Source organism: Adiantum capillus-veneris, chromosome 5 (assembly GCF_014529385.1).
Source record: "Adiantum capillus-veneris isolate H3 chromosome 5, ASM1452938v2, whole genome shotgun sequence".
NCBI lineage: Eukaryota > Viridiplantae > Streptophyta > Polypodiopsida > Polypodiales > Pteridaceae > Adiantum > Adiantum capillus-veneris.
Window position 1 is genome coordinate 33,191,248 of NC_140935.1, and position 144,179 is coordinate 33,335,426.

At 42.7% G+C, this 144,179-nt stretch overlaps 1 protein-coding gene across 2 annotated transcripts; it reads right to left on the reverse strand.

The window, feature by feature from the left end:
• Positions 1-24,435: 24,435 nt before the first annotated feature.
• On the reverse strand, positions 24,436-89,300 carry LOC147457112 (syntaxin-52-like). 2 transcript variants are annotated; one of them, XM_086512117.1, is made up of 6 exons: positions 88,998-89,300; positions 48,835-48,936; positions 48,621-48,730; positions 24,936-25,036; positions 24,796-24,840; positions 24,436-24,715 (listed from the first exon to the last, which is right to left on the reverse strand). In XM_086512117.1, the coding sequence occupies exons 1-6, from the start codon at positions 89,216-89,218 to the stop codon at positions 24,584-24,586; spliced, it is 711 nt and encodes a 236-aa protein (XP_086368243.1). In that variant the 5' UTR covers positions 89,219-89,300; the 3' UTR covers positions 24,436-24,583. The 2 variants fall into 2 exon arrangements, with proteins under 2 accessions (XP_086368243.1, XP_086368244.1); XM_086512118.1 differs by having other exon boundaries at positions 24,523-24,715; positions 24,796-24,869.
• Between the last annotated feature and the right edge of the window lie 54,879 nt (positions 89,301-144,179).

Here is a 144,179-nt window from a genome sequence, read left to right on the forward strand (position 1 = left end):
TTGGGCAATGAGATGCACTTGAAGACACGACATTCCGAACATCAAGGCAGTGTTACATGCCTTCAAGACGAAAGTGTAGGTGATTGCAGCTTCATGTGCATGCCACTGTTCCCAAAGAACATTTTTCCAAACAAATAGAAAAAAATGGGCTTTTGAAATTTACGGATTTTTCTTTAAAATTTTGCAAGTTTTTAATAGAATTATAACTAAACTAGGAAAAAATTTAAAGTTTTGCCAAATTGTAAATTTTCATTCTACAGGTAGAAACCGAAACTTAGCAGGTGGTAATCAAAACCTAGTAGGTGCATTGTAACTGTTTACAAGCTTTCTGTGCACACTAGTGCATGCTACAAGAGACCACTTGACAAATAGGGTCCCAGCCACGAGCGTCTTTTAAAAACTCAAAAATCTATATTGAACGTCTTTCTCACAAAACACACCTTTCTAAACACAATCAATGATTCACTTCGATAACATCAACCTCTAATCTTGAACGTGACTTTAACTTCCCTGCTTGTTGAAAAACCTACAATACTAGACCTCTTACTCAAGAGGGAATCAATAGGGTAACCCTACCAGTCTAAGTGCACCTAACAAAATAGAGATAATTTTGGGGGGTATTTTGCTATTTTGACATTTGAAGATATATTTGGATTTATCTTTAAAAGAGGCTTTTTCCGAAAACAATAATGATATTATTCAGAAATTTGTGCAAGGTGGTATTTCAAAATTTTGAAAACCGACTCTTAAGAGGTACTGTTCCAAACGAAGGTCACAAAAGTCACGCTCTCAACCAATCACCTTATAGGATTTTGCACTTTTATTGAAACAAGGAGTGCTTAATAATGGGCTTTCACCCACTTGGCCATTCATGCACGTTTCCTTAGTGACTCATCTACCCTAAAACCAATCGTCGATACTTAGGTGATAGAAATGTTACTTCCAACTCTGCGTGTGTGTGTGTGCGTGCGCGATACTTGTGTGTGCGTACAAACTCGCTCTTGAGGGTGTGCGTGGATTGGTGGGACTGTGCGTTGTGTGGGTGAATGTAAGTATGGTTTGATTTGTCATTATTGTAATGTTTTGTTTTTGTCTCTATGATTTGTTTTTTGTCTCTGTATTTTGGTGGGGTTCCGATGCGGTTTGATCTCTTCAGTCACCACTATACCTTTTTGGGATTGCACATCTTTTGGCTAGCTTTGGAGTTCATTTTTTGTCTCCTTGGAGAGATAGTCTGAGTAGCTTTGGATTACAATATCCACCTTTAGCAAGTGGGTTTTCTTCCTCGGTGCAAGAATCCTCTTGAGATCTTGTTTAGTGTCTCTGATGGTTCTCGCTCTTGGTCTTCCTTAGTTGATTTCTTGGTGATGCAAGTTGCTTCTTAAATACCATCTTCATCATCAAATACTACCCTTCTCTTGTGCTTCCTTACCTCCATGGTTGCTAATGGTGCTCGTTGGTAAACCTTAAACTTTTTTTCATGAATTATATCTTTTGCAAGACTACCATTTATAAGGGGCTTCAACTGCTTTCCTACATTGGCTCAATATTTTATGTATCCAGATTGATAGCATGTCTACAAAGGAAGTAAATATAGAAATACGAAACCAACATATACTTCACTGTCAACTAAAAATTTGTAAATATAATGTTTAGAATCCTCACCTCAAGGCTTGCATGATTTTTGTAAGGTCACCAAAGCTAAGTTTCAAGGTTTCAAGATTCCGTAGTTTTTTTTTTCTTTTGCACATGAGCAGTGAAGCCCATATCTTTCTTTTGTAAGGTCCATACTTGATCTCAAAGGACCTATAGTCACCTGTGTGTGTGCAATATGGTATTTTGGTCATTAAAACACAAATGCACGAGTATTAATGACTCATATTGAAGATCCAAGTCAATGTGTAGATAATGTTTAGAACGTTTAGGAGAGGAGGTCTATGGGTGTGGACAAGGAAGCCATTATTCCTCAGTGCAAGAAAAAGAGGAGAAAACGGTTATGGAAACTTTGCAAAGAGAAGGATGCAATGCTTGAATCTCCCTCCAAGATGATGAAGTGCATTCAATGTAAATGAACAGAGGCATGGATTGCACCTAGATAGCCTCTTTCCCGGAAGATGTACTACTATATTGAGCACTTCTTGACCATGCTAAACAAGGGGTTCATGAAAAGAACATGTTACATGTACACTTACATGCCACATAGCTCACGAGTAGTAATTGGTCAGCTCTAAGTATCATCACACTGCTAGAGATAGAGACTGGAAGAGGTGCCCATACCCCCCAAGCTGAGAGGTTTTGCCAGCTTTGCGCAGAAAGGGTAATTGAGGATGAGGAGTACTTATTTTGTAGATGTATATATGAGAGTATTAGAGATATGAGGCCCTTTTCACATGACAATCCACCCTACGATAGATCATGGAGTCTAAAGATCAGCACTAGTTTGGCCCTTGTCCAATGGAGATACCTAGACTTAAAGCGATATTGTTGGCACCTATAGAGGCACCCAAGGGTGGTAGACAATCACCACTTATATAATTCTTCTAGAGAACCACCACCCTACTACCACCCATCATATAGACACAGAGAAGGGTCACCCTACAGTAGCCTGAGACAGTCATAGCTAGGAGAGCCCCTGAGATCTAGGATACAAAACTCTAAGACTCTATCATATACAAATATAGGAGATCCAGTCTTGCCACCACCAAGAAACCCAGAAGAGGTTTGCTCTATTGCTAGCAGACCCAACCACAATCATACATGCAACCCTTACACCACACACACACACCCATGTACTAGATCTTATACTCCCAAAATTATATAGGATGGAGCTAGTCAGCTTGATGCACTTCATGATTGTAATTTCTTGGGCATATAGATGTCCACCTAGGCCCTAAGAGATATAGCTCCCCCCCCCCCCCGCTCTCCAAAATATTAACATGTGTACCTTGCATCCTAGTCTCCCATGGATCACCCCCTTCCCTTACCGCAGGACCACATTTTATTACTTTGTACTTTTGCCCTTTCTCGATAGATGGACACACATATGTACATTTTAATTTGTCTCATAGGAAGATTTTGTCCCATAAACTATGCACATTATGCTCACTACTGCAAGTTCTTGCAAGTTCAACAGTTTGAGTGCCACACACTACTAGAGTGCTCAACTTTTGCTCGAGCCAAACTTGCTTCCCTCACAGTTCAACCATGACCTAGGCCTACATACCTACCTCTCCAAGCCACATGCAGGCTCTCCATTGCAACTCTCCTGACCACGATCCTTGAGCATCAAGTGTCACTTATCAAGCCCACAGATAGTACATCACATGTATAGCATTCCATAGATGCACTTTTCAGGTGTATGACAAAGATGATTGGTCATAAGACAATCTCAACAAGTTTAAGAACCTTGAGCTACTAAAGAAACCATTTAAGACAACATGGATTGACATTCAGATTACTCATTACATGGTATCCTTCAAGAAATCTTGTAATTAAAAAGAACTCAGTGAGTATTTGCTTTGCTTAGCAACTTGTTGATATGGATGCATCACATCATTTTCAACCATTTACTACACTTTATTCAAAAGTATGGAAACCAAAGCATATGGAATACCCAAGGTTTGTAAAAGTCTCATTACATGGCTAGGAATGCTTAATTTAGACACATAGCATGGTGGCTCTTGAAAAAGGAGAATAATTTAATGAGCCATTTCAATGCTCCTATCGCAAAATCCTCCATCGCATGCAACACAAGCAAGTATTAGTCTCTTTAACAACCACATATGCAATGAGGTATTTACAACAAAAGCATATTAAATGATAAGAGGCATTCAACAACTCAAGTGCTTGTAAAGACCAAAGAAAGTGGCGGGAAACAATGGAATATGTGAATCATGGGTGGACCAGAAGACTAATTGTTTAGGACAACATGTACAAGTCATAATATTACATAAACGCTAATTTGTGTTTCAATTTGTTGATGGTTACATATATTTTCCTGCAATTTGCCCTCATATTGGATCATTAAGTGTTTTTCCATAAAGAGTTCATTTGGGTTGTGTTTCCCTAATGATCTAGAGCACCATTGATGTATATGTGTAGTAATAGGGTGCACAACTACCCGTATACTAAGAGCAGTATCCAAAACAATTTCTCACAAAATTTTTGTCCATGAGCATTTTTGTCCGCATTCTACAGTAGCATTGGTTCATCACAAATGTGTGATAGTGTCTTCAAGGCAAAGGTGGCTATTGTGCTTTCTTTCTGTATTGAAAGACTAGGATGGGTGCCTCACAAAGTTTGGAAAGATGGTGTGCTAGGGCTGCATGACGGAGAACGCCATCTTTTTCACCAATCCAGGACTACAAATAGCACGACGAGAGAGAGAGAGAGAGAGAGAGAGAGAGAGAGAGAGAGAGAGAGAGAGAGAGAGAGGACTTTACCATGAATCTCTCTTCTTGCTTCCAAAGCTCATCCCTTGTGATAGGTCCACCGACCTACTAGACCCCTATGTTGGATGCTTAAACCACACCTCTACTTGTTGATTGTTGCTTGAGGGCCTGAAGTTATTACATATTGCTTGGAAGAAGGTGGCCTTGTCGGGGAGCATCTCTTTATACTTTTTTGCCTTCTAAAAGCACAGTTTGAGACATTCCATTTGGTTCCTGAAGTTTTCCATCGCCTCATAATCACTACTATCTTTGAAAACAAATACAATTCTCTCCTCTTGGAATTTGGAGATAGTGGTGAGTGCAAAGTCTTTCCCTGAGATAGAAGATACTGTAAATATCATGGAGCAAAATGCATGTTCCATCACCAATTTTAATCTCTAGCCCAGAGGGCTTCATTGGTATCTTGGCTCTGGTTGAAGCTAAAGACGTCTAAACGTAGCTTGATCTAAGATGTTTTGACTGACATCATTTTAATTTACTCGAACTCTTTTGCTTTTTCCTTGAAGGTAGTGTTCTCCTTGATCTCGGCCACTTTCATCGTCGTCCTTGTCCTCACCCTTCTATTCCTTTGGTGAAAATTTCTCTTCCTCCATAAATTCTTGAGGCTTCTTCATAAGATTACCAAGGTATAGAAGAAAGCCAAAGGATTCTTGTGGTAACTTGTAGTCTCTTTGGTGCATGGGGCACGTGAAGGTTCTTGATAAAGCGGCAGATGATGGTACTTCTTGTATGAGGTGCTCAATGATCTTGTATCAGAATAATCTTTTACATGGACAACATTCATTTTATCAATGATGATCTATCCCTTTTGTACCTACAACTCAAACCTCTTTCTTTCTAGCTTCATGAAATCTTTGTGCTAATCTATAAGATCATTAACAATGGAGAGCCCATTAAAAATACTAGAAACCTTGTGAAATTTATAAGCAGCTCTCGAAGAAACTGCAAAGTCAAAGAGTCTTTTGTTGATGACTATGGGGTCTTCTACAATAACTACTTCTTTTCACCATGCTCTTTTCCCATACTTTTTGACTTTGTTCCCTTGCTAGTACTAGAGAAATATACCACCCTCATTTTTTGAGTGCTTGGGGATGGGGGTCATCAGCTGAACATTGGGGGCTTTAGGGTCCTCCTACATTGCACTAGCTTCTGAGTGTGCGTACGAAACTTCAACATGTGAGCTCCTCAAAAATTTCAAAGACTTAAAGAGTCAAGGTCCTCTTGCCCTATAATATTCATAGACTCGGTGTTCAATATTTTTTTTAATTGAACCTTTTAACATTTGAGGAGGAGTTGGCTACACATTTGGGTGTTGATACCCAAACACACACTCTGGGTCTATTTTTTGCCTCTTTCTTTAGTTCGCTCTTAGTTCTACCAAACATAAAGCATATCAATCTTATCTCTCTCCTCTCTCTCTCTTGCATATCTATCCATCTATCGATAAGTATATTATCAATAGATAGATAGATTGAACCTTTTAACAGCTGAGGAGGATCTGGCTACACATTTGGGTGTTGATACCCAAACACATACTTTGGGTCTATTTTTTGCCTCTTTCTTTTGTTCGCTCTTAGTTCTACCAAACATAAAGCATATCAATCTTATCTCTCTTTGTCTGTCTCTCTCTCTCTCTCTCTCTCTCTCTCTCCACTAATCTATCTATCTATCTCTCCACTAGTGGAGATTAGTGGAGAGATAGATAGATAGATTAGTGGAGAGAGAGAGAGAGAGAGAGAGAGAGAGAGAGAGAGAGAGAGAGAGAGAGAGAGAGAGAGAGAGAGAGCTTTTTACCTTGAGGTAAACAATGTTTGAAGGTCATATCCATAATAGAGAAGCTATATACCTTGAGTTAAACAAGTTATGAGGTAGCATTGCTACAAAGGAGGCAACTACTTCGACTCACCAATATTTCACAACATCCTGCAGAAGACTTAGCATTTGAAGTTCTCTACAAGATTTGCAAGCAAGCATGTACTTTTGTTTATTTATCTAGTGTTTACCTATCATAGCTTGTTTCAACAGACCCAAAAATTTTGCCTGTGCGCCATGAGAGGAAAGCTAGTATACATATATGTATACATGTGCATTTATTTGTATTCTACACACATTTTTAAGTATTAACACATTTATAATTTAAAAAACAAACACACACACACACACACACATGTCTAGACTAGAAAATCTTTTTGCTTGGCCTTGGCCGACTATAGATAAACGTTTTTCGCCTAGGCATGTGTTTTGGGTGGTGCAAATTACACATCTAGCTGATGATGCTAGTATGTGAGCTTGAGCAGGACACAGGGACAAAATTGCAAAAGGTTTTTCCTTAAAAGAAAATGATTTTTTTTGAAGCTCGAAGAAAGATTATACGAACTCCCATAGCCCCCATATAGAACTCAACTCATGATTAGGGCAAGGCCAATAGGGCACAGCCTTGCCCTAATCATGAGTTTACCTATAGCCCCCATAATGAATATCTTTGTCTTTTTTTTTTAAAAAAAAACCTTTAGAATTTCCTTTAAAAAAACCTTTGGATTCTCTTCTCTTCCCATCTCAACATTATCTCAGGTGGGTGGAGATATGATGATGTATTGAATTACTCCTAACATGTTGAATTTCTAATAAACCCATTTTTTAAATATAAAAGCTCCTACCATTCCAACATTATTTAAGCTTGAGTAGGTAGTCACGGTTTCAATTAACTACTAACATGTTGAATGGTTAATAAACCCCACATGGGTGCGCCAGATCATTGGTTTTTTTTTTATAGAGCTATAGGATAAGTCAAAAGGCAAGATTTGCGTTATTTATTCTTCAGACACTCACAAGAAGTTTTGGACAAATTCTCACAATATTTTCCACATTGTGACTTACCTCAACATCATGAGCTTCTGTGAGGGAGGCGTTGCATACCTAGCTAGGTACGATTGGGGGCCGGGGGTCCCCTGCCCCCAATTGTACCTAGCTAGGTATGCGGTGCCTCTCGAGCAGAAGCTCATGATGTTATACATTGTATGAAAAACACTGAGAAAGACTCCGTTTTCTAACATGAGAAATTTTCTAAATCTTCTTGTGACTGCATACACATCTACACTCTTTTGCCTATGCATGCTTAGTATGCACACATAGTGTCGCTTGTAAACAAAGCACACACACAATACTGGCCTGCCAAACAACGTCCTCACACACAACATAAAGCAACTATTCTCTCTCTCTCTCTCTCTCTCTCTCTCTCTCTCTCTCTCTCTCACACACACACACACACACACACACACACACACACACACACACACACACACACAAACACACACACACACACATTAATTGGTATGTGTGCATACTATAGACGCTTCATAGCAAAATTCTCTCAAATAGCAGGACCATTACATGACTTAACAAAGAAGAACGTTAAGTATTCATGGACTGCTAAGGAGAAAAATGCTTTTGACAAGTTCAAAGAGAAGCTTACCTCCCAACCAATCCTTATGCTTCCAGATCTCTCAAAGCCATTTGAGGTCCAATGTGATGCTTGTGGTTATTGCCTTGGAGCAGTCTTGCTTCAAGAAGGGCATGCCATATCATATGAGAGTCGAAGGCTCAATACGGATGAACGGGTCTTGGGCACTTATAAGAAAGAACTTCTAAATGTTCTACATGCCCTAGACACATGGAAGCACTATCTATTGGAGACTCCATTTATTCTACAAAACAACTACCAAAGTCTCAAGTACTTCATGACGCAAACTAAGCTTTCCAACAAACAAATGAGGTGGGCAAATTTTCTTTTGCAATTTTAATTTCATATTGCTCACATTGTTGGTAAGCACAATCAAGTGACCGATGCACTTTCACGACGACCAAAAGTTAATGTGGTGTCTATAGCAACTCACAATGCTTTATCTTCTATGATACATGAGTATGCTACTGACCTCGACTTTAAAGACATAATGTCAGCCCTTGCTTTGGGGAAGCCAGAGGAACCATTCACCTTGCAAGATGGTTATCTTCTCCATGGCAACCCACTCCCTTCGTGAGAAAGTCGTGTATGAATCCCATGCTCCTCCCTATGCGGGGCATAGAGGCATTCAACCTACTCTCTGAGGAGTAGATACGTATTTCTATTGGCCGACCATGAAAGTGGACATACAAGAGTATGTTTCAAAATGTGTGGTATGCCAAAAAAACTAAGTATGATAGAGGGAAGCAACCTGGATTACTTTAGCCAATGCCAGACCCCTATTCACCATGGCAGAGTATATCCATGGAATTTATCTTTGGATTACCCAAATCTATCCATGGAAATATGGACAATAGTCAACAAGTTAAGCAAGCAAGCACACTTTATTCTAAGGCACACCAAATGGCAACTCTCTTCATATCCCAAATTTTCAAACACCATGGATTTCCAACATCCATCGTGTCAGATAGAGATCCTAGAATGACCGGTAATTTCTGGAAAATCTAGGTACAAGATTGAATTTCTCTTTGTCCTATCACTCACAAACAGATGGCCAAAGTGAGATAGCCAATCTTACGATACTCGATCTACTAAAGACTAATGTTACATAAGTAAATCAACGCTCACAATGGAAAAAGTACTTATCTTTTGTAGAGTATGCGTACAATAATACTGTCCATACTTCTACGAGAAAATCACCTTTTGAAATCATTGAGGGAAGACCTGAAAGTCCCTTGCTACTTAAAGTACATGGTAAGATCTTCATTGTTGCCGATGAGTATAGGCATGACCTATAAAAAGCTTTTCAAAAGATTAAGGAGGCTATATCCATCTCTCAACAAAGGCAGAAAGTTGCTGCTAGCTAGCACAAAAGGACATTAACGTCTAAAGAAAATGATTGGGGCTTATTATACTATTGAAAAGATACTATGGTCCTTTTCAAATCTTGAAGCCAATCAATGAGATGTCTTATCAATTCAAGTTTCCCAACCATTGGCTCATACACAATGTTTTTCATGTGAGCCTACTTAAGCCCTACAAAGGAGAGCCACCAAGTGGACCAATTATTGAAGACCCTCCCAAAATCAAAGACCAAGAAGAGGTGCTACATGTTTCTTTTAATGAACAATTTTTTTGTATTACAAGACTAGTTCTCTTCTTATTGTGCACAAATTCAAGTGGTATGCATACTTAGAATCATGTTTTTGATGACGACGTCTCTCAAACACCAAGTAGAATTTGTCACTCTACTTGGGAGAATGAAATGGACTAAAGAGAAGACATGTTTGCGGCAGCTATGTCTCAAAAGCACCAAAATGATTAATCATCTATCTTGGAATGATGTCGTAGGGTAAAAAGGGATCCTCTACCCGCTAAGATACATTGACTAAATGACTAAGGCTTTATCTCTTCTACCTCATAGTCGAGAACGACTAATGATTTCAAGAGAGAGGTAATGTCATAAAATCTAATATCTAACCAACCCAAATGATTTTTGCATATTAAACTGATCATTTAATGTGGGAGATTAGACGGGGACAAGGGTTAGAATATAGACATGTGCTTGAAGGAGTACGAGCGGAAGTGCGACGTGAGAGAGAGTGCGAGAAGAAGAGCACGACGATATGGTGAACTCGCTCTACTGTAATGTGTAGAGCATAGTGAGTTCTTATTAGGTTTTAACAAAAGAATATGTGTACATACCTGGCGGCCTGCCCACTTACCTGGGCGACCACATTGGGCTTTATACCCCAACAACCTCCCACTTAAAGTCCAATGTGGTACTTTAAGTGTGAGAGAAGCTACTATACAAGCTAATATACAAGAGATGTAGAGAAGTGATGTACTACCCTACACCTAACTGCTTGCGAAAATGTGCAAAGCTCTCTGAGGGAAGTCCTTTTGTAAGTAGATCAGCAGGATTTTCTGTGGTGTGAACTTTGACAAGCTGAAGTTGCTTATCCTCGAGCATTTCCCTGATGAAATGATACTTCACATCCACATGCTTTGTCTTTGAGTGATAAACTGGATTACGAGCCAATTGTATAGCACTTTGACTATCACAATATAACACAGGCATCTCTTCTTTGATTCCCAAATCTGTTACTAGTCGATTAAGCCAAATTGATTCTTTGCATGCCTCTGATGCTGCAACATATTCAGCCTCTGTAGTAGACTGAGTAACACAATCTTGTAATCTAGAACGCCATGATACTGCTCCACCAGCCAATGTAAAGACATACCCTGACGTAGACCTTCGGTTGTCTAAGTCACCTGCATAATCTGAGTCTGTAAAACCCTTTACACTTAGCTCCTGACTCCCATAGCAGATACGCATACTCTTTGTAGCTTTCAGGTATCTCAATATTCCTTTCACTGCCTCCCAATGTTTCTTGCCTGGGTTTGACATGTATCGACTTACTACTCCCACTACAAATGCAATGTCTGGGCGAGTAGCAATCATTGCATACATCAAACTACCCACTGCAGACGCATATGGAATCTTATCCATTTCAGCCTGTTCTTCCTCAGACACAGGACAATCTTGTTTGCTAAGTTTCACATATGGTGGCAATGGAACACTCAATGCCTTTCCCTTCTCCATATTGAAACGTTGCAAAACCTTGTCAATATACTCTGTTTGAGATAACCAAATCAACTTCTTTGATCTGTCTCTCTCAATGCGCATACCAAGTATATGACTTGCCTCACCCATGTCTTTCATGTCAAACGATTTTGCCATCTTTAACTTCAAAGCTGAAATTTCTTCCAAGTGCTTGCCAGCAATCAACATGTCATCCACATACAAAATAAGGATCAGCCAACTGCCATCCTTAGCCTTCTTTGTATATAGACAGTGATCGAACTCACTACGTTTGTAGCCTTGAGAAAGCATAAACTTGTGGAATTTATAGTACCATGCCCTCGGTGATTGTTTTAAGCCATAAAGACTCTTTAACAACTGGCATACCCAATCTTCCTTGCCTTTCTCAACAAACCCTTCTGGCTGCTGCATGTAAATTTCCACATCTAAATCACCATGCAAGAACGCTGTCTTGACATCCATTTGGTGCAACACCAAATCTAATATGGCAACCAATGCAAGAAAGCATCTCAATATAGTCATCTTGACCACCGGAGAGAAGACTTCATCAAAGTCAATGCCTTGTTCTTGCTTAAAGCCCTTGGCAACAAGCCTTGCTTTGTACTTTGGCTGACTATCATGAGCGGTGATCTTATACCTGTAAACCCATTTACAGGGTAGAGCCTTTTTGCCCCGTGGTAATTTAACTAGCTTCCATGTCTGGTTCTTATGCAGAGCTGTCATCTCTGACTGCATGGCCAATTGCCAATTCCCGGAGTCCTTCATTTGCACTGCTTCCTTGTAACATGAAGGCTCATTGCAATCAGTCAACATGACATAGTTCATAGATGGAAAAAACCTATCAGGAGGTCACGTGACACGTCCAGATCTACGCACAATAGGTGGCTCAGGCTCAGCCACAACCTGTGGTTCCACTCTATCCTATCCTTGCTCCTCTTGAGCCCTGACATTTTGTCTTGCACGTGCAGGTCCATCTTCTTGGAAGACAACTCTTCTAATCTCCTCAACCCTCTCTAGTTTAGAATGATATTTGGATTCATTAAAGTGAACATCATTGCTGCGGACAACCTTTCTGGATTCGGGATCCCAAAGTCTGTACCCCATCTCACCAGAATTACCATAGCCTAGAAAGATGCACTTTCTACTCTTTGGCTCAAGTTTGTTCCTAAATTCCCTTGGAACGTGAGTATATGCCTCACAGCCAAAGACTCTGAGATGCTTGTATGAGGGCACCTTGCCTGACCATACCATCTCTGGCACTGAATCCTTCTGCAAAATCTTGCTAGGAGATCTATTTACAAGATGAATAGCTGTTGATACAGCTTCAGCCCAAAACCCATTTGGCAGCTGTGCATTAGACAACATACTTCTGACCTTCTCTTGTATGGTCCTATTCATCCTCTCAGCAACACCATTTTGAGGAGGATTGTAAGGAGCAGTAAGTTCACGTTTTATACCTTTTGACTCACAAAAGTCCTGAAAGGCCTTTGAAACATACTCTCCACCATTGTCAGTGCGTAAGCATTTAAGCTTCTTGCCACTCTGATTCTCCACAAGTGTCACAAACTTTTTGAAAACACTAAACGCTTCATCCTTGTGCTTGAGAAAGTAAACCCATACTTTCCTCGAGTAATCATCTATAAATGTCATAAAGTAAGAAGCTCCCCCTAGAGATAGGTTAGGCATAGGTCCACACAAATCACTATGAACAAGTGCCAACTGTGTATCTCTTCTACTGCTTCTATGCTTATGTGGCTGCTGTGTTTGCTTACCATACAGACAATGTTCACAGAATTCAAAATCATTAAATGAAAAGCCAGGCAAATAACCAGAACGAGACAAGATTTCCATTCCCTTCTTGGACATATGTCCTAACCGGCTATTCCACAAAGAAACGTTCGGCTGCTCGATTACATTGATTACATTTTTAGAGACATTTGATACATAAATCATGTAAAGTCCTCCAGACTTTAATCCATGTGCTACTGTCATAGAACCCTTGGATATCTTCCACATGTTCTGCCCAAAAGTGGTGACGTAGCCAGCATCATCAAGTAAACCTGTGCTGATCAAGCTCTTTGTAATTGCGGGAACATGTCTCACATTCTTCAGCGTGAAAGAAGAGCCATTCTGAAACTTCAATTGAACATGTCCAACACCTAAGATCTCACATGTCTGCCCATTGCCTAGCCGAACATGATCTTTAGTGGTCACATAAGAAGTAAACCACTCCTTGTTTGGAGACACATGAAGTGATGCCCCTGAGTCTATAATCCAGTCACTCAGTGCATTTCCATCAGATGCTGTAAGAAGAGCTGAGTCCATTGTATTCTTCAAGAAGTAGATGTCTCCTGACACTAGACTGTCATCCTCTGCAACAGTGTTTGTCACATTTATTTCTTGAATCTTCACTGAGGACTTGTTCTTCTCACCATGGTCTTTAGCTTTCTCTTTGCCTTTTTCTGCTTTCCATTCTCTGCAATCTCTTTTCATGTGACCCTTCTTGCCACAATGGTAGCATTCTATGTCACTCTTGCCTTTAGCACTGCGGGACTTGCTACGAGACTGATTCCTCTTTCCACCTTTGTACTTTTCTTTGGTCCTTCCCCTGACAACTAAGGATGTTCCTTTGCCTTTTTCCATTGTCTTTCTATTGGTTTCTTCAGTAAGCAGACTTCCTTCTACACCTGCTATGTTCAAACCATCTGGAGGTGCAGAATTACTCAAAGCTGTACGAAAAGTGTCCCAACTTTCCGGCAATGTGATCAACAGGAACATAGCTCTAACAGGTTCATCAAACTTGACACCTTAAGCTGACAACTGACTGTAGATTGTGTTGAATGCATTCAAATGATTGGACATAGGTGTCCCTTCTTTCATCTTCAAGTCAACAAGCTTCTTAAGCCAGTATACCTGTGAAGATGCACTCTGCTTCTCATAAAGATCACTCAGCTTTAACCATGCTTGATAAGCCGACATCTCGTCTGCTACATTGAAGTAAACGCTTTCTGCCAAAGTCAGCATAATGGTAGAAAGTGCCAATTCATCCATTTTGCTCCATTCATCTTCGTCCATATCTTCTGGTTTTATCCCCTTGAGCTTTATAGGTTTTATCTGCTTCTTTTGTACCAACACGTGCCAAATCTGCTTCTTCCACAATGGGAAATTGGTTCCATCCAGCTTCTTGATATTGTAAAGTGCAGTGTCCTGTGATCCAGCCATAGCTACGCTTCACAGTGGTTTACTTTCCTGGGAAAAATTCGGCAGAGTTTCCCCTGTAAACTGACCTCTGAACCAATATCAACCTGTCAAATGAACCAAGAAAGCTTCAGATTCTGCATAAATTTCGGCAGAGTCTCCTTTGTAAAAAAACAGACCAAAAAACACTGTCTCTCTGATACTGTAAGCTGCGGGTAAACCTGTCCTGCACCTGTACTGTCTCTCACTGCCCTGTCACTGTCCTGTAAGCATAGACTGTGACAATGCCTCAACGGCAGTAAAGCAACGATGCAATCCCAACTGTCTAACTCACAGTCAGTACATCCTAGATGCCTATCTAAGGGTGCTCGAGGGATCGCTCCAAGACCTGTATCACCGAAAGGATCTCAACATTCGAGAATCCCGCAGCTCAATAAAACCTCACTCGACCCTCAACAAAGGCTGCAGTAAATCTGACAGTACATAGACTTCCCACAAAGTCATACATCCACAAATTTCCCAGTATATGCTGTAACCGCTGCGGCGGTTGTTTGCTGCGTGACTCACAGCCATCAAACCCTCAACAGACATACATCATCTCTGACAATACATCCCATGTGGAAGTACCTGCAATGTCAGGATGAAATCTGGAATATCAAGCAGCAAACACAAGCTACCTGATGAACTAGTGGATGTCGCCTACAGTCTGTGTGTAGATGCACCTGTGTCGTATGTGACACGTCTCCAAGAACTGTGAGCCGTGCTTCGATGTGTAGACAGCCACAAATCAACACTCTGGGAGTGTCGATATCCTCAACACCTGCAGTCGTAGGCCGAAAACCCCAAATTTGCAGAGTCGGATCTGCACCCGTCGAGACCATGTAGTCGAAAATGGCCTGCGTAGACCTTTGTCGAAGCCGAACAATGGCCGAGATGACCTCAGAATGAAATTCTGACAACACCGAGCCCTATGGGCAGGCCCACGAGATTTGGGGCCGTGTCTTTGCTTGTCGAATTTCACTCCAATCTGAGTTGGTGACTCTAGCCTCCTGCAGTGCTGCCCCGAGCCTCGATCTGACCTCTGATACCAGTTGAAGGAGTACGAGCGGAAGTGCGATGTGAGAGAGAGTGCGAGAAGAAGAGCACGACGATATGGTGAACTCGCTCTACTGTAATGTGTAGAGCATAGTGAGTTCCTATTAGGTTTTAACAAAAGAATATGTGTACATACCTGGCGGCCCGCCCACTTACCTGGGCGACCACATTGGGCTTTATACCCCAACAGTGCTTACGGGTCTATCTCAACGGGGTCAAAGGTAAAGGGGTCCAAATGAGAGATGATATGTCAAAGAGCAAGGCTAGATAATAGAGCTTAAAGACCTTAGGGTTATCTTTGTTAAGGACCTCCAATGGTTAGTGTTAAAAGTCCTTTTACCTTAGGTAAGCTAGGGCTGAGCTTGAGGTGGGAACCCTGCCCAAAGCTTGAGGTGCTTGTCGTGCTTGCCGAGTAAGATGCTTAAGGTGCTTGTCATGCTTGTTGACTAAGATGCTTGAGGTGCTTATCGTTCTTGATGACTAAGATTCTTGAGGTGTTTGTCATGCTTTCCGCAACTAGGGAGCTTGAGGTGCTTGTGGGAACACTACCCAAGCTTGAGGTTCTTTGTCGTGCTTGCTGACTAAGGTGCTTGTATTCCAAAAGTCAAAAAATCCCTACAAAGGAGGGGGCGAGCCCTAAATCTAGGGGGGTGAGAGAGAACACACACACACACAGACATACACACACACACACATACACACAAGGTAATCCCAAGCCTCAAGAGGCAGCAAGGACACATGTCAAGTCCCTACCCATGTTGCCCTCAAGGTGTGCCTGAATCCTATTGGATAGGCTTAAAAGGGGTCCAGAGAGCATTTAGATTAATTAAATACTTATTCAAGAGATTATCAAGCCTCTCTCCCTCATAGGGGAAAAAAGGACACTTGTCCAAAACCTACCCTTGTTGCTTGATATGCCACTTGCATGTGATTGGCTAGATCTGGAGGGGTCTAATGAGCTTCAAGCATGAGCTACAAGGGGAGGTCGACCAAAGCAAGCAAGGGGTGTGCTTGGGGGGTATACTCCCTCACACTCTCTCTCATGTGCTCTCATTCTTCACTTGGGGAAGTGCAAGAACTCCATCTCCTTCTCCAAGCTTGTTGAGAAGTTGAGAGACTACACCAACACTCTTGGCTATGGAATGCAAATCCAACCAGGAGCCATGCTTCAATGCTTAAGCTTGCATCTTCTCCATCTTCATTACTATGATATTACGTATGCTAGCAAGAAGAGTGATGATAAGTGAGGAACTATTCCTTTCTCCTATGAATGTTTCTTCTTCCTCTTCCCTACCCTCATTCCCCGCTAGCTCTCTCCACCTTTGAAGGTGTTTGAGGCCTTGGGACTGAGGCTGGGGATAGTTAATTCTTTTTTACAAAGTTTATGTTATGCTCGTGATGCATGAATCTTTCCATCTTCCTTGCATCACCTAGGTCACAAGGAGCACAAAGATTGTATTGTACCAACTCTCTCTTGATGGGAGAATCTATAATACAAAAGCCTATTGGAGGGGGAACCGGTTCCACATAAATCCGGTCATCAATTGTTGTCAAGTTCTCTAAACTCTCTCTCTTGCAAAAGTATTGTTCATGCCAAGTTAATTAAGTACTATGATTATGTTGCTACCATCAATTAAGTTCACCCTCTATCTTCTCAAAGTAGTCTCACAAAAATGCTCTTTTTAAGTCTCCTGATTCCGCTATTCTCAAAGTTCATAGGCCATTTCCATTACAATTTATTTGGTTCCAAACTTTCTACATAACTCCTCCAGTCACATGTCTCTTTTATGATTTTATTATGTTCTATCTATTTAATCCCAAAATTTCTACATAACTCCTCTAGTCACATGGCTCTTTTCCAAGTTCTAGTGTTGTTTTTCCTAACTTGGATCCTTTTGTTTGGTCCTTGTATGTTTAATGTTTGGCTAGCATAGTCAGGCCCCTACATTTTCAAGGTGAGGTCTACCTAGTAACTTGTTGTAGGCACCTTGTACATCTAGGCATTATCAAAAAGCTGGTTTTAAACTTCTTGGAACAAGCTTTGTTTTGTAAATTCTCAACTAATCCATTAGCATGGACAATCCTTTGATCTACAATCCTTATTTTGAAAGGAACAAGTTTCATTTCAATGATTCCCAGTTTTTGTTTGACATGCTCTCCTTGTATCAGCACCCCCCTTTAGAATGACTCCTGAAAGTTGCTCCCACTGTTTTTTCACCTTTTAGTCAATCTGAATAACAGGTACCTTGTCATCCTTAATATCAAACTATTTTGGTACCATCACTTCATATTCCTTCTATCTGTGCTTCCTTATAAATTCAACAACCTCAGGTAATTTCCTTCTCATGTTGTCTAGCTCAATAGTCAGCTTCATATTCTTTTTGTCTATGCTTTCTTATAAAGTTAGCAACCTCAAGTCACATCATTTTTATGTCATCTAGCTCAATAGCTAGCTTTTGGATCCTTTGACATACTTTGACAAAAACCTTGTCTTACTCATTCCAAGAACTACTATCTAAATTGGACAACCTTCCCTTGGAATGATCTCTTCACAGTGACGTGCCTCTTCCAATCCTCTCTATCTTCTAGCTACCCAATCCTTGAGTGGAGATTCAAATTTTTCCTTTCTAAGTAATTTTTATCCCAATATCCTTTTTAATAGCCTTGACCAAGTCAACCTTGACTTGTCATACCTCTTTCTCAGGATTCTCATCAGACCCTCTAGCTACATTTGCAGTATTCTCCTTACCATACCCAAAAGCTAGAATTTCCTCTCTCTGAACTTTTGAGGCTATTCGCAAATGTCTTTGAATAGATTGAGCTTCTGAGCACTTTGGTCTCCATGGTCTCCTCAGCTCCAAATTCTGATCAATTCGAGTTGCTAGTACCCATTGCTTTTGTCACTCATCCACTTCCTTGGCCTTTTCCTTAGCCTATTAGATAGCCCTTTTTTTTCCCACTTATGAGTCTCTTCACTTTGCTTTGTTTGAACACTTCAGCTTTTGCATTGTTTGGACATTGCACTGCAAAGTATCCATTCCTTTTCGCGTGTGTAGCAACTAAAAATTTTATTTGGAAAATCATTCCTACCTATCCTCAACCAAAAAAACTCTGGTACCTACCTCTACCAGCCATACCATTGGTACTGACTCCATTCTCTACATTTCCAGATGTTTTCTCCTACTCTAGATTAGTCGATGCTATCATGGAGACATACTTACACTCCTTGAAGTGATGAATTCTAATCTTTTAGTTATTCCACAAGTGCCTATAATATTTGCAATATGTACATTGGCAACACTCATCACATTGATGTTCTTTGGATTTACATTTTGTACACCAGGTATCTACTTTTTCTAATGGAGGTCTGGTCCTAGAGCTCTTAGAGAATTGTTTAGACAATTCCTTGGTCTTTCCACTCCATGCTTCCTTCTTCTTAAGTTTTGGATGGGTCTTCTGACTCCTTGTCATTTAAAGAACTAGAGTTGGTTTGACGAATCTTCAGTCACAGTCTCACTAGAATTGGATCTTTCTTTTCTCTCTGGAAATTCTCCTTCTTGGCTTGATGTTCTAGTTTCAAAGATATTTGCACCAAATCATTAAATTTCTTGGTAAGTGTTGGTGCTTTTTGCTTTATGAACTTCTTGCTTCTAAACCTACTTAGGAACCAAGTGCGGCTATGTCTCTAAGGATGGCTCGTTTAGTTTTCTTAGCTCTTTAATCTTCTCCGCATAACTAAAATTTTCTTGCTTTATGAACTTCTTGCTTCTAAACCTACTTAGGAACCAAGTGCGGCTATGTCTCTAAGGATGGCTCGTTTAGTTTTCTTAGCTCTTTAATCTTCTCCACATAACTAAAATCTTACCTTGCTTGATTATATCCACCTCTCATCCCCTCAGTTCTCATTGTATTCTAGCAAGAAGGTTTTCTTCAACTTGATGTATGTCATCAACTTATAGATTGGATAATGATGGTACTATTTTTGTGCAGCATTTTTTAAGTGTTTGTGGAAAATAATCAGCCCAATTATTGTCACCTATATCCTTCAAACCATCACAACACTCAAACATTGAATGTGAATTTCTGGGTCATCTCTATGACTTTGAAAGTAGAAAAATTCTATTTTGAGATCACTGGACCTCCCATCATGTCTAGATTTTTCATGATGATCTAATGCCTCTTCCCATTGTATGGATTTTGTATGACTCCCCATTTTTTTCCCTCTTCTTATGGGCCTTTCTTCACAATTTGTTTTTGCTTCCCATCTCTTTGGCTTCACATGGTAATGTGTCAGCTTCTTTTTTGCGACCAAGTTTTATCTGAGAATATGATTTTGTATGTTTGCGACTGGATGCATTGCTAGTGTCATTATGATCTTTGTTCTTGCCCTTTCATGTTGAATGATGGAAACCACCATGTGACTGACAGCGTTGGAGATAGGGAAAATACACCCGACAAACACACACACACACACACACACACACACACACACACACACACACACACACACACACACACACACACACACATACATATCTCTATAGCTCAGGTGGAATCATAACACCCTGGTCCTCTTTAAAAAACACATTGAGCAACAAAATTTCATTGCAAACACTTATTTGCACACATTCAAGTCCACAATCACACAAAAAAGCACAAGTTATTGCATTCAATCAGCTTAATTTCTTCTCGATTCTCAACCGCACACATGGCACCTCTCTCCCTCTCTTTCTTTGTACACATCAATTGGATCAGGGGGCTCACAGCCACACACATACTCACATTGTTACACAAGAGAAGAGAAAAGAAGAAGGAATGGAGGGAGATGACACCAAAGAAGATGCAACCAAAGCTTGCTTCCTCCCCAAAGTGATGGGCTATGGTGGAGTATACAAGAAAAAAAATTCTGAGAGCTCTCTCTCCCTCTCTATTTTGTCCACAATTTCCCAAAATAGCAGAGCATGAAAGTTAAATATATCTCAATTAGTGAGAAATTAGCCTACATATGTGAGATGCAAAAATCAACAAAATGGCCTTTTCCTCCTCCCGTGCTATCGTTTTTATAGAAAATATGTTTTACAAAAATTTGATAGATTGGCACTTTTCAACCTCCCTCATGTAGTAGAGTTAAGTCTCTCGCCCATTTTCCTTTCTATCACTAACCGCATAGCCTCCACTACCCAACTTGCCTTGCATGTCCTAAGATCATTTTCACATGAAAGACCTTTTTTTCAAGCATCAAATGCCTGCTCTTGGCCTACACAATTGCAATAGTCATACACATTTTGAACTCCTTTGCCTACATTACTTACTCCATTTTGGCACATATCTGTAAACACCGTTGACCTTCTCTCCATACTTTTTGGCATCGACACTCTTTGGTTGCACCATCATCGGCCACCCCTAGTTGAGCGTTCATGCTTAACCACAAGCATGTTTATTGAACCAAAAACTATAAAACTAGACAAAAGAAAAACTAAATGTATTTGTATGTACAAGGTTTAATTCATTTGTCTTATAATTCTTCTTCAAGTGGGTTGTCCAACCCCTTTAACCATAACTTGATTCTCATTTGATACCAACATCCTATCAAAGTACAACTTGAGTAGCACTCCATTAACTCTATGCTTAACATTCATTCATTTGTAAAAGTTGATAGATACCATTGGGAAAAACTTTGTGTACCTTATATGGTCATGTCATATTTTTTTGTACCTTTTTTTTTTTAATTCTTCTGGAAGGTGAAGTCCATGTAACTCTCATATCTCATCATCGGGTCTCCCAAGCCTGTATCTTCTTCTTTGACAATCGTGAATTGAGCTTTACAACTTGTTTCCCCCTCTACTTCGCATAAAAGTCCATTACGACTTCTTTATTCATGTGCAACATTTCAAGGCAAGTTATTTTTTCTTGCAAAACATCATGCATACCTATATTAACCCGTCATATACCCTATAATGCATCCAATTGTGCATGCATAGGCATCACTGACTCTTTGCCATAAACCAAATCTAATGGAATAAATTTAGTAGCAACTTTGTAAAAGGTCATGTAAGCCCACGAACACTTCATAAGATTACCCTCCCATTCTTCTACCTGTTTGTAAACATACTTTGTAGGCATCTTGATGATCTGTCCATTGGCACTCTCAACCAAACTACTGCCCTAAGGCTATTAAGGTGAAGAAAACATGTGTTGGATTCCCAACTTCTTAACAAATGCACGTATTAATTTGCTTCAAAGTCCCTGACCTCTATCAAAAATAAAAGCCAAGGATACTCCAAAATGGAAACAATTGCAATAAATAACAAACTGAGTCAATGTGTGAGCATTTTCCTCTTTAACCGCCTTCACCTCAAGCCACCTGGTGGGATAATCAATGGCCACCAAAATGTACTTCTTACCGCTAGCTAACTTGGGGAGAGGAACAATGGCATCCAAATCCCAGTTTTCTAATGCATTTTGAGCAATGACAAAAGACTAGACGCTGATAAGCTATCATGACCAAACAATATGACACAAGACTAGAAACTGAGACTAGAAACTGATAAGCTATCATGACCAGACATGTATGCCACTTACAACCTCACCCCAGTTGTGTACAAATGTTGGATTGAGTACCAGAATGGCTCCTAACTAATGATGACATCATTGTAAACCCACATACAAAGGACCCATCCACAATCAATCTTAGGAGTCTGGGTTTACATCTTGATGTGATACTGGGCGACGGGCCTCCCTACAAGTGTAAGAAGGATATACATACTCAATTCAAAGATATATTTGTCAAACTACGAATTGCCAAAGGGGTTTCTAATGGCAAGGTAAAGATGTTGGAAAGCAATGCTACCAGTAGCAAAAGACCAAAGACAAGAATGACTCTCAAAGAATAGAAAATGATTTTGAAAAGTCTTTTCCATCTGGTTTGGATCACCTGAAAGATAATGCAACAGGAGAACAAGATTGTAATTAACTTCATAAAATTTGTATCAGATTCCCCATTTCTGGTATATGCATTGTCTGCTAAAGAAGCAGAGTTGCCTCGCTTCTCCAGCCATATATACAAAGTACACTTAGCCAACTGATCAGCAATGGTATATTGAGATAGTCGATGGTATGAGGGACAAGTATGAGAGAGCCACAACAGAATGGACAGGTTGGAAAGACATTCTAAATGACACCATGAAGAAGGATCACGTAGATGACCTGCAAGATGATGTGCAGACATTTCGGTTCAAGGTGAGTCAGTGACGCATACAAATTAGAGAACTAATTAAAATCACTAATGAACTTCTTCAATTGACAAATGAGACCTCAAAGATCCCAGAGAAGGAGCTGGCAGTGAAGCTGTGTCAAAACCTTAATTTAGGGAAATGATTGAAGTACTATTCAAAGCCCAAATTAAATCAAATCAACCTCTTTCTAAAGGATGGATTCACATTGCGTAAGTTTATCATAAGCTAGCCAAGGCTAGGCTGTGACCAAAGGCAAGCGAACTCTGTATGATGCACACCAAAACTTGGAATGCTTTTGACACCTTACGAAGTAGAAATGATGATTGAAAGTAAGGAACAATTGCAACAACAGGCCTTTAACCGCCTTATTCAGAAGGACAATGCGGGCAACAATGCCTAGGGTACTAACCCACAACAATTCGAGCTAAGGTTATCTAGAGACCTACAAGAAAGAAAGCTCCGAATAAAAAGAGGTGACATCCAATCTCCAAATATGTCCATTAGCTCACAAACACAAAGCTGAGAGGCTTACCTTAGCTGGCAAGAAGATGGAGGCTTGCCAATGGGCAAGACATTCCAAAGGGCCGTTAGAAGGAAATTGGGTGGATTCCAATCTATCTCTAGCAACATACCTTAAATTTTTGGAAGAAAAGTAAGTGGATTCCAACTCATTTTCAACCACACCCCTGAGCAACACCAGTCCCGAAGATCAATGCAAATTCTAAAAAAGAAATCTCTAAATTTGTTTCAAATTGTCAAATATCAATCAATGGAAATTTTAGAAATATTCCAAATTCAAGAAAGGGGAGACGAAAATATAGACGGTGAGAACAATTCCCATACAAAAATCCAAATTAGCGACTAAACTAGCAATTATCGCGCTAGTTATTGTAGTGGACAGTCAATCAGAGATAGTAAATAGGGGCCATCACATCATTTGACAGAGAATCAGTTTGAGGATTGACATGCTATTGTATTGTGCTCTTGAATCTAGTGTTTTGGAACTCACTACGCTCTTATTAACCCTTTTGTCATTAAGCTCAAAGCAATCCTTTGGCTCATTACTTCATTTGACAGGGAATCATTTTGAGGATTGACACGCTATTGTATTGTGCTCTTGAGTCTAGTGAAGCTCACTACACTCTTAACTCTTTTATCGATAAGCTCAAAGCGATCCTTTGGCTCATACTGTACTTTATTCCAATTGCGTCCAATTCCAATTCCACTTACAGTCTATGCATGACTTCCAATTCAATTAATATTTCCATTTCCATTTCAATATCAATGTCCTTGTCTGATATATTGTCTAAAGATTGCCTGTCAAAACTAATTTAGCTAACTCTTAACCCAACTTGGAATAGCTATCTGAAGAGACCGACTCATTCCGGTGCTAATATGTGACAATAGACCATGAGACAAAGTGAGCACAAGGGAGGGAAATAAGAGGAGAAAGTGGAGAAAGGGGTGCTAAATCAAAGACAAACTATGAGAAGCTAAATCAACAAATAGATTCAAAAAATGTTACTGTTTGTTGTGATTATTCTCTTATTTAGTATCGTTGAAGGCATACTTGTTTTCGCACCATGATCCTCTTGTTTGTTACCATGATGCCATCACTTAGTATCGAGCGATACTTTCCCAAAGACACCAGCACATCATAGATTTTTCACCCCAAAGATAAGTCATAGTACGTGATTCAATCAGCATGATCTATAAAATGCCATTTCATAGAGAAAGATTTAATATTTGCAATTGTCTTCTAAATTTATAGCCTCAAATTTCATTAATAACAAATGCAAGATTCATATTTATGTGAAAAAATGATTTCAAAAGAAATCTTTGAATTTAATGAGAGAAGAACTGAAAAAGGATGGCAGCTTGACTTCATACTTTGGAGAAGAATTCAATAGCCCTTTCTGTTATTGAACACAAGAAACTCTCGTCAAAAGTTGATGAAACAAGATGAAAACTTGCCACTCGATCATATCTTACAGTTTATGTGATTCTTTCAATATAAATTGGTTCTGATAAGATTATTTTAGATATATTTAACAATACCATAAAATACAAGAATTAGAAACACAAGTATAAAGACCATCACTATTAATGACATGCATGAGCAGTTACTGCTTGCTTTCTTGCTTAAGTATGCTAGCCTCCTCTGAACAACCTGCTTGCAAGAACATCAAAAAAATTCCTATAAGCATGTGCGGTTACAGCTCGCATGCCCGATTTTCAAGTACAACAAACCTTCATTCGGTTGTTTGTAATATCCACATCTTCATCTAGCTCCTCCTGAACACAAAAGACGAAAACAAAAAAGACTTTTTGTGAAAATTAAGACAAAGTGGCTTGAACCATGTAAAACACATTCTAATATTCTTGTTTACCAAAAGCCTTGCATGCAAATCCAACTCATCATTCACAGCCAAAGCAACATGCTTTGTGCTTAAGGCTGTTTCTTCAAGACTTAGAAGGTCATCATCTTGATCTGCATGTCCCGTAAATACCAATTTTAGAGCCAAGGTTTTTCAAAACAAGGCGAAAAGCGGACAAACAGATTTGCTTGACCGCACGACACGAAGCACATATTAGTTCTACAAATCTCTAGTCATCAATTGCAAGAATTCTTTTTTGATACTCCTGCATAATATAGCTTCAAAACTGAGGGTCAATAGCTGGAAGAAAGACAAAGAGATATAATCAGGAGGCATTCAGATGAATAAAAAGCTGTCACTGGAAGATACATTAAGGATATGCCCAGGAGGCACTCAAATCCGCAAAAATAGATGTATTTTCCTAAATGAATCCAGGAAAGCCCACATCACCTATGGAGACAAGTGTTAGTTATAAACTAATGTTGAGCCATCCATGATTCAATACAGCTCATGTTAGTCACCCACCCATAGTGTTTTCTGCTATTATTAACGCAGGCAAAATGCCCAAAGGTGGGTGCAGAGTAAATAGCACACTATGCGCAGTCCTCATCATGGCTCCAGCTCACTATGAGAACCTTGATGAGATAATAAGAAATTCTGGAAGGCCAGGTATCCCAGATGATTAGAACGAAGTGATCCTTGGGGAGATGATTATGCCGCTGCATGACGGCTATTGGGAGTACTTTGCTAGTCAAAGCCATCCTATTCTGGCACAACAGAGTTCCATGGTTTTCTTGGCCTTCCAGTATCAAGGTCACTACGAGCTGAGATTTCAAGGGAGCCTCGTCCACCATTTCCTGATGGTCGGCTCTAGTGGCAAGAGGGCTTTGTCTGGATCCATTGTTCCCTGTTGGGGATGCGTCCTTTTGATGCCTGTGTGTATGGGAGGGCCAACCAGTCACGACTGGGCAGTAATTTAGTGAGTGTACCACAACGAATGCTAATCCCTCACATTCAAGTTTGTACAAAAAAGCTAATTTCTTACTTCTTGTCAATAGAAACCAATCAAGCCAGTTGATGCTCCTTTTTGTTTACCTGTGCTCTTAATGCAAAAAAGGGACAGATCTTGGCGCATGCACATAGATTACCATATCCACTTCATCATAAACATCTTGCTTATTCCAAGGACCCACAATATGAGAAGTACATGAAGGTCAAGCCTATTAACACAATGATCAGATAGTTAGGAAAGGAGCGGTCAACCGTCCACTAAAAGGGAAGGTCAAGGTGAAGGCAATACCAAAGAATCTGGCAAAAAGAAGGGTTCCAATCCTGTTGCTAATTGGCAGCAACAGTACCATCAGATGCATTAGATGCATGTAGCAACTGCAACAGCAGATGTCACATGCACATCTAACCGTATGTGCATGTGGACAAGCTACTTCATGACAAGGGTTCAGTCAGCCTAGCTTAGGAAGTGTTCTGGCACTTTTGTGAGTCTGACAGACCGTGCATGTCCAGACACTCAGAGTAGATGCATATCCTCTGGTTGCACACAGCACGATCATCAGCATTACCACCCATCACAATCCATCAGGAGCATTTTACAGTGCACAGAACCTATTTTCCCTATTTTAGCCATTTTTCACTTATTATTAATAAGTGACTTTGTTAAGAAACTCGGTAGGGCAAAGTTGCTAAGTTAATATAAAAGAAACCTGACAGTCACTCAGTAGAGCAGAAGAAGCAAGGAGAGCAAGGCAATCTCTTGCAGCAAGCCCTCTAGCGCGACTTCTCAAGCAAGAACCTTTCCCAAAGACCCAGCGTTTTCTGCAAATTCAACCCTCAGCCTAGCGTTTTTGGATCCTTCAACTAACACCAGCAAACACCAAGATTCAGCCACCGTTTTTGTTTTCAGATCGCTGCAGATCAGCCCCAAGATTAGCTAGCAAAACCCTTGTTGCAGATCCCTACCGCAACGGTGTTGTCGCGAAGAAAACCTCAGCACTCCAGAGTTTTTACAGCCTGCTGTCCAGCGTTTTCAACCCTAGGAAGCAGCGTTTTTCTCAGCCATCAAGTTAGCAGATCAGCCCCAGAGCCCCCACAGCATCCAGCATCGCCATCAAGTGCCATTCTCTGGCATTTTCCCGCGACCCACAGGCCTCAACCCTTAGCGTTTTTTACCATCAGCAGCAGCCCCAAGGCCCAGCGTTTTTGGGATTGCAAACCAGCAGCAAAACCCAGCGATTTCAGCCTATGGTAGCGTTTTTCACAGCAGGTTTCCAGCCCATAAAAACGCAGCCTTACCTGCAGTCCATCAGCGTTTTTCAGACCTCGATATCCACACAAAAACGCAGCCTGTTCCCTGCCATAACCTCAGCGTTTTGTCATTAGCATGAACCCCGAGAAAACCACCATTTTCATCCATAAGGACAGCAGTACAGCAATCAATTTCAGCCCCGAAACAGCCATGAATTTCAGCGATTAGAAGATCCCAGATTTCAGCCATCAAGTCGTCGTCATCGTCACCGTCGTCGTCATCGGCATAGTCCAAGTTGCATTAGTCCATTGCATACGCATTGTACACCTTTGTGCAATCAAAGTAGACCACTCTCGCCAACGAGAGAGTGGGGCCTTCGGAGGAGGGTTTTCCAACCTCTCAGTGTCGTATCTCTTCTCTCTCCTTCTCTCAGTCTCATTCACTTGCACGCACAATATCCACTCACTTTGTTCGTGATCATAGCACTCTCCATAAAGACGGAAGGCTCTCTCCTTCCCTAAGAACTAAAAGGAACCTTGAGCAATAAAGATCACTAATCTTGAGAAAATACAACATTCATTCCCCTACACCTTACATTGGTATCAGAGCTTTGGAAGTGTTCTGCAAGGAAAGAACCACAAGAGCCACAAGAATTTTTTTTGCTTGTTGCGGTCGCACGAACCCAAGTTTACTTGGGCGTGGCGATTCCTAATCGTGTTTTGTTGAAGAGTGACAGGAATCCCAAGAAAGAAGGGCTTGTCCAACCTCCCCTTGTGTCTCTTTTCACTCATTGAGAGCGGACCGTGCACTTAGCAGCCGGCCAATCGACGTGAGGTGGGAAAAAGAAACCTTGGTGTGAGCGCAAGGCCGCCAAGGGGTGCGCCCGCAGAAAGGAGTAGAACTCAAGTGAAGAGAAGATCCTTCTCCAACGCGATTTGCAAGCGAAAGAACACCTCAAGAACCTCAAGATCCTCAAGAACCCAAGATTCTCACGAATCAAGGACCTCAAGAACCTCAAGACCCTCAAGAACCCAAGTTCCTCGCGAGCTTAAGACCCCAAGATTATAGTGCATGGTCGTCACCCGAAGCGGAATGGATACTTCGCATACAGGTGAGGAGCATGAGAGAGGCGACGAAGACTCGTCCCCACCCGGAGATGATTTCTTCAACCCTCCCCCTTCGCCATCTACGCCACCAAGTGCACCAAACCCTATGGAGAAAATGATCAAGCAGATGATGGCCATGATGGATAGACAAGAAGCAAATCGCCTTGCTCAGGAACGTGAGCGCCTTGCTCATGAGCCTGAGCGCGATGAAAGAAACGCAAAACTAGCCGCAAAACAAGAAGAAAATCAACTTGCTTTCGAACGCGAGCGCGATGAACGAGAAGCTCAAAGAAAGATTCGCAATCAAGAGTTTATTTCCCACATGCTAGCCTCGAAGACCGAACCACCCAAAGATCGTGGGAGTTCCTCTAGTGGTGCAAGCCACGATGCGGATTCTAACCATCCAGTCACAGAAAAGTTGACTTTCAGTAAGTATGATGGTAAGATGGATGCTACGGTGATTCATTCTTGGTTACATCACTTTAATGCTTATTTTGCGACAACTAAGAAGATAGGAAATAGCAAAGTTTTGACAGCAGCTATGTACCTTGCCGGTGATGCCATCAATTGGTACCACGCATGGCAAGAGGCACAACTAGCCGTGCACCTAGAGGTAGCCGACGATTTCACGCCCCTCTTTTAGTTGGGCTGATTTCCAAGAAAAGCTCAAGGCGCGGTTTATGCCACCTCAGTACCTCGCACAATTGAAAGAGGATTGGCGTAATCTCAAGCAACATGGTATGCCAGTCATGTCTTTTTCTAATCGTGTTTTGCAGCTAGGTACGCAATTACGAAAATCAGATGATGAGCGCAAAGAGGCTTTTCTCTTTGGGTTGGACGAATACATCAAGTTTGATGTTGAAGTCTTTGACCCCGCGGATCTCAACAAGGCGGTAGCAATCGCTCTCGCCGAAGAGATGAAGCACAACAAGGGAAAGCCTAAGGAGAACAAGACTTCCACAAGTACCTCACAGACTTCTCAGAACCCGCAAAACGGTAAGAACGGTAAGAATGGTAAGAATGATAACTCTTCTAACCAATCTTCCAACAGTCTCTCATCAAAGAATTCTTCCAATGAATCTAAGGGTAAGGCTAACACAATTGCTAAACCTAAGCTTACTCCAGATGAAAAGGTAGCACAAGGAATTGTAGGAGGATACATCACTTCGGAAGAACAAAACACGTATTCTAAGGAAGGTCGTTGTTTTCATTGTCACATTAAGAGTCACATAAAAAGAACATGTCCTAAGCTTGAATCGAATGAATCTAAAGAACCCACAGCACCCACTACATCTGTCAATACAATGAATGATAACACGGGTGTGCCCAAAGTTTCTCAGAACCCTCCCATTGATGATTCTCTCATTAAATGTTATGGTCGTACGTCGGGGCACCGTTTTGTCATATTGTTTGACCCAAGTAGTATGCATGATGTGATCAGTTCCTCTCTTGTTGAGAGAGCCCGCCTCGAGCTTAGTCCGAGATCTCCTATCGAGGTCTCTGGCTTTCGTCCCGATATGGACGCTCTCATCACCGAGGAATGCCTTGATGTGTTGTTTGCAATTCAACAAACTGCCTTCACTAGAAGATTTGTTGTTTCTCCTCTCTCAGGATGTGATATGATTTTGAGCATTCGATGGTTTCGTGAGACTAACGCTCTCATTGATTTTGAGGCTAACACTTTAACTCTCCATGCCAAAAGTGATTCTCCTACTGTCTTTCATGGAGGGACATTGCTCCTTCTCCATCTCTCATTGCCAATATGCAGGACAAGGTTGAAAGGATTCGGGATAAGGAGATTCTCTCAGTCTCTCTTTCTCCACAACATGACACACAGGATTTGCATGATTATGAGAAGCATGATGATTTGAAGGATAATGATTTGCATGATGATTTGGATGACAATGACAAGCATGATGATTTGCATGATCAAGATGTGATTTCTCACAAGCATGATGAGCTGCATGAAGATGATGTGATTGTTCACAAGGATGATGTGTTAGTGGATGCTTTTTCTAGCGAAGCTAACCTGGTGGTAGATTCGAGCAGTCACGAAGATTTGATCTTGGCTTTCAAGTCGAGGTCCACAGAACCCCCACATGACGATTCAATCATTCAGGACGAACCAATCTTGGCTCTCGAGCCTTGGTCCAAAGAACCCTCACAGGAAGTATTATGTGTTCGCATGATTGATACGCACGCATTGTTCGAGTGTTTCATTCGTGAAGGTTTCCTGTATTTTAGTCAGCATCGTTCTGTGATCCCTTTTACTAGGCATGACATATTGTATGTGAGCACGTTTCTATCATGGATGAGCACGAATGTATGCGGATTGTTCATGAAAAGCTGAAAAGTTTGTGTGTAAGGAAGTCGCATTCCATGTCTCTTCCTTGGCATGACACAATTTCCGAACAAGCACATGATTGTATGAGTACCAAGCATAGGCATTTCCATTGTGATTTGCCACAGTTGATTGATTTTGATCAAACAGAAAAGATTCGACCTCATTGTTTGCATGTGTTTGATGAACGGGTTGTCACTCCATCTCTATGTTCATCTACATTGCATACACAGTCTGTAGAGAAGACAATATTTTTTTCCTTCACTTTACATGGAATTGATATGTTCATGGTTTTGTGTTGGAGATGGTTTCAGGAATTTTCAACCATGGAGATTCTTGAAGACGAAAGAAGCAGGTCTCTAGACGAAGTTGAAGCAAGGAAGGAGCCACAGAAGACTTTGTGTCGCTTTCGGCGGTCGGCCCAAAGAAGCAAGCGTTGCACACCTTTATAAAGTTCAAGTACCGCACGACCCACACTTCCGAGTGGGCCGGCGAAGAGTCCCTTCCAGGATTTCGGATGTTATTGGCGATCTCCCTCGACGCCATACAGTTCGGTACCAGTACCTCACTTTGAAAAGGAGGAGATGTCACGTGACACATCCAGCCCTATGTGTCCGTGGACAAGCTACACCATGATCAGGGTTTCAATCGGTCCATTCAAGTCTAGATTAGAAGTGATCTGGCACTTTTTGTGAGTCTATTCGTAGACCGTGCATGCCCAGTCACTTGGTATAGATGCATATCCTCTGGTTGCACACAGCATGATCATCAGTATTCCCATCGGAATCCATTAGAATTAATTAGGGGATTTTTCCAATGCATTTAGCCTATTTTTGACATTTTTCACTTATTAATTTAAGTGACTTTCCAACAAAAGTAGGTAGGGCAATTTTGCTAAGTTAATATATAAGCAAACCCAAGTTAGCAGTAATTGGCAGAAGAGGCAGCAGGAGCTTCCCGCTCAACAGGCAACTTCTCAGCAGTACCCCCCCTCAGCCATCCCTAGCGTTTTCAAGCAGTACCATTACCACCCTCACCCCATCCCTGGCATTTCCCCCACAGCATCCAGCATCGCCATCAAGTGCCATTCTCTGGCGTTTTCCCGCGACCCACAAGCCTCAGTCCTTAGCGTTTTTTACCATCAGCAGCAGCCCCAAGGCCCCGCGTTTTTGGGATTGCAAACCAGCAGCAAAACCCAGCGATTTCAGCCTATGGTAGCGTTTTTCACAGCAGGTTTCCAGCCCATAAAAACGCAGCCTTACCTGCAGTCCATCAGCGTTTTTCAGACCTCGATATCCACACAAAAACGCAGCCTGTTCCTTGCCATAACCTCAGCGTTTTGTCATTAGCATGAACCCCGAGAAAACCACCATTTTCAGCCATAAGGACAGCAGTATTAGCAGTCAATTTCAGCCCCGAAACAGCCATGAATTTCAGCGATTAGAAGATCCCAGATTTCAGCCATCAAGTCGTTGTCGTCATCACCGTCGTTGTCGTCGGCATAGTCCAAGTTGCATTAGTCCATTGCATACGCATTGTACACCTTTGTGCAATCAAAGTAGACCACTCTCGCTGACGAGAGTGGGGCCTTCGGAGGAGGGTTTTACAACCTCTCGGTGTCGTATCTCTTCTCTCTCCTTCTCTCAGTCTTATTCACTTGCACGCACAATATCCACTCACTTTGTTCGTGATCATAGCACTCTCCATAAAGACGGAAGGCTCTCTCCTTCCCTAAGAACTAAAAGGAACAAAGATCACTAATCTTAAGAAAATACAACATTCATTCCGTTGCACCTTACACAGCAAGACCCCCCAGCAGACACCAAATCTGCCCTAGCGTTTTTGGATCAGCCTCAAGCTCTAGCGTTTTGCAAATTTCAACCTTACGACATCGCGACATGATCGTTGCGGTAGCAGATCTTCACCGCATCGGTTCTCCCGCGACAGATCAGCCCTAGCATTAGCAGAAACAACATAAGAGACCTATAGTTTTTGAACCAGCAGACTCTCCGCGACAGATTCAACCTTTGCATCAGCATTTTGCATTTTCAGCGTGTAGACACTGCAGAACAAGTCCCGAACCTTGCAGATTTCACCTTCCCGCAGCAGTTCCTCGCCGCACAGTCAGATCAGCCAGCGTTTGCAGTTTCAGCCCGAAAAACGCAGATTTCAGCATCTGCGTTTTCAGCGCGCCGTCGTCGCATCGTCGTCATCGCCGTCGTCACCGACATAAGAGTCGGAATTCAGCAGATACAAGATTTGCAGAGTTCAGCCATTAGTGTTTTCAAATTTCAGCTCGTCTCGTCGTCAACATCATCGGCAAGTCCATAGCATTGTAGAGATTTGTGCAATCAATAGTAGACCGCTCTAGCCATAGAGAGTGGGGCCTTCAGAGGAGGGTTTGACAACATTCTAGTGTCGTATTCTTCTCTCTCTATCTTTCAGTCTCAGTACCTTCATTCACAGTGTTTATCACTTTGTTTGTGAGCACTTGCACTCTCTCACTAAAGGAACGGAAGGCTCTCCCTTCCGTAAGTAAATGGAACCCTTGAGCTCAGTTCGGAGCACTCATCTTGAGCAAAGTTCAACATTCACTTCCGCTGCACCTTACAGATATTGAATAAGAGTGATGGCCACGAGATGTAGAGTTTTATGAATGGATAAAGTGGCTACAATCAATTGAGGATAGCACCAGAAAACAGAGCGAAAACAACATTCATCACTAAATGGGGAGCATTCATGTACTTAGTCATGCTGTTTGAATTATCCAATGCTCCAGCAACATTTCAACGATGTATGATGGAAATATTTAGTGAGTTTCTTCATAAATTCTTGGCTATATTTGTGGATGATTTCACAAGGTTTTCAATAGAAGATATGCATCTCTTGTTTTTGAAAATGGTATTCGAGAGATGCAAAGAGAGAAGAATTTTTCTGAATCGGTCTTTATGATCTGAAAGGGGCAGCTACTATGGCATATTGTATCCAGAAATGGCATCGAGATGGCCGAAGACAAAGTCCGATGTATGTAACAAGCTTGAGCACCAACGAATGTGTCTGCATTAAGGCCATTCTTGGGGTACATCAACTTTTATAGAAGATTCATTCATATATTTGTGACCAAGGTTCTTCCATTATATGAAGGGACCCAAAAGAGAGTGAAGTTCATATGAACCCTAGAATGTGAGGCTAGTTTCCAAAGCCTAAAAGGAACGATCTGCAGGAAGCCAATTCTTCGTCAACCAAACTGGGAAGTGATATTTCATGTTCATATGGGGATGCATCTGGTATGGCGATGGGAGCAATATTGGCCCAGCTTGATGGAAAGACACACTACCCAGTCTACTTTGCCGGTCGCTCGTAGGTTCAGTATAGTTTAACACAGATACTTTGCAACGAAAAGGAAGGCACTGCAAACGGCATTCAAAGCGACCAAGTTCAAACACTATCTATTGGGAAAGCTAATCCATTTTTATGTTAACCATCAAGCACTCCTCTTTCTGATAAACAAGGTGGTAATCCAACGCCGGTTAATGAGATGGATGATGTTCTTGTTGGAATTTGAGTCCAAGATCTTGCACAAGCCAGGAAAACTCACTGTGGTGCAAACTTCTTGTCTAGAAGTACGGAGGGAATATCAGAAACGTCACTGAGAGATAAGCCAATCAATGCTGAGTTATTTCCAGAGTATGGTGATGGACGGAATGGCAAGAGGTGTATGACTTCTTCCAGTTCGGAGGATTTCCATAGAATTGGTCCCAGTCCGATAGGAAGGCACTAATCATTAAGAGTCTGAAATTCACTATCATAGGTGGTGTCACGTGACACATCCAACCCTATGTGTCCGTGGACAAGCTACAGCATGACAAGGGTTCAGTTCAGTCAAGTCAGTCTAGAATAGGAAGTGATATGGCACTTTTGTGAGTCTATTCGCAGACAGTGCATGTCCAGACACTTAGAGTAGATGCATATCCTCTGGTTGCACAAAGCATGACCATCAAATTTCCATCAGGAGCATTTTCACAGTGCATAGACCTATTTTCCCTATTTTTGACATTTTTCACTTATTATTTTTAAGTGACTTTTGTTGGAAACTAGGTAGGGCAATTTTGCTAAGTTTGTATATATAGAAACCTGGCGCTAGCACTTTCTGGCAGAAGAGGCAGCAGGAGCACTCGCTCAACAGGCAACTTCTCAGCAGAACCCCAAATGCCCTAGCGTTTTTGCTTCACAGCCTAAAGCTAGCGTTTTTGGACCAATTCAGCCAGTGTTATTGCTCTTGCAGATCCCTCGAGACAGAAGACCAAGCAGACTCTCCAGCGTTAGCAAATTTCCACCGCAAGGACAAAGATCAGCCCTAGCGTTTTTGCATCTTCAAGGCACTTCAACATTTTTGCAGATCTTCACGACGGAATCCCCACAAGCATCAGCGTTTTCAGTTTTCAGAAATCAAAATCCCCAGTAGAACCCCCCGAACCTCGCAGATCTGACCTTCCCGCAGTAATTCCTCGCTGCACGGTCAGATTCCGCAAGGTTTACAGATTCAGCATCTGCGTTTTCAGCGCGTCGTCGTCGCATCATCGTCACCAATATAGAGTCAAAATTCAGCAGATAAAGATTTGTGAATTTCAGCCGTAGCATTTTCAGATTTCAGCCCGTCTCGTCGTCGTCGACATCGTCAACAAGTCCAAAGCATTGTAGAGATTTGTGCAATCATAAGTAGACCGCTCTCGCCATAGAGAGTGGGGCCTTCGGAGGAGGGTTTGACAACATTCTGGTGTCGTATTCTTCTTTCTCTATCTCTTAGTATCATGCACCTTCATTCACAGTGTCTATTCACTTTTTTTGTGTCCATTGCACTCTCTCACTAAAGGACGGAAGGCTCTTCCTTCCGTAAGTAAAAGGAACCTTGAGCACAGTTCGGAGCACTCATCTTGAGCAAAGTTCAACATTCACTTCCGCTGCATCTTACATTCGTTTCTTGTATTTTAGTCAGTGTCTTTATGTGATCCCTTTTGGTAGGCATACCATATTGTACGTTGAGCACGATTCACTCATGAATGAGCACGGATGTATGCGGATTTCTCATGAAAAGCTCAAAAGTATGCACCCAAGGAATTCACATTCCATGTCTCTTCCTTGGCATGACATAGTCGTACAAAGAGCACAAGCAAGTTTGAGCATCAAGCATCTGCATTTCCATTGTAATTTGCCACAGTTGATTGATTTAGATCAGAAAGTCAAGATTCGACCCCATTGTTTGCGTGTGTTTGATAAACGGTTTGGCACTCCGTCACTTCGTTCATTTGCATTGCATGCACAGTTTTTTCGAAGGACTAGAATTTTTCCAGTCACTTTACATGGAATGAGTATATTCATGTTTTTGTGTTGAAAGTGGTTTCAGGAATTCTCAACCTCGGAGATTCTTGAAGAAGGTAGACGCATGACTATGGACGAAGTTGAAGCATTCAAGGAGCCACAGATGACTTTGTGTCGCTTTCGGCGCTGCCCAAAGAAGAAGACATTGCAGACCTTTATGAAGTTCAAGTATCGCATGACCCACACATCAGAGTGGGCCGACGAAGAGTCCTTTCTAGGATTCCGGATGCTATTGGCGATCTACCTCGACGCCATACAGTTCGGTACCAGTACCTCACTTTGAAAAGGAGGGGATGTCAGTGACACATCCAACCCTATGTGTACGTGGATAAGCTACAGCATGACAAGCGTTCAATTCAGTCAAGTCAATCTAGAATAGGAAGTGGTCTGGCACTTCTGTGAGTCTATTCGCAGACCGTGCATGTCCAAACACTTAGAGTAGATGCATATCCTCTGGTTGCACACAGCATGACTATCAGATTTTCATCAGAACCCACCAGGAGCATTTTTACAGTGCATAGACCTATTTTCCCTATTTTTGACATTTTTCACTTATTATTTTTAAGTGACTTTTGTTGGAAACTAGGTAGGGTAATTTTGCTAAGTTTGTATATATAGAAAACTAGCGCTAGCACTTTCTGGCAGAAGAGGCAGCAGGAGCACTCGCTCAACAGGTAACTTCTCAGCAGAACCCCGGATGCCCTAGCGTTTTTGCTTCACAGCCTAAAGCTATCGTTTTTGGACCAGATCAGCCAGCGTTTTTGCTCTTGCAGATCCCTGGCGACAGAAGACCAAGCAAACTCCCTGACATTAGAAGATTTCCACCGCAAGGACAAAGATCAGCCCTAGCGTTTTTGCATCTGCAAGGCACGCGTTTTTCCAGATCTTCGCGACGGAATCCCCACAAGCATCGGCATTTTCAGTTATCAGCAGTCAGACTCCCCAGTAGAACCCCCGAACCTCGCAGATCTCACCTTCCCGCAATAGTTCCTCGTCGCACGGTCAGATTCCGCAAGGTTTACAGATTCAGCCCAGAAAACGCAGATTTCAGCATCTGCGTTTTCACCGCGTCGTCGTCGCATCATCGTCATCGACATCGTCACCGACATAGAGTCAGAATTCAGCAGATAAAGATTTGCATATTTTAGCCGTAGCATTTTCAGATTTCAACCTGTCTCGTCGTCGTCCTCATTGTCGTCGACATCGTCGGCAAGTCCAAAGCATTGTAGAGATTTGTGCAATCATAAGTAGACCGCTCTCGCCATAGAGAGTGGGGCCTTCGGAGGAGGGTTTGACAACATTTTGGTGTCGTATTCTTCTTTCTCTATCTCTCAGTCTCATGCACCTTCATTCACAGTGTCTTCACTTTGTTTGTGTCCATTGCACTCTCTCACTAAAGGAACGGAAGGCTCTCCCTTCCGTAAGTAAAAGGAACCTTGAGCACAGTTCGGAGCACTCATCTTGAGCAAAGTTCAACATTCACTTCCGCTGCATCTTACATTCGTTTCCTGTATTTTAGTCAGCGTCTTTATGTGATCCCTTTCGGTCGGCATACCATATTGTACGTTAACCACGATTCACTCATGAATGAGCACGGATGTATGCGGATTTCTCATGAAAAGCTCAAAAGTATGCACCCAAGGAATTCACATTCCATGTCTCTTCCTTGGCATGACATAGTCGTACAAAGAGCATAAGCAAGTTTGAGCATCAAGCATTGGCATTTCCATTGTGATTTGCCACAGTTGATTGATTTAGATCAGAAAGTCAAGATTCGACCCCATTGTTTGCGTTTGTTTGATGAACGGTTTGGCACTCCGTCACTTTGTTCATCTGCATTGTATGGCATTGTATGCACAGTTTTTTCGAAGGACTAGAATTTTTCCAGTCACTTTACATGGAATGGGTATGTTCATGGTTTTGTGTTGGAAGTGGTTTCAGGAATTCTCAGCCTCGAAGATTCTTGAAGAAGGTAGACACATGACTATGGACGAAGTTGAAGCATTCAAGGAGCCACTGTAAGGTGCAACGGAATGAATGTTTGAACTTTGCTCAAGATGAGTGCTCCGAACTGTGCTCAAGGTTCCTTTTCGTTCTTACGGAAGGTAGAGCCTTCCGTTCTTAATGAGAGAGTGCAATGATTACGAACAAAGTGAATGGACACTGTGCGTACAAGTGTATGAGACCGAGAGATAGAGAGAGAAGAGAATACGACACCAGAGACGTAAAACCCTCCTCCGAAGGCCCAACTCTCGTCGGCGAGAGTGGTCTACTATTGATTGCACAAACTGGTACAAACTGAATGCATGTGAATGATGCAAGTCTAGGCTGGATCGATGATGACGACGACGGGGATGGTGAGACCGATCTAAGGGCTGAAAACTGAGGCTTTCTAACTGCTGTCCAAAAACGCAATTGGCTGAAATCTGCTGCTTTCCACCTGCTATCCAAAAACGCAGTTGGCTGAAATCTGATGGGATCAAAAACGCTGTTGTGGGCTGCTTCTTGTGGGCTGAAATCTGCCGGTCCTGAGGCGGTCAAGGCTGAAAACTGCCGGTTCTTTCTTTGCTGAAAAACGCTATGGCTTCTGGCGACTTGGGGGTTCTTAAAAACGCTAGGTCGTGAGAAGGTCTGGCGATGAGATCTTGCTGCAAAACGCTAGTGCTGAGGTCTTCTTGGCGATGGTTATCTACTGAGGAAAATGCCAAGCTGATGTTGATGAAAAACGCTAGGGACTGGGACTGTCTCGCTTGGAGGGAAAAACGCCACCAAAGGAGATTCTTGCTGAGAAGTTGCCTGTTGAGCACTGATGCTCCTGTTGCCTCTTCTGCCAATTAGTGCTAGTCTAGGTTGGCTTATATACAAAATTACTCAATTTGCCCTACCTACTTTCCAACAAGTCACTTAAAAATAATAAGTGAAAAATGTCAAAAATAGGGAAAATAGGCTAAATGCACTGAAAAATTCCCCTGAAGGATTCTGATGGATTCTGATGGGAATGCTTATGATCATGTTGTGTGCAACCAAAGGATATGCATCTATACTAAGTGCCTGGGCATGCACGGTCTACGAACAAACTCACAAAAGTGCCAGAACACTTCTAAATCTAGACTGACTGGACTGACTGAACCCTTGTCGTATTGTAGCTTGTCCACGGACACATAGGGTTGGATGTGTCACGTGACATGCCCTCCTTTTCAAAGTGAGGTACTGATACCGAACTGTATGGCGTCGAGGGAGATCGCCAATAGCATCCGGAATCCTGGAAGGGACTCTTCGCCGGCCCACTCTGATGTGTGGGCCGTGTGATACTTGAACTTCATAAAGGTCTACAACGCTTGCTTCTTTGGGCCGCGCCGAAAGCGATACAAAGTCTTATGTGGCTCCTTCGATGCTTCAACTTCGTCTAGAATCATGCTTTTTTCTTCTTCAAGAATCTCCATGGCTGAAAATTCTTGAAACCACTTCCAACACAAAAACATGAACGTACCTATTCCATGTAAAGTGATTGGAAAAAATCATGTCGTCCTAATAGACTGCGCATGCAATGTAGATGAACAAAGAGACGGAGTGCCAAACCGTTTACCACACACACGCAAACAATGAGATCGAATCTTTCTCTTTTGATCTAAATCAATCAACTGTGGCAATTCACAACGGAAATGCCCATGCTTGGTGCTCATACTTTCATGTGCTCTTTCTACAAATGTGTCATGCCAAGGAAGAGACATGGAATGTGACGTCCTTGAATGCATACTTTTCAGCTTTTCATGAACAATCCGCATACATTCGTGCTCATTCATGAGTGAAACGTGCTCAACGTACAATATGTCATGTCTAAGAAAAGGTACCACATAAAGACGCTGACTAAAATACAAGAAACGATCACGAATGAAACACTCGATCAATGCGTGCTGACTAATCATGCGAACACATAGTACTTCCTGTAAGGGTTCTTTGGACCTAGGCTCGAGAGCCAAGACCGATCCTTCGTGATTGATCGAAACTGCAACGAGGTTAGCTTCGCTAGAAACAGCATCAACTAACTCATCATCCTTGTGAACAACCACGTCATCTTCATGCAAATTATCACGCTTGTGAGAAATCACATCTTGATCATGCAAATCATCATGCTTGTCATTGTCATCCAAATCATCATGCTCATCGTTATCAATCAAATCATCATGCAAATCATTGTCATTCAAATCATCATGCAAATCATGTGTCTTGCTTTGGAGAAGAAGAGACTGAGAGAGTCTCCTTCTCCTAGTTCTGTGCAAAGTGCACCTACACTTGAGAAAAAAGTCGCAACATCTCTTCCATATGTCGGTCGTTCATTGCCTTTCTTGCTTTCTTCTCGCGATCAAATTCGGCTTATCTTTCTTTGGCTTCCAAGCGTGCTTGCTTGCTCTCATGCGCTATGGCTGCCATTCTTTCTTGGTGTTCGCGCTCCATTTCTGCTCTTCTTAATTCGCGTTCTAACTTCCTTTCCATAAACATCTGGTCCAAAGCCTCCATACGAGTTAGTGCAATCCTTGACGTAGATGGGGAAGGGGGAGGGTTGGAAAAACCTCCTGGTGGGGAAAATTCTTCTTCACCTCTCTCATGCTCATCACCTCTAAGCGAAGTATCCATTCCGCTTCGAGTGATGACCATTCTGAAGTCGTGGGTTCTTGTGGGTTCTTGTGGTCTTGAGGTTCTTAAGTTCACGAGGAACTTGGGTTCTTGGGTTCTTGGGTTCTTGGGGATCTTGAGTTCTTGAGGGTCTTGAGGTTCTTCTTTCGCTTGCAATCTGTGTTAGAGAAGAATCTTCTCTTCACCCGAGTTCTGCTCTTTTCCGCGGGTGCACCCCTTGGCGACCTTGCGCTCACACGCGCTCACACCAAGGTTGTTTTTTCCCACCTCACGTCGATTGGCCGGCCGTTAAGTGCACGGTCCGCTCTCAATGAGTGAAAAGAGGCACAAGGGGAGGCTGGACAAGCTTTTCTTTCTTGGGTTTCCTGTCACTCTTCAAAAACACGAATAGAATCGATACGCCCAAGCGAACTTGGGTTCGTGCGACCGCAACAAGCAAAAAAATTCTTGTGATTCTTGTGGTTCTTTCCTTGAGTGATATAGAACACTGCCAAAGCTCTGATACCAATGTAAGGTGCAACGGAATGAATGTTTGAACTTTGCTCAAGATGAGTGCTCCGAACTGTGCTCAAGGTTTCTTTTCGTTCTTATGGAAGGTAGAGCCTTCCGTTCTTAATGACAGAGTGCAATGATTACGAACAAAGTGAATGGACACTGTGCGTACAAGTGTATGAGACTGAGAGATAGAGAGAGAAGAGAATACAACACCAGAGACGTTGTAAAACCCTCCTCCGAAGGCCCCACTCTCGTCGGCGAGAGTGGTCTACTTTGCACAAACTGGTACAAACTGAGTGCATGTGAATGATGCAAGTCTAGGTTAGATCGATGACAACGGGGATGGCGAGACCGATCTAAGGGCTGAAAACTGGGGCTTTCTAACTGCTGTCCAAAAACGCAATTGGCTGAAATCTGTTGCTTTCGACCTGCTATCCAAAAACGAAGTTCGCTGAAATCTGCCGGTCCTGAGGTTGTCAAGGCTGAAAACTGCCGGTTGTTTATCTGCTGAAAAACGCTATGGCTTCTGGCGACTTGGGGTTCTTAAAAACGCTGGGTCATGAGAAGGTATGGCGATGAGATCTTGCTGCAAAACGCTAGTGCTGAGGTCTTCTTGGCGATGGTTATCTGCCGAGGAAAACGCCAAGCTGATGTTGATGAAAAACGCTAGGGACTCGGACTGTCTAGCTTGGAGGGAAAAACGCCACCAAAGGAGGTTCTTGCTGAGAAGTTGCCTGTTGAGCAATGGTGCTCCTGCTGCCTCTTCTGCCAATTAGTGCTAGTCTAGTTTTCTTATATACAAACTTACTCAATTTGCCCTACCTACTTTCCAACAAAAGTCACTTAAAAATAATAAGTGAAAAATGTCAAAAATAGGGAAAATAGGCTAAATGCACTGGAAAATTCCCCTGAAGGATTCTGATGGATTCTGATGGGAATGCTTTTGATCATGTTGTGTGCAACAAGAGGATATGCATCTATACTAAGTGCCTGGGCATGCACGGTCTACGAACAGACTCACAAAAGTGCCAGAACACTTCTAAATCTAGACTGACTGGACTGACTGAACCCTTGTCGTGCTGTAGCTTGTCCACGGACACATAGGGTTAAATGCGTCACGTGACAGCCACAGATGACTTTGTGTCGCTTTCGGCGCTGCCGAAAGAAGAAGGCATTGCAGACCTTTATGAAGTTCAAGTATCGCATGACCCACACATCAGAGTGGGCTGACGAAGAGTCCTTTCCAAGATTCCGCATGCTATTGGCGATCTTCCTCGACGCCATACAGTTCGGTACCAGTACCTCACTTTGAAAAGGAGGGAATGTCACGTTGAGTGATCTGGCACTTTTGTGAGTCTATTCGCAGACCGTGCATGTCCAGACACTTAGAGTAGATGCATATCCTCTGGTTGCACACAGCATGACCATCAGATTTCCATCAGAACCCATCAAGAGCATTTTTTCAGTGCATAGACCTATTTTCCCTATTTTTGACATTTTTCACTTATTATTTTTAAGTGACTTTTGTTGGAAACTAGATAGGGCAATTTTGCTAAGTTTGTATATATAGAAACCTAGCGCTAGCGCTTCATCGTGAGTGCAAAATCTCCGAACCTGATGCACTTTCTGGCAGAAGAGGCAGCAGGAGCACTTGCTCAACAAGCAACTTCTCAGCAGAACCCCAAATGCCCTAGCGTTTTTGCTTCATGCTTCACAGCCTAAAGCTAGCATTTTTGGACCAGATCAACAAGCGTTTTTGCTCAAAACCCAAATGCCCTAGCGTTTCGCAGATCTCACCTTCCCGCAGTAGTCCCTCGCGGCACGGTCAGATTCTGCAAGGTTTACAGATTCAGCCCGGAAAACGCAGATTTCAGCATCTGCGTTTCCAGCGCGTCGTCATCGCATCGTCGTCACCGACATAGAGTCAGAATTCAGCAGATAAAGATTTGCAGATTTCAGCCGTAGCATTTTCAGATTTTAGCCCGTCTCGTCGTCGTCCTCATCGTCGGCAAGTCCAAAGCATTGTAGAGATTTGTGAAATCATAAGTAGAACGCCCTCGCCATAGAGAGTGGGGCCTTCGGAGGAGGGTTCGACAACATTCTGGTGTCGTATTCTTCTCTCTCCAGCTCTCAGTCTACTGTCTCATGCACCTTCATTCACAATGTCTATTCACTTTGTTTGTGTCCATTGCACTCTCTCACTAAAGGAACGGAAGGCTCTTCCTTCTGTAAGTAAAAGGAACCTTGAGCACAGTTCGGAGCACTCATTTTGAGCAAAGTTCAACATTCACTTCCGCTGCACCTCATAGGTGGATCTTTATAGAAGCTCGGAATTGATGGAGTACTTAGAAGATGTGAACCTATGCAAGGCAGGATGCACGTCATTACAAAGGCTCACAATGGGAGCTCACGGGGACATTTTTCCATTGAAATCACTTACAAGAAAAATCTTAAGAGACAGTTATGGTGGCAAAGTATGATGGCTGATGTAAGGGCTTTCTGCAAAACCTCTGATCTTTGCCAAAGAAAAGGCAGACCAACATCAGCAGATATGACACCTTTGATCACCATACAACCATTATGGATTTTAATAAAGTGAGGTCTGGACTTCATGGGTCGTTCAAGAAGGTAATCCCAAGGAAGAATAGGAATATTGTGATGGCTACATGCTACGTTAGCAAATGGATAAAGGCCAAAGCATTGCGAAACAACACAGAAAAGTCAAGAGTGTCGTTCTTATAAGCGCATATAGTCTGCAGATATGGTTGTCAGATCGAGATAGTTTTAGACCAAGAAACTCATTTCATCAATGAAACAATCCAGATTCTTACTGAAATCTTCTCAATCAAGCTTCGGAAGTCAACAACATATTATCCCAAATGCAATGGACAAGCCGAGAGCAATAATAAGACCATCAACTTTCAAGACCATGATGAGAAGCTTTGGATAGTGCAATGGGCTTACAGAACAACTCACAAGATCATGACTCTATTTCGAATGATATACGGTACATTGGCAGTTGTGCATATGGAGTTTGTTGTTTCCGCCCTCAAGATAGCCATTGAATATGACATGGATTTTAATTCAACACTAAAGAATAGGTTGGATGAGCTACCGAAGCTGGATGAGATTAGACAGAGGGCAATGTTGGAACAAGAAGTGGTTCAGCAACACAAGAAGTACTGGCATGACAGTAAGCTGAAGGTGAGAGAATTTAAGAAAGGAGACTTTGTCTTGCTATACCAAGAGAAGCTAGGCCCAAAGAAACCTAATCTACAAATAGCCTCGTTGGGACCATATGAGGTGGATTGGGTATTCTCAAATGCCACAATCAGACTCAAAGATTTATCTGGAGTGTCGTTGCCAGGGGTCTATAATGAGACCAAGATCAAGAATTATTGCTCCAGATCAGATGAACTTCCACCACCACATGAACGTCACAAGCAAGACTCTGACTCTGAAGATCAACCGTTGGATCTAATAACGATTACACAAGAAGTAGTTGAGGCATTTGAAGGATAAAATACATCTGAAGGCATTTGAACCGTATAACGGTCACTGGCAGTGCATTAAAGATCAAATCTTTTCAAGTATCCCGCCAGTACTCATTAGGAGGATGGACCAATGCATGGAGGACACCTCATTTACGGTGGATAAAGATCGAGGTGCAAAAAGAGTGAAGCATTCATGGCTCGAATTAGAATTACTATGAGGAGGGTGTGTGACCCTACATTCATTTCTTCGCCTCCTACGCGCATCGAGCCCTCTCTTGCAGAGCTTTCTCCTGCATCGCCTTCACCCTCTTCAATTACCGTTGCATCACCTTTGCCTTTCCCAGCTATTGCTACACACCCCAAAACGCCTACTTACTAGTGGTTCGCATCGCCGTCTTCCTCAAGTGAATTCTCATTTTCGACTCAAAGCATGTCATAGAGCTCTGCCATGGGCAAAAGGGGACAATCGTTGTTACAAGCCAGGAAGGCCAGCATAGATGAGAAGACAACAAAACTTGAATAGTTACTTCAAGCAAAAGAAGAACAATGTTTAGTGCCTCATCAGTACATCAATAAATATGTATTCCAACTGAATGAGAGAGCTTTATTGAAGATCTGGGGCATCCAAATCTTCAAGTCGTTCCGACAATTCATGTCCCTTCCATTCTAACTCAGTAGCAACTTTGAGAGTGGGTAATAAGAATTCCATTGGCAAGATCGCATCCAAGCCATAGACCAAATTAAAAGGAGTCGTATTCAAAGTTGTTTTGAAGGAAACCCGATAAGCCCATAAGGAAGAATGAAGATGCATTTCCCAGTCTGTTCTGCCTGAACTAAAATTTTAGTTAGTGGTTGTGGAGGCCACAAAATTCCTTTTCATGCTACTCTGATTCAACAAATCATAGAGACTTTTGAGTATGATGCAAGGATGGTCACCATCAATGGCAGAACCCTTCAGATAATTGATGCAACATTAGCAAAAATCTCAACCCTGCTCAACTGTGTCATTAGCAGCTTTCTGAAGGAGACACCTCAGACCAGAAAGAAGTGTAAGGATGGGGTCAAGGCATTCCAGTTTCAGCAATGGAATACAAAGCAACATACAAGTTTGTTGTGAAAGCTATCAGCTTGAAGAATAACCCTACCTATGTCTCTTAGAAGCTGTTCAGCATGCTAAATGCCAGAACAATGAACACTCAGGCAATAATCAATTTGAGTTCAGTACTATTTAATAGTGTAATCGCCCAGACTACAAAAGTGAAAACTTAGAATCTGTTCAACGCATGGTATGTCTTGGCAATTTTTCTACTAGGCAACTAGCATACCAGTGCATGTGAATGCAACAAATGCTTTGACAAATATTAGTAGAGGAACAGCACTTAAGGACTAGATTGCTGATCTAGAATCCCAACAAGGACAGACTGAAGAACAGACGGCTCTGGTCACAGTAGTGACAAAGAGAGACGTTGACAAAGCAGTTCCAACAAGAACCTGCTCATACCACCACAACGCCAGTCGTTGGTGAGACCCAAGAGACTTCGGCAAACAAAGCGACCGTGTTGCCAGGAACCCCACCAGAAACTACAAGTGAACTTCCGAAGAAGCCTGATCAGGCCACAACATCTGAACAAACTTTTGTAGTGAATTCTTCAATAAGGAAAACATCAGTTGACAAGTTGCACGCTTTGCAAAAGAACCCCATGGTGGACAATTTAGTCATAAACACATCTGGAAAGTTACCTTTTCGATACAAGATGCCTGTACTCACCTATGAGACTAGTCGAAAAGACACAGAAACAGTTAGTGATGGATGTGTCGCCACCATCCAGACAGGTTGGAACACCATTGTTAATTCAATAGGTCATATGATGGAAGCCCAAAGCTCCATCAAACAATCTGATGTTACTCGTCAAGAAGCACAGCTGGAAAAAGAAATCATTCAATCTGAAGAACTACGAAAAGAAAATATATGTGTCAAAGGTCTTCTGATTGATCTAGAATGTAAACAGGAAGAGAGGATGAAGGCTATTAAAGCACTTCAGCAACAAGTCAAGATTCTGAAAGATCAAAAACTCAACTCTTAGTGCAGACAAATGGAATTTGACCAGAGATATCAATGCTTAGAAAACACAGAATCAGAAGACAGCAGCACTAAAGAGCAGCGCAATTTTCGGAAATCTGCCACATCATCAGTTTGCGCAAGTCTTTTGTGTGAGAGTTCAGCTTTATTTGAATCCTTTATGTCACTTGGGGCCCCATCAGACGGGGTCCCCTTAAGTTGGTAGGACTTCTTCTTCTGTTACTTGTTCTTCTTAGGGTTTAGGCCCCTCGGCCCACATCTGCAAGTTGGCGCCCTTCTTTAGGGCTTTGACATGTCAGCAGTTTGTGATAGAGGGGGGTGGGGGGGGGCAAACAGGCTTGCGGCAATGCAGGGGGGGACGGGGCAGATAGGGTAGAGGGCGTGAGGAGGAGCGCGCAGCAGGAGCAGCTCGGGCTGGGGGTGGAGCAGCACACAGCAAGGGCAGCGCACCAACAGGCAGGCGGGCCGCGGGGCGGGGGGGGGGGGGGGGGGGGGGGGGGGGGGGGGGGGGTGTGTTTATAGGCTGGCGATGGCGAGGGGACGATGCAGCAGCAGCGAGCGCGTTGAAAATTTTTTGTTGGGGGGGGGGGGGGGGGGGGTTATAGGCTGGCGATGGCGCGGGGACGATGCAGCAGCAGCGAGCGCGTTGAAAATTTTTTGTTGTCACGGTTTTATTTCCAAATTGTTTATATTCAAGGAAAGAAGAATGTGGTTGCAGGTGCTCCATCTCGCAAGGCAGATATTTCAACAATCACGACCATATTCCATCATGAGTTGATGATAAGAGGGAGCACGATACTGCTGATCCAGATTTTGAACTATTGCAGAATGGGGAGGCAATATCAGGATACACTTTCAAGCATAGTAGACATGAAGTTTCAAAAAGGAGGAGTCAGCAGGAGACATCTCTCTGCACATCCGGAGACAGCAAGGTGGAGATGATTGCCTCATGTCTATCTGGGATCACCTTCACTAGAAGAGCACGAAGATACAGGCCCCGTGGTCCACCTGAGCGCATTATTGGTTATGCTAGTGCACACATGCCACCAGGCACATTTTCGATATCCCAAGATGGCATTGACCACACCAGCATTGATGTGTGCAGCTCCAGAGTGGGTGCAAACCATTGGTCTCCCATGACATCCTAAGGGAGAAAACGGCAGCTTCTTACCAACCCTCTTACAGCATTCATGATGACGACGCCCTACAACTACCCATTATCACTGGATGGGGCTGATTAGGATCATTTTGAGCATTATGTAATTAACTTGGCATATAGATTTTCATCCCTGCCTAGAGATAGACCTCCATCCTCAGCTCCTAGTTGTATTCCCTTGGCATTAGATTTACATCTCCTACCCATAGATAGAGCTCCATCCCCCGCTCCTAGTTGTATAGCATCTCCTGTACCTCTACATCCAGTTTTACCTGTTGTACTTGCAGTTTCAATATTGTACTTTCATGATGTCCAGCAAGCAAGTATAGATTGTGTCTGCCAACCGACACTGAATGAAAGCTCAGCTCACTATTTTTCAACAATCCTCATGAAGACAACCAGTATTGAGGACACAGTAGCTTGTGCCTGGTTTTGCCTCTTTTTTTGTTTCTTTCTTTTCCCACCTTTTGGCTTCTTTTACACGCACACGCGAAAGATATTCATGTGATGGTCTGCCCGGTGCCTACTCAGTTTCTGTTATGGCTTTGGAGGTGTGAGGCAGAATTAGCCCCAAGGCAGAATTAGCCATACCAACCTAGTGTAGCAATCAAGCATAGATTAACACCTAAATAGTTTTACTAGCAAATTCAGCTATAGAACATACCTAATGCAGACTTTGAACCTTCTCTCATGCCAAAGGCATAGTATTCATGTAATCACTAGTTTAAGTAAAGAGGGGTTTGAACAGTACCCCTCATACTCTGCCGTTGAAATGTAATAATGCCAGAATTGGTCAGCCCAACTGTACGGTTGTTTCCTCTGAGTTCTGCTTGCATGACCTCTTGCCCAAGAAGACTGCTCCTGTAACAATAATGGCATAAAATACTTTTAAAGGACTAGAAGTGGCATTTAAAAAATAGAACAACCTTAGTATGCTGAAATCTGCAAATCTGAACATGTTGTACCTATCAATATCCTGAAGCGAGGAGAGGCTCACACTCATCTGGTTCATCCGAGCACGAAGATTCTTTACTAGTTCTTGTCTCTTGAGAAGATCTGTGTCATTCCTGCAAAGTTCAATAAAAACCAATAAATTTATGTACTTCCAACCCGAGTGTTCACAAAAAAAGATGTGCATTAAAACCACAATATCAAATAAAATTAAAATGCAAATGCATATTCAAGACCTTTAATTTATCTTGTTTATGTGATGAAGCCTTGAGCTCGCAAGGATTATTTACGTCTATTTTGCAAAAAATATTTGATATGGAAGAGCCCAAAACATCTCTTTGAATCTTGAAGCTTTTGAACCGAAGGCAGCCAACGAACGTGCCAAAAATGCTACTTAACATTAAAGGTTAAATGTTTCCAACTTTATAAATATGTATCCGTACCAATGGCAGTTATTCAGCCACACAAAACCAGCTTATTTACAGACATTTATTACCGGCAATTTTGTGAGCCTGATTGCATGACCTCCATGCCCAAACAAGTTCATTGGATTAGGTTTTCCAATTTTGGAACCCTCTTGCATAAGTGGTTTGTACACGCGTTTTAACAGATGTTATTACACTTCCATGGGCATCTTGCCTATGAGCATGTAGATTTAGGCTAGAGGCCAATTCCCGCAGCGATCAGATTCTCGAGTTGGAAAATGTGCAGAAGTTTCACCTAGAAACTACCCCTATGCAATAACTTATTAATAAGTGACTTTTATAATTTCTTAATAAATCATGTCAAAGCCACTTGCCCGACCCAGAATTAATACATACTTTAGGCCTCTCCTAGCAGTAGGTGTATATAATGCATATATACATATACACACACACTCAACCCAAACTTTTCCACCTATATAGAAGGCCCTAGCGGTCACCTCTCCGGACCTCCGGTTTTTTTGGAATTGCAACGGGGATCTATGGACACACCCAAAGAGACTTGAGGAGGTGATGAGAGGACGGGACCTCATTCTCCTAACAGAGATGTTCGGTTCAAGCCCTTGTCGGTCAGCCCGTGAGAACAAGTCTCAAGGCATGCAGCTATAGACCATCAGTTAGTGGAGTTTGCATGAGTAAAAGGTGTGGTTGATATCACCTTTCAAAAACTATGTAAAGACTTCCTTTTAATGGAAATAGTAGTAGTAGCGTGTGATTTGTTTTTCTTCTGTGTCGACTCTTTCTCTCTTTCGTTCCCTCTTCTTGCTCTGCACGCCCTGCACCACCATGGCTCCCTAGCCGCCTTCCCAACAACCGGTATCAGAGCCCTATCGGCCTCGGCCCTTGGCCCTCAACAAAACCCTCGCGGGTACAGCCGCTTACACAGAAGGAACGAAGCACAGTCGACCTGCTTAATATCGCGCAGAGTATGCATGAACAACATCGCCTTGGTTTAATCAACAAATCTCGACACTGTGGCCTCTCCCAACTCGCCCTCTGCAGCTTGTTACGACAGCTTTTTCCATCAGCGCTGCTTGCTACTACAGAGAATTCGCCATTTCTGGTTCTTTGTTATTTCCTGCTTATTAATTTTGTCCACCTTATTTAAAGTCTTTGGATTTAAGTGAGAAGAACCCATTCACACTGTCACACCGGCATCACCCGCCATAGCTAGGCTTCATCAACACATAGTCTTGCTGAGCTTCTCAAGTCAGTGTGTGACTCGACCAAAGGTTTTGACGACATCTCAAGACTATAGCTTCTCTTTAAAAAATTCGGTTTTAAGAGAACGGTGCTCGTAAGAGTGATCGTAAGTGACTTTGAAGGTTTATGCTCAAGCTAAAGCCGTTGCAAATGGGTTCCTCTTGGTTATTTTATGCTACGGATCCAATGATATGTTAAAAGGTAATTCGAAATTCCATTAACGAAGATCGACGATCATTCTTCGCAAGCATAACAAACACGACCAAGCTATCCTTTGCATATCGAATATGGCATCAAAAGTCGACAAGTTCAATGGATCCGACTTCCACACTTGGCAGATCAAAGTTAAAGGCTATTTGATGCGGAAAAACTTATGGAACGTGGTCAAGCCTCTCGCAGCCGACGAATCCGGCACATCCGCTGCAGTTACAAGGGCATTATCTGCTGAGCTACAAAGGAAAGACGAACAAGCTTTTGGTATCATTCTAACCTCCTTAGAAGACGATTTTATTCATTATTTGGACGATGTTGATTCTTCAAGTGCTGCCTGGATAGAGTTAGAGAATCTTTTCGGTGCCAAAGCTAAGTATTCAAAAATGAGTTTAAAAATGGAATTATATTCCATCGCATGCGTGAAGATGAAAACATTGCAGCTTTAGCCAGTAGACTGAAGAGTAATAAAACTCAACTTGTTTATGTCAAAGCTCCAGTACTACCAGAAGAAGATCTCATAGCCATTTTGTTAAAAAGTTTGACTGACAAATTTCATCAGATTGTTACTGTTTTAAAAGAGAAAGATCCGCTGCCCTCCTTGGATGGTATCATCAATTCATTGCAAGAAGAAGAACGCAGGGTATCTAGTACCAATTCTACTATTTTTCCCAGTGCATATACAATCTCGAATGCCGTATCCCCCACAAGTTCTTCTGATACTTCCAGTGCATATGCAGTCACTAAATGTGCTGCTACAGCAGCTTCATCTCAACCATTCAATGGAACCAGATCTTGTGCCATTTGTGGGCGCAACAATCATCAGACGAAAGACTGTTTCAAGAAGAATCCTTGTGTTCACTGTGGTAAAACAAATCATCCGTCAAATAGGTGCTTTCAAAAGGGTAAAACTCAAATTCATGTAGTCGAGGGAGACACTGAATCTCCAATATATTCTATTGACGAGGAAATTTTTTAGATCAACTCTTTTCATGTTGTTTAGTCAAAATAAATTGTACGGGCTATAGACACTGCCACCCATGAGTGGTAAGACCTCCCAATTTATCAGGTTTTTGTTCTGAAGTCCTATTTTTGTCCTACTTCTCATGAAGTTACTGGGTACACCATAAACCCAAGGTTTGGCAGTGAACCAAAAACTCCATTTTTGGTATCTAATTTTTGACCTACACCCTATCTGTTCAAGGGGGGGTTTCCTATCATAGCACCAGGTTATGGATACACCAGAAAACCTAAAACTCACGGTTGACGAGCACACCAAAAACTCGAGGTATCATGAGAGGGTCTGTCTAGTTCGGGCTTGAGGGGGGGATTGTTGGGTTCAAGCCCTTGTCGGTCAGCCCGTGAGAACAAGTCTCAAGGAATGCAGCTATAGACCATCAGTTAGTCGAGTTTGCATGAGTAAAAGGTGTGGTTGATATCACCTTTCAAAAACTATATAAAGACTTCTTTTTAATGGAAATAGTAGTAGTAGCGTGTGATTTGTTTTTCTTCTGTGTCGACTCTTTCTCTCTCTCGTTCCCTCTTCTTGCTCTGCACGCCTTGCAACACCATGACTCCCTAGCCGCCTTCCCAACAAGAGACACATGAGAGCCCAGAGCGGAGTCTACCGAGGATTCATGGCTTTCAATGAGAGTCCTCACATCGAGGGAGTACTTGCCAGCAAAATACACAAGGGTCAGGTGGAGTGGCTATAATCTTCAGACAAGGACTCCAAGGCAGGATACAGATTGTTGCACGAGACCCACAGGCCCATTACATATGGATTCGCTTTGCACTATCACTGGACAGGATCATTTACACGTGCCAACAGAAAAGAGCAGACTAAACAACTTTAAGCACTTCAAATAACAACTGAACTGAAGGAGATGCACGACACGAAACGGGGAGTGGTGGAGTTCCACCCGAAGAGAGCACTAGCCCCAAACCTTGGCGCCCCTTTCGATATTTCTTTATATTGCTTGAACTCAGTACAACTCCCATGGCTCTGCTCTACATCTCTCGCGGGTAGACTGCCATAGTGAGCCCATAGGTCATATTTAGAGGCCCTTGGCCTCTAAAAGCAGTTTACATGAAAAACAGGCAAACTCAAAAGCAACTGATTCAAAAGCTAGCGCTGAAAATCAGCCAGCATGAATTACGAAAATCCGTACAGATGCCATGTTAGCACAGCACCGTAAATTGCGGAATTCCATATTGTTTACCACGTCAGCACAGCAACGTAAATTGAGAGATTCCGTACTGTCTACCACATCATCAGCTGCTATGCTGTGTGTCTGTGTGTCCGGCTTTATTCACCGTCTTTAGGTTGTTGGGGCCCCATCGGATGGGGTCCCATAAGTTGACTGGAACTTCTCTTTAAAAATAGGCCTCTCGGCAAGACTTGATAAGTTGGTAAAACTTCTTTTGTTGCTTCTTCTAGGGTTTAGGCTCCTTGGCCGAGATCTGTAGGTGTCACCAGGAGGTGTATTTTTCCTGTTGCCTTCCGTAAATAAGTACTAGATATTTTTATTTATTTTATTTTTACTTGTTTTCCTCGGAACCCTTGAAAAGGTGCAAGTGGACATTGCATGGCCAGTGTGAAACGGCTGCGGCCGAATAGGTTTCTCACAGCGGGAGTCTGGGTCGGTCGGTCTGGGACTGGTCGGGCCAGTTAGCACTGAATTCTGATGAGTATGGAAGCCTGTGTGCGCCAAATGAAATCTGGGCCACTCGGAAAGTCACAACTTTATAAGTCAATGGGAACTAGAGAATTAACTCAAAAGGGGCAAACTGGACACATGGCGGCTCCTGGTGCAGTTTTCCACTTCCATCAGCAAGAGGGGGCGCCCAATTTGAGAGAGGAGGCTGATTTGACTCAGAAGTGACCTACAGTGTGTGTGTGTGAGTAGTGGGTGCAGGTCTACAGCTTTAATGGAAAGCTTGCCTTCTCCTCTGCCTCATGTAGCGCGATGATTTTCTCTCGTGCATCTCTCTCTCTCCTTTGGCACATATGGTAATGCCCCACTAGTTGGGCTACTCAGTTGAACATGTACAGTTCTGTGGGTTTATGTGCGTTTGCCAAGGCAAGAGCCTTCTGAACAGGAACCGGATTAGCTAATTGCTAATCCCCCACAGGTACGCACAGTTCCATCACGAAAGATTGCGAGTTCGGAGAGTTTTCTCGCGTGAAAACTCGTCCAATTCACAGGGGAACTGTCCCATTGCGTGCGGGAGCCCTTGGGACACGCGTAGGCGTGTTCGCTCCGATAAAAACGATCCGAAACAGCGAATTACAGCCTGCTGTGTTTTTCTGCAGGTTTAGGGTTTCGCACCTAAACTACAAGGCAACACCGGGGGAGCCTCGTGAGAGCCTTGGGATGCGTGTACAGGCTTTTGGACACCCGGCAGTGAAAAACAGGGAATTACAGCCCGCTGAATTTCTGTGACAGCTCACCAGAAAGCTTCCAGATAGCGAGGGAACCCGTCCTAGACAAGTGCTTTTGACCTACAGGGGTTTTTGCGCCGTTATGCTGCCAAAATCAGGTCGAAAACCTGCGTTTTCAGCCCTCGCCAGGTTTGGACAGCTTTGTGAAAGCTTGTGCGAAGTGGTCGGATCGTCTACCTTAATTTGAATAAAGAAATACCGAAAGCGGCGCCAGTCTTTGGGGCCTACAGGGTGTCGGTCTCGTGTGCGCAGTGACATTCTAGTCGCTGGACGCAACTGTGTTCTCTTCCCTTCTCAGTGCTCTGTGTAAAGTTAACAAGTAATTGAAAGAAGTACCGCCCTCTACGTTGTACACGCCGGTTATATGGTTCCATCGACGGGATAGTCACTTTTTCTTCAAAAAGTGCAGCGTGGATTGTTGTGGGTGAAAGCAACACAGAGCTTGTCGATATAGAGAGACCAAGTACCTGAAGAGGGATCTTCCTCACATGGCACGGAGAAAGTTCCTTCAACTCTTCAAGAAGAGGACAGGTTGTTTAGAACTCAACTGCGTTGCTGCATGAACATGTTTCAGCAGTTGGCTAACAACCCAAGGATGCAGGAGTTCTTACAAGCTCCGACACAGGGTTTTCAGCCTCCTACAGAGGGCATGACTGAGCCGTTGCAGGAAAAGGAGATTTCCAATGCGCAGAGGACTCATGATGCTCGAGGGAAAGCCCATGTGGTTGAGCAACTAGCGGTGTCCAATGATCCAAAGCAACTTGCTTTAGCTGGACAGGAACCGTTTGTGAATGGTCAAGGGAGTAATGAACACACTATGCGTCAGACACTTCCATTACCTAATACTTATCCTGGTTATTTTGGAGGTGGTTCAGTGTTTCAAGCTATGGCTGGACCTTCCACAGGTTATATGCCAAGGAATGTGTTCGGGACAATGCAAACAGGCATGGGTAACCCTATGTACGCGAACATGGGTGTCCATCCAAGTTTTCAGGGTGCCTATGGCCAGTTTCGAGTGCCTGGAACACAATTTGGTATGGCTGGTTTTTCGCAGCCATACGTACCAAATGCAGATACCACAGGTAAAACAGTTGATGCGAGTGCTGGAATGAAAAATCATGGAGCACCACTGTTACAGGCACCTGTTTATGATAATGTGGCTCCTTTGAGTCAGCTGAAGGATTACAAGGAAGGTGGGCAGGGAGTGAAGTTTGAAACTCTCAGAGGAACTGAGGATCAATTGAAGGCTTTGACCTTCATACAACAGTTCGATGCAGCTTATGCTCGAGGAAACTTCACGGAATCTTCAAAGATACGCAAGGCTGCCACTTTCTTGAAAGGGAATGCGCTTCAATGGTGGACCGCATTGTTGAACGAGGGTCAAGCCCCAACAACGTGGGTCCAATTCAAACAGCTTTTTGCGCTTGCATGGTTGACGAACACTTTTGAAGTGGATGTGATGACAGAATGGCACGAGTTGAATGCTAAACAGTGTGCGAACTTGGAAGAGTACAATAAAAAGTTTTGGGCCGCGTTGTTGCCAGTCACCTCTTACAGGTTTGTGTCATTGTCAGAACAGATTCAGAAGTACTGTTGCGGATTGCCCAAGAAAATCAGGGACTACTGCACAAAGACTATTGTCATGAATATGTTTCAGTTGATAGAGAATGCAAGAGTGGCCAACAATCTGTCAAAAGGAGATTCCGATGGATTTAATAGCCACAAGAAAGGGTCCCAGGGCACACAATTTTCAGCCAAGGGCAATGTTGCAGCAAAGCCTTTTGAGCCTCCCACAAAGAAGCCCTCCACTGAAGAAGCTGATACGTCCAAGAAGCAGTCTAAGTCTTCTTCGGGACGAGGACAAGGACAAAAGAGGCATTTTTCTGGCAAAACTTTTGAAGAACGGAAAGCTCTTAGAGAGGCCAAGAAATGCTACATTTGTGAACAGGAAGGACATTTTGCAAATGAATGCCCACAAAAGAAGTCAAAGGATAAGGATGACAAGTCAGACCATAAAGGGAAGAAGCCAAAGCCAAGTGCAGGACTTGTTCCAAATTTGGTTGGAGACCAACCAAACACAGATGCCACGGAGTTGTGCAGAGCTTGGGGCAAAGTTAGAGACCAGACAATGCTCGTTTTCTTTGATCCAGGAGCCCGTGCAAATTTCATATCACCAGAATTGGCATCAAAGTTGGGCATTCGTGCAAAGGAGATGGGTATGACAGGGGAAGCAGGTTTGGCATGCCCAGGTCATTCAAAGCCCGTTACTCCCATTTTGGGGAAGCTTCGTCTGCACATTCAGAGCTATGTGGATGCAGAAGAATTTCATATTATGCCACTTGAGGGCTATGATGTGTTACTGGGTATCCCATGGTGTTACAGGTTGCATGCTATGGTGGATACTTACAACAAAAAGATTACCCTTGTACATAGAGGAAAGACTCATGTCCTTGATGTAAAGCTTAAAGGAGAGTCTGTTCCAGTTGTTTCTGCTTCTGCTATTTCATCTGTAATAAAGAATCATCTTTCTGCGTACTTGATCTTTGCAAAAGAAGTACCTCAAGTTGTATCTAATTTGTCTACCTTAGATAAAGACAGGTCAACTTTTTTGAGTGGTTTCAGTGATTGTTTTTCGAACTCTTTGCTAGGGGAGTTACCTCCTGAGAGACCTGAGGATCATACTATAGATCTTGTGCCAGGTTCTAGTCCACCGAATAGACCACCATACAGGGTTAGTGCAGCCCAGCAGAAAGAGATTATGAGTCAGGTCAACGAGCTTTTAGAGAAGGGGCTGATTCAGCCCAGTTCATCCCCTTTTTTGTTCGCCTGTACTCTTAGTGTAGAAGAAGGATGGTTCATGGCGCATGTGCATTGACTATCGCGCCTTGAATAAGAATACCATCAAGAACAGGTTCCCCATACCGAGGATAGATGACATTCTTGATCAGCTTGAGGGAGCGTCATTGTTTACAAGGATAGACCTAAAGAGTGGCTACCATCAGATACGCATTAGGCCAGAAGATGTCCATAAGACTGCGTTCAGGACAACATTTGGTCTCTATGAGTTTCTTGTTATGCCATTTGGTCTCACAAATGCTCCTGCCACGTTTAATAGAATGATGGACAGAATTTTTAGACCACATAGAAACTTCGTGGGTACCTTCTTTGATGACATGATTGTCTATTCGAAGTCTGAAGAGGAGCATAGGGATCACTTGACTGCAGTTTTCAATGAGTTACGTAAGAACAGGCTACTCATCAATGCGAAGAAGAGTGAATTCTTTTTGCAAGAAATTCACTTCCTTGGGCACATTGTTTCAAAGGATGGGGTACGCATGGATCCCGCTAAAGTGGAAGCAATTAGGTCATGGCCAGACTTGAAATCCGTACATGACATTCGAAGCTTTCTAGGCTTATGTTCCTACTACAGGAGGTTCATCCGAAATTTTGCTGAGATTGCTTCTCCACTCCATGCACTACAAGGAAAAGGAGTTACTTTCAAGTGGACAGCCAAGGAAATTTTAGCGTTCAAACACTTGAAAGAGAAGCTGACTTCAGATCCGGTAATCATTTTGCCAGATCTTTCAAAACCTTTTGTGGTTCAGTGTGATGCGTGTGGCCATAGTCTTGGTGCAGTTCTAATGCAGAATGGCCGAGTAGTCGCATATGAGAGCAGAATTCTTTTGAAGACTGAAAGGAACTTGCAAGTCTATGAGAAAGAATTGCTGGCAGTAATTCATGCTCTCACTAGTTGGAAACACTATCTGCTAGGGGCTGATTTTGTTGTCCAAACGGATCATCAAACCTTGCGATATTTTCTCACACAGACGAAGTTGTCTGAGAAGCAAATGCGATGGGCAAACATCTTGTCAATGTTCCATTTTCAGATTGTGCATGTGCAAGGGAAAAAGAACGTGGTGGCTGATGCGTTGTCACGAAAGCCCCAAATTTCAGCAGTGTCAATTCCGTACCATTGTGAACTAGACGAAATGAAGACACAATATGCTGAAGATTCAGATTTTGCAAGGATCTATGACCAGCTTGTTGATGGGCAACATCATGAGCACTATATGCTTAAGAATGACTTCCTCATGATGCATGGAAAGTTATGTGTTACCAAACAGTTACGGCCAAAGATTTTGATGGAAAGTCATGCTCCACCTTATGCTGAGCATCGTGGAATTGATGCGACAGTGAAAGGGGTTGAGGCATTCTTCTATTGGCCAGCTTTGCGTCAAGATGTTGACACATTTGTAAGATCATGCTTAGTATGCCAAAAAGTCAAATTTGACAGACAAAAGAAACCGGGATTGTTGCAACCATTGCCGATCCCTGATAGGCCATGGGAAAGCATAGCAATGGACTTTATCTTTGATCTTCCAAGGACGCAAACAGGCAATGATGGGATTTGGACTATTATTTGTAGGTTCAGTAAGCAGGCCCATTTCATTCCTGTGAGGAAGAAGATAAAGCCAGAACACATGGTCAAGATATTCATGAGCAATATCTCTAAATATCATGGGATGCCTCAGTCAATTGTCAGTGACAAAGATCCACGTATGACAAGTCTTTTTTGGAAGGCATTGTTTGAGAACATGGGCACTACGCTAAAGTTCTCTTCTTCGTTTCATCCGCAAACTGATGGACAGTCAGAAGAGGCAAATTCTACTATCTTGGATCTGCTCAAATGTTGTGTCAAAGCACAATGCAACTTGGGAACACCATCTTCCATTGGTTGAATATGCTTACAATAACATTGTGCATACATCAACAGGTAAGGCACCATTTGAGATAGTGGAAGGAGGGAAGAAAGTCCCGCCCATTTTGCAGACTAAGGACAAGATTTTTGAGGCAGACAAGTATGTGCAAGATATGGATGAAACATACAGGAAGATAAAGATTGCTCTTGAGAAGACTCAGGCTAAGCAAAAGAAAGCTGCTGATCGTCACCGTTGTGAACTTGTATTTTCACTTGGTGATCGGGTGCTTTTGCGCTTTGAAAAGGCCAGGTTAGAGAAAAGGAAAGGCAAGGAACGCTTGTTTCCTAAGCTCAGTATGCGATATTATGGTCCTTTTCAGATTTCAGAAAAGCTCAGCGATGTAGCTTACAGGTTAAAGCTACCAGAAGGCTGGAAAATACATAATGCTTTTCATGTCAGCCTTCTAAGACCCTTTGTTGGTGATGTGCCAGAGAATATGCTTGATGAGGAACAACCCGAACTAGAAAAATTGGATGAAATCCTTGTTCCTAAACAGATATTGGCACATAAAGAAAGAAAGGTTAGAGGAAAGGTTGCAAGACGCTATTTGGTGAAGTTCAAGAACTATCCATCGTTGGATGCCAAATGGATGGAAGAGTCTGAATTGGTTGATTCACCTCAACTATTGCAATTGTATCTTGAAGCCTTTCAGATGGAACCCACAGTGACTTGATGTAGACTTTTTGGAGCAAGGCAAGAGCATGGTTCATGATGCTCAAGAGAGTAGTTAAGCAATTGTATCTACTCTTTCCATACAGAATTTAGCTAGAGAAGTTTCTGCTTGAGAGTACACTAGAAGACTTCTATGCTTGATATATGTGTCGTAGCCAGGTTGGTGGGATTGTTTAATCGTCCAACGTTACATTTCCGGAAGCATGTATATCTTGGATTCCCATCATAGAATATATGTGATATCAGGAGATACTGCATGTATTATTGGCATGCAAGCGAGGTCGCTTGCAGTATTTCAAGGGTGGGGTGTGTCACCAGGAGGTGTATTTTTCCTGTTGCCTTCCGTAAATAAGTACTAGATATTTTTATTTATTTTATTTTTACTTGTTTTCCTCGGAACCCTTGAAAAGGTGCAAGTGGACATTGCATGGCCAGTGTGAAACGGCTGCGGCCGAATAGGTTTCTCACAGCGGGAGTCTGGGTCGGTCGGTCTGGGACTGGTCGGGCCAGTTAGCACTGAATTCTGATGAGTATGGAAGCCTGTGTGCGCCAAATGAAATCTGGGCCACTCGGAAAGTCACAACTTTATAAGTCAATGGGAACTAGAGAATTAACTCAAAAGGGGCAAACTGGACACATGGCGGCTCCTGGTGCAGTTTCCCACTTCCATCAGCAAGAGGGGGCGCCCAATTTGAGAGAGGAGGCTGATTTGACTCAGAAGTGACCTACAGTGTGTGTGTGTGAGTAGTGGGTGCAGGTCTACAGCTTTAATGGAAAGCTTGCCTTCTCCTCTGCCTCATATAGCGCGATGATTTGCTCTCGTGCATCTCTCTCTCTCCTTTGGCACATATGGTAATGCCCCACTAGTTGGGCTACTCAGTTGAACATGTACAGTTCTGTGGGTTTATGTGCGTTTGCCAAGGCAAGAGCCTTCTGAACAGGAACCGGATTAGCTAATTGCTAATCCCCCACAGGTACGCACAGTTCCATCACGAAAGATTGCGAGTTCGGAGAGTTTTCTCGCGTGAAAACTCGTCCAATTCACAGGGGAACTGTCCCATTGCGTGCGGGAGCCCTTGGGACACGCGCAGGCGTGTTCGCTCCGATAAAAACAATCCGAAACAACGAATTACAGCCTGCTGTGTTTTTCTGCAGGTTTAGGGTTTCGCACCTAAACTACAAGGCAACACCGGGGGAGCCTCGTGAGAGCCTTGGGATGCGTGTACAGGCTTTTGGGCACCCGGCAGTGAAAAACAGGGAATTACAGCCCGCTGAATTTCTGTGACAGCTCACCAAAAAGCTTCCAGATAGCAAGGGAACCCGTCCTAGACAGGTGCTTTTGACCTACAGGGGTTTTTGCGCCGTTATGCTACCAAAATCAGGTCGAAAACCTGTTTTCAGCCCTCGCCAGGTTTGGACAGCTTTGTGAAAGCTTGTGCGAAGTGGTCGGATCGTCTACCTTAATTTCAATAAAGAAATACCAAAAGGGGCGCCAGTCTTTGGGGCCTACAGGGTGTCGGTCTCGTGTGCGTAGTGACATTCTAGTCGCTGGACGCAACTGTGTTCTCTTCCCTTCTCAGTGCTCTGTGTAAAGTTAACAGGTAATTGAAAGAAGTACCGCCCTCTACGTTGTACAGGCCGGTTATAGTAGGTTAGCTCCGTTCTTTACTGGCTTGACACGTCAGCAGTTTGTGGCATCCCCCCTTCTTGAAAGAAAGTAATCGTCCGCCATTACAGCATATCTACAAAACAACTCAAGTTAGCTCAAAAAATTTCGAGGGTCACTCCGAGGGACATTCCGAGGGACAATCAATTTTCTTATTCCAAATCAAAGCTCTTGATATCCTGGGTCGTTGGCTTTCCAGAAGAATCTCATCCAATAAGGAGTCTCATTCCAGATCGAAACTCTTGATTTCCTGGGTCGGCTTCCCATAAGAATCTAATCCAATAAGGAATCTCATTCCAAATCGGAACTCTTGACATCCTGGGTCGTTGACTTCCCAGAAGTATCTCATCCAATAAATAATATTCAATGGTTGGCACATCACAGTGCAACACAAATGCTCACATATGCATGTTACAAGACGCAACAAACAACGCCGGTGAGCACTCCCCCGAGACAGACGGTTTGCGGTATAAAGCTACTCAACAACTACCTCGTCACTCCCCCCACAAATAACCTAAAAAGGTCCGAGCCATGAGCTCAGAGGAGTGGTACAACCAAACGCTCCCCATACCGCAACCTGCGTCGCTTGGAGGAACAAGCTTACAACCAAACGCTCCCCAGACATCCCGTTTGCGTCATTCAGAGATTTTCAAGCATACAACAAAACGCTCCCCGGACATCCCGTCTGCATCGTTCCGAGGTGTCAAGCATACAACGAAACGCTCCCCAGACATCCCGTCTGTGTCGTTTCGAGGTTCAAAAAATACCAAAACAGCATTTCTCACTACTCCACCCGAGAGTAAAATCACCAATCAATGAAACTAGTATTAAAACCAGATTCAAACAGTTCAAATCGACACCAAGACAAGTTTATAACAGATACCATCCATTTCAAACAAATTCCAAACAAGATAACCAAACAAGTTCTCAAACACAATTCAAACTTAAAAAGCAATCTCGACATCAATCGAGCTCGAAAGACGACTGGCTTTCCAACCTGAAACCTACACCAAGATTACGAATAGATTACTTTCATAAAGTTGTAGCCGACTGCAGCATGGTCCATAAACTCTTGAATAGTCGAAACAAACCTCGACAGGTAGTGTTCATGTGGCAGTGATGGTAGCCCCAAGATATACACTAGACCTCCAAGGTTCTCCGTTTAACGCCAAGTCGTAATCTGCTAGGGATTCTGTGGCAAGCATTTCAAGATACCCCACTCTGCCAAAAGTTGCACTCCAAAGAAAGATGTATGAAGGCATGTAACTTCGGGCAAAATTTTCTTGAAAGCTTGCCAAGTCCTTGGAGTGTGCGGCTTAGTACTTATAGACATCCACCACTGTGTAACAAACTTGGACATCCCTAATCTAGAATCTATCGCGACACGAGAGAGATTCACTTAAAATACTTCACAGAATCAAATCACAGTTATGTTGAGTCAACACGGCCCGGTGTAGTTCCGTGTCAAGACAGATTGGCTCCAAAGACTGGCGCCCCCTTCGGTATTTCTTTTTGTATTGATCTTTGAGCAAAGTACAACTCCCGAGGGTCCTTTGCTCTCAGACTCTGCATCCAGATGCTCTGCAGAGTGAGGCCGTTGGGTTCCTTTTATTCCTACAAGGGATGCCAAAAGAAAAGCCCCACAAGCAATAACTCAAAAACTTCTAACTCAAAAGCAGTAGGCGCAAAAGCAGCCAGCGCTATTCACGGAAATCCGTATAGCTGTGCCACGTTAGCTTTGTCAGTGCAATTTACGAAAATCTGTACGTTCTGCCACGTCAACAGTCAACGCAATTCACGATGTCCGTACAGCCAGCAACTAGTTCGTTTTTACTATCCTAGTGTCCATAGGGCCCTGTCAGATGGAACACTTATAAGGTCATGCCACGTCAGCAGTTTGTGACATACCCCCTTCTTGAAATAATTGTAATACCCCTCGATTACGCATACAAAACAGAAAGAGGCCATAAACCAGTTCAATAGACACTGACTCTAAGTACCGACGCACTAGACACAACACATCTAGCACTTGTACAAAGACGACAGTCACATCACATCACATGACATCACATCCACATCAAATCAATCACATAAAGATTCATTCCAAATATCAGACCATGACTGTCAGCAACGTATTTAGTAATCGCATCTAGATCCATCCCGGACCTCACTAATGTCGGATTAACTAGTCCTTATTGCGACCATGTCTGTAAAGATTCTCAAGACCAAAATGCTGCAGACATTTCGTCTTTCAGTTCCTGCACTCAACAAATCACATGAAAGGATACACATCATTCAGGTTCAATTTCAAGAATTCCCATTTTCATCATTCATAAAGTCATACAGCAAAATACTGTCATCACAACAGTATCCTTGAAATCCAAAGGAAAATCAGTGACTCTATTCCATCCTGACAATCTATGACAAAGGAGCAGAGTGACTCCCTCTTGTGCAGTCCCTTCTGCACCAGATTCAACTCTACTGATCCACGGGACCTTTCAAAGTAGACGCAACTAAATCGAAAGCCTCAAGGTAAAGTTCCAAAATCTGAGGAGTATCTGCTACGTCCTCCTCCTTCATCCACTTCGCATCCAATGCCGGATAGTTCTTAAATTTCACTAAGAACCGCCGAATCACTTTACCTTTCACTTTTCTTTCCTTATGTGCCAAAATCTGTTATGGAACGAGTATCTCCTCGCTCTCTTCTACTTCGGGTTGCTCATCAGGCTCCCCATCAACTGGCACCTCACCCTTAAAGGGTTTCAATAGACTCACATGAAATACATTGTGAATCTTCTAAGTATCTGGTGTCACAAGACGGGCACCACGTGCCGATAGAAAAGAGCAGACTGAACAAACTTTTAGCACTTCAATAACAACTGAACTGAAAGAGGGAGACGACACACGACACGGAGTGGCGGAATTCCACCCTAGAGAGTATTGGCCCCAAACCTTGGCGCCCCTTTCGGTATTTCTTTATGTTGCATCAACACAATACAAACCGGTACTCGAGACTCTGCACCTTCGCCAAGAAGCATGCCAAAGAATGAACCTTAACCTCATATTTAAAGGCCCTAGGCCCCAAAAGCAATTTACAGTAAAAAGCCTTCAAACTCAAAAGCATCTGGTCCAAAAGCAAAGCCAAAAAGCTGTCAGCATAAATCATGGAAATCCGTACAACCTGATAGGCCAGCAGTCAACGCAAAACGCGAAAATCCGTACAGCATGCCACGTCATCAGTCAACGTGATTTTAGAAAATTTGCCACGTCATCAACCAGCTTCGCAATTCTTTTGTGTGTGTGAGTCTTGCTTTATTTTTATTCTTTATGTCACTTGGGGCCCCATCGGACGGGGTCCCCATAAGTTGGTAGGACTTCTTCTTCTGTTACTTCTTCTTCTTAGGGTTTTGGCCCCTCGGCCAGTATCTGTAAGTTGGCTCCATTCTTCAGGGCTTTGACACGTCAGCAGTTTGTTACATCTCCCCTTCTTGAAAGAGAGTAATCGTCCGCGATTACAGCATATCTACAAAACAACTCAAGTTAGCTCAAAAAAAAATTCAGAGGGTCATTCCGAGGGACATTCCGCAGTTTGCTCTTTTTGTTAAGGAGTTAGCTTCTCCTCTCGGCTCTTTTGATCAAGGAGTTAGCTTCTCCTTTCGACTGTTTTGATCAAGGAATTAGCTTCTCCTTTCGTCCACATCGAAACTCTTGATATTCCGGCGTAGTAAAATTAGCCATCACACCCAGACCATATTGATCTTCCACGGGTGTCTTGATGCACTTAAATTACATACCCAGGCAATCTCATCCAATTAGGAATATTCAGTAATTGGCACATCACAATGCAACACAAATGCTTACATATGCATGTTACAAGACACAACAAACAGCACCGTTGAGCACTCCCCCGAGACAAACGGTCTGCGGTATGAAGCTACTCAACGACTACCTCGTCACTCCCCCCGCAAATAACCTAAAAAGGTCCGGGCCATGAGCTCAGAGGACTGTACAACCAAACGCTCCCCAGACCGCAATCTGCGTCGCTTGGAGGTTCAAGCATACAACCAAACGCTCCCCAAGCATCGGCCTGCGTCGTTCGGAGGTTTTCTAGCATACAACGGAACGCTCCCCATGCATCGGCCTGCGTCGTTCCAAGGTTTTCAAACATACAACGAAACGCTCCCCAGGCATCGGCCTGCATCGTTCCGAGGTTTTCAAACATACAACGAAACGCTCCCCAAGCATCGGCCTGTGTCGTTTCGAGGTTCAAACAATACCAAAACAGTATTTCTCACTTCTCCACCAAGGAGTAAAAAATCACCAATTAATGAAACCAGTATTAAAACCAGAGTCAAACATTTCAAATCGGAACCAAAACAGGTTTAAAACAAATAGCATCCATTTCAAACAATACTTTCTCAAACAATGTTTAAAAGTATCTAACTAGAAAACAACTAGAGAGGTCATTCAGGGTTTTGTTCGGACAACCGAACTTTAAGGACAATGGGCTTGCCCTTCTGCATCACGATGATGGTTCGGTTCCAGACCTGGAGAGTTGCATCATTCTTGTCGTGCCAGGGCATGCCCAAGAGAACGTCGCAATTGCCCAACTTCATAATGTGGAAATCGGCTTTTCCATGATAATCTTGTATAGTCACTGGAAGTGCACCAATGAGCGGTACCACTTTTTTGAGTTTGCCCAGTGGCTAGCTCAGCTTCAATTTCTCCACCCTCTGCATCATAATCAAAGTGCATCTGCTTCAAGAATTCTGGATGGATGAAGTTTTCCATAGCTCCAGGGTCAAAGAAAATAAGGGCTTTCAAGCCGTTGACTTTTCCATAAGCTCTACATAATTCATTAAAACTCTGGAGGTGTATACCATAAATATCGGGTACTAGTCCAATAGCAAGTCTAGCCTTCTTGGTCGGAGGTGGCCCCGGGGATCTGTCTGACGTGGGAGCAAGAGGTTGCATTGAGGACGTCGAGGCTCGCTCAGGACATGTATTACGTATGCCCTGTTTGGAAACATTCGAAGCATCGGCCTTCTTGTAACAAGGCGTCTCGTTGACGTTGTGTCAAATGAGGCCATTGAGATTGGTTTTCACGGGATTCCCAAGAATTTGTTCGTTGTTGCCGGGAGTTCTGGTTAGTGGACGGAGGTTCTTTTGTGGTAAACTCCGGCTTTCCTTTCATGAGCTTGTAGCCGACCGCGGCATGGTCCTTAAGCTCTTGCATGGTAGAGATTTGCTTGGAGAGATTGCGGAGTTTATGGTAGTCCAATGGTGTAGCGCTTGCACTGGTCCTCCAAGGAAATGAACTTAAAGAAGGACACCAGAAGGTACACGTCGAGAAACCTTTGGTTATAGTTGTCCATAGTTTCGATGGCAAGCATTTTCAAGTTGCCCCACTCTGCCAAAATCCAAACTTCAAACATCTTGATGAAAAATGCTAGGGATTGAAGTTCTTGCTTGGAGGAGAAACCGCCACCAACGTTCTTGCTGAGAAGTTGTCAGTTGAGAAATGGTGCTCCTGCTGCCTCTTCTGCCTGAAAGTGCTAGCGCTAGATTTGCTTATATACAAACTTAGCAAAATTGCCCTACCTACTTTCCAACAAAAGTCACTTATAAATAATAAGTGAAAAATGTCAAAAATAGGGAAAATAGGTTTAATGCACTGGAAAATTCCCCTGGTGGATTCTGATGGGAATGCTTATGATCATGCTGTGTGCGACCAGAGGATATACATCTACACTAAGTGACTGGGCATGCACGGCCTGCGAACAGACTCACAAAAGTGCCAGATCACTTCTAAATCTAGACTGACTGGACTGATTGAACCCTTGTCGTACTGTAGCTTGTCCATGGACACATAGGGTTGGATGTGTCACGTGACAGATGACGAGAACTGTAACCACGTGCCAATGTTCTCCCAAATAGCCTTCCATAACAAACTCGTGAATCGGGGATCTCTGTCACGGACTATGGTCTCAAGCATGCTGTAAGGATTCTAGGTACTAATTCTTAATTAAGTACTTACATTCATGATTAAAACTTAAGAAACTTAAACTTGACTCAAAGATAAGACTTAGAAGACTCTATGTTTGATTGATGAATTAATAAATTAGTTACAAGGGTGTTCTTATATAGAAACTGAAGAGACACGATGAAAAGACATGACTCTAGGCCAATAGTCGTGTCCCTCTGCTGTAGAGTCGTGACCCTTCGGCGTAAAGGTGCAGCCATCCGCTGAAGAGGCATGGCTATTCGCTGAACAGGTGCAACTCTTAGACGAAGAGACGCATCCTTTGGAGAATTGGGGTCTCGGATCTGGTACGTCTTGGAATATGCAAAAGGATTAAGTGAAGAAGGTGGTACAAAGATAAAGAATACGACACAATCATGATATTCCCTCCCATTTAAAATAAAAGCCAGGGATAGTTGTAAAAACTCCGAGAGAAGGAAATGTATTGTTATAGTGCTTTTGCACCCAAAGCTCTTTTTGTTAAGTCCTATGTCATGGCATTGTTATTGACCATAACTATTTTGCCAAACTGAAAACTAATCATATCTGCAACTTGATCAATGCCTTTGTCAAAGTCATTTGTAACGTCGAGCTTTGTCCAAGAAAAGATTGAATCGTTATCTGCTTCAAGTGAAACTTTTAGTAAATTGACTTGAGTTTTCTGTTTAGTGATGATCATTGGTTTGAAATCTGCAAGATATTCCATTGGTTTGTCTCGAACAGTAAAATCCTTTTGAAGGGATGTCGTAAACTGAGACAGAGTAGTGTTTGGAGGTATATCCATTTGTAAAGGTTTATCACTGGAACAAGTTGTGTCCAAAGATTCAATCGCAGCGAGTGAAGTCGTGCTGCAAGAGTCTGTTTCTCTTTTATACTTTGCTCTGCTGAAGGTGAGGACTGGAGTCTTCAAGTTTGAAGAATTATCATTCACCACTGCATTTGGTATTTGATCAGAGAGAGAGAGAGAGAGAGAGAGAGAGAGAGAGAGAGAGAGAGAGAGAGACTTTATTCTACAAGGGCAATGAAGAGGCGAATTTTTTTGCCTAGATCACGGCCGAAAAAAGGATTATGCGTTTCTTGGTTGTCACACAAGAACAAAAATCTTCTAAATCTTCGGCTTTCTCAACAGGTATTAAGGCTTCCAATTGAGAAGGGGGATGTAACAAACTACTGACATGTCAAAGCCCTGAAGAAGGGGGCCAACTTGCAAATGTCGGCCGAGGGGCCTAAACCCTAAGAAGAACAAGTAACAGAAGAAGAAGTCCTACCAACTTATGGGGACCCCGTTCGATGGGGCCCCAAGTGACATAAAGGATAAAATAAAGCAGGACCCGCACACACACACGCAAATTGATGACGTGGCAGATTTTCGAAAATTGCGCTGGCATGATGACGTGGCAGGCTGTACGGATTTCCGCGTTTTGAGCTGACTACTATACGGAATTCCGTATTTACGCTGGCAGCTTTTTGGCTTTGCTTTTGGACCAAATGCTTTTGAGTTTGAAGGCTTTTTACTGTAAATTGCTTTTGGGGCCTAGGGCCTTTAAATATGAGGTTAGGGCTCATTCTCTAGCATGCTTCCTGGAGAAGGTGCAGAGTCTGGAGTACCGGCTTTTACTGAGTTGATGCAATATAAAGAAATACCGAAAGGGGCGCCGAGGTTTGGGGCCAATACTCTCTGAGATGGAATTTCGCCACTCCGTGTCGCATGTTGTCTCTCTCTCTCTCAGTTTAGTTGTTATTGAAGTGCTAAAAGTCTGTTCAGTCTGTTCTTTTCTGTTGGCACATGGTGCATGTCTTGTGACAGAGGTCGAGGGAGTTGTTGCCTCTTAGACCTCTGAAGGATCCTCTTGCACAAGGAAAGGATCAATAAATCTTCAATTTTACCACCATCAGACAAGAAAAACTTAAATGTAGGGCACGTGTCACAAACGGGATCGCATAACAATATAAAATACATTCAGATAAATAGGATTTATCACTTATTACTGAAGCCAGAGGATATAGAGAGAAATAGATAGAGAGAGAGAGAGAGTGAGAAGATCGACACAGTACTGGGGACCAGAAGATGGGCTGGTCCCCCCGTAATAGTATCTTTATTACTGAGGAGAAGTCTATACAAGCACTTGAACCAAACGTATTACCACGTTCGTTCTAGAATAAGACTTGATGATTTCCGGAAGCCTCGGCTTCCTATTCTTAGGGCAAAGCCCTATTCCAAGGAACTTCCGTTCCTTATTCCAAATTCTCGAGAATCAAGGTTCTCACCTCTGGATCTCACCTTCCAGACTAAGGGCATGGCATCCCTACAACTCTTTTTTCCAACTTTGTTTCCAGAGTCCTCTTCCCACAGAACAACTCTGCTTTCCCGGACACGAAGTCCTTACTTGGGAATCCCAACTTCCGGATCACAACTTGAGAGACTACATCTCTCTGATCCGTGGATCTACTTCCCAAACTCAGGTACGAAACCCTTGGGCTGATCTGGTTCTAGTTCCTCAAAGCACTTTTCTCTTGCAGAGGCTCATGCCTTCCTCTGCTCCTACTCCCTCACGAAGAGGAAGTACACCTGCAATCAAATACTCAGAGATCATAACATGAAAATCGTTACCTTCAAAGTCTGGACGCTCGAAACGCAACTCGGTTCTCGAAAAGCAATTCCCCGGAAGAGATCTCTACATAGAAAATCCTCTCTTCCAATCCTACACACAAAAGAGGTGTGTTCTCGGCTTCCTTCTCGTAAATCAGCTCCGTCTACGACGTTTATGGGCTGAAAACAGAGAAAAACAGCAGCTTGTCGCGATGGAAACACGCTCCATGGACACTTCTTTGCGAGGGAACTTGCGCACTAGGTCTTGGCGACATCGGGTACAGTTGGGGCAGCCATGGGCATCACCGGCAAACGTCTTCTTTGCGGGTGAACTCTGTAGCAGCATCTCCTTCTTGCAAAAACTGATCCTCCCCTCTGAGGGAGGACATATGATGCTTTTATAGCTCCTGGCCACGGGCACGAATAGCTGCTCGCGTAGAGATCGCGGCCGTTTTTTTTTTTTTTTTTGTTCTGCCAAAAAAAGAGAGAGAAAACGCTGGTTGATCTGTTGCCTTATTTATCAGATGGCTGTCCACTTATTAAGTGGGCGGCCGGCATATTTTAAAATAGTCTGAATCTGCCCAAAAACTCAATAAAACCTTATAAGTTAAAACAATGCTTTCACAACACTTCCCAGGCGTCCTGGATGCAATCAAGTACACAGTTGCAATGCAGACATAGACTTCCTCGCAGGAAAGCATCTGCTTTCCTGAAAAGCAATCCCGCTTTCTCAAAAAGCATCTGTTTTTCCTCAAAGTTTCCTTTGTACCCATCTTCATTCAAGTGCTTGCTTTTCCTTGTGCACAATTCTAACACAGTTCGGAATTTCCTCCTGACTATGGATAATCCCTTTCCGATGCACCTGTCACCCACCTGAATACCCATCACCTAGTCCTTTCCTACCGAACTTACGGTACAATCTCCTTCACGATGCTCTCTGTCACCCATCCTATGACACATCAAAGACGTCCGTTCTCGGATGGTCGAATACTTCTTTCCGATGCTCCCTGTCACCCATCCGATGTGACGCATTTGAAGTACCCGTTCCTGGTGGCCTCACAGATATTCCCGTTCTCAGTGCTCCCTTCATTACTTTGAATGACGCACTAGGAATACTCTGTACTCGGATGTCTCCAGTGAGAAAAACCCTCTCACTTAAAATTTCAATAATTATTTTTCCTTGGGGTTCCAAGCGAGAAGACCCTCTCACTTATAAATCCAATAATTCATTTTGAATTATTTTTGTGTAAGATAAAGCCAATTTAGCAACAGCATGGCTCGCGACGAGGAACTTGTCCAACGTCGCGGCATTCACGACCGAGTACTCGATTAGGGTCAAATATATGTGCCACTAAGTAAGCCCATCTAGAAATGGATGATTGCTTTTTAAGATGAGATCCTTTGGAAGCTTCATGTTGCTGCTTTTGTTGCTGACGATTTCAATAAGAAGTAGGTTGCTTAGAACTATAACATTTCCAAGAATATTCATGCTGAGACTTTTGTTGCTCGCACGAAGGTGAGAAACCATGCTTTGGGTGAGAAAATTTGAGTTTCGAAGCCTTTGGTTTGAGTGGTTTTTCTTGGTCAGCCATTGAAGCCTCAAAAGAAGGTGACGAAGAAGTAGCATTAGTCATCCGAGAAGTTGTAGGACGACTCCGAGAAGTGTTTTGCGTCTGCATCTGCTCTAAGCGAGTGCGAAGTGATGCGAGGCTCGTGGAAAGTGTTGTCATCTACTCCTTGAGAACTGCTATCAGATCCTCGAGCATAATATTGTCGTCCCCATCTTGTGATCCAGTCATGCTGACTGCTTATAGCAAGTAATTGATAACTTGGAATAAGCTCACAAACTGATACTTCGAGAGCAGGAACTGTTTTTGGAGAGGGTTCCTGCTCTGGAGTCAAGGATTCGAGAAGTATGACGACCTCCGGCTCGGGTAGGGGTGATTCCAGAATGACAATAACCTCTGTGAAGGAAGAGGATTCGCCGGCAAGTCTTCTTCGAGGACCTCGTCTACATACAAGATGTCACAAACTGCTGACGTGTCAAAGCCCTGAAGAAGGGAGTCAACTTGCGCATGTTGGCCGAGAGCCTAAACCCTAAGAAGAACAAGTAACAGAAGAAGTCGTCCTACCAACTTATGGGGACCCCGCCCAATGGGGCCCCAAGTGACATAAAGGAAATAAAGCAGGACCCACCCACCCACAAACAAGAAATTGCGTAGCTACTGATGACGTGGCAGATTTTTGAAAATTGCACTGGCATAATGATGTGGCAGGCTATACGGATTTCCACGTTTTGCGTTGATTGCTGTACGAAATACCGTGGTTTAGGCTGACAGCTTTTTGTCTTTGCTTTTGGACCATATGCTTTTGAGTTTCAAGGCTTTTTACTGTAAACTGCTTTTGAGGCCTAGGGGCATGCTTCCTGGAGAGGGTGCAGAGTCTGGAGTATCGGCTTGTACTGTGTTAATGCAATATAAAGAAATACCGAAAGAGGCACCAAGGTTTGGGGCCAATACTCTCTAGGGTGGAATTTTGCCACTCCGTGTCGCGTGTCGTCTCTCTTTCAGTTCAGTTGTTATTGAAGTGTTAAAAATTTGTTCAGTCTGTTCTTTAAACTTTTCTATTGGCAAGTGGTGCCCGTCTTGTGACAGTGGTATCAGAGCATCAGGCGTATGCTTTTCTGGAAGCGTACTGGTCACACCAAAGAGCAGACACAAAAAGATCACACTTCCAAAGCTCATTGGAAATTTTAGCTTCGTGCATCCTTACTTCATCGCGCATCGGACGCGCTCCGGTCTTCATCGCTCATGTTTTATAGGGCATAAGCCATTAAGATCACTTGCAAGAGAAGGATCCAAGATTTGTTTCAAGTCATTGTTTTTCTCAAAAGCAGTGCCATGCAGATGTTGATGTCTACAGCTACCAAGCAGCACACTCCAAGGACTTGGCAAGCTTTCAAGAAAATTTTTGCCGGAAGTTGTATGGTTTTAGACATCTTCCTTCGCAGTGCAACTTCTAACATAGTGGGGTATCCTGAAATACTTCCCATGGAAACCCTAGCAGATTATAACTTGAAATTTCTCAACATCTCTCAGAAGATGTCTCTTCACGAGCAGATGACCTTGCAGATTGCTATCTTGGGACTACTGTCACGTGACACATCCCAACCCTATGTGTCCGTGGACAAGCTACACCATAGCAGGGTTTCCGTCAAGTCCAATCAAGTTAGATTAGAAGTGATCTGGCACTTTTGTGAGTCTATTCGTAGACCGTGCATGCCCAGTCACTCAGTGTAGATGCATATCCTCTGGTTGCACCTTGCATAAGCATAAGCATTTCCATCAGATTCCATCAGAGTCAGTTTGGGGATTTTTCAGATGACTTTATCCCATTTTTTCCTATTTTTTACATTTTTCACTTATTTATTAAGTGACTTTTGTTGGGTACTCAGTAGGGCAAATTGGGTAAGTTAATATATAAGCAAACCCAAGTTAGCACAAATTGGCAGATGAGCAAAGACACAGCAGGCTTCCCCAAGCAACAGGTGTCCCACCCTCTCTGAGCAAGACCCTCTCCATCCCCTTGGCGAGGCCACTCCCACCAAAGCCAACGTTTTCACCATAGCCTATCCCTCCCTTCCTGGGCGTTTTCCAGAGTCTGCTATCGCCATCCCAAGTCCATCTTGCCCTGGCGTTTTACCCCCATCTGGCAGCAGCCCCATCAAGAACTACTAACGCTAGCATTTGCTGGCAGATCTGCAGCGATTTCAGCATGTACTAACGCAAGGAACACCTCAGTAGGATCAGCGTTTTCATCCTCAGTTGCAGCAAAACAACCGTAGCCGGTAAGGGGATATTAGCACTTGGAAAACTGCAATTTTCAGCAAAGAAACCTCTGCTGTCACAACGTTTTTCAGCCAAGCATTCATCTCCAAAAACGCAGCAAAAAGAGCAGAAAGTCCAGCGTTTTTCATCATCATCTCGACCCCGACAAAAGCAGTCATTTTCAGCCATGAACCCATCAAGAAACAGTCATTTTCAGCCACCAAGAAGTTCACAGATTTCAGCCTAAGTCGCCATCATCATCACCTCGTCGTCATCGGCACAGTCTCATTGCATCAATCCATTGCATACGCATTGTACACCTTGTGCAATCAAAGTAGACCACTCTCGCCAACGAGAGTGGGGCCTTCGGAGGAGGGTTTTACAACCTCTCGGTGTCGTATCTCTTCTCTCTCCTCCTCTCAGTCTCATTCACTTGCACGCACAATATCCACTCACTTTGTTCGTGACCACAGCACTCTACAAGACGGAAAGCTCTCTCTTTCCCTAAGAACTAAAAGGAACCTTGAGCAATAAAGATCACTAATCTTGAGAAAATACAACATTCATTCCACTACACCTTACATTGGTATCAAAGATTTGGAAGTGTTCTGCATTACTCAAGGAAAGAACCACAAGAAATTTTTTTTTGCTTGTTGCGATCGCACGAACTTGGGCGTGGTGATTCCTAATCGTGTTTTGTTGAAGAGTGACAGGAATCCCAAGAAAGAAGGGCTTGTCCAGCCTCCCCTTGTGTCTCTTTTCACTCATTGAGAGCGGACCGTGCACTTAGCGGCCGGCCAATCGACGTGAGGTGGGAAAAAGCAACCTTGGTGTGAGCGCAAGGCCGCCAAGGGGTGCGCCCGCCGCAGAAAAGGGTAGAACTAGGGTGAAGAGAAGATCCTTCTCCAACGCGATTTGCAAGCGAAAGAAACCCTCAAGAACCCAAGCACTCAAGAACCTCAAGAACCAAGTTCCTCGTGAACTTAAGAACCAAAGATCCTAGTGCATGGTCATCACCCGAAGCGGCATGGATACTTCGCATTCAGGTGATGAGCATGAGAGAGGCGACGAAGGATTCTACCCACCAGGAGATTTTTTCAACCCTCCCCCTTCGCCATCTACACCACGAGTTGTCCTCACTCCTATGGAGATGATGGTCAAGTCGATGTTGGACATGATGGCACAACAACAAGAAACGAATCGAGTTGCATTGGCACAACTCGCAAGCAAAGCAGAAGAACAAGCAGCAAAGGACCGTGCACAAGAAGCCAAGGAACGCGAGCGCGATGAAAGAAACGCCACACTTGCTGCAAAACAAGAAGAAAATCGACTCGCTCAGGAACGAGAGCGCATTGCTCTTGCCGCAAAACAGGAAGAACATCGACTTGCTCTCGAACGCGAGCACGCTGAACGAAAAGAACGCAAAGCAGAAAGGGACGCCGAGCGAGAAGCTCAAAGGGAGATTCGTAATCAAGAATTTATTTCCCAAGTCCTAGCTTCGAAGACCGCACCACCCAAAGATCGTGGGAGTTCGTCGAGTGGCGCAAGCCATGATGCGGATTCACACAATCCAGTCACAGAGAAGTTGACTTTCAGTAAGTATGACGGTAAGATGGATGCTACTGTTATTCATTCTTGGTTGCATCAATTTAATGCTTATTTTGCGACAACTAAGAAAACAGGCAATAGCAAAGTTTTGACGGCAGCTATGTACCTTGCCGGTGATGCCATAAATTGGTACCAGGCATGGCAAGAGGCACAGCTAGCCGCGCACCTAGAGGCAGTCGACGATCTCACGCCCCTCTCTTTTAGTTGGGCTGATTTCCAAGACAAGCTCAAGGCACGGTTTATGCCACCTCAGTACCTTGCACTACTGAAGGACGATTGGCGAGCTCTCAAGCAAAACGGTATGCCGGTTATGTCTTTCTCTAATCGGGTTTTGCAGCTCGGCACTCAATTACGCAAATCGGAGAAGAAGCGCAAGGAGGCATTTCTTTACGGATTGGACGAGTATATCAAGTATGATGTCGAGATACTCGATCCACCCGATCTCAACAAAGCGGTAGCAATTGCTCTCGCCCACGAGATGAAGCACAACAAAGGAAAGCCTAAGGAAAACAAGACTTCTCAAGGAACCCCGCAGAATTCTCAGAACACACAGAATGGTATGAACGGTAAGAATAGTAAGAATGGTAATTCTTCTAGCCCTTCTTCCTCTAATTCCTTGGAAAAGAACTCTAACAATGAATCTAAGGGTAAAGCTAAAGCACCTGCAAAACCTAAGCTAACCCTTGATAAAAAAGCTTCTCAAGGAATTATAGGAGGATACATCACGCCTGAAGAACAAGTGATTTATGCTAAAGAAGGTAGATGTTTTCAATGTCACGTTAAGGGTCACATTAAGAAGGCCTGTCCTAAGACAGTCCCATCTAAAGAACCAAAGGCACCCACAGCTAGCACAAACTCTGTCACAACACAACCTGCATCTTCTCATGACTCTGACACACACATTGATGAATCTCTCATGAAGTGTTATGGTCATGTAAAGGACAGCGTTTTATCATATTGTTTGATCCAGGCAGTATGCATGATGTGATTAGTCCCCCTCTTGTTGAGAGAGCCCGCCTAGAGGTTAGTCAAAAATCTCCTATCGAGGTTTCTGGCTTCGCTCCTGGTATGGACTCTCTCATCACGAAGGAGTGCCTTGATGTGATGTTTACCGTTTAGCAAGCTTCTTTTCGTAGGAAATTTCTTGTGTCTCCTCTCTCAGGATATGATATTTATTAGGCATGAAGTGGTTTCGTGAACTGAACCCTCTCGTTGATTGGGAGGCTCTCACTCTCACTTTGCATACCAAAACAGATTCCCCCCTCATCATTCGTGTTGAGGAGGGCTTGCATTCTTTGCCTCTCATCTCGCATATGCAGGTAAAGCGTGAATTACGACGAGGAGCACAAGCGGCATTCATCTATGCTGCCCCAGTTTCCCAGAGCATTCAAGCTCCAGGTAAGTATTCGCAGTTGTTTATGAAATTTAAACATCTCTTTTTGCAAGATGATCTTCCACCTCGTCTCCCACCGGAGCGGCCGGAGGACCATCGCATCGAGCTTATGGAGGGAGCGCAGCCTGTCAGTAAGGCTCCCTACCGTTTGAACAAGTCACAGGAGGAAGAGTTAGAGTGACAACTCACAGAGTAGGTGGCTAGAGGATTCATACGTCCTAGTGTAAGCCCTTTTGCTGCCCCTATTTTGTTCGTTCGCAAGAAAGATGGTACGTCTCGTTTGTGTGTTGATTACAGGGCATTAAACAAGATGACCGTCAAGAACAAGTTTCCAATGCCTCGCATTGAGTATATCCTCGATAGGCTCAATGAGGCAAAGGTTTTCAGCAAGGTCGATCTCAAAAGTGGATACCAGTACGGGTATTCAAAGGCGACATTTTCAAAACCGCCTTTCGCACCGAGCGAGGGCAATGGGAGTATATTGTTATGCCTTTTGGATTGACAGGAGCCGTGGGTACGTTCAATCGTCTCATGGTAGGTCGTTTCGGTGATATGGTACGCGTATGTGTGTTCATCTTTTTAGATGATATTCTCATTTTTTCTGCATCGTGGGAACAAAATGAAAGAGATGTTGAAAGGGTACTAACTCGTTTGGATGAGTGTTAGTTTTACATTGCAGCTAAGAAGTCTGAATTTTTTCTTACTGAAGTCACTTATTTGGGTTATATCATTTCTGCAAAAGGCGTCAAGCTAGACCCCGCGAAGGTGGAACAGGTTCGTAATTGGGATTTGCCCAAAACTGCATATGATGTGCGTTCTTTTCTTGGTTTATGTCAAGCATATAGTTCGCACATAGAGAATTTTGCACGCATTGCTGCACCTATGTGACTGATGTTTTGAAAGAGGTAAAGACTCGCCGTCAGCGCGTAGACTTGCTCGAGGCAGCCATTGAGGCTTTCGCAACTCTCAAGGTTGCGGTGACAGAAGCACCGTGTCTTATCCTTGCCTCTTGGGATGACCCCTTCGAGGTATGGACGAATGCGAGCAATGTCGCCATAGGCGTTGTGCTCCAGCAGCATGGTCGCCCAGTAGCTTTCCTTAGCCGGAAGCTCAATAGTGCGAAAAAGAATTATTCAGTTTATGATAAAGAACTTTTGTCTGTCATTCACTCTCTTAAGCATTGGAAGCATTTTTTGTATGGTAGAGAGTTTACAGTGCGCACAGATCATCAAGCCCTCAAGTGGCTACAGTCTATGCCTAGTGCACATTGGAGTGATCACCAAGCGCGGTGGTCACAATTTTTTGAGCAATTTGGCGGTTTGATTAAGTACGTGCCTGGAAAAGCTAACCCTATTGCAGATGCATTGAGTCGCAAAGGTCAGATTTTGGCTCTTGAGTCAAGAACCACATTTTCTATACAGGGTGAGTCTTTTGACAGCATGAAGAACCAGTATGCAGATTCGGAGTTTGGTAAGTATTGGTTGCAGGCACTTGCTTCCCAAGGGCCCAGCAACTATCTCATTCGTGATGGATTGTTATTTTTTCGTCAGCGTCTATGTGTGTTGCCCTCTCTCAGGCCAGCCATATTGCATGATGCACATGACTCTCTCACGAGTGGGCACAGGGGTATGAACACCACATTGGAAAAGATTGAACGATTTTTCTATTGGCCTAAAATGCGAAAAGATGTGTTTAGTTATGTCACACATTGCACTATATGTCAAAAAGTAAAAGCTCCTCGGGGTAAGCAGCAAGGCCTCTTCCTTCCGCTGCCTATTCCCGAGGGACCTTTTCAAGATATCTCTATGGATTTTGTGACTAACTTACCACCAAGTCAGTATTCAAGGAACACTCAATGTTTAACTATTGTTGATCGTTTTAGCAAATTCTACATGTTGATTCCTTGTAAGACCACAGTTACTGCACAAGATGTTGCACGATTGTTCATAAAGCATTGGTACCCCCTCTGTGGTTTGCCAAAGTCCATTGTTTCAGATAGGGATGTTAAGTTTACGTCCAATTTTTGGCATGCACTCTTTGAAAATTTTGGCACAAAGTTGAATTTTTCATCCGCTTTTCATCCACAGCCAGATGATCAAACGGATATAATCAGTTGGCTTTTGATGTGTTGAAGTCTTATGTTCATGATCAGCAGTCTCAATGGGAGCTCTATCTCCCATTGGTTCAGGCTATTCTCAATGATTCCGTCTCTTTTGCTATTGGTCGAACTCCGTATGAGGCAGCTTTTGGCCGCCGATTCCAGTCACTATTGACTCGATCGGTCAGTCAAATGCCTGATGCCAATGCTGAGAGTCAGTCATTGGATCAGATTTCTGAGAGTGTGAAGCTTCGGCTAAGCAAGGCTCAGGAATCTTATTCTCGACAGGCTAACAAGCATCGTCAGGAGGTCTCGATCAAGAAAGGAGATTGGGTGTATCTACGAATTATGAAACAGAGTCTTAAGCAAGTTGGAAAGAAATGTCCTAAGTTATCTTTTCGTATGTATGGTCCATTTCCAGTCATCAAAAAGATTAATGAGGTTTCAATGAAATTGAAGTTACCTAACTCATGGTCAATGCACAACGTTTTCCATGTTTCTTGGTTGAAAGTGTTTCAGGGAGCACCTCCAAAGGACGTTTCGGAAGAAGAAGAACCGGAGATCATCGATGAAGCAGAAGTCATGGAGCCAGAGAAAGTCTTGTTGCATCGGTTTCGCCATGGTTCGAAGAAACAAGTACGACAGTATTTTCTAAAGTTCAAAGATCGAGGAACCCATGAAGCGGTGTGGGTAGACGAAGAGTTCTTCAAGGATTATCCAGAGTTGTTGGCAGACTACAAGGAAGCCATGCAACTCGGTACCAGTACCTCACTTTAAAAAGGAGGGGATGTCACGTGACACATCCCAACCCTATGTGTCCGTGGACAAGCTACACCATAGCAGGGTTTCCGTTAAGTCCAGTCAAGTTAGATTAGAAGTGATCTGGCACTTTTGTGAGTCTATTCGTAGACCGTGCATGCCCAGTCACTCAGTGTAGATGCATATCCTCTGGTTGCACCTTGCATAAGCATAAGCATTTCCATCAGAATCAGTGTCACGGGGACGTGGCAACTGCTAACTTTAGTTGTTGGTTTCTTTCCAAGGGGTTTTGTTTTATTTTTGAGACCCTCTTCTTAAAGTAGCAAACGGTCGGACATTGCATGGCCAATGTGAACGGTAGTTTCACCCGCAGATGGATAGTGGTCGGCACTGGAATTCGTATGGTAAGAGGATGTCTAGGCTCAGAGCAAGATCATATAGGTCCCCCCGTCGCACTTAGCAAGTTGGTGGATACTAGGAAGTGAACTCAATAAAGGCATAAAGTCAAGGTGGGATCACCAACAGAAAGTATCCGACAGTTAGGCCATATTGCACTTTTGGATGCGGTCCCAATGAGGATAGATGGTCAGAAGACCAGCGGGAGCTCGACGGAAGCATCTCCTAAAAATTAGGGAACTGCTATTTTGGAACGTGAAATGTGTTCGCGTCATTACCTTCGGTATGACCAAGGGAACATTTCATTACTTTGCTGCAAAGTCAACTGATGCACCAGTTGAGAGATTTTTAAGTAGGAAGCCCAATGCGGGGAAATTGCATGTATGAGTGCCAAGTGGCACTTTTTGGTCAATTTACCAAGTCTGGGAGAACAGAACCCGTAACTGACTTTTGGGAGCAGTTTTGGAGGCTGTTAACTTTGATTTTCAGCCATTTCTCTCCATTTTTGAGCTTCCCATGACTTTGCCTAGGTCCAAGGAGCTCATTTTCAGCATTGGAAGGCATCCGATGCGTGTTTGCAGGGCTGTTTTGCTGCGTTTTCAACGATACGCACGTTTTGGCAGCCATGGAAATCTTCTCCTTTTTGCATCTATTTGTTCACAGATGCATTACAGGTCAAGGGCAGAAGAGAGGGCGCTCGATTTATGCTGGAGGGATGCTTCATTGAGAGCCTGTCTCACAGGTTAAGAGCTATGGAGTGCTTTCTTTCCCTCTCATGTACAGTGTGGTGCTAGGAGTGATGCCCTACACGCTACACACTGCTCTCTCTCTCCCCTACGTGCAGTTATGTGATGCCCCCACAAGAGGGCTCTTCATTTGACCGATGTACAGCTGTGTGGTTTCATGCCTTTGTGCTAATGCAAGAGCCTCCTTGAGCAAGAACAAGGGTAGCTAACTGCTACTCCAAAGCAGGCACCGGTGAGGGTCATAACCTCACCATACAGGTGTGTTTTCAACGCTGTGTATGCGCTGTAAATTGACTGTTTTTCAGCCATATGGATGCCAGAACCATTGGGAATAGTGCCCCACTGGCACAGGACAGTTAGGGGACTGTTTGGGGCTGAAAACAGGGCAAAAACCAGTAAATACAGCGTGCTGAATTTATTGTTTTTTGGCAAGAATCAGAGGGTTTATGCCAGTGGAAGTGAGTTCCAGCAGGGGAATTGGTTTCGCACAAGTTTTGGGGTTGTTATGCTGCCGAAATTTGGCCAAATCATGTGGTATCTAGCTGGATACAGGTAAAGGATTCCCAGGACTCTACTTTGTAAATTTACCCTCTCAAAGTGTAAAGAAATACTGAAAGGGGCGCCAATTTTGGGGCCTACAGGTTGTCGGCGTCTGCTCAGAGCATTCTAGCTTCCGAGCCGTGTGTGTGATTAAGTGTTAATTCCCGTCGCAGGTTCTCTTTGCAAAGTGCTCTGTGTGTGTGTCTAAAGTAAAGAATTTCGGGTGAAAGCCAACGTCTACCGCCCTTCGGGCCGGTTACAGTCAGTTTGGGGATTTTTCAGATGACTTTATCCCATTTTTTCCTATTTTTGACATTTTTCACTTATTTATTAAGTGACTTTTGTTGGGTACTCAGTAGGGCAAATTGGGTAAGTTAATATATAAGCAAACCCAAGTTAGCACAAATTGGCAAATCAGCAAAGACACAGCAGGCCTCCCCAAGCAACAGGTGTCCCACCCTCTCTCAGCAAGACCCTCTCCACCCCCTTGGCGAGGCCACTCCCACCAAAGCCAACGTTTTCACCATAGCCTATCCCTCCCTTCCTGGGCGTTTTCCAGAGTCTGCTATCGCCATCCCAAGTCCATCTTGCCCTAGCGTTTTACCCCCATCTGGGGGCAGCCCCATCAAGAACTACTAACGCTAGCATTTGCTGGCAGATCTGCGATTTCAGTATGTACTAACGCTAGGAACACCTCAGTAGGATCAGTGTTTTCATCATCAGTTGCAGCAGAACAACCGTAGCCGGTAAGGGGATATTAGCACTTGGAAAACTGCAATTTTCAGCAAAGAAACCTCTGCTGTCACAACGTTTTTCAGCCAAGCATTCATCTCCAAAAACGCAGCAAAAAGAGCAGAAAGTCCAGCGTTTTTCATCATCATCTCGACCCCGACAAAAGCAGTCATTTTCAGCCATGAACCCATCAAGAAAGTCATTTTCAGCCACCAAGAAGTTCACAGATTTCAGCCTAAGTCGCCATCGTCATCACCTCGTCGTCATCGGCACAGTCTCATTGCATCAATCCATTGCATACGCATTGTACACCTTGTGCAATCAAAGTAGACCACTCTCGTCGACGAGAGTGGGGCCTTCGGAGGAGGGTTTTACAACCTCTCGGTGTCGTATCTCTTCTCTCTCCTTCTCTCAGTCTCATTCACTTGCATGCACAATATCCACTCACTTTGTTCGTGACCACAGCACTCTACAAGACGGAAAGCTCTCTCTTTCCCTAAGAACTAAAAGGAACCTTGAGCAATAAAGATCACTAATCTTGAGAAAATACGACATTCATTCCGCTGCACCTTACAACTACCATCGCCGCCAACGAAAACACTCTCTGTCCAAGAGCCGATGGACCATGCTGTGCTCGGCTACAACCTCATGGAAGGAACCTAACCCTAATTTTTGGTGCAGGTTTCAAGATGGAAACTCAGCCGACTTTTCGAGCTCGGCTGATGTCGAGATTGCTTTTTAAGTTTGAATTTTGTCTGAGAATCTGTTTGAGAACTTGTTTGGTGATCTTGTTTGGAATTTGTTTGAAATGGATGCTATCTGTTTCAACCTGCCTTGGTGCCGATTTGAATTGTTTAACTCTGGTTTTAATACTGGTTTCAATGATTGGTGATTTTACTCCCGGGTGGAGAAGTGATAAATACTGTTTTGGTATTGTTTGAACCTCGGAACGACGCAGGCCGATGCCTGGGGAGCGTTCCGTTGTATGCTAGAAAACCTCCGAACAACGCTGGCCAATGCCTGGGGAGCATTTGGTTGTAAGCTTGAACCTCCAAGTGACGCAAACTGCGGTCTAGGGAGCGTTTGGTTGTGCAATCCTATGAGCTCATGGCCCGAGCCTTTTTAGGTTATTTGCGGGGGGAGTGACGAGGTAGTCGTTGAGTAGCTTCATACCGCAGACCGTTTGTCTCGAGGGAGTGCTCAGCGGCGCTGTTTGTTGTGTCTTGTAACATGCATATGTAAGCATTTGTGTTGCATTGTGATGTGCCAACTACTGAATATTCCTATGTCACGTGACACATCCAGCCCTATGTGTCCGTGGACAAGCTACAGCATGATCAGGGTTTCAGTCAATCCAATCAAGTCTAGAGTAGAAGTGATCTGGCACTTTTTGTGAGTCTTTTCGTAGACCGTGCATGCCCAATCACTTAGTATAGATACATATCCTCTGGTTGCACACAGCATGATCATCAGTATTCCCATCAGAATCCATTAAAATCAGTTAGAGGATTTTTCCAGTGCATTTAGCCTATTTTCCCTATTTTTGACATTTTTCACTTATTAATTTAAGTGACTTTCCAACAAAAGTAGATAGGGCAATTTTGCTAAGAAAATATATAAGCAAACCCAAGTTAGCACTAAATGGCAGAAGAGGCAACAGGAGCCAAGCTCAGCAGGCAACTTCTCAGCAGAACCTTGGCGGTTTCCCCCTCCAAGCAAGACCCCTCACCTAGCGTTTTTGGAAACTGCACAAACTGGCGTTTTTGCATCAGCTTTGCCTAGCGTTTTCAAGATCCAGCATCATCGCCACAGAACCAACAAGATAGCGTTTGTGCATCAGATCCCCCAGCAGCAGAACATCAGCCTAGCGTTTTTGGTCAACCCCAAAGCTGCCAGCGTTTTCATTTTCAGCCTTCGATGGAGAAATTGCAGCAGATTCAGCCCTAGACATTGCAGAAGATCATCATTTTCAGCCTCTCAAAACGGAAACAAAATCATCATTTTCAGCCTCTCAAAACGCACGCACAGTGTCCACTCACTTGGTTTGTGATCATAGCATTCTCTCATTAAGAACGGAAGGCTCTATCTTCCATAAGAACAAAAGGAACCTTGAGCATAGTTCAGAGCACTCATCTTGAGCAAAGCGCAAACATTCATTCCACTGCACCTAACATCCTAATTGGATGAGATAGCCTGGGTATGTAATTTTAGTGCATTAAGACACGTGAAAGATCAGTACGGTCTGGGTGTGATGGCTAATTTTACTACGCCGGAATATCAAGAGTTCCTATCTGAACAAAAGGAGAAGCTAACTCCTTGATCAAAAGAGCCGAAAGGAGAAGCTAACTCCTTAACAAAAAGAGCAAATTGATCGTCCCTCGGAATGACCCTCGGAAATTTTTGAGCTAACTTGAGTTGTTTTGCAGATATGTTGTAATCGCGAACGATTACTCTCTTTAAAGAAGGGGAGACGTCACAAACTACTACGTGTCAAAGCCCTGAAGAAGGGAGTCAACTTGCAGATGTCGGCCGAGGGGCCACCCTAAGAAGAACAAGTAACAGAAGAAGAAGTCCTACCAACTAATGGAAACCCCGTCCGATGGGGCCCCAAGTGACATAAAGAAAATAAAGCAGAGCCCGCCCACACACACACACAAGAAATTGCGTAGCTGCTGATGACGTTGCAGATTTTTGAAAATTGCGTTGGCATGATGACATGGCAGGCTGTACGGATTTCCGCGTTTTGCGCTGACTGCTATACGGAATTCCGTGATTTACGCTAACAGCTTTTTGGCTTTGCTTTTGGACCAGATGCTTTTGAGTTTGAAGGCTTTTTACTGTAAACTGCTTTTGGGGCCTAGGGCCTTTAAATATGAGGTTAGGCTCATTTTCTGGCATGCTTCTTGGAGAAGGTGCAGAGTCTGGAGTACCGGCTTGTACTGTGTTGATGTAATATAAAGAAATACCGAAAGGGGCGCCAAGGTTTGGGGCCAATACTCTCTGGGGTGGAATTCCACCACTCCGTGTCGTGTGTCGTCTCTCTCTTTTAGTTCAGTTGCTATTGAAGTGCTAAAAGTCTGTTCAATCTGTTCTTTTCTATTGGCACGTGGTGCTCGTCTTGTGACACAAGAGGTACGGCACGGGCACGTCGAAGAAGTCCTTTGCCATCGCGCGCGCAGAGTGGTGGTAGAGAGAGTGCGAGCGCTGAGGGAGGGGAGCAAACCTGGCTGCCGCTGGTCATTTTGTGATTTTTATAATTATCAAATTAGTATTGTGTCCACACTTTATTAAATTTGGGGCGGCCAAGCCAATTTGGGGTTGGCCGGCCACTTAACTTAAGACCTTTGGCTTATTTTAAAAGTTAAGCGTTGTTGATTCTTTTACGTAAAACAAAAGACTAGCGAAAAAGTTCAGTCAGCGCTGAATTCAGCCGAACGCTTCAGTCCAGCGATTTCAAGCCAACGCTTCACACAAGGGCATGGCTCTCCGCGAAGAGGTGCGAGCACTGGCGAAGGGGTGCGTGAAAATTTCAGCAAAGCAGCCAAGTGACAACCAGCCCATCGATTTGCACAAAGGCACGCTCTGATACCACTGTCACAAGACGGGTACCACGTGCCAATAGAGAAGAACAGACTGAACAAACTTTTAGCACTTCAATAACAACTGAACTAAAAGAGAGAGACGACACGCGACACAGAGTGGCGGAATTCCACCCCAAAGAGTATTTCAAACCTTGGCGCCCATTTCGGTATTTCTTTACATTGCATCAACACAATACAAGCCGATACTCCAGACTCTGCACCTTCTCCAGAAAGCATACCAGAGAATGAACCCTAACCTCATATTTAAAGGCCCTTGGCCTAAAAAGCAATCACGGTGAAAAGCCTTCAAACTCAAAAGCATCTGGTCCAAAAGCAATGCCAAAAAGCTGCCAACGTAAATCACAGAAATTCGTACAACCTGCCACGTCAGCAGTCAGCGCAGAACGCGGAAATCCATACAACATGCCACGTCATTAGCCAGCGTGATTTTTTAAAATCTGCCACGTCATCACCCAACTTCGCAATTCTTGTGTGTGTGTCTGAGTCCTACTTTATGCCACTTCGGGCCCCATCGGATGGGGTCCCCATAAGTTGATAGGACTTCTTCTTCTGTTACCTGTTCTTCTTAGGGTTTAAGCCCCTCGGCCAACATCTGTAAGTTGGCTCCATTCTTCAAGGCTTGACACGTCAACAGTTTGTTACAGGCACAGCGAAGAGACACGTCGAGAAGGCAAGGGCGGCTATGAAGAGGCACAGCCCGTTGAAGAGGTGTTGATAAAGAGGTGCATTGCTTGGTTTCCATCAAGGAATTTCAGCACACACATCGGGTACGCCATCCCTCCGTATTGCTGCATTATGTATGAATTACAGATAGTGTAGGGTAAGAGTTACCTCATGCTCGTGTGTAGGTGTGTATACCACCATTTTGCTTCTTCCATACAACTCCGGGTAAGGGTTAGCACTAAGCGGCGAGAATGAGAGGCTCACAACCTTCAAGACTCGCGAAAAAAATTTGCTATGATACCATCGTAAGGATTCTAGATACTAATTCTTAATTAAGTACTTAAATTTATAATTAAAACTTAAGAAACTTAAACTTGACTCGGAGATAAGACTTAGAAGGCTCTGTGTTTGATTGATGAATTAATGAAATGTGTTACAAGGGTGTTCTTATATATTAACTGAAGAGACACGATGAAAAGACATGACCATAGGTCAAAAGACATGACTCAAAGCCAATATTCGTGTCCCTCTGCTGTAGAGTCGTGACCCTTCGATGTAAAGGTGCAGTCATTCGTTGAAGAGGCATGGCTATTCACCAAACATGTGCAACTCTTGGACGAAGAGACGCATCCTTTGGAGAATCGGGGTCTCGGATCTACAAAAGAATCAAGTGAAGAAGGTATTACATAGATAAAGAATACCTCACAATCGTGACACATGCCATGTAACCGAAATATCTGAGCAATGAACAGTTTCGCTAAATGGTCTGGCTTGATTGTTTTCTTTACTCGAATGAAGTGAGCTTGCTTGCTAAATCTGTCAATGATAGTCCAAATGCCATCGTGCCCACTCTTGGCTTCGGGTGAACAAAGATGAAATCCATAGCAATGCTTTCCCAAGGGCGGGTGGGAATGGGTAAAGGTTGTAGTAATCCATGTACCTTATGACTGTCAAACTTGACCTTTTGGCATACTAAACAACTACGAACAAAGTCGTCCACCTTCTTTTTGAGTCTCGGCCAATAGAAGTAATGCTCCATTCCCTGCAAGGTGGTATCGATGCTGCGGTGACCCGTAAAAGGTGGACAATGGCACTTGGTCAAGACCTTTTTCCTCAAAGGTTGTGTAACACACAACATCGTTTTCTTCATCAAATAGCCATCCCGTATGGAATACCATGAAACTATCTCCCCATTCTGTATCCGAGTAAAAATGTCCGCAAAGTCAGGATCTATGACGTACTGGTCAACCATATCCTCAAAGCTTATGTAATGAATCGCACAAAAAGCCAAGACTAGGGGCTTTCGAGACAATGCATCTAAGTTTTTCTATCCCTGAACATGGACAATCTAGAAGTGAAATTGTAACAAGATGTTAGCCCATCGCACTGCTTTTAAGAAAGCTGCTTCTATGACAAGAAGTAGCGTAGACTCTGATGATCTGAAAAAACTGTGGAATCGGCTCTGAGTAAATAGTGTCGCCACTGTGTAAGAGCGCTGCCAATAGCTCTTTCTCATAAGCATGTGCTACTAATTCTGGCCGTGAAAACATTCTGCTTTCATAAGCAATCACATCGCATTCTTGCATCAAGACCGCTCCCAGACTACCACCACAAGCATCACAATAAACTTCAAACGGCTTTTGCAAATCTGGCAAAGCCAACACTGGTCCAGTAGCAAATTTTTCTTCAAGTGTCTGAAAAGCAATCACTTCTGTATCCCTACAAGAAAGGGACTCCTTTCTGAGTCAGTAAGTGCAAAGGTAAAGCTATCTCTACAAACTTCCGAATGAACCGCCGATAATAAGAGCACAAGCCCAAAAAGCTTCGAACTTCATGAACATTCTTCAAGTCATGCCAATCGCGGATAGTCTCAATTTTGGCCGAGTCCATCTCTGTACTCTTACTCCTGAGATGATGTGTCCCAAGAAATGTATCTCCAGCAAGAAAAACTCACTCTTTTTGGTATTTGTAACCAATCTATGCTCGCACAATGTCTGAAAGATCTGTTGCAGATGGTGTCGATGCTCTACTTTATTCTTGAAGAAAACTATAATGTTGTCAAAGAAAGTACCAACAAAAGACCGATACTCTCGGAAAATCCTATCCATCATTCATTGAAAGTTGTTGGAGCATTTGTAAGTCCAAAGGGCATCACCAAAAATTCGCATAAACCAAAGCTTGTCTGAAAGACTGTCTTGTAGACATCTTTCGGAGTGATTCTGATCTGATGATATCCGCTTTTTAAGTCAATCCTACTGAAACAAGAGGATCCATGAAGTCTGTCGAAAATATCATCGATCCTTGGGATAGGGAATCTGTTCATGATGGTGATTTTATTGAGAGCTCTGTAATCAATGCACATTCTCCTTTATTCCCTAGCCATTGAAGTTTTTCCCCGGGCCCTAAGGACTTTTGTTGCCCTGTTTTCCATTTCCCTCGTATTTTCCCCTTAGTTCTAGGGTCGTGTAGCATGGTGGTTGGCCCTACATAAGTGGGGCGAGGCTCACCTCTATATGCATGCAGTGGGGCAGCCCTCGGGAGGAGATCTAGCTAGTTGGCAGATGGGCAAACAAAGGCTGTTTTGTCAGCTTTCCTGGCGCATATATGTGATCAATGTACAATCGACGGTTCTCAAAACCGTTGATCATCAAGATACATTTCTCCCAGAGAAAAAGGACAGGTTTTGTGCATGATTGTGGAACATGGAATGTCTTCCCGTGCTCTCTCTCTCTCTCTCTCTCTCTCTCTCTCTCTCACACTTACTGGGACTTATTGAGGGAGGAGTTGTTGAGAAGGGAGGAAAGACTGTCAAGCTTAGTGCCAAGCATAGTGAGCTTGCGGCGAACGAGAGAAATGAGGCGAGTAGCTTCATCTGGCCTCAAGACGGTGCTGCCGGATTCTCGATCTGCCAAGCGTCTTGCAATATCATCAGACAGCCGCACTGCATCCTCGTATTCTCGCAGCCATGAATCTTTGTGCGCCATCGCGAGACTGGCGCTTCCTCTCCCCCTCGCTCCTCTCTCTCTCTCTCTCTCTCTCTCTCTCTCTCGCACGTGTCGAGTTCAAAACTGGTCGGATTGGCTGTCCCTTTTAACACTAAGATGTCACAATGGTAGTGACAAAAGCAGTACGCCTGCCCATTGAAACAAGGGTAAAGGGGGAAAAGTGAAGGCCGCCTAAGCCGCCCATCGTGCACCGTTTTAAGCGTGGCACAAAACGAAGCTGAAGGTGAGATCTATATGTAAGAAAAAACTAATTGTGATCGGGAGTGCAGAGACGACGCACGACATTGCCAAAGATTTCTAGTGTAACAAAATTGGGGGTTTGAAGTGAGACACCCTGGTGGGAGTAATGCGTTGTTTTGTCAACAAGGCTTAATCTCAAGATCTCACAGTGGAGATTGAAAAGTTTCCCGCTCTAACCACTCTACCAACAGGCTATTCATGTCCTTACATTAGTGCAAGGTGATTTTAAAACGGGGGTTTTTATTGGCCCCTTTACCCTACTTGTAATCCATGAGAGTTTGAAACTCAAAATTTTCTTTTTTTGTACATCGTGAGATGGGTTGGGTTAATGATGGTTGCATGGAGGATCAATGTTGATAATTTGTTTTGGGGGGGGGGGGGGGGGGGGGACAAAGGGACTGAGGCCACTTTTAGGCGGTGTTTAGGCGCTCATAAAATCTATCTTGAATTTCTCACCCAAATATGGTGAAGGATTGAATTGTAGATAGTTTTTGTTTGTTGAATTGTTTAGGTGTGGTTGTTTTTATGGATGCAAATTTTTGAGTTGGTTATTTGTGTGATGAATTCCCCAATGATAATGCTCAGAACATATCTATCGATGGTCTCTATCAGGTTTTGCAATTGTGAAAGCAATGATTGTATCGATGCCTCAGGTGGTTTGTACACATTCAAATGTGGATGCTATTGTCAGTGGTCAAGGAGAAGAAGGCTTCTATTATCTCGATCTTTGGCAATGATCAAAAAGATTTCTTGTGCAACTTGATGCTGGTTTTGTGATACATCGATAGACCATACCTATTGTGATGATGGATGTGATGAAAGTTTGGTCCAAGCAAGTTTCTTTCATTTTGTTGTTTTATTTCTTGCAAACAAAGGACTATTGATGAGGTGAAGTTGAGATCATTTTTTATGTGATCAATGTGTTTTTGGACCAAAACCACATTCAATGATTAAATTATGTAATGGTTATCCTCTAGTAGATTGAGTCACTCATTTAAGTGCTCCCATCTTATAGTCGTTCGAAGACGTTCGAGCTCCTTGAATATTACAAGGTCATTTTGAATGTGGGTGTTGAGTATCGGGCTTAGAATGTGTAAATTGGCAGGATCCTTGTTACGTGATAATGCAATGTAGACCAAACCGTGGGCTCGTATGCCAACAGGGTCAAATGCTAATGAAGTCATAGTCAAGCCTTGGGATAAATGGATTGTGTGTGCATTGGCAAGTTGTGTTGTTTTATGTTAATGTAAAAGAAACTCAAATGAGCAAAGAGGAAGAAACGTATGTGCTTGTGCAAAAGGCTCCTCACTCTTTAAAACTTAAACTAGTATATGACTTGCGTGTTGCTGCAGCCAAGAAAAGCAAGGCCCAATTCTTCTTTTTTCTGCCCCCCCCCCCCCCCTCCAAGATGACAACATATGCAAACATTCTCAATGCATCCATGAAGGTAGTGCTAACTATATCTTTGTTCACTATTAAAGCATCCTTAGAAGATCTAGATAATAAGGGTACCCTTTAACTTTGAATAGTGATATCTTGTCTACATGGAGGAGATGGCATCTAGAAACTCTCAAAAGGCATTCCAATGAAGAGTTATGCCACATCAATGTATAGTCATATAAAGTGCCATTTAAAATTCTCTTCATCAAATTTTTTGATCTTAAAGATTCCTGCTAACTCAACTCTTCATATGCCTATTCTTGGAATGAGTGAGAGAGAGAGAGAGAGAGAGAGAGAGAGAGAGAGAGGGAGGGAGGGAGGGTTTGTGTAAGATTTCTGCACTCAATTGAGCTACTAGTGAGTTTTTGGTTGAGATTAATGGGCCTCTCTCTCTCTCTCTCTCTCTCTCTCTCTCTTGTTGCGTAAAAAGAGTTCCATTTGTTTTAATCATAACGTGGGGCCACTCAATAGACATTTATTACATAGCTAGCATGAAGCTTGTAAAAAAGATCCAAATATGAAGTGGTTCAAGTGAAAATCATAACACATATTAAGATCATTAGAATGGATCATTATACGCTCACCAATAATCATATGCTCTAGTCAAAAAGTGTTGGGCTCATTCAATGCTTGCTTATGTCATCCAAATGCTCATCAAAGTCCACTATTAATTGAGGCCTATCCTCTTCCGTGTAGGATGTGAGCAAACTATTGGTTGATGCTTCTTTGTAAAGAATTCACGACCTTCACAAGCTTGCTTCCAAACTTGAACACTGCCACCTAATTAAATTATAGAGTTTCATTGCTAACAAGATGAAATATAGCAAAAGTATGACTTCATTTTGGTAGTATTGTGAAATAAGATAATTGGCAACCTTTTGAGCAACCAAAATCATAAAAACTATCATTGGCATGATTAAAATCTACAACGTGCTACCATCCATTTTGTGCAAAAATATTATCATCAACATGCAATGATGAGAGCTTCAAAATGGGTAAAAGGGCAATGTGAGGGGATCATTAAGAGCTACACAGAGAAATCCTCAACTCCATCGCCTTTAATCTCCACAATAATTTGTTTACAACATAGTCATATTTTAGCAAAGTGCGACATGGGCTCGATGTAAGCTCTTTGTTCTATGTCATACTTTCCCACATGGCTAAGGTGTTGTAAGAAAAACTCAACCTATGTACTCTCTCTCTCTCTCTCTCTCTCTCTCTCTCTCTCTCTCTCTCTCTCTCTCTCTCCCCCCCAAAAAAATAATAATAATTTGACAAGTTGAATGTGTAGGTGCATAGTATCTGGAGAAACCATTTTGTAAAACCTGTGTTTCGTTGGCATTAGGGTTGCAAGAAAACACACACAACTTGGAGAAGACGAAGGAAACTCAAGGCACACAACAGAGAGTGTATTGCTTAGTGTGAAATGAAAAGATAAGATAGCCCTAGAGTGATGGACGTGTATACGATGCACCGCGGGGGGGGGGGGGGGGGGGGGGGGGGGGGGGGGGGGGGGGGGGGGGGGGAGGGGGGACCTCCTAGTGAGGGAAAAATGCCAGGATGGTCCTAAGTGTGTTCACACACATCACTACCACATGTATATGGTAACAAATCCCTCGTGGGAGTGATGCGGTAAACGAGAGCTGGCACATAGAGTATAGGGAAGTGTCATGCCCTAAGGACATGATCAATCCACAAAGGGGAGTAAGCCCAAAGCCTTTTAGAAAGCTTTGAACTTCTCATGAGATAATGCCTTTGTGAAAAGATCTGCAAGGTTCTCCTGTGCTGACACATAAGCCAAGTTGATCTCTCCTGCTAAGAGCCTCTCCCTGACATAGTGGTAATGCACCTCAATGTGCTTTGTGCGTGCATGAAAAACTGGGTTCCTTGCAATTTCCAATGAGCTCTGAGTATCAATGTAGATAGTGTTGGTAGTATCCTATCCAACACCCAAATTAGCCATAAGGCGTCTGAGCCATACACACTCAATCATAGCTGTAAAGACTACCATGTACTCAGCCTCACAACTAGAAGTATCCATAGTAGGTTACTTCTTGCTCAACCATGAGATACATGAACTGTCGAGCATTAAACAAAAACCACTTGTGGACATTAGCGTGTCAAAACAACTAGCCCAATCTGAGTCCAAAAAAGCATGTAAGTCTGACATCAATGATCCTCCCTTGGGATAAAATAAGCCAAGATGTAAAGTGCCACTTAAGTAGCAAAAAATCCTCTTGACAACCTGCCAATGCTTAGACCCTAGGCTATGCATGTATCTACTGACCTGTGAGACTACAAATTGAATATCCGACCTTGTGTTGCATACATAAATAAGGCAGCTAACATCAGTTTGGTAAAGAGTGACGTCGACAGGATCACCAGCATCATGAAGACATGGGAGTGGCAATAGGTTTGCAATCCTCAAGTCCAAACTTACATATAGCAATGTCTCTATGTAACTTGTTTGACACAAGGAAATACCACCATCACATTGCTTAAACTGTATGCCCAAGTAATGATGCAACAGCCCCAAATCTTTCATCTTGAAAGTAGCATTCAAATCAGCCTTAAATTTAGCAATATGCTTCTCATTTGGTTCAATGATCAACAAAAATCCACATAGAGAACGACAATGAGAAGTACATCACCCTCACACTTTACATACAATGTGCTTTCTGTTGGACTATTACTTTGCCTTAAGCGGATACACCCATGCATGCACGCAGTAATCATTAATGAAAGTCAAGAAGTAAAGGTAATTTCCCAAGGACGAAGTTTGCATGGGCTTACAAACATCACTATGCACAAGCTACAACTTGCATGTGTCCCTAACTGAACCATCCTTTGGAAACTTTGAATGCTGCATCTTACCCAAGATACAGCCTTCACAAACATGTTTGACAGGTGCTTCAAGAGGTGGCAAAGAAGCAACCATATCAGATTTCTGCAAAGGTAGCAAACTAGAAGAATTAGGATGCCCAAAACGTGCATGCAAAAGTTTTGCATTCGAAATAGACTTTGAATCCACAATAGCATTTGCAAACTTTTGCCCACACTTGTCATACAAAGTGAGCTTATACAACCCACGACATAAAATGCCTGATGCAATAGTTCATCATCAAAACTAAAATCATGTACTATACATTTGTCATCCATAAATTTGACTACAAGTCCAAGTCTAGCAAGTGCAGATACAGACAAAAGATTCTTCTTGATCCCAAGTACATACAGTCCATCAACAAGTGTGAAAGAACTAGCATTTGCAGCAGTAAGCACAATCTTTACAACTCCCTGAACCGGATAAGAGGCATTGTTGGCACACATGAATGAATTACCATGAGGGACAGACTCAAGAGGTAAACAATTCACGATGTGAGGTAATGTGCTTTGTAGCACCACTGTCAAAATACCACACATGTGAATATGCAGCAATTGACATGCATGCATCATGGACAATAGGATCATAACTGCACTTTGCACTAAAAGCCCATTTTGCATCACATCAGCATCACAATCTCCTTTCACAGAAGACTCAACAAATAGTTGCATTTGTAGTGGAACCAGCCACTTTCTTCTTAGCCTCTTTTGCCTTCAACTTAGGACATTGCTTGATCAAGTGATTATTAGATATACAATAATGGCAACGCATCTTCTTTTTTCCCTTTTCACCAGTATTCCTAGATGAATTGCTGCCACTAGAAGCATTAGGAACAAGTGATCTACCACGTGTGGAAGAACCATGAGAAGTGGCTCCATTGCTATTACCACATCTTCTAGTCTTGTTTTTTCATGAAAGTGACTCTTGCAACAACAATGCGCATAATGCATCAAATTTGACAACTTCTGGATTTCCTTGGGTCATAAGTCTCCAAGTACTAGCAAAAGTCTGGTAAGAATCTGGCAAAGCATCAAGAATAGTCTGCACAAGGGAACTGTCAGAAATGACTTCGCCTACATAAATAAGTTGCTTATTGGTATCCTTGACACTAGTAAGAAAAGTGTCTACATCATCTTCCTCATGCATAATATTTGACTCTAGCTCTTTACGCAGCAATGTAATTTTTGCCTCATTGTGACTTGCATAAAGACCAGCCACAATATCCCAAGCTTGTTTTGCAGATTTCACTGAAAGAATGTGAGGTAATAGTGTGCTTCATGGACAATGCAATCAATGCATGATCCTGCGCATCTTTTACATCCCAACGAGCTTGGTTAGGCATAGGCAAAACAGCTTTGGCAGCAGCAACCCTGCCACCAAAACCTGCAACATTCTCAACATCGCCTACATCCTCGAAACCAGGACGTACATCAATGCTTTACACAATATTCCAAACACCCTTTGACACAAGGACATGTTGCATCATGTAAGCCCACATAGGGTAATTGTCCCCATTCAATCTATCCTCAACAACAAACATCTTGAACACATCTGTGTTGTTGTCAACCGTGGTGAATGCTACACCTGATGTGAAACTTGCCCGAAAAGATGATAAACAAAGCGGGAAAAACACGTGATATATAGCACAAATCATAGAAGACTGTAACGGACCTGATATATGTAGAAAATGATACTGACAAAATTTTTGCACAAAATGACAAAATAGCCTGTGTAGTACTGCCTGTAGTGGAAACGGAGGCCGAAATGAGCCCGAATAAAAAATTTGAGCAAGTGTGCGTTGGAGCTACTGGCGACTAAGCGCGGGAGGACGCAACCTGCTATGATACCAATTGTCGGAATTAGGGTTGCAGGAAAACACACGTGGCTTGGAGAAGACAAAGGAAGCTCAAGGCACACAACAGAGAGAATATTACTTAGTGTGCAATGGAAACATAAGATAAACCTAGAGTGATGGGCGTATATACAATGCATAGGGAAAAAAACCTCCTAATCAGGGAAAAAATGCCATGGCGCGGTCCTAAGTGTGGTCACACAAATCACTACCACATGTATATGGTAGCATAAACAAGAGCTGATAAAACCCCCCCCCCCCCCCCCCCCCCCCCCCCCCCCCCCCCCCCCCGTACCCCACACACACACACATACACACTGACTGTCCTCCTTATAGGCATCAGTACTTGGGCATCATATTTTGATCACAATGAACATGATGACCATGATTCAGACATGGGAGGAGACAGATATACAAAACTGACATTGCCTTGGTTACTTGCGGACGGAGTTGTCTCCTTCAAAATGTCTCCGTCACCACCCTCAACAGTTTTCCCACCCTCAAAGTTCTTGTACTTCAACAGCATGGCTTCAAGGTCAAAGACCTCATCCACATCGTGCATGGACGATGTGGAAGCTTCTTTCTTAGCCACTGGCTCAACTAAACCAACGCACACAATTAGTCTGCACAAAAGATTAGCATAAGTTCTGTTGCATAAAATGACCAACCTACTTTCAAGCTCCTCATAAGAATTCCCAAAGTGCCCGGCATCTTGCCATATGGGGTATCTCCCATTTACAGTCTGGTACAACACACTAGGGATCAGTCACATTGACCATTGAAAAGCAGAACGGATGGTATCTGTGGGCACACGGTAGCTGAAAGACACCGGTCGCATATTTGCTTGATAGTTCTTGACCACATGCCACACAATTTCCACACAATAAAATAGTATCCACACTAAATTTAGACTTGGAAGGTGGAGCGGGCACTAGAAGGGCCCTGCCCTCTCTTTTCATGAACTTGATGGACCCCTTCATGAAGGAGGCCTGCCTTCTGAACTCACTAAGCTCCCTGTCCATTTCCTGAACTATTTTCTGTACAAAATGAAACACAAAGGAAGATTATTACACAACCAACCATGATGGGGGACATACAGACCCTAGAAGCAGGCACTTGCAAGCACCTTGGAGCACTTACTGGAACATTCAAGTACTTGTAGACACTTGCAAGTGCTCTATCTGTCCACTTGCAACACTTTGAAAGGCACTTGCTAGCACTTAGAAGCTCTTTTTAGCACTTTGAAGCACTTTCAACCACCTGCTAACTCCTGCGAAAGCTTGCAGGGTGTTAAAAGTGCTTAAAAGTGCTCTGAAGTGATTACAGAATAAACTTTTAAGCACTTTGAAATCATTTTGAAGCTATTTTAACCACTTTGAAGCACCTTCAAGCACTTGCAGGACTTTGCAGGTGGTTGAAAGTGCTTCAAAGTGCTTTAATGTGCCTGCAGATTGTTCAAAGTGCTTGCAAGTGTATAAAAGTTAGACACTTTTTAGCACTTCCAGGCATTTGTAGGTGCTTAAAAGTGCTTGCAAGTGCTCTATCTGTCCACTTGTAGAACTTTGAAAGGCACTTGCTAGCACTTGGAAGCTCTTTTTAGCACTTTGAAGCACTTTCAACCACCTGTAAACTCTTGCAAGTGAGCGTCTTAAAAGTGCTTTAAAGTGCTATGAAGTGATTGCAAAAAGCACTTTTAAGCACTTTGAAATCATTTTAAAGCAATTTGAACCAGTTTGAAGCACCTTCAAGCACTTGCAAGAGTTTGCGAGTGGTTGAAAGTGCTTCAAAGTGCTTTAATGGGCCTGGCAGGTGGTTCAAAGTGCTTGCAAGTGCATAAAAGTTAAGCACTTTTTAGCACTTGCAGGCATTTGTAGGTTTTTAAAAGTTCTTGTAGGTGGTTAGAAGTGTTTGCAAGTGCTAAATAGTCAAGCATTTTTTAGCACTCGCAAGCACCTTTAACCACTTTTATGCACTGCAAGCACTTGCAAGCATTCCCAGGTGTTTCATGTGCTTAAAAGAGCCTATAGGTGGCTGAAAGTGTTTGTAAGTGGTTAAAAGGTGAGCACTTTCAACCACTTTTAGCGCTTTCTAGCACTTTATACACTTTAAAGACATAGAAGATTGGAGTACCTGCATGGCTGAAACCTCCTCCTTAATCCTTGCAGCATCATTGAATCCAAAGGACTTGGAGAGCACCCTTGTAAGGGCTCCGATTTTAGCCTCCTTTTTGGCAATCGTTGCTGAGTTTGCTGTTAGAGAGGCTTTGAGTTTTTCCACCTCCTCTTTGAGGCTCTCCACCTCTGCAGTGATGGGTGCACAAGCTGAGGAGGTACCTTCGTTGCGCAACCATAAGTCCCGCTTTGCAGCCAGGACTGTCTTTGTAGACTTCACCTTCTCTTCTGCCTTCACTGCCTCTGCTGCTCAAGGTCATCGGCAAGATTATCCACCCATGCTATGTAGAGGGGCTCAGAGGCTGTCCGCATGTGTTGTAGAGGGAGGTTGGACACCGCAAGACCGTCCACAACATTCTCTATCAGTCCTTCAAATGTGGGGGCTTCCTTCACGCCATAATCGAACATGAACTTATGTATTTTTTGATTGAGCCCCCCTTTCTGGCTCTTGACATTCTCTAATACTTGATCCTCGACCAAAGCCCATGCAATCTTATGGCTGTCGTGAGCATTGCAGTATTCATATACAAACCCCCTCGCAAACCCTGTCATGAGCTTGTTGTTGGAGGGGGTAGCCTGATAGACCTTCTGATACAGAAGCCTGCATGCATCATAAAGGTGGTCATGAACATGGTGGAGGAAGATCTTAGTCTTCTTCTTCTCTGGAAGGTGGCAGGTCCTTGTATGTTAAATCCTTGGGCAGCTTGTCCTCCATGCTCAGTCCATATTCCTCATGCAACTGCAATGCAGAATAGCAAAACCTGGAAAGTAGCAGATACTCTACCGATGCTGCAAGCAAAGCCATGGAGAAAAATAATTTGCAGCCAATGCTGAAAAATAGGAGTTTTTGCCATGAATTGCCATGAGGCGCATAGACACGACCAAAATGCAATGTAGAACTCACCTTTCCAGGAAGATTTTTCAGTCGCCAACATGCATTTGGAGAGGGAAGTTTTGGCAGTTGTGCTTGTTGTTGGGGTCTGTAGCGTCGTGCTGGTTGCAGGGGACTGATGTGTTGTGGTTGTTGAAGGCGTCTGCTATGTCGCATGTGTTGCGAGGGTCTACTGTGTGGTGGCTGTTGCGGGGGGTCTGTTGTGCTGTGGTGTTCGTTGCAGGGGCCGCCTGCTATACCACCTCCGTGATCTGAGTCGGGGTTTTGTGCTTCCTGGAGGGAGTGTTCTTCTTGGGAGTCATCTTTGTAGAGGGTGCTGTTGGAGCCTTTATGCTTCCGTGCTGAGGGAAATGGGGGCAGAGCTCCACCAGGGCTATGGCAGAGCGCGATGGGTGCAATGGGGGGTAGAGCGCAATGGCTACAACATGCAATGGGGGGAGCACGAGCTATGGAAGCAGAGTGAGCACACAGGTACATGTGGGTGTTCGAGTGACAAGCTAATTGCGTGAGATGAAAGGAGAAAGAGGACAAGGAGTGTCTAAGCCATGATGATTATAAGTTCAAAAAAAGGGGACCCACTCCACCCCATAATGGCTTGCATGCATCTAGATTATAGGTACATAAATTATTTTGCATGCAAATTTAGAATTTCCCTCGCCCTCTTTTCCCAAATTTGAAAACATTGAATTTCCTTCCACCTAGATGCTATTGGTGGTACCACCAAAAGGTGCAAAAAGTGGTACCACCTAAACATGCTTTTACCCGCTTTAACTTATTCTAGTTTTGGGTTACTTCTGCTACTTGGCGAGATTGGTGGTTGAGCTTCCACCATCTTTTTGCTGGTCCTTCTAGCTTAGCTCTCCCCATTATCCCTTGCGCAACCTCATTGTAGCCTGCTAGAGTGAAGTAGTCATTTCCATTTGAATTATCCATTCTTCTAGTTGAGTAGGCACATCATTGCTCATGCCTAAACATGGACATGGTTTCACAAATTTAAGTAGGGTCTTAAGATTCTTGTCACGCCCAAAATCCTCTACAAGGGCTGCAGCAAGCGGCATTTGATTTGGTACAGGGTCAACTTGAGGTGTTGATGACACTCGTGCATCAAGAATCACAAGATCTTAAGAGTAAGCTACATGTGAGTCCGGAGCAGCTCTATCTCTTGGGAGTTTACGTGGCATATTTTGTGGTTGTGGCAAAAAAACAACTACTTTCTCTTAACAATAAGTTCATAAATTTTACAAATACAAAAGGGTAGATTTAAAATTCTTTTAAAAGATAGACATTTCAAAGGATGGATTGATTCTCTTTATCTCGTCCATAATTTACATTTGGGAGATAATCAATGTTCAAGGTGTTAGCAAGTCGCGAAGATGGACATGTTTAGCATAGCTAGCTACTAGCGCTAACATAACGTCAATACTCAGGGAAGCGACTCGGGTGGGACATAGAGAATCTTTGAGGGTGTCAACCTCAAGAAGTGAACTTACAAAACGGCATCATCCAATGCACTAGCAAACCTATCACTCCCAAACCTTGTTGTTACCATATACATGTGGTAGTGATGTGTGTGAACACACTAGGACCGCTGGGGCATTTTTTTCCCTCTTTAGGAGGTTTTTCCCTCCGAGCATTGTATATACGCTCATCACTCTAGGGTTATCCATTTTTCCATTGCACACTAAGTAACACACTCTCTATTGTGTGCCTTGAGCTTCCTTCGTCTTCTCCAAGCTGTGTGCGTTTCTCTGCAACCCTAATTCCAACAATTGGTATCAGAGCAGGTTGCGTCCTCCCGGGCTTAGTCGCCTGCTGCTCCAGCACACGCATGCTCACTTTCTCCAATTTCAGTGAGCTTTGGCAAGAGTTTGCAGGTCGACAAAAATTTCGGGTCAGCTTGTAGAGCTAAGTCTGCTCAGATTTTTTATTCGGGCTCATTTCGGCCTCCATTTCCATTACAGGCAGGTCTGCACAGGCAATTTTGTCATTTTGTGTATAATTTTTTTCAGTGCTGTTTTCTACATAACAGGTACCTTACAGTCTTCTATGGTTTGTGATATATAGCACGTGTTGTTCCCGCTCCGTTTCTCCTATTTTCGGGCAGTTTTCACATCAGGTGCAGTATTTACCATGGCTGATAACAACAACACAAATGAGTTCAAGATGTTTGCTGCTGAGAACAGGTTGGATGGGGACAATTACCCTATGTGGGCTTATATGATGCAACACGTTCTTGTGTCAAAGGGTGTCTACAATATTGTGCAGGGCATTGATGTACGTCCTGGTTCTGAGGATGCAGGCGATGTTGAGGATGTTGCAGGTCTTGCTGCAAGGATTGCTACTATTAGAGTTGTTTTGCCTACAGTAGAACAAGCTCGTTGGGATGTAAAGGATGCGCGGCTCATGCATTGATTGCGTTGTCAGTGAAGTGCACCATTGTTCCTCACATCCGTTGAAAAAAATCTGCAAAACAGGCTTGGGATATTTTGGCTGGTCTTTATGCAAGTCGTAATGAGGCTAAATTGCTTCGTAAAGAGTTGGAGTCAAAGATTATGCATGAGGAAGATGATATGGACACTTTCCTTGCTAGTGTCAAGGATATCAATGAGCAACTTATTTCTACAGGTGAAGTCATTTCAGACAGTTCCCTTGTGCAGATTGTTCTTGATGCCTTCCCAGATTCTTACCAAACTTTTGCTAGTACTTGGAGACTTATGACCCAAGGAAATCCAGAAGTTGTCAAGTTTGATGCATTATGCACATTGCTGTTGCAAGAGTCACTTTCCAAAAAAAACAGGACTAGGCAGCGTGCAGTTGAACAGGCTTTTATAGGAGGAGGTCAAAGAAACCTAAGGACACAATCCTACGAAGTTTGGTTGCATTCGAATGAGGTACCAAAATCATGATCCATCACGATCAAGGTCTTGAAAATTGCAACAGAAGATACGAGAAAGGTCGCCCTATGACCTAGGAGCACTCTCCTATGGTCAATACATCAAAGAACGACCATTAACACACTCAAAGCAACCAATTTATCTCGCTAACACATTGTCACAAACCACAAAAAAAATGACATTGATTACACTTAAATGAAAGAGCGGTAGATAAGAAACACGTTGCAAGTTTTATAGTCCAAATGTGATTACCAGAGCTCAAGATATGATGATTACAAAGCGCGTGAGAGTAGCCACTCTCAGTCATACGCTCAAACTCAAACCTTCAATAATGATAATAACTTCTTTTCCCACTTACAAAATGAACTTTATACCTAGGACTTGTTGGCCAACAATTGATTTAACAAGGCTCAAACCCAAGTACAAACTTTACAACTCAGATTTTGCATAGACAGACTCATCAAATATCTGATTAAGATCAAAGGCTCTCTCATAATTACAAGGCTTTCTGAAAAAATAATGATGGATATCAAAAATTTTAGAGCTCATGAAGAAGGGGTCGACTAGGAGGACGCCTGTCTGGTTTGACTGCCAACATTCCCCCCTTCCTAGTCTTTGCACGTCCTCATGAAAACACTGTCTTGGTCTACATCTTGGTCTTTAGTTGATTGTGTCTTGTGCTTGGATTGGCATCTGCTAGTTGAGACTTTAGTAGTCGAATGTTCATTTTTCTAGAGTTTTTGTTAAATGTCTGAACTTTTCCGCCCTGGCCTCGATCTCTGCTTGGACAATCAATTCTTTGAAGGGATTATTCATCAAAGTGCTATAGTAGGCAATTGTGGGGCTGGTAGATATTTGGTCATGGGGTTGAAGATTGTAGAATCAATTTTGAAAAACCCGGTCTTGAATGCCTCCTCAAATGTATGCAGGTACTGGGAGGGCATAAACATGACATAAGGATACACCCCCATGATTACATTGCGGCTCAAAAAATCTCTGTGTCTAGATTCCAACACAAACCTCTGGTACCCTCCAAGAACACTTGCCAAGGGTGTTCAACTGCTTCAATGTCTTCAAAACTGTGATGCAGGTGATGACCATTTGGGCAATCTTGACCAGCATCTGACATGTCAAGTTTGGTACATCCCTCATCTGTCTGACAACCCCCTGTAAGGTGTTCACCATGTATCTTTTGGAGGGAGGGAAGTTGTTGGCTGGCTTGGATAGGACATGAAAGTTCAGTACCGTCCGCCTTTTGCTTTGCCATTTGTAGAAGCTATCCTAGGATCTCCATCTATGGGACAAACATTAGGGTTTATCTTGAGGTGTTGTGGGGCCTTTCTATAGTAGGTCTTGTCCTGCGAGACGATCACTTTTCAAACGACCTATTTCGCCAAAGGGGATGATAATGGGCACTACTTGGTCCACTGTCAGAGGTACTTCTCTGAAGTCCCCTTTGTGATTTGGCTTGAGTGTGGGCAACAAATTCTTTTTCCATAGGAGAGCCTCCTGCTTCGACAATGGAAGAGAGATCATCTCATGGCCATATGTCTTGACCAACTCACCCAGTGCAATCATAAAAAGGGCCACTAGCTCAAATTGCATGTAATCTCTGTGTGAAGGGTCCTATACCTCTGTAATCCATCTCTTTATTTTGTCCAGAGCATCTGCCGTTGGTGCAGCCAAAGTTGGTCGATTGTAGAAGATGGCATGGGCAGGTATGCAAGGCTAGCAGAAGCATGGAAAAGGGCTAGAGCAGCTACGAAGATCTTGGGCAAACAGGTAGAAGCAGATATGTATGACTGATACGGTTTATAGGCCAAGAAGGGCTCCAAAAGGGGCTAATTAGGGGGTAGATAAAGGAGGTTCAAGGTGCAATATTTGGGCCTAGAAATGTAGAGCTTGAAGTGTTGAAGGAGCAGGTCCAGATGGCTCATCAAACAGAGCTACGGAGCCCAAGATATTTGAGTTTGAAGGTGTTGATTTATGGAGCCAGATGGACTTTTCAGATCGGCAATTTGAGTCTCAAATGTCGAGTTATTAGCAGTCAAAGTTTTTCCGAGGGCCGTTGGTGCCCACTTGACCACATGAGGAGTCGTGCCATCTGGCATTTTTTTTGGCCTTAACAGGGTTCAAGCAGATAGAGCATGCCATGTGGAGTTATCAAAAAGTCACGGTTCATCGATCGGATGCTCGATCAACGAGGTACCACGGGTCAAAGTTTGGGATTGTTGTTTGAGGAGTGCTTGCAGATGATTTTTTGTGTGTTTTGGCAGCCTTGTTAGGCGGGCCTAGAAAAGTTGAAAGGGGGCGAGGATTGCATAGAACAAAGCCAAAAATATGAGCTTGCGACCGGGCCTTGCGGCTTGGAAAACTGACCCCGTAGCAAGATGTGACAGGTTTGTAAAGCAAGGGTGAACAAATGGTTTTTTGGGAGCTTTTTTAGGATTAGGGGGTGTGAAGGATGCAATTGAAGAGGAGGGTGCCAGCGAGGGAAGAGGGCTATATAGGCTGGCCCATGACCATTCAAAGGTATCCGAGTAAGGGAGTGAGAGCTCCCCTTTGGCATGAGCGTCCCGTGGCTCTGTGCGAGCTGCCCTAGGTGGCAGGTAGCGGTTTTTGTTGGCTTTGGTGGCGTGCTGGCCATTGGGAGCGCTCTCTGTGGTGGTGCGTTCGTGCAGTTGATGATGATATGGTAGTGCACCCAGTTGGGGCCGGTTCTCGTGCCCGCCACGAGCCAACTCCTGTGTTCTTTCTTCTCTTTGCCTTTGAGCTTCTTCCATAGATCTTTGTGCTCGAGAGATTGGAATTTTTTCTCTTAGCTCTGTCGAATGACGTTTTACTCGTACTAGAGGGATTGTAACGTCCTCCCCCTCTTCATATTTCTCATCGGCGGTGGATTGAAATTTTGAGGGTGTATCTTGATTATGGGCCTTGATTTCACCATTGATCTTGATGTATGTTTTTGTTTCTTCACTATCAAATGTCCATCTTCGAGAGCTTTGTCCTCTTGTTTTCTTTGTTGCATGCACAATAGAGGGTTCTATCACACTGGCCGGACTGCATGTTTTGACTTGTGTAGTAGATCCAATCGAGACGCTACTTATGGCAATTGGTCTATCAATCCAAGTGCTTGATAGGAAATCTTTGATGGCACAGGTCCTCCATTCATGTAGGTTTTGTTCCACTCACTGCTCTTGAGGTTGGCCTCGACCAATTTTTCAAGGATATATGTCCCCGAGTCGCAGTGGAGCACCCTCTACTCTGCAAGTCCTATGGGGCATTACTACTGCAATGTGTAGATTAGGCTTTGTGTACCTTGGCGGCTTCTAAACCTTGAGAAGTTGGGATATCAACCATAGTGGCAATTCCATCTCCAAATAGACCAGATCCTTGTAGGTGAATTTGTGACCTTACTGCTTGATGAATGCTTTATCATTATCTATGGCCTTTGTCTTGAGTAGCAGGTTATGGTTCCTCGGTGTAGATGTAAAGCTTGATTGATCAGATAAGAGGTGATCTAAACCTTTAACGTCCCTCTGTCTTTGTTGGTCAAGGTGGCCTCGTCATTATACTAAATTGAGCTCATCAGCTCATGTGCTTTTGACAATATGTTCCCCATGGTTGAAGTCTAAAGAAAGTGTCCATCTGTAGATACTTGGACCCTTCAATGACTTCTTGTTAATGGTGCAATGTTCATAGCTCCTTTGGGTAAATAGCGGTCTTCACCTTTGTGCCATCCGCAACCCTCAAATCTTCCAGTAAAGACAACGTGTCTATGCAAGGCCGTGAAATGTGGTCCTATCATGCATATGGAAGAGATGCACTAGGTAACACAATGCGGTGCAAGATGCGGGTATTGAACCAATTGTTCAGTGGTTTCTACTGATGACGCTTTATTTATTTTGCATTTACCAAACAAAAGTTGTTGAAGACAAATTGACCTTTGTTTGATAGTTGGTTTGATGAGTACCAGTGGTTGGTTTTTGTTAATGCTTTGTTGAGCTTTAGGTACCCACTTGAAGATTGGTTCGGGAGACTGAGAAGATGGTTGATGTCTCGATTGTTTTGGTCTCCATTGCCATATTGGTGTTTTGGCCATTTTTGACTTCTCCGATATTGACATTTGGGAATCCATCAATAGTTGTTGAAGCTAGAAGAAGCATGGACATGTTGTTTGGATTTTTGTAACTGTTTTTTCTTTGGAGGAGATGTCCTGGCAACTGTGAAGCTGGACTCTGTTGAGTTGGAAGATTGATTGTGAAGCAATGCTTTGGGTATCCAGATCTGAGATGGCTTGGTTGCCATGACAACTTTTTTAACCCAAATCTTCTTAACCGAATTGCTATGAGTGCTTGAAGATGGCCAGCGTGGAAGATTTGACTGTGGTTCCTTCATGATCGTGTTGTCTGATTGCTATTGTGCATCCCAAAAATGATCTGTTTGTGCTGACATCTGACTTTCAAAGCCAAGGCCGTGGGAACAAACCCCAATTGGGGGAAGCATTATATATGAAAAAAAGAAAAAAAAACGTTTTTTTCTGTAGCTGCCACCACCACCCCTCCCTCCTTGACTCGTGTGCCCACAAAGGGGCCGCCCCAACTCGGCAACACCCTCTATCTCTCCTCCATTATCACCACTCCCCCCCCCCCCCCTCTCTCTCTCTCTCTCTCTCTCTCTCTCACACCACAGGCCACACACACTCCCTCAGCCTCTCTCTCCCCCTCTCTCTCTCTCTCTTCCTGTGTCGATAGCCCAAGACGGTGCAAGACAATCTCTCTCTCTCTCTCTCTCTCTCTCTCTCTCTCTCTCTCTCTCTCTTAACACATGCCACACACACACTCTCACACACACCCCCTCACACTCTCACTCCCCATCTCTCTAACATTCACTCTCTCTCTTCCTGTATCTGTAATAGCAGCCATCAAAAACTATATATATATATGTATATATATATATATATATATATATATATATATATATAACACACACACACACAAACCTATACACACACATACACACACACACACACTCTCTCTCTCAGTCTGTGTGTGTGTGTGTGTGTGTGTATGTGTGTCTCACGTGCTCTCTTTATTTTTGACCCTCGTTCAGCCATGCACTTTCTCTCTCTCTCTCTCTCTCTCTCTCTCTCTCTCTCTCCACACACACACACACATACACACTCACACAGTTACATACACCCCTCACACACACACACACACACACTCAACCTCAAACCTCTCTCTCTCTCTCTCTCTCTCTCTCTCTTCACATATGTACACACTCACATACACACACATACATACACTACACGCATGAGCGCACGCACATAGTTATATACACACCAATACGCACGCCATACGCATACACGAGAAAAAAAATACCGAAGAAGCTCGACATCAACACCCAAAGCAACAACGAAGAAAAACGACCAAGATCATGTGATGGCGACCACAATTCAAAGAAAGATGCCGAAGGCATGCCCAAACCGGCATTGAGATTGACGAGCGCGCTGTCGAGAAATTTGCGGTTTTGCCAGCAAAGCACCGGGCTTATGGCTGTGAGAGTTTGTGAGAGAACTCAACAAAAACTATATGAAGGAGTTAAACCATAGATGCCATGAAGAATAGGGTTTGGAAAGAAGTGCAATCAAAGAAGACACACTCTTTCTCTCTTGCACTCACACACACAAAGAAAGAACACAAAAGAGAGTGTCAAAACAACACAAAGATGAAAACATCAAGGCTATGGTCATATCGTATCATGGGTAGTATGAAAGGGTTAATACATGAGTTAATGGCATTCAATCTTGGCTGACCAAATAGGCTACGAATTGTTCTTTGGAATTGTAGTTTTGTGCTTACCATAGTATATATATTTTGTCTAGTGATTGGGATTAATTGTGTGTACAAATCCTCTTGGTTCATAGAAAGATAACTACGCTTACATCAAAAGAAAAATTATAGTCTATGAGAGGTAGTATGATGGGATCCGGTGATAGAAGTATTTCATTGAGCCTTTCAAGGTCGAAGAGAAACACTATACGTTGTTGAAAGTGTATTTTAAGGCTAATCCATACGTTAATTCTAATAGATCGTACAGAGTGAAAGCGATAGAAATGATCATCATGTGGGTTATTCATCTAGGATAGTATGTGAGAAATGTAGATATGAGAGAAGTGAAGAGATGAAAAGTTTCCCTCCCAAGCCCTATTCTTACCCGTAGGCAATAAGGATACTGCGGGGAGAGATGTACCTGTAGCAAGGAGAACCTAAAATTTGTAGAGAGGATGAATTACTAAGAGTAAGAGAGATAGGTTTGGTTAAGGAGATGAGATTAGATACATATATATATATTTTGGATTAGAGATGAAAATGAAAACAACAAGAAATCAAGAAAACATCAATGTAGAACACATCTTACTTGACAAACCCTTAGGCACCATTATTGATGGAGAGAGAAGAAGAGTGGATAATTCCACTTTGATTGATACATCAAGTGCAAGACCTTCTTTGATTAGAGTTGATCTTCCAAGGTTAGCTTGTTGCAAGAATGGTTAGTCTTCTTCTAGGAGAAAGTGTAGGCTTAGGCTTATGTTAATGGCTAAGTACAATTAGGCATTACTACTCACTCCCTCAAGAATTCCTCTCATCAATGGCTTGAATGCTTGAGTTCCTTTTCAAGGAAGAAGAGGTCCCCTTTTATAGGTGAAGGGAACCCCCAAGGGTTTACAAAGAGGAGCCAGTGTGAACAGGAATTGGAAAAGTTGGAAATGAGCTGTCGCTGCATGATGTGGGCAGACTGGGGTCCATTATTTTGATCATATCTCCTCAACCGTGGCTCCAAATAAAAAAGTAAAAATATGGGCAGAACTTCAGCTCATTAGCAACGATTTTCATTTTAAAATCATTTTCCAATTCGGATTGGAACCTTGTGTAAAAAATTCATCAAAATAGGGTCCATTTCTGGCAGCAAAAGTCTTCCTGTGGTCCCCTTAGCCTAGACTTTCATTTGGTTCCAAAGGACACCTCATGCCATATGAAAGCATGACATTGCTCTTTGACAAAGTTTTGTAATCATGCTTGCAATAATGCATTAAAATAAGTGTATCTTTGAAATCATGCCACCTAGTGTCCCACTAGGATTTGATTCCCTCCTAGTAGCTATTTAAAAAGAAATACAAGAAAAATATAAAAAATACATAGAATATATATATATTGGAGTTTACCCTAGATATAGGATCTAACTAGGGTGTGAGATGATAATGAGATAGTAGAAATAAAGAATCAATGCTTTTTGCCCCAAGTTAAAGAGGTGGAGCTATTGATGCTTTTCCCATAGTATTTTCTGATGGTAAAGTAAGAATAGGTTACCCTTAAGAAAAATAATAGGATGAGATAGAAGGCTTATTATTATACTTAAATATGCATATGTACATTATAGGAAAGATAATGGTGTATCTAAAAAATTACAAGATAGATCTTGTAGCATGCGTTCTCACTATGTACGTGTCACAACACGACATCCACCCCCTCTAAACCTGCACATCCTCCGGTATGTGCCACATTATTTCTTTGTAAGATCAGCCCTCTTGTACATCTTCCTTGCTTTCTTCTTCACTGGATGATTGCAAAGCTTCATCTTCACTTTGATCTTTACCTATGATTTGCTCTTCTTCCTCATCAACATCTTCTGGATCATTGTCTCCTCTTGTCTTAAACATTTTGATCCTTTTTCCTGCAATGGGAATCTTTACTTCTGTACCATCTAGTTCAGACAAGCTGTAAGTAGCATTTTCATGCACATGCTTTACAACATACGGTCCAAACCATCTTTTTGAAAACTTACGCATGACTGTGTGCTGGTTATCAAGGCTACTATCATACACCAAAACCCAGTCACCTTTGTCAATTGCTTTGCTCCTGAGTCGATGTCGCTTATCAAAGTAGTCCTTGTTTTTCAACCTTGCATTTTTGAGTCGTTCTTTTGCAGCTTCAATGTCTCCAGCACTTCTCTCTAGCTGCCTTATACGCAGTGCAAGGAGATCTTCCCTGCTTAGCCCCTCTTGCCAAGGTAGTACATTCCATGTGGAAATTGTATCTTCAATCAGCATCACTGGCTTTTGACCATACATTAGCTCCGCAGGCATGTAGCCAGTTACTGAGCGATGTGTTGTACGATCAGCCCATAAAGCATATGGTAACAGTTTTGGCCACTCACCAACTTTTCCTTTACAAGCCTTGGCCAAAGCTTTGATGATAGGAGGATGCCCTCTTTCACTCTTTCCATTGCCTTCAGGGTTGTAAGCTGTAGTAAGAGAAAGCTTGATTCCTAATCTAGAAAAGAACTCCCTTGCTTCTTCGGCATCCAGTTCACCTCTATCTGCAATGATTTTTCCCACACAGCCATAACGGCAAATCACCTCATCAAGAAGGAATTTGCACATAGCTTGTGTGGTTTTAGCTCTTAATGCTCTTCCTTCAACCTGATTAGTTAGGTCTTCTCGTGCAAGAACCAAGTATCTCATCTGCCAGAGTCCTAAAGGCATTGTGACTAGATCCACAACCCATTTATAGTGCATGGCTAGTGGATATGTAGGGTGCAATCCATCACGATGTCGGACATTTGAATACATTTGACAAGTTACACATGACTCTACAAATTGAGATACATCTTTATACATACCCTTCCACCAATATTTTTCTTTCAACTTGGAGAAGGTTGCCCACACACCCCTGTGTCCAGCCCATAGACTCTCATGAAACTCTTGCATGAGCTTTACTTGAGTCTCTTTTTTACATATAACCTGTTGTGGTGTAGCACCCTTTTGTTTAGGATGCTTCCACAAGTAACCATCCCTCAAAAAGTACCCATATGCTTTCCTGCGTATCCTCTTGAATTCTTGTTCAGACCAATCATCCTGTTTTGTTAGAGTCCTCAAGTAGCTTCCAATAAGAAGCCAATCACCTTCATAAAGCTCTTTCAAGAATGATTCAAATAGATTAGTCATGCAGACATTGTTACCTTTGACATGAGAGATAGAATAGAACTTTGTGCCTACATCATCTCCCTCGTCAATCATTTGTGACTCATCTTCATACCTTGCCCTTGATAACATATCTGCCACTGTATTGTCTTTACCTGCAATGTGCTTAAACTCAGGATTTAAGGACTTAATATAGGCAATCCACCGCAACATCGCAATGTCTGGTGTTGAGCAGCTTGTAATCATCCCAAGAAGTGGTAGACAATCTGTTTCTACAACCACACATGCACCAATTAGGTACTCTTTCCCACTTTTCAAGGCTGTAACCATACCCCATAACTCTCTCTTTATCTGTGGATAGTTTCTTTGGCGAGCACTTAGCACCTTTGCTCCAAATCTTACCACATACCTGTGTCCTTCTTTGTCATCTTGCCCTATTGCCCATCCAATCCCTGTAGGACTGGTGTCTACTGTCACAATTACTGGCCTTTGACACTCATAGTCTACCTTTCTCAAAGTTGTTGCTGATTGGAGCAACTCCTTTAGCTTTTTCATGGATTTTACATGTGCTTCTGTCCATTTAAACTTCTGATTCTTTCTAAGCAGTTGATAAAGAGGATCAGCTACATGTACATAATGTGGAATCCAAATAACATAGAAGACACATGCTCCCAGAAACCTTCTAACCTTAGTGATACTAGTGCATGTTTCTTTCATTCTTTGGATGGCATCTACCTTTGCTGGACAAGGTTTCCTACCATATGGCCCGCACATGTGCCCCACAATGATCACTTCATTGACACCAAACATAGACTTTTTCCTTGACAATGTAAGATTCACTTCTTCCAACCTAGACAAAATTTTATCACAATCATTTATGTGATTTACCACAAACCTGCGACATCCCTTGAGATCCAAAGCTTCATCTTTGTCACTTTCTTCACATCCTTTGATAGGCAAATCATCAATGAAAGGCATTGTGATTTGAGGAATAAAGTCACGTAAGACCTTATTCATCCCATTCATCATATGTGCAACCGAGTTGGTTGCTCCCTGTGGCAAGGTACACATCCTTACCAAACCCAAAGGTGTCCTCATGGTTGTCAAGTCTCTGCTTTTGATTGCAAGCTGAAATTGATCATACCCTGAGTAGAGATCCCCCATTGAGTAGATTGCCCTCCCTGCAAATGCCTCTGCAAACTCATCCACAATTGGACTTGCACCTACATTTCTAATTGTCACCTTGTTCACTGGTTGCATATCTTGGATGAAGCGTAGAGAACCATTCTTCTTCGGAACTGTGAACCACCTGTTTGAGTATGGAGCACAAGAAGGCTCCAAGATTCCCATTTTGATTTTCTCATTCAGTAGCTCTACTAACTTTGGCAAATGAGCCTTTGGAACCGGAATAGGCCGCAGATTCCAAGGCACATGAGGTATTGTGAAAATTACCATAGGAGCTACAATAGAAGGATCAACACATCCTATCTCATGTGGCTCAAATGCAAAAGCCTTACCATGCTTTGAAAGCATTTCTTTGAAGCACTTTGTCTCCTCCTGTGTTAGAAACTCCTCGCGACCAATCTGCAACTCTTGGAAAGACTCCTTTGTGAAGGTATGCCCAATCTTTTTAGGATTCCTCAAACTTGGTTGTAAAGAAGCCTGCTCAATCTTTTCCCTGTTGTTGGGTGGTAAGGGTGAAGCTACTGGTTTCACCTTCTTTGCTACACTCTTGTATTTAGTTTCAACATGGACTTCTGGGCCAACTGTTTGGCTTTCTTTAAAGGCTTCTATTACTTGATACATTTCCATAGAGCAAACTTCCACAACTTCATTTTCAAGATGCAAACTAGACCCCATTATAGGATCAAGCTCACCCATAGTATCTACAAAATAAACTTGTTCACACAAACCCAAAACATTTTCAGTAGGCTCTAGCAACCCACTCTTTTTCATGCCTATTTGTACATTATGCACATATTGCCTCTCACATCTCTTCAAATCTTCAAGTTTTGTAAAACATACTGATCCATTCTTTGTTACCAAGGAGCTCGTTGAAAAAGCTTCACCTATTTTTGGATCAGGCGAGACCCTTTTTCTTTCTGTACCACTGCAATCCCGCTTTACAATGGTACTTGGCCAAAACCCATCATTTCTCTATGATCATGAAACTCTTTGCTTACCTTTGGTAGAGGATGTTCTCTGAGGTTGTCACGATTTCTTTTATGGTTTACACAAACTGTGAGAAATTGGACAGCTCGTTTACCATCTTTGCTACGTATCCTAGCATATGCTGAACCATCATCCATTACCTTTGTTTCCATTCGAACTCCCACAATGTAGGGTTGTCCAAGGATGAGATGATATGAAGATGTATCCTGTACAAAGAAGTGTTGGTCAATCTTTACATCACCTATTGTTACCTTCACACTTGGACATGCTGCATACAATTCACCGGATGAATTGTTTGCCACTTTTACCATCCAGCCATGATCTGTGTCCATCGGCCATTTGCACTTGTTGTAGAGACTCTTTGACATTATGTTTATTTCTGAACCATGGTCAATCAAGGCAACAAATGACTCTTCAAGATCACCTACCTTGACCAAAGTTTCTGTAGTAGCCCTTGCCCAATGACTTCGTGAATAGTAACTCCTAGGAATATCTTCAACTTCTTCATCATCATTTGAGAAATGCACTTGCTTCACTCTCCCACTAGATTGGTAGCATCCTACCATAGATCTATCATTCTCCTTATTTTGCAGTTGCATCCCTTGTGTCTTCGAGGTTTCCCCTTCAACCTGTGGACGAGAAACTTCAGCAAGGGTTTGCCTCTTCCTCTTGATGATGCCAATGATCTCCTCATGGAATTCACGCTTTGCAATGCCAAGAACTTCTCCCAGAGTAAACTCAATCTTGCTATTCAAGATCCTTTCCTCCAAGACTTTCTTTAAATCTGTAGTAACCTCAATATCAGATTGTAGTTTATAAGTTGGGCCTTTTGTCTTACCTTTTGTTGGCTCTTTCTTCTTTCCTGTTGTAGACTCCTCCATGAGTACTTCAAGTGGAGATGCTCCTTGTGTTGAGGGTGTTTGAGAAGGCATTGAGTCGCTTCTTCCCCCACTTCTAGAAGCTCTTTTTGATGGTCCTTCATCAGCATTCTCACGTCTGCGCTTCTCTTCTACAATTGCCTCATTTTGTTGGCATTTTGTAATGTAGGCATGCACTGACAATGAATCCACTGGATCATTCCATCCTGTTTCTAGACGTATGCAATCACCTGCTTCATGTAGAATCTCTTTTGTAATCTTTCCCTTTTTAGCTAATTGCATGACATTTGGCCAGATTTGACCATGATGGTCACTCACCTCTTCATCACAAAAATGTTCAATTTTTACTCCATAAGTAGCTACCTCAACTGAAGAGGTGGCATGCTTAGTTGCCATATCTTCAACTAAGGTTTGCATTCCCCCCTTTCCAAAGTTAGTTCTCAAGGGTAGACCTGTCTCTCTTAAGTGGATTTTACCATCCTTAAAAAAGACAACATCTTTTGACAAAGCATCACTAAAATCATCACAATCTCTTCTTACATGGTCTGTACTATCACACCAAATACATCTATTAACAAACCCTTCTTTGGGCTGTTGTCTTTGCCTAGGAAGTGGCCATGATGGTTGGCCTTTTTCTTCAAGCTTTGCAAGCTTCACCTTCAAGTCACGCATTCCCTTCACAAGCTCATCTAGCATGGACTCATCAAACTTAGGAGCGATAAAAGTAGGCTTTACTATTTTGTCAGAAGTTGAGGTGGAAGGACTTGTAGTGTTTACTACCATCTTGTCCCTTCTTCTTTGTCGTTTGGCAAGGAGTGAAACAGCACCTTCAACCTCATTCCAGTCGGTCTTCAGTCCTTGCTCAGCATCTTTATCTTCAAGAAGAAGCTCCAAATTTTCTTGAAACTCTTTACCTGCAGCTTGTAAGAAAAGATCTATCTTCTCTGCATCTATTGTGGCTCTTTCTGTCCTTGTGAGTTATGCATAGCGCCGCTCAAATTCCCTAAGTAGCTCTGTTATTGATAGTCCTTGTTTTGGCTTGACTACCCATTCTAAGAATGTCCTTTTGGTCACTCTCTCCGAGTCCTCCATGAAATATTCCTCCTTTAAAGCTACTTTGAGTTCTTCCCAATTTCTCCCATGCCCATCTTTAATTGCCTTAACATGCTCCCTAATTTCTGGAGCAACAACTAGCTCAAAGCTTTGAATCATCTCACCTTCTGACACACGATGCAGCTCCATCTCCTTCACATACTCGCGTAAGTACTTGGTTACATCTTTGCCATTGAATTGATCCATTCTGTTGACGACCGGTTGTATGGCCTTTGTTGCTGAAATCTCCCTTCTTTCAGTAGCATGTTGTTGTTACATGAACATTGCAAATGCTTGAAACATTTGCATTGTTGCTGGGTCAAAATGCATACCTTGTTGCTCAACATGATCACCCATGGTTACCCACAAACTCTCACCCTAGCAGATTCACGTCGGGTTCACCAAAAATATGTCGAGAAATTTGCGGTCTTGCCAGAAAAGCACCGGGCTTATGGCTGTGAGAGTTTGTGAGAGAACTCAACAAAAACTATATGAAGGAGTTAAACCATAGATGCCATGAAGAATAGGGTTTGGAAAGAAGTGCAATCAAAGAAGACACACTCTTTCTCTCTTGCACTCACACACACAAAGAAAGAACACAAAAGAGAGTGTCAAAACAACACAAAGATGAAAACATCAAGGCTATGGTCATATCGTATCATGGGTAGTATGAAAGGGTTAATACATGAGTTAATGGCATTCAATCTTGGTTGACCAAATAGGCTACGAATTGTTCTTTGGAATTGTAGTTTTGTGCTTACCATAGTATATATATTTTGTCTAGTGATTGGGATTAATTGTGTGTACAAATCCTCTTGGTTCATAGAAAGATAACTACGCTTACATCAAAAGAAAAATTATAGTCTATGAGAGGTAGTATGATGGGATCCGGTGATAGAAGTATTTCATTGAGCCTTTCAAGGCCGAAGAGAAACACTATACGTTGTTGAAAGTGTATTTTACGGCTAATCCATACGTTAATTCTAATAGATCGTACAGAGTGAAAGCGATAGAAATGATCATCATGTGGGTTATTCATCTAGGATAGTATGTGAGAAATGTAGATATGAGAGAAGTGAAGAGATGAAAAGTTTCCCTCCCAAGCCCTATTCTTGCCCGTAGGCAATAAGGATACTGCGGGGAGAGATGTACCTGTAGCAAGGAGAACCTAAAATTTGTAGAGAGGATGAATTACTAAGAGTAAGAGAGATAGGTTTGGGTAAGGAGATGAGATTAGATACATATATATATATTTTGGATTAGAAATGAAAATGAAAACACCAAGAAATCAAGAAAACATCAATGTAGAACACATCTTACTTGACAAACCCTTAGGCACCATTATTGATGGAGAGAGAAGAAGAGTGGATAATTCCACTTTGATTGATACATCAAGTGCAAGACCTTCTTTGATTAGAGTTGATCTTCCAAGGTTAGCTTGTTGCAAGAATGGCTAGTCTTCTTCTAGGAGAAAGTGTAGGCTTAGGCTTATGTTAATGGCTAAGTACAATTAGGCATTACTACTCACTCTCTCAAGAATTCCTCTCATCAATGGCTTGAATGCTTGAGTTCCTTTTCAAGGAAGAAGAGGTCCCCTTTTATAGGTGAAGGGAACCCCCAAGGGTTTACACAGAGGAGCCAGTGTGAACAGGAATTGGAAAAGTTGGAAATGAGATGTCCCTACATGATGTGGGCAGACTGGGGTCCAGTATTTTGGTCATATCTCCTCAATCGTGGCTCCAAATAAAAAAGTAAAAATATGGGCAGAACTTCAGCTCATTAGCGACGATTTTCATTTTAAAATCATTTTCCAATTCGGATTGGAACCTTGTGTAAAAAATTCATCAAAATAGGGTCCATTTCTGGCAGCAAAATTCTTCCTGTGGTCCCCTTAGCTTAGACTTTCATTTGATTCCAAAGGACACCTCATGCCATATGAAAGCATGACATTGCTCTTTGACAAAGTTTTGTAATCATGCTTGCAATAATGCATTAAAATAAGTGTATCTTTGAAATCATGCCACCTAGTGTCCCACTAGGATTTGATTCCCTCCTAGTAGCTATTTAAAAAGAAATACAAGAAAAATATAAAAAATACATAGAATATATATATATTGGAGTTTACCCTAGATATAGGATCTAACTAGGGTGTGAGATGATAATGAGATAGTAGAAATAAAGAATCAATGCTTTTTGCCCCAAGTTAAAGAGGTGGAGCTATTGATGCTTTTCCCATAGTATTTTCTGATGGTAAAGTAAGAATAGGTTACCCTTGAGAAAAATAATAGGATGAGATAGAAGGCTTATTATTATACTTAAATATGCATATGTACATTATAGGAAAGATAATTATGTATCTAAAAAATTACAAGATAGATCTTGTAGCATGCGTTCCCACTATGTACGTGTCACAACACGACAGCGCTACACCGAGGCATCAATAAAGCTTGCAAATCACCAACATTTCATCCACGATGCATCTCCGTAGTAAACATCTGTAGGGTAATCTATTTTTTTCGTTTTCAAGCCAAAATCTTGTAAAAAAACATTTGTATATTGACAGCTCTCTCTAGGTGATGGTCACAAAGGCCCACCTATGAGATATTATTTTAAAGTTCTCCTAAAAAAAAGCAGGGGTCAACCATCTGGGACCCGGCTCCTTGCTTTGTCTCTCCTGATTAGGGCCTAAGCCTAATTATATTATCCTAAACTAAGCAAGCCTGCACCTATAAATGAGCATTGAGAGGTCACTATCGGGGGGTTAGCACTTGAGAAGGAAGCTATGCACACACACTAAGGGTTGCGACGCAGAGGAGTGGGATTTCCACACATGTGAATGTTTCCTAGAGAACACACTATAGGTTCTCTCTCTCTCTCTCTCTCTCTCTCTCTCTCTCTCTCTCTTTCTCTCTCTCTCTCTCTCTCTCTCTCTCTCTCTCTCTCTCTCTCACCACGATCTCCACCTCGCCAAAATGAAGGTTTTTGTAAATACCACCTTGCATCAAATTTTTCCTCACATCCCAAGGGGTTTTCATCATCTACGTCTATGTCTCCGTCTCTCTCTCTCTCTCTCTCTCTCTCTCTCTCTCTCTCTGTTCAGTGTGCTGTGATTAGTGTTATTTGTACCACTGATGTCCGTGTCCTAGCCGCTCAAAGCTAGGTGGTGCCCCCTGTTCACTTCTCATGACGAGTTCGGCGTGCACGGTCCTGGTGTAGAGGCTATTGGGGTCCGTCTTGCGCTTGCGCTTGTCATTTTGATGCCCCCACTGAGGAGGGCTTCTCAGAACCCTTCAGTTTACAATGCTGAAAACAATGCATGTCGTCGACCATGGACGAGTGACTGCTGGAATTCTCCAATTGGAGAATGGAGGAAGAAGAAATTGAAGAAGCACTAACAGCCTTCATCGAAGTGCTGCTGCCGGAATACACCAATGTCATCAACATCCAGGAAGTAAGTTCTCCATCTCCAGCTCTCATTCTAAGCATAAATCAAGAGCCATCAAAGGGAGGGCAATAGGCTGCTCTCATTTCCATCACCCACTGCACTCCATCATTGAGTGCCATCAACGGAGGTAAAAGAGAAGCAGAAATCCTCTACATCGACGTCCACCGCAAAGAAATAATCCATATTAAGGGAGGAAAGAGGTTAGTGAAGTCTCTCTTCCCCAAGGAGTCTGAAAATAAAAGTGTAGCCTCTGCTTCTAAGTCGCCCAAAGGGGCTGCTCGTGCCAAAGGAATAGGAGGCTAGGCCAATCCTAAATCATATGACCCTCAAGGAAGGAGAAACACCTAGCCATGTGAGTGCTTCGAGTTCGGAAAGCAGAATTGTACCTAGACTGCCAAAAAGAATGTCATTCGAAGCAAAGCGGCGGAAGATCACCTATCGATTTGCGGCGCACATGTGAGTGCTGCCAGTTCACTTTAACAACCCCGAAGCAGAGGTGGTAAGGAGGTTTCCATGCCCTAGAGAGGAGTGGTTTGGCTACTATACTCTCTATTTTGGAGGGCGGGTAGAGGGCCTTTCTCCTCTCCCCATACAACTCATCCTGAAGAAACTGTCTACCATGGGTGAAACCTAGTGGATCAGAGATGAGCTACAATTAATTGGTGTGGAATTCATGCAACGAGCTGATTATGATAACTACTCGCAATTGCTGCTAGCAAAAAGTCTAGGGGTGATCAAACACGTCGTCATCACTCCATATGTGTTGAGCAATGAAGGGAAGGTGGAGCCTATGAAGGGCGAGGACCTCCTGTGGATGTGCCGACTTGTCAACCCCGTCATGGTAAGGGTATAAGTGAGTACTATACACTCTGTGCATCATGGATAACAGACCAACCGCTTTTCCGTTTAGATTTTTGCAACATATGCACGTAAATATATATGTAGATAGGAAGATCTTCTATTACCAGAAGATTGTGTATCTGTTTGGTGCTGCGGTGCTAGGAGAGATCCTTAGCTCCCCAAACCCCATTATCCTCCTTGTGTTGGATTACCACCACTCCTTCAATGTTTCCATTTTTATCCTGTTTTAATCTATCCACCCAGCCTTGTAAGAAAGCTGCTATAAGCTGCTAAGTCATTTGTATTTAAGAAAAAGAAAAAAGAAAAAAGAAAAAAGAAAAAAAAGGAGTTTAAAAATCTTGTTTTGCAATGGCAAATGTTTCTTTCCTAATCTTCACGGGTAAGGTGGAGAAAGATGCTTCAAATTTCCTAGATAATCTTGAAATAGCATGTGTCGTCTCTGGAAGGGATGACGATGCTTCACGTCTGCATCTTTTTCCATTGTTAATGAAAGTGGAAGCAAGTTCATGGTACAACGCCTTGGTGCTAGCCACCAAGGACAGGTGGGACCTGCTAAGAGCAACATTTCTAAGGCACTTTGGAGAAGGCACCACATCGGAGAAATTGTGGCAATTGTTGATGGAGTTGAAGCAAGGAAGTATGGCTAAATACGTAGCATACGAATCAAAGTTCGTGGATCTATGGGGATGATGGGTTGCATCGCTGAGGGAGGGCGAAGGGGCACCCAATTTCCTAAAGAAAGACCGATTTGTGGCTTGTTTATGGCCAATTCTTAAAGAGAAGGTGAAGGGAAGATTTCCTGCTACATATGAGGTAGCAATTGAAGTAGCCTGCCTTAAAGATAATAAGCGGTGTCTACAAGCCAGGACTACCAAGGAAGAGGAATTGGGAAGGGCTCGACCACACCTACAACAGTCGTCCAAAGGAATCAGCCACAGGAACCGGCTGAAGATCAATAAGAATTTCTCAACCAAATCATCAACTAGTTAGAGAATCTTTCAGTACATCGGGTGTAGCAAGTGCATTTGCCAGAAATCTAGAGCAAGGAAGAGGGCAACGAAGATAGAATCAAGACTACCATTGTTACAATTGTGGAGAGGATGGCCATGGCATGTACTATTGTCCTCATCCAAGAAGGTAGAACTTCAATAGAGGAGTAAGGCAGAATCAGATCTCTCCACCAAGCGCGAGACCACCACCACTTAGGCAACCAAAGCCGATTCCACCGGTCTAATTCCTTCGACCACCCGTACAACCATCACCACCACCGCAACCTCTCATTCCACCGCTACCTCCACCACCTGCTGGAAACCAAGCAGTAAGTGTCATCAGTCTTGAAGCTAAGGGAAAAGCGAAGGTAGAAGAGCGTGTGAAAGAGAAGGACAAAGGAAAAGGAAAAGTAGAAGAAGTAGATGCCATGGGAGTGAAGCGTGCTAGGCACGAAGAGGCCTCTCAAAGGGAGGAAAAGATGAAAGGAAAAGGAGAGTCTAGCAAGCATGCATCTAAGCCTCGACGAAAGATTGACGTTGTGCATTTTCTGCTGGGTGAGTATGATAAACCATATGACCTAGTTCAAGATGTTTTGATGCAGGGTCTGAAAATAACCTGGCCCCAATTGCTCCATCTTGCACCAAGGATGAGGAGACAATGGACAAAGATGGTAAGTACTAGAAAGTCAAGACCAAGGATAGCTGGGGCTATCTCTGGGAGGAATCTAGACGACATCCTACCTATCATGGATGCCCACATCAAGGGGTAGCATATCTCAAACATCTACATAGATGGTGGCGCACAAATATGCATCATAAGTGAGAAAAATGATGCACCATCTATGCTTAGAGGTAAGTAGGCCGGCACCTACTTTGAGAACACTTGCATGATCGCAAATACATCAATAAAATTAAGCTTGCAAAACCTTGACTTGTTACCTTTTATGGTGCACTCAACCCTCCAATCGGTAGCAACTAGTACTGTAGACTTTGATTTCCACAACCTGTACAAAAATCACTTGGGTGGCTATAACTTTATAGTCGTTCGATTAGTCAAAAATTTGCTCGAATCAAAATTTTATCGCACTTTTGATACAAAATATTATTTTGCTTGTAATATGCACAAATCAACTTTAAATTGACTTTTGAAAACACCACTATGCTCTCAGGGACTAGTGCTAACTTTGGTACCAATCTAAGCTTACTTTGTGATAGAGGGTCATGGATTGTGATCCATGTACCTAAGTGTGAGAATCTACTAAAATTTGGCACAAAGGTCTCCCATAGTTCTTGATCCTTGTTATGTGGTTTTAATCCCTTTTGATAATCTAGAAGTCATTTTCTATATCTGTTTGATGGTTTTTTAAGGTTTTTGGTACCAATGCTTTTGGATAGGCTGTTTGTGTTGGTGTTTGCTGTTACAAGGCTGTATGGTCTCTGTCCAAAAATTTAGCAGGGAGACATGGATTGCGATTCATGTTTTATCATATCTGAACTCCAAAATTGGCTTGGTGATCACGTGCAGTCTAAGGAGTATACCCCACCACTTATGTTTTGGATTTGGAAAATTTTTGTTTATCAAAGGCCAATTTTTGTGACTGTCTTATAGTTTTTGACTTGCACTTGATATTCTGGAGATTGACTCAGCTTTTTGTGGTTTTTTGCTATGGTCCCATTTGCAAAAATTACCCCAAATACTATCAACTACTCATTGCTTCAATCTCAGCTTCAGATGGCTTAGGGGGTCATGGATCGCGATCCATGTTCCATCACATTTGAACATGAAATTTGGTCAGCTAAATGCTTGTACCCTGTAGAGGTTAGATTTCACTTATTTTTAAATTTGGATTCCAAAAAGTCAAAAAGCCTAAATTTTATTTATTTACAAGGTTTTTGTGCTTTTTGCCCAATTTCTTGATTTGGATGATCTTTTTATGTGTCACTTTTACACCAAAAGGGTGTATCTAGTGGCTTGGGACCTCACAGGACCCTTTGGTATTAGTTTGTACCCAAATTTTCTCAGGGGGCCATGGATTGCAATCCATGTTCCTGCACCTTTTGGCTTGAAACTTTCTACATAGCTCTCCATTGCTTGTCTTTACTCCCTTTTTGCACTTATTTTTGGGTTTGTATCGGCCTTTGAGCTCTGACCATTAAATTCTCAAATTTTAGAGTTTAAGGTCTTGCTACCAAAATATGGGTTTGATAGTTTTTTCCCTAATCCTTTTTGATCAATTTGATGGTTGTAAATGTTATCTACCCTACTCCTAAGTACTGAAATAAATCCTATGACTAAAAACCAACAAATAGTACAAAACTGGAAGAAAAATGGAATATGGAACAATAATTTTAAAAGCATAAAAATTATGCAGAATGAAATGCTCTCACACCTCACTCACAACTCCCTCTCAAGAATAGGCCTAGCAAGTCCCCAACTTCTATCTCTACCAAGCACTAAACCCCGTGTCTAGCTATTTGACTGTCAAAGTGTAAATGGAATGGTAATCAAAATTAAAGATCTCTAAGTAAAAAAACTACAACTAGGATCGCTATCCTTGGCAACAACACCAATGTTAGTGGGTCACCGCGATGAACATTTATAGCATAGCTATCTGGCATTAACATAATGGAAATACTTAGGGAAGTGACTCAGATGGGACAAAGAGACTCTTTAGGGTGTCAACCTCAAGAAGTGAACTTACAGAATGACATCATCTAATACACTAGTAAACCTATCACTCCCAAACTTGGAAAACTAATTGCCTATGTCCTATGTCATCGCACTAGGTCGTCACACCATTTTGACACTCAAACAAAGTCCAAATGCTACGAAACTTAAGGAGGAGGTCTAAGACACCTAAGGCACGATCCTACCAAGTTTGATTGCATTCCAATTAGGTATCAAAATCACAATCCATCATGATCAAGGTCTTGAAGACTACAAAAAAAAACATACCAAAAAGGTCGCCCTATGGCCTCTCCTATGTTTGAAACGTCAAAAAACAACCATTAATGCACTCAATACAGCCAATTTAACTCGCTAACACATTATTGCAAACCACTACAAAATTGACATTGATTACACGAAAATGAAAGAGTAGTTAGTAGACAAGGAACACGTTGCAAGTTTTGAAATCAAAATATGATTACTAGAGCTCAATATATGATGATTACAAAGCACGTGAGAGTAGCCATTCTTAGTCGTACACTCAAACTCAAACCTTCAATAATGAAAATAGCACCTTTTCCCACTTATAAGATGAGCTTTATACCTAGGGCTTCTTGGCCAATGGCTGGTTTACAAGGCTCAAATCCAATTACAGACTTGACAACTTAGATTTTTTGCATAGACAGACTCATCAAATATCTGCTTAAGATCAAAGGCTCTCTCATAATTACAAGGCTTTCTGAAAAAATAATGAAGGATATCCAAACTTTTAGATCTCATGAAGAAGGGGTTGACTAGGAGGACGCCCGTCTAGTTTGATTGCCAACACCTTTCATGTTTTTGAGAGGGTTGCGTTTAAATCCCTAGGGTTAATAGTATTTTTCTTCCCCCTCCATTGCTCGGGAAAATTCTATTAAGAAAATCCAGAAAGTCTTGACTGAGTATAAAAGACTAGGTAAAGAGATTAGAGCTCATAAAAGAGTGATGATATTTGGGAAAATTTCATTTGAAGAATCTCTTTCCGAATCTTACCCTTCTCCCCATGAGATTTTGCAACTCAAAGACTCCTTAAGGCAGGAAGAGCTTCTTGAGGCTAATAGTGCCCTTGTCTACACCAAAGAGTTTTGGGTTGGGAAGATAGACAGACCTACTAAAAACATGTTTGATCTTCTTTAAAAAAAGAAAGCTAAAGAGTTTGTGCCAATGCTTAAATTTAAAAATGGTGCATTATGAACCTTTTCATTGCCCATGAGTTCTTTACCAATATATTCTCTAGTGAACCGAAAATAGATAAGGTTATACAAAATTATGGGGCTTTAATTGGCCCCCAGGTCAGAAAGAAGATTGTAGCTCCAAACATTGCTAAGATTCTTGACCTACCTATCTCTAAGGTTGAACTCATGAAAACTATTGGTAATCTCAAAGCTGGAAAATCTCCATGCATTGATTGAATACCTAATGAGTTCTAACACATTTCTAGACACCATTTTTGACTAGGAGATCACACTTCCCTTGACACAATAGCTCATTTCTAGACTACCAAATAGATCTCAATACAATACTATCTTACTATGCATATGCCAGTAAGAAGATCCAATCATCAATGAACTTGGAGCCCATAGTAAGGTTGCATCTAAAGAAGGGAACTCCCAAATGTGTCTGCACCCTCATGTAGACTGATCCCGTGAAGACTCAGATGATTTCTACACATCCCCAGAATAGGTGCGAGAGGGATTCATTCGGGTGCTTGCACCTGATAGGGAATACAAGAATAGAAGTTAAATCTTGCAAGGCTAGAAGAAAAGGGGCAACTGTAAGGCCAATTTATAGGGCAAAGACCTCAAAACAGAGAAGGATTTGTAAATAGATGCATATGGTGTGATAGTACTGACCATCCAAGGAGGGATTGTGAAAGTTTCAAAGATGCTTTGATGAAGGAGCTTGTTTCCTTTAAAGATGGCAATATTCACTTTAAGTGAAAAAGATAATCTCTTGGGGACAAACTTTGGAAAAGGCAGCATGAAGAAGCTAGTTGAGGACATAGATACTAGCCATGCCATCTCAATGGTTGAGGGAGCCATCTATGGGTTGAAGGTGGATCCTATTAATAAAATAGGAGTCAAGGTTGGAGAAGAAGATTCTAATGGTGTTGGAGAACTATGGCCATGGGTGATAGAATGGGTAAAATGACAAAAGACATTTTGCATGAAGCTGAAGATTGCATTTGGCAAGAAATTGGTTGGAATGACCTTGTGGAATCTTTGTCAGTGCATGCGTACATTCCCAAAAGTCAAGCCAATGAGGCCGTTGTCAAAGAGAAATGCAGGAGTGAGAATGGGGATGAAGGGTCTTCAAAAAGGGCCACAAGGAGTGGAGGCAAAAACGACACAGTGCCTCCTAGATCAGCTTCTCCACAAGAGATACACATACCTAAAGTAAATATGCAAGAAAACTATCAAGAAACGAAGAAGGAAGAAACAAAAGCTAAAGCAAAGGATCCATCCTACAAACACTAATTTGATATAGAGGTAGCAACACATCTCAAAAAGGTTTTGGAAGAGAGGATTTTGAACAGTAAGGTGGAGTTTACCTTGGGTGAGGTCCTTGGCATAGAGAAGCGGGAGTTCCATGAGGAAACAATGAATATTATCAAGAGAAAGCAGCAGCATCTTACTGAATCTATCCATGTACAGGGTGAAGGAGAGACTTTAAACGCACATGGAGTACACATCTATGGCGAGCAAGGTGATGAAATTGTTGTTGAATGCTACAAGTCTAGGGGAGGAGGAGAACAAGATTTCTTCTTGGATGATGAAGATGAAGTTGAGACAACACACAAGAGTTATAACTCCAATAGTCATTGTTCAAGAGCAACTACTGACGTTAGTAAAAGTGGGAGACTTAGAAGATCCATACAATGCATTGATAGATCACGGGTCAGATATTAACCCCATGTCAAAGAGTTTGTATCAAAAAGGAAAATGGCCAATTGATATAAATCATGGATGGATGATTTGTGTAGCAAACAACTCATTAGGAGAGCTGTATGGAGCTTGTCCGAATGTAAGGGTGACTATAGGGAATGTGAAATATGAACAAAATTTCTTTGTCTAGGAGATGTCTACATATCCTCTTATCCTTGGGCAGCCATACATCACTACTACTTGTATGTAAACAGAGGTGATGGATGATGGATCAACATATGCTAGGATAAAGAGCATGGATGGGAGGCGTGCGATCCAATTCCTTATTGTTTGTGTGGACCATGAAAGAAAGCGTGAAAGTCTTAGAGAGAAACCCTTGCCCAAAGAATTCAAGGACTACAGTGATATGAGGGGTTTTGTCCATGTACCATTGTAGAGCGGGATTGCAATGGTACAAGAAGAGAAAAGTTCTCCAATGGTTTGATAGAAGATGAGGAATGCATTGCAGGTGTGTTTGATGAGTGTTCATTTTTGGATACCATGCTAGATTTGAAGTCTTTAGTGGATTGTGATTTGTGTGTTGGAGCGAGGTTATAAAAGTATGCTCTATAGAAATGCACAAAGTCATTGAGGATTTCCTAACTACTCAAGATGTTGATGTACAATGGAGACCAAGTATTAAGTATGTGGAAAATAAATTGAAACTAGTGGCATTACCTCTACCAAAAGACTACACAGATAAAATGGAACAAGCTGCTTTGCAACCTAGTCTTCATGACCCAAGCAAGATTGGGCACAAATTTACGCAGGATCCTTTGAAGGAGTTAAAGGCTGGTTGCAAGGAGACATTCTTTGAAGACATGCTTGCCAAACATGAAAAAATATTGTTCATTTGAGCTGCATGAGATAGGGTATGTTGATCCTTCCATTGTTTCTATACCTTGGAACTTGAAGCCTATTCCAGTTCCAAATGCTCATTTGCCAAAACTCATTATGTTGCTTAATGAAAAGATCAGGATGGGTATTTTGGAGCCTTCTTGTGCCCCATATCCAAATATGTGGTTCACACTTCCGAAGCAATTAGAAATGTGGGTACAGGGCCAATTGTAGAGTTTGTAGAGGCATTTGCAAAAAGGGCAATATATTCTATGGGGGATTTTTAAGGAGGGTATGCTCAATTCCAACTAGCAATGGAAAGTAGGGACTTGAATACCATGAGGAAACCTTTTGTCTTGGTAAGGACGTGCACCTTACCTCGAAGGGAGCAACTAATGCAGTTGTGCATATTATGAATGGTATGAACAACGTCTTCTGTGACTTCATACCTCAAACTACAATTCCCTTTCTTGATGATGTGCATATCAAAGGATGTGATGTAAGTAATATAGATGTGGCTCTAGACTCAAGGGGGTGCCACAATTATGTGGCAAATCACATCAATGATTGTGATAAGATCTTGTCAAGGCTGGAAAAAGTGAACCTTACCTTGTCTAGGCAAAAGCCAGTGTTTGGTGTGAATGAAGTTCTTATCGTGGGTCATATGTGCATGCGATATGGTAGAAGATCTTGTCTAGAAAAAAATGATGTAATTCAAAGAATAAAAGAGACATGTATTAATGTAATTGAGATTTGAAGGTTCTTGAGTGCATGTGTATTTTATGTTATTTGGATTCCACATTATGCGCATGTAGAAAAACCTTTGTATCAACACTTGAGAAAAGAACCATAAATTTCAAAGGGAAGAAATGCATACAATTTCATGAGGAAATTTAAAAATTTGTTTCTTATGTCACCAACTTTTAGGAAAGTAAACTAAGAATGTGGAAGGCATGTGATTGTGACAGTGGATGCTAGCCCCACAGGAATTGGATGGGCGATTGGTCAAGATGATGAAGATGGTAAGCGATATGTAGTGAGATTTGGAGAAAAGGTTGTAAGTGCTCGTAAATGCAATTATCCATAGATGAAAAGGTAATTATGGGGAGTAGTCACAAATACTAAAATGTGATAAAGAGTATTTCATATGTGCGAATGTAATAGTGGAGACTGATCGTCTACCCCTTTTGGAATGATCACAAGCTGCTCAACTCTCAACATTGCTATGTTGAGATGGATTTCCTACATAAAGTCTTTGAATCTAGAATTTAAGCAGATTGCATGTAAATAAAATTCATTTTTAGATATGTATTCTTTCTAGAGCAAGGTATGAAAAGAAGAGAAAATGGGTGTCGAAGGTGACGATGTAGGCATGAGGTTTTATAGTAGCTCTCATGCTAGGGGTGATCATGTTTGCTTATCAAATGCACTAGAGTCATTTACAAAGGACCTATATCAAGGTGATTGGCTGCTCACTGAATGCTATCTGAGCACTTTGATAAGGCATGAAGGGTGGACTGATCAAGAGTTCAAAAGAATATGCAAAAAATCCTATGGATATTTTTTGAAAGATAGATATATGGAAACATCCAAAACTTCGTTGAGAGTTGTGAATGATAAACACACTCAAAATGATCTTATCAAAAAGTTTCATGAGAGTCTTTACGCTCAGCACAGAGGTGTATGGGCCACATTTACTAAAATCAAAGAGAGGTATTGGTGGAAAGATATGTATAAAGATGTATCTCACTTTGTGGGTAGTAGATTTGGTTACAATGTCATTGGGATTATGGAAAATGAGATACATAGTACTTGCACGAGAAAACTTGACTAATCACGTTAAAGGTCATGCTCTAAGAACAAAAGCCAGAGAAGGGATATGTAAGTTCCTCTGGATGATGTGATTAGGTGTTATCGCTTCGTTGGAAAAATAATAGCAGACAGGGGTGAGTTGGATGTCGACAAATCTAGGGAAATTTTCTCTAGGCTAGGCATTAAACTTGCTCTCACAACTGCATACAAGCCTTAAGGAAATGGTAAATCAAAATGTGGGCATCCTCCTATCATTAAAGCTGTGGTTAAGGCTTGCAAAGGAAAACTAGGAGAGTGGCCTAGGCTATTGTCTTATGCTTTATGGGATGATCATACAACTCATAGCAATCTCGTAGCTCAATTATTGGTTATATGCCTTTTCAGTTGATGTATGGTCAAATACCTGAAATGCCAATTGAGGATGTGATTTCCACATGGAATGTATTACCTTTGGGAAGATGGAACGAATAGGAAAGACCTTCTTGCTTTGCGTATACAACAATTAGAAAGAAGGCCTTAGGATATTGAGATTGTATTAGCATGATTAAAAGATGCAAGGTTAATAACAACAGATCTGGTAAGAGGCTCATGCTTCGATATAAAGCTATTGAGGAAGGTGATTGGGTGTTGGTGTATGACAGTAGTCTTGAAAACCAACTTCCAACAATAAAAATCTTTCAAAAGGATCCTTATGTGGTAAAGCATGTACATGGGAATGTAGCTTATACCTTGCATGAGTTGGATGGGATAGAAATGAAAATTCCCATTGCAGGGAAACGCTCTCTACTAAGTATAGATCAGTCGTGGTCAAGAGACATATCAATCATTCTAATTCCTCGAAATTCCTCTCACATGCTAGCGCACCTACCAAATCCCATTCACAGGCAAGCATCGGGTAGACTATGTGAAACATTTGTGAAAATTAAAGAGGGTACCTCTTACCCAAGGTAGGACTATCATACTAGCCATATTTGTACACACAGATAGATGATGGTTGATGTGAAAATATCATGTCAAAAGGTCGTGTCCTTGCGCATAATGTGTTTTTATGATTTTGGGTCATGTACTAGAACTTATAGGTTTCCAGATTTTTGTTTGGTGGCTCTTGCTCTTTTACTTTTTTATTTTTGTTTTTATGAGTATAAGGCTATTTATATACATTCCCTAAGATTGAAAGATTAAGAGGTCAAGGAGGAAGGTTAAGAGGGGAGCAAGTGAATGATGGATGTCAGCAAACACTCCCTCTTCCTTGGGTAGATCATACCTTTTGGAATGATGTCGTCACCTTTTGAAACCAATTGTTCCAAGTTGTCATGGGTGAAGACTTTGACCAATAGTTGTTGACCACCCTAGGCATTTCATCTAGTTGCAAGGGTGGTAAGGTACTCTCCCATGACTTTTTTTGCAACGTTGTTGTAGGTGGTGAACTTACAATGGGAGGTGCAAATTATTTCTTGTTTGTATGGATATGTACAATGGTAGGTGGAGGTTGTGTCGAAGCTTCTATTTTCGTATATGAACTACATGAAGAGCAAGAAGCTTCATTTGTTTTCTCTATTTTGAGGTGAGTGAAACAAGCCTTTCTTGCTTGGGTACCCATGTTGGGATATAGGAGCCTGTGCCTTGCCCGGCCGCCCAGAGTCTGGGCGCCCACTGACTTGTATACCTTATTTATAGCATAAGTGTATAGGGGGCTGCTCACTCTTTGGAGTCTCCCACCCACATCGTGTGTGTCTCCTTCTCTCTCTCTCTCTCACTCTCTGTCTGTGGTGCTCCCCGATCCCCTTCAATTGGTATCAGAGCATAGGTGCGGAGGGAGCGCGTGTGTGCACAGTCACGACGACAGCGAAGAGCCAGTTTCATTCCCGAAATCGCGTCCGCGCGCGCGTACTTTTAAGAGTGCAAACAGGGTTTCGACTTTGGCATCGGCAAATTCAGCTTTCCGAGAGCGTTTTCACCATATGTCCTGGCGTTTTACCCCCCTTTCGAAGCCATTCGAGCCATCAGAAACCTCATTCGAGCTATGGTTGAAGAGCTGCATTTTCAGCCCTCTTTTGGCACTTTATGCTGCGTTTTTGGGCCGAAACGGAGGTTTTTGGCATAGCTTTCACACCCGGACTCGGATACATGTGATCCAGGAGTCTACCTTGGGGTTTTGGCACGCGCCGGACGCGCTCGTCATATCAGAATTTTAAAATTCTGAACGCTGAATTTTCTACAGCAGCAGTTGTTTATTGTGTGTCGAGGATTCCACACATGGTTTGCTCTCAGATGTGAGAGTGATATTTGCTGCAAGTTTCCTCACAGATGGGAGGATACGATGTATGCCTTATGTGGTTTGATGCTCAGGGAGACTAATGTGATTGCATTTTGAGCTTGGCAATGTATGCCTCGAGCATGTTTTTTGGTAGTCACTTGTAGAGCAGATATTTGTGTAGTAGATTTGCAGGTGTTTGCAATGATGTGTGCAAAGTGTGGAGATTGGTGCATGCATTTGGAGTGCGGTTTGATGCGCTTTGGTTGCTCATGGTTTTGAGCGTGCAGTCAGTTTGGTTACTAGTTTTGTGACCGTTTTACTGACGAAACTCTGGCGAAATTTTCCCAGGAGTTTTATGCGCATCATTTATGCGATCGAGGTAGAGATTGCGGGTTGCACTCAGCATTTGCGTGCGGTGTTCTCTGCAGGTGGGAGATTTGTGCGTGTGTATGCATCGATACCGCACAGTGTGGGCTTGGTGATTCGCTCACGGTTTGACAGGCGTACAGGTATCTTGGCACACTCACAGGAGTGAGTATTGTGATGTATGCTTGTGTGGCTACGAGCTAGGTAGCCGGATTCGAGCACTAATGGCTTGAGGTTTTTCAACAGGTTTCAGCTACAGGTTTACAAGTTTATAGGCAGGTTTGAGGGCTTATTTGGGTGCTGAATTTTCAGCCATTGTTTCCTCTTTGCAGGTGTCCATGTATGGCTCAGTTGTAGGCTGATTTGGGACACATTTGTGACTTGTTTATGCAGCTGTTTAAGAGCTGAATTTTGGGGCTGTTTTGGGGCTGATTTGCAGTCATATCTTACAGCCATATTTGCAGACTTTTGTTGATGCGATTCGAGCAAGTTTAGAGCTGATTTGGTTGACATTTGCTACTCATTGTTGGTTGCTCTTTTGATAGCATTATGGCTGATTTTTCATTTGACTTCCAACGTTATGGTCTGACACAGTTTGATGGTGTAGATTTTGTTGCTTGGAAGGAACATATGCTTGTTGCATTGGCGGATTTGGGGCAGGATAAACCCTTGCATGGTTTATCGGCGAAGCCCAATTCTATGCGTGATGATGATTGGCAGGATCTTGATGAGTTAGCCATGTCTACGATTTGTTTGCATCTGGTTGAGTCTGTTTACTGGCAGGTCTCGAGGGAGGCTACAACTCATGCTTTATGGCAGAGTTTACATGCTATGTACACGACATCCATGTCTACAGGGGAGTCTAGTCCCACTTCTATGTCCATGGGAGAGATTGGTCCCACACGCAAGTCTCGACGGCATAGAGACTTGACATGTTGGCATTGTGGACATAGAGGGCACATTAGGCGTCGATGTTTCAGGCGTTTGAGACAATGGAGGCGACAGATGAGTGATGCAGATTTGGGCGTGACAAATGCTAGTGAGATCAGTACGGTGGTTACTGAGTATGCTTGTGATGGCGATGTCACATTTACATCTAGCTTGTCTTCAGACGATCTTATGTCTACGGATTGCATATCGGATTGCACATTGTCTTCACATTGGCTACTAGATTCAGATGCTACTTTCCATGTCACGTCGCATCGTGAGTGGTTTAGCACGTTTTCTAGTGGGAGACTTGGTTGTGTGCACATGGCTGATGGTGTTGTGTATGACATTGAGGGTGCAGGAGACGTATGTTTGTCCTTGCCCAGCGGTATGAGATTTACCCTCCGTTACGGGATAGTGGATGTCGGGTATCGCTGCTTGAGCGATCTTTTGCGTTGCATTTGGGTTCGCTAGTGATTGCGAGAGGTGCTAGAGTTAGCACCTGGTACCCATTGCACGTAGTACTGGTGCGAGATGGTTGAGTCTCAATCTTGTTACAGCCATGCAGAGAGCGAGAGACCCGGACAGTCTCTTTTGCTCATGAGTTGCAGGGTACTTTGCATGGAGTGCAGAGTAGTGAGCTTGTTGTCCACACAGTTGAGCACTCACACAGAGAGGTGACAAAGTCAGGCATGCATGCTTTGCTAGTGACTGAGCAAAGCAGAGAGTCACTTGTGCGAGATACTTCTATGCAGGATAGACAGGTAGAGCGGTCTTGCTCTAGTGAGTCACGACAGGAGGAAGTTGTGCAAGAGTCTATGCATAAGGAGTTAGAGAATGAGAGCTCTAGTGAGTCACAACAGATTGAGTGGTCATGTTTGCAGTGGATGATTGCAGAGGAGGCTGAGATGGCAACGATTATGCAGTCGTTCCTTTCTATGCTCGACAGTGAGCATGGGGATATAGTTGTGCACGATATGTCTTCCAGCAGACACCTAGAGCAGCTGGTTTTCTCTGAGGTTGCACGACAGGTTGATGCGTCTTTTGCGGACAGTCAAGAGATGCATGTGGCTGACACGCCTTGTCAGTCAGAGATGCCTATTGCCAGGGATATATATGTTGATGCATGCTCTGTAGAGCTAGCAGGGCCCGCTAGCATTGCATTAGCATTCGGTGGTCTCATGTATGAGATGTTGATCTTGAGACCAGATATCGCAGCTGCAATGGGAGCATTTGCAGTTGGGGTTGTCAGTCGTTTGTTGACTGATGATGGCATAGTGCACGAGGCAGATATGCAGGTATTGCGTACATACTTGCAGTACGTGTGCGGTACGTCTGGTGGTGTATGGACTTACACGGGAGCAGGACAGCCGGATGCACACGATCACAGCCAGCCAGTGGGCATCGGTTGAGAGCGGTTTTCTCTCGCCTTTTGTAGTCTTTAGACTAGGTTCTCTTGCTTAAAGGCACAGTCACCTTTAAGTGGGAGGTTGTTGGGGTATAGGCGCCTATGCCTTGCCCGGCCGCCCAGAGTCTGGGCGCCCACTGACTTGTATACCTTATTTATAGCATAAGTGTATAGGGGTCTGCTCACTCTTTGGAGTCTCCCCACCCACATCGTGTGTGTCTCCTTCTTTCTCTCTCTCACTCTCCGTCTGTGGTGCTCCCCGATCCCCTTCAACCCATACTAGCTCCAGATTCGGTGTATAGTGTTCTGTGATCTTTCCTTTCCCACAATCTTCAAACGACTTTATTGTCACAGGATTTGACTCACATGGGTTAGGTGACGGGTAAGAACACAATTTATGTTTTGGCACCTAGATTTGATCATTTCTTTGATAGTAGCCTTGGGCTTCCAATAGTCGTTTAGGATTCCAACACAACATTTTCTTACATTTCTGGGAGTGAGTGGGGCGTTTCGTACCTGGCTTCTGTTTTTTAGCATGAGCAATAATCGCTAAAGAAGCTTTAGGGACCCATTTGTATGTTTCTTTGTTATATTAGGATGGGTCTTGTGTGTCTCAAGCTTTGTTTCAACTACAAAAGGTGAAGCTTTAGGGAGTTGGGCTATCATGGACATATGGTTCAACCTCTTGGACATACACTGTTTGGGTTTTATATCCTTGGGAGGTAATAGTTGGGGGACTATGGCTTGAGTGGTAGGGCTAAGAGTTGGTTTCTGTGTTGTGACACTCCCAGTCCCCCAATCAATAGTGCATTTGGTCGCTATCATCCACATGCATCCTATATTTATATTGCCTTCCATAGTTCCAACAGGCATGACCAAAAAGTCTTGAGCCACAACCCCGTTTTCATAACTGACAGAAGTGTGCTAGATTCCAAAAATCACAGTTTTTTTCTTGTTGACACCCTTGACTTGGATAGTACTCTCAAATAGAGATGGCTTTCTCAACTGACACCACACTCCATATGACAACATATTATATTTAGCACCCGTGTCTAACAAGGCATTATTTTATAGCACTTTCCCATAGGTGCTATTTTAGTTCAATAGGGTATTGTAGAGGTGTGTTAGAGTCCAACCAATCATCCTTTGTTTGAATGTGGAATGCATGTGTAACTTTAAGGTTGGCCTCTCATTGGCGTCTTATGCATTGTTGTCGCTCCTTAGCCTCAGCTTGAGCATGTATCTTCTTCAATTCTGTTTGTGCCTTGGTTGCCTTTTTTTGATGGATGGCACGTAGCTCCTCTTGGCTTAAAGGGTCATAATATCTTTTAAATTTACTCCCATTGAGAAATCCAATGGTTTCAATTCCATCAAGAGTCTCCACACAAATGGTACCTTGTGGGGTGATTTCACATACTCTATATGGTCCTTTTCCCGCATATTTCAACTTTTTCTTCTTGTTTCGCACTCCATACATAAGGACTTTATCACCAACTTTGATATCTTTGTTCTTTAGATGACGATCAAACCATTTCTTCCTCCTATCTTTCTCCACAAGTGCATTTTGCAAAACCAATTTTCTTTCTTCACCTAACCTCTCAAGGATATATAAGCGCTCAACTAAAGGGTTACCATCCCAACCTTCTTGTGAAGCTACTCACAGACTAGGAATTACTAATTCCCATGGCATAACTGCTTCTTGGCCATATACCATTTTGAATGGTGTACAATTAATAGCCACTTTCTAAGAAGTACGATAAGCCCATAGAGCTAATGTCAGCTTCAAATCCCAATCTGTGCGATGAGCTTCCACTATTTTGGTCAAGATAGAAATTAAGGTCTTGTTAGTGCTCTCAGCTTGGCCATTTGCTTGTGGGTAATACGGTGTAGACTTATGGTGAGATATCATGAAGTTTGTTCTGAGTTCCTTTATCACTCCATTTTTAAAATGAGTACCATTGTCACTCACAATTTCAAAGGGACAACCAAATCTTGTAATAATGTTCTCAAAGAGAAACTTGGTAGTTGACCTTGCATCAGCCTTGCATGTCGCCCTGGCTTCCGTCCACTTTGTCACATAGTCAGTGGCAAGAATAATATATCGAGATTGAGTGTTACGAGCTGCCGGACTAATTGAGCCTACAAAGCCTAAACCCCACTTTTCAAATGGTTGAGTCACTTTAATAGGATGGAAGGGCATCTTATCCTTTTGTTGTGTGATCTTGTGTTGTGATTCATCAACACAGAGAAAAACTGGTTCATCATAATACTCTTATCCTCTCATAACTCGGAATTAACATTCAGATACAGTAACATGACACAGAGTATATGGAATGAGATAAGAAGTAACTCAGAATAGAGAGTAACAGTGCTTCATTAATCAAGAAAAAACTACAGATATCTTAGTACAATCCACCCTTCACAGCGTACAGAACCGACTTATATAAACTTTCCCACGAAGTTATAACAACCTCAGTCTTGATATAGTATAACTATAAAATATCCGATTAATCAACATCTGACTGACTACAATCCGACTTACTACATATCCGATGAAGCCTATCCGTCTGACTAATAAAACAGATCTGACTAACTACTAAACTGTCATACTAATATGCCTGTCAACACATGGCACACCCCGGTGGTGGATTTCCTAGAAATCCGACTCGAATCCACATATCTCTTGATCAGAAAGAGATAGACAAAAATACTGAGTCTTTACCACCCTTAAATTGCAGATCCTTCTTTGACAACATCTTCAGTAAACACTTCATGAACAACTTGATCTTCAGTAAACACTTGATCTCCAGCATCTGCAACAACTGCAAATTCCTGTTGAGGTGCACTCTCCATTAAAATATCACCCACTACCAAGTCCCGCTGAGGTTCATCCTCCACTGAAAGTTCTTCAACATTTGACTTCTGAACCTGATCCTCAGCTTGCAAAGTCTGAACAGAACCATCCACTAACTTCTTCAATGTAGAACCTGCTCCAAACATATGTTCTTCCTCTTTATGCAACTCTTTTTTCCCTTGTAATCCTGCACAACTGCTCTAGATAAATCTGCTTCTCTTTCTTCAAGTGTTCCAATGTCTGCAAAAAATGAGCTTCATAAGAACTGACAAATCTTGCTTTCACAGCTTCATAAGGATATTTGACAGTTGAAGTCAATCTCTCTCTCATGGCCTTCCACACATCTTGCATCCCATCTACTAACTGCTGCCTGACCAAATTCAGATCTCCTTCTTCCATAAGCACTCCAGTGACATTTTCATCCTCTTGAGCCAGCACCTGCTTCTTTAATTCCTCTAAAAGTTTCAACCTTTGTTGAAACATTTCATTTTGTACTTGTAATTCTGTATTTCTGACAGAAATCTGATCCAATTTAGAATTAACTCTAGTTTCCAAATCTTTTGTCCAATCTTGAAACATACCCAAGGACAGTTTAACCTTGGCTACTTCCTGTTGGTGATGAAGCTGTAATTGAAGCTGCATTTCTTGCTGATGTCTTTCCTGTCCACTAGTTCCAATTTCAGAGCTTCCACTAACTCCGACTGCTGCTGTAGCATGACTTTTGAAACATCAGAATCTGCTACACTTTGTAATTGCTCTTCCATCCGCTGCTGCTGATCAGTGACAAAGCCCTGTAAAGCCTTAAGAATTTTAAGAGTTGTTGGTACATCAGAAACTTTAATTTTAGACTTTGATATAGAACTTGGACCAACTGCAGAAAAGTCCAAGGTTTTGGCTACTTCATGCATCGAAGCATCCAATTTCCTCTTTTTAGGCATTGTGAAAGTCTTGCCTATAATCTTGCTTGGTGTTTGGGCATCAACCTCCATATTTTTCAATAAATCACCCATGAGTGAGTTATGCTCAGGACTAGCCAATACCATTTTTTCCTCTTCCTCGGTATAACCTGCAGCAATCAAATCTTGTAAAGTCTGTAATTTGTCTTCACCACCTGTAGTGATAGCGGATTTCGCAGATATTTTAATCTGATCCTGTACTGGAGTTGACTCAAGACTAGGAGTCATAACAGACACTGAAATCTCCCCCGTTTCCACTCTTTGAGCAAAAACAAATAGAGCTGAAAGAAATGCTGATAGCTTGCTGCTGCACTGTGTCTTCCTCTTATCTGGGCTGAAAATCTCTGCATGAATTCTCTCATAAACCCAGTGAGCCCAACTAACTTTACCCCCATTCTCAGAAAAACATAATGGTGCCCAGTTGTCTTTAGACATGTAGTCATACTTGGCTAGAAAACAAACCCTTTCTAAGAACCACTTAAGTTGTTCTCTTCTACAATAGTCCACATTCTGTCTACCCCCTTCCCTTGGATCAAACATGAAATACTGTCTACTCCCTTCCCTTGGACCAAAATCTTTTTTCAAGTCTTCATCAGAACATTTGGGTGCTGTAGTTATAGAGGTGAAAGGAAGTCGAAATACCTGTGCAACCACACCCGGACTGAGATTTACCTTTTTCGATATAGCTTCGCTGGTCTTCCTGAATAATTCCATTTGTGTCTTGGCATAGATGTTTGCTTTCCATTGACTCCAAGGAAGTGTAGCAAACTCATACAAGCCAACTGCCTTCAGCCATCTCTCATTGCGTTCTGCCTGACTGTCAATCTCCACTTTAAAATCTGTGAATGGCTTTATGAGGTGCTGCAACATCTTGCTAGAGGATAAAGGAGCTGTTTCCTCTTCTGGGAGCACTTCAACATCATCCTTTGGATCAGACACATCCACTCTAAGTGTGACACCCTTCCTGCGAGGGTGCAACTTACATGCATCACCCTGCTCATCATCTGGCGAAGGTTTCATCACTGAACCTGATTTTGCTTTAGGCATGATGGGCGTAGAAGGAGAAGAAAGCTTGAAGGGCTGCTGCATATACATGTAGGATCGGCTTATGTGATTCACTCAAGCGCGACAACATCTAAAAGGGTGTGATATGATTACTCCCTCCCTCACTCTTATGATAGCGCTTAGTGGAGAGCACTTTGCACGCTCTTCCACGCCAAATTTGAATCCTAAACATTTTTTTAATAATCCGATAAGTTGCAATCCAATCCAGTATATTTCAAGCAAGCAGATTCCGAGCCAGTGAAATTTGACCCAGTATCTGACTGAAATCCCTTTATTATCTGATGAAGGTCCATTAGTAACCTGTTCCACAGTATTGGGAAAAATTCCAATAACTTCACAGAAGGCATCATCAGGCACAGTAGGTTTAAGCCATTCCAAATGAGGTGGCTTTCCCTGAAACTTCTTTAACCTGAACCCATTGACAGGTTTATCCACTCTAGTGCCAAATACATCTGCCACAATTAATGTTCGCTGACCTAAGTCCTTCATGATCTGATATGGTCCTTTATAGCTCAAGTTCAGCTTTCCAGGATGAGGACCCAATTGGAGTTGTATAGCATAACCCAATCTCCCACATGGAAAACTTTGAATTTGACATTCATGCTTACCCAAGCTTTCCTTCTTCTCTGAATCACCTCTGTAATGTATGAGCTGACCAACCTGTCTTCCTCCAACTGCATTAAATACCTGCTTCTGTGCTGAACTGATAACTTTAGAGTCCTTTTTTCAACACTAATTCGGAGGCTAGGTACCACAAACTCCATAGGGACCACAACTTCAAGACCATACACTAATCTGAAAGGAGTCATACCTATTGTTACCTTGAAGGCTGTTCTGAAAGACCACAAAGCAAAATCTAGCTTTTCATCCCAGTCTTTCTTATTTTCTTGAACAATCTTCTTCAGAATTTTAATGAGTGTTTTATTGGTACTTTCAGCCTGTCCATTGGCCTGGGGATGATAAGCTGTAGATTTTTTGTGCATAATCATGTGGGTTTTAGTTAACTCAGAAATCACTTCATTCAGAAAATGTGTCCCTCTATCACTGACCAATTCAACAGGACAACCAAACCTGGTCATAATGTTGTGATACAGGAACTTTGCTACACTCTGAGCCTTGTTATCTTTTAAAGCCACAGCTTCCACTCACTTAATGCAATAATCAGTAGCAACTAGAATGTATTTGCACCCCCTACTAGTTGTAGGCTTTACTGGTCCCACAAAATCCATAACCCATTTCTGAAATGGTTCTAATGATAATATATGATGATATGTCATCCTGTCCCTAGAATCAGGTTGACCAAACTATTGACATACCACACAACTTTTTGCATAGGAATAAGCATCCTTCAATACAGTAGGCCACTATAAACCAGCTTGTAATATCTTTTTTCTTGTGATATCCCCTGAGAAATGACCTCTGGCTGCTCCAAAATGAGCTTCTTGCAACACAACTGATTGCTCAAAATCTGGTACACATCTCCTAATTACCTGATCAATCCCTTTTCTATATAAAGCTCTAGCCTGCTAGTGAGAGCAAATTTCCTTCTTTGATCTGTTGTAAACTCAGTTGGCATGATACCATCAGTTAAGAAAACAAGCATTTGATCATACCATGAATCAGTAATGGAACTCTGAATTTCAAATAATTATGCATCTGGTAACTAATCCTGAACACTTGTCGGTAGTTCTCCTCTCTCAATCTGACTCAGATAATCAGCTATTCCATGCTCTTTTCCAGGTGTATGAACAATGATGAAGTCAAACTCCTGTAACAGTAACATCCACCTTGCTAACCTACCTGTAAGTAAGGGCTTTTTGATAAGGTAAAGCAAAGCTTGGTGATCAACATGGAATATGACCCTATTGCATAGGAGGTAATGCCCAAATTTATTCAAAGCATAAACCATCCCTAAGGCTTCCCTCTCAGTTACTGCATAATTCTTCTCAACAGATGTAAGTACCCTACTGGCATAGTACACAGGTCGGAACCACCCCCTGGTCTTCTCCTGCCTTAACACAGCTCCAATAGCCACATTCAAGGCATCAACAAACACATGGAATGGTAGTACCCAATCTGGAGGTTGTAATATAGGAGCAACTTAAATAAGGTTGTAATCTTAAATAATTTCTCCTGAGGGTCAGACCATACAAATTCTACATGCTTTTTTGTTAAGTGGGTAAGAGGCATGCACACATTGGCCAAATATCTGATGTACCTGCTATGCCATTTGACTTGTCCCACAAATCTGCTCAATTCCTTGACATTGGTAGGTGCTTGTGCTGATTGAATTACTTCAATCTTCTTCACATCTATAGACATTCCTTCTTGAGATACCAAATGACCCAATAGCACACCACTTCTGACAGCCATTACACTTTTGTAAGGATTTAAGGATAATGTGAACATCCGACACCTATCAAAACATAATTTCAGATGCTGAAGGTGTAAATCTTGTTGGCCAAAAAGTGAGAAGTCATCCACAAAAACCCTCATGAAATCCTACAAATAAGGCTCAAATGTTTTATAAGCTGTAAAATTGAATGATGGTGGCCCATTCTTGAGACCAACATTCATGACTATAGATGCAAAAGCTCCCCAATCTGTTATGAAGGCTGTTTTGTGTTGATCCTCCTCAACCACTTGAATTTGATTATACCCTGAAAAACCATCAAGGAAACTATACATTTCTTTCCCTGCTACTGCATCCAATATAGCATCACAAAAAGGCATTGGGAAAGGGTCTGTAATTGTGGCTGCATTTAACTTCCTGTAATCAACACATACTCTAATCTTCCCATTTTTCTTTGGTACCACAATGATTGGTGATAACAAGTCACCTCATGAATACGTTTGATAAATCCAACTACCAATAACTTGCCAATTTCCTGCTTGACATGCAGTGCAAAATTAGGGTTCATCTGATATCTTTGCTGCACAATCGGAATTGCGTCTCTCTCAAATTAATATGTTGTTGGTGGATCAATACCTTTAACATCTGAGTAATCCCAAGCAAATACATCCTTATACTCCAACAACAATTGCAACAAATCCTGTAAAAATTCTCCATCCACATAAATGCTGATTTTGACCATCTTTGGGTCATCCTCAGTCCCTAAGTTCAACTCTCTGAGTTCATCCTGGTTGTACTCTTTTAGAGCCACCAAACCTTTTATTATAGATATTTTCTACCATGTCTCTAGCATCTCTTTCCTCTTGTTGAACTTCCTCTTTGGTACTGGAAGATACACTCTGATCCATCAACTTTAGTATGTCGGATCCCTAAATTTCCTCACCCATAGCAGTTTCAGCAACAATGTCTTTAGGTTCTTGTTCTTTCTGCAAAATACCTTCAATGTCTACTTCAAACACTGGAACAATAGTCGGATTAGCCTGCAAAAAGGCTTCCTCCTCATCATCCTCTACTTCTTCAGCAAGACTAATTGATTGAGCAAACAATGGCCTTTCTTTGTCAGGAATGTGCTTTCTACCCAGCATAGGAATAGTGATTACTTGTTTCCCCTTGGTAAGAACCACTTGATTCTCACCCCAATCCTGTTTCACCTTGGCCAATCTGAACCAAGGTCTACCCAACAACATCTCATAGGAAGCATCTCCTTCCTTCATTCTCAGTACAACAAAATTTACTTGAAAGTGCATACCTGCAATCTGAATGGAAGAATTCCTTAAAATCCCTATAGGTTGGACCCTCCTCTGATCAGCCATTTTCACATGGAAAGGTGCTAGTTCCAACTTTCCTAAGCCCATTGTGAGATAAATTGACTCAGGTAAAATATTGACTCCAAATCCTCCATCCAGCAATACCTCTTCAAATATCCTGTCTTGCAAAATCACCTTAATAACTGGGATCATGAAATCCACATCAGAAGGATGAATGGTATTCACACCTGGTTCCCTTTTCTGCTGAGTCAGAATTCCATAGTGCTTTCCCAACAACTTGTGCAATAACCTTTCCTTAAATGTTGCTTTTATGGAAACCATTTGATCCAAAGATAAGTTCAAGGGAGAGTTAATAAGTACCTCAAACCAATCAGGTTCAGATACCTCCACCTTCTTTTGCTGTTGTAGTGGTTCATCAGAATCAGAATTCTCCTCCAAGGGCCTAATGCTGCTGCTCCTTCTGAACATGTTTATTCACCTGATCTCTTACTCCTCTTTGCTGCTCCCAGTCAATTGGACCTTTGGCCTTAGACCTTGTGACAACCAATACATCAATCCTTGGCTCCAGATGCTCTGGATGGTTGCAATCAATTTCCACATTGTCATATTCCTCACGTTGTTCTGTTGTTGCTGATCCAGTATTTGGCCCTTGATAGATTGGAATATCTATAATGGTGACATTAGCCTGTGCCTGTGGTTGATTCTCAGGAGGTTGTGGAGGACCTACTTGCTGGTTCTCCTGATTAAAAGGCACTATCGGAATACCCCTTTTCTCTCTATGCTTTACCCACAATGCACATCTGAGACCTACCCAATGATTAGGGTCACCACAATAGACACAAGGCATTGCCCCTTGGGGTCTTCTCTGATTATTATCCCGATTTCTACCAGGTTCTCTCTAATTCCCCTGTCCTGGTGGTCTTCATCGGAATGGAGCCACCTGATTTGCCTCTGTTGAAGCATTACCCCGACCAGTACCTGAAGATGGTTTATTCCTCTATTTAGGATTGTACCAGCGCTGAGCAGTGGCATGCCCATCCTTCTCACAGATTTCACAAAATCTCTTGTCCTTAGGAGCTATAACTGACTATCCAATACTCTTCAATTGCTGGATCAGATCAGCCTCATCACCTGCCTTGTCCTTCTTTTTCTTAGCAGAACTCTTTTTCTTCTTTGTATCCTCTTCATTAGAGGAACTCTTTGAATCCAAGTTAGCAGAAGAAGATGTATCTGACTCAAATCCCGATTCAAAATTCTTGGCTCCTCTTTTGCTAGACTTGGCCATGCCAAAGCTCTTCTCAAATCTAGATGCAGCTTGTACAAGGTTATTAAATCCTCCTGCAATGTCAATGCTAGCTGAATTTTTAATTCCACTTCTTAAACCCTTTAAGAAATAACCTGCCAACATTTCATCAGTCAGTCTCTGATTTCCCTGCAGTCTTTCAACAAAGATACTGAATTTTTTAGCAAAATCTTCTACTAGCATTGTACCGTGTTTGATACAATGCAGCTTTCTTAAAATATCAGTAGGAGTTTTCTGCTTTCTGGAATCTTTGTAAAAAGGCTAGACTAAGTGCATTGTAAGTAGGAAAGTGAGCTATACCATATTGGCTGAACCAACTCATGGCCTTTCCTTCCAATGTGGCTGCAAATTGCTGAAGTTTGATAGGATCAGGGTACATAACCTGATACCACTTGCTTGCCACCTTGTTTCAAATTGGGCTACATGACAATCTGCATCCTCTTTTGACTTTCCTTTGAACTTGGCTGATTTAATCTGTGGGTAGGAGGTTGTTGAGCCATGGGGAAAGGAGTCGGGAGTCTTGCAGGTCTTTACCTGCTAGAAACCCTCAGTGGGTCAAAGTGGAGTCGCCTTCTACTTCTTGTAGGGCCTCCTGTCAAGCGTAATGCTCCAACAAATTGCCTCACTGCCCTTCCCGTTGCTGCTGCTCCAGAATCCTCCCCACCAGAATTTACCAATGGTTCTTCAAGTGATTTATCAATCCCATCATCTTCACGTATATCATCATAATGGAAGGACCTATATTGCCTAGCCTGGCCTGAGCTCTTGTATAATATACTCAAGAGTGTCTCCTACCCCTCTCGGACATGCATTATTCTAGAAAATACCTTCATAAACAAAAATGGAATACCTGATAATCCATATGTCCTCAACACAGAGAACATAACCTGCAGGAATCGCCAAATGTCATCAACACAGAGAAAAATTGTTCATCAGAATAGAGAGTAAGAGTGCTTCATTCATCAAGAAAGAACTGCAGATATCTCAATACAATCCGCCCTTCAGAGCGTACATAACCGACTTATATAAACTTTCCCAAGAAGTTATAAC

Bases quoted from the DNA above. Each gene is read 5' to 3' on its own strand.
- LOC147457112 (XM_086512117.1), bottom strand. From the start codon at position 89,218: ATGGCGCACAAAGATTCATGGCTGCGAGAATACGAGGATGCAGTGCGG. The intron at 48,937-88,997 runs GTAAGTGTGAGA...TGAACTTTGCAG, and splicing joins TCCTCCCTCAATAAGTCCCA to GAATGACACAGATCTTCTCA. The intron at 24,716-24,795 runs GTTTGTTGTACT...TCTTGCAAGCAG, and splicing joins TTACAAACAACCGAATGAAG to GTTGTTCAGAGGAGGCTAGC.